This window comes from Aquarana catesbeiana, linkage group LG02, assembly GCF_042186555.1.
Source record: "Aquarana catesbeiana isolate 2022-GZ linkage group LG02, ASM4218655v1, whole genome shotgun sequence".
NCBI classification, from domain to species: domain Eukaryota; kingdom Metazoa; phylum Chordata; class Amphibia; order Anura; family Ranidae; genus Aquarana; species Aquarana catesbeiana.
The window spans coordinates 357,410,306-357,546,524 of NC_133325.1; the positions used below are offsets into that span (position 1 = coordinate 357,410,306).

General features: G+C 44.7%; 1 protein-coding gene across 7 annotated transcripts; it reads right to left on the reverse strand.

Annotated features, from left to right (window-relative positions):
* Nucleotides 1-33,815: 33,815 nt before the first annotated feature.
* Nucleotides 33,816-106,366, reverse strand: SCIMP (SLP adaptor and CSK interacting membrane protein). Of its 7 annotated transcripts, none has more exons than XM_073615016.1 (18): nt 106,237-106,338; nt 101,804-101,908; nt 97,015-97,143; nt 77,130-77,193; nt 73,646-73,713; nt 72,824-72,913; nt 72,703-72,741; nt 69,490-69,579; nt 69,369-69,407; nt 66,123-66,212; nt 66,002-66,040; nt 62,794-62,883; nt 62,673-62,711; nt 59,250-59,315; nt 59,133-59,171; nt 46,469-46,558; nt 46,249-46,383; nt 33,816-34,083 (listed from the first exon to the last, which is right to left on the reverse strand). In XM_073615016.1, exons 2-18 carry the CDS (start codon nt 101,817-101,819, stop codon nt 33,962-33,964), a joined length of 1,245 nt encoding a protein of 414 aa, XP_073471117.1. In that variant the 5' UTR covers nt 101,820-101,908; nt 106,237-106,338; the 3' UTR covers nt 33,816-33,961. The 7 variants fall into 7 exon arrangements, with proteins under 7 accessions (XP_073471117.1, XP_073471114.1, XP_073471115.1 ...); XM_073615013.1 differs by having other exon boundaries at nt 59,250-59,339; nt 69,490-69,555; nt 106,237-106,337; XM_073615014.1 differs by having other exon boundaries at nt 59,250-59,339; nt 66,123-66,188; nt 106,237-106,337.
* Between the last annotated feature and the right edge of the window lie 29,853 nt (nt 106,367-136,219).

Below are 136,219 nucleotides of genomic sequence, written 5' to 3' on the forward strand. Positions count from 1 at the left end.
AGTGGGCAGGTCCAATACACGTGCAAAAGGGTTCCTTTGGCTCCCTGGCAACGCCAGCATTTATCTGAGCTATTTGGGAAGATCGTGTGTAGTACATCTGGGGTCATGTACCAAAAGTAGAGGATTTTATATGTGTTTTCTTTATATAGCGTGCACATTGAGCTCTTCGCTGCTTGGTTCCATATTGTCTGCCACTGTGCTAATGTGATGTCTTCCCCTAGGATCTTTTCCCATTTAAGCATGTAGTAATGCTTACTTTGTTCCTCTAGGGAGATGGTGTTCAAGATTTTATAGATCTCTGATATAATTCCCTTCTGTGTATTGCCTGCTAGAATAATGGTTTCGAACGGGGATGGGGGTGAAAATTGTAGATCAGGGGCTATGGTTAGCGCATAGTGTCTTATTTGTAGATACCCATAGAATGCTTGTTTTGGTATATCATGTTTGGCCTGCAGATCTGAGAAAGACAAGAGCCTACGGGTTCTAGGATCTACTATACTCCCAAAATGGAACAAACTCCTGGAGGACCAGGGGTGTGACATCTGGCGTGTGAGACTATCTGGCACCTTGGGGTTACATATAAAAGAAGTCAGAGTTGATTTCTCCGAGATTAGTTTACTGGATTTAGCCAATGTGCGCCACGCTTTCTTTAACATGAGCATGGGGCCCAGCAGGCGTTCCGGGGCTACGTCCGCATCCGCATTCCATAGTAGACTGTTCGGGTGTATTGGAGCTAGCCATAGCTTTTCTATCTCTGTCCATTTGTTATATGATTTTTGCGTAAACCATGATGCCACAGCTCTCAGCTGTGTCGCTTGGTAGTATTTGACTATATTCGGGAAGGCAAGACCCCCCTCACTGCGCGACGCCATCAGCACTGTTTTTGAGATCCTATGCCTTTTGTAATTCCATACAAAGTGGAGTAAGTCTGTTTGGAGCTTTTTTAGATGTTTGAGTGGTATGGGTATAGGGAGTGTTTGGAAAAGGTATAAAAGTTTCGGAAGAATGGTCATTTTTATTGACGCGATTCGTCCTAATAAGGAGATACGATGTTTTTTCCATTGGAGCAGGAGGGATCTAATGTTAGCATAGAGGGGGGGAAAGTTCTCTTGGTACAGGGTATTAAATTTTGGGGTGATATTGGTCCCTAAGTATTTCAGGGCTGTTGTCTGCCAATTATAGTTGTAGTTGGATTTCAGGAGTTCCAGTTCTGCTTCCGGGAGATTAATGGGTAAAGCTTCTGATTTTGAAGCATTAATTTTGTATCCTGAAAGGACGCGGAAACGGTCCAGTTCAGCGTGTAGATTCGGGAGGGAGATGTGGGGTTGGGTCAGGGTGAGTATTATGTCATCAGCAAAGAGGGAGATCTTAAACTCCTTGTCTCTAACCGTTATTCCTCGTATGTTTAAATTATTCCTGATGGAGGCCGCTAGGGGTTCTACACATAGTGCGAACAATAGAGGTGAAAGCGGACATCCCTGCCTTGTGCCGTTTGATACTGTGAATGATGTTGAAAGGGCGAAGGGAGTCCTGACCTGTGAGGAGGGGTTAGAATATAAGTGTTTTATTGCCCGCAGGAAGGGGCCTCGGAAGCCCATATGGGTCAACGTGGCAAACAGGAACGGCCACCCCAGCCGATCAAATGCTTTTTCAGCGTCTAGACTTAGTAGTATAGAAGGGGCGCCATCCCTGTTCGCCACTTCCACTAGGTCTATCACTTTTCTAGTGTTATCCCCTGCTTGCCGCATTGGTACAAATCCCACCTGGTCCTTGTGGATTAGTGATGGTAAAATCATATTCAGTCGGTTGGATAGAAGTTTGGTAAAAATTTTTAAGTCAGAATTTAGCAACGCAATGGGTCTGTAGTTTGCACATATAGATGGGTCTTTATCCGGTTTGGGGATTAGGGTGATAAAGGATTTCTGCATCTCCAGGGGTATTTGGGTATCTTGAAGGAAGGCGTTGAACAGTCTACTGAGATGGGGGAGTAATATAGGAGAAATGCTTTATAGTATTCGTACGGGAAACCGTCCGGGCCCGGGGCCTTATGGGACGGTAAATTTTTAATGGTAAGCTCTATTTCCTCCTCTGTGATCTGGGCATTAAGTGCTATCAGGTCAGTTGATTGGAGATGGGGAATTCAACTTTGTTCTAAATATTGTTTCATCGTGTGGGTCAGGTCCGTGGAGGGAGGATTAGTGGGTATGTCCGGGTTGTTGTATAGTTTCTGGTAAAAGTCCGCGAATGTGCATGCAATGTCTTCAGGGTGTGATAATAGCTGTCCCATTTTATTTTTAATTTGGTTCGGGGATTGCATATGGGATCTCTCCCGTAATTTGTTGGCTAAGAGAGAGTGTGCCTTGTTCCCTTTGTCATAGAACCTCTGTTTCAGTCTCGTCAGAGCTTTCTCTACCTGTCCCATAGCTAGGTCACGGAGAGTTGTGCGAAGGTCAGTTATTCTCTTTAAGGTAGAGATTGTGGGGTTTGTCTGGAGCTGGATTTCGAGTGTTCTGAGTTCCCGTTTTGTTTTTACTTTGGCTGCTAAGGCGTCTTTTTTTAATGCTGATGAAGTTGTTATGCATTTACCTCTAAGGACCGCCTTATGGGCCTCCCAAAGTATAGGGAGTGAGACTTCCTGATTGGAGTTTTCTAGAAAATAATGCTTGAGCGTAGAGGTTAATTCTGCTAGGGTTGGTTGGTGTTGGAGGAGAAATGTGTTCAGTCTCCAATTATAGGGTCTACGGATTGGGCTCTCTAGATCTAGTGTGATCAAGATGGGTGCATGGTCCGACCATGAAATGGGGCCTATTTGTGCTTTGCGTGTCAGTTTTAGTGTATAGTTATTAACAAAGAAATAGTCAATGCGGGTGTGTGTACGATGGGGTGCCGAGTAGAACGTGTACTGTCGGCTTTGTGGGCAGAGAGCCCTCCATGCATCAAAAAGTGCGTATCTTCTGGTAATTTGTCTGAATAGTCTCGAGTCTCTATGGGATCTAGGTGAAGGAGCGTGAGGGGTTATGGCCTGGCGGTCCGCAGTAGTCGACTGAATGAGGTTAAAATCACCTCCCAGAATAAGGACCTTGGGGGTGGACTTAAAAATTCGTGAAAGTACCTTAGATAGGAATCTATGCTGATTAACATTGGGGGCGTATATCGCACACAGCGTTAGTTCTTGTGTTTGCCAGAGACCTTTCAAGATTATGAAGTGGCCGTTTGGATCCCTATATTGGGTCACGCAGGTGAAGGGGGCCCCCCGTTTAAAAAGTATGGCTACCCCAGCTTTTTTGCGATTACCCGATGCGATGTATATTTGGGAATAATATCTGGATGCGAATGCAAACGAGCCCTCTTTATTATAATGGGTCTCCTGGACCATAACAATATCAGCTCCCGATTGTCTAAACTCCCTCAGCGCCAGATGTCTTTTTCTATTGGAGTTCAATCCATGTACATTTAATGATAATACCTTGGTCATGGTGTTGGTGGATAGGTGTGTGGGAATATGCGCTTACCCAGTGATGGGTTGTTAACCTTCAGGACCCCAGGTTCAGAGTGGGCACCCTCCGGGAGGAGACCAGGAATCTTCATGCACAAATCCATGCACGAGGTAGGATGGCTGGAAAGTTGGAAAAAGAAGGAGAGATGGGAAGAAGAGAGAGGTACATTTAGTGCATAAAAATAACACAGATTCAACCCTATATTCCATCTATAAACGGCCAACAGGCCTGGACTAGAGCGGACCTCCGTGTGAACCCCCACCCCCATCCCGGATAGGGCGGGTATAGGGGCACGCCCAGGAGCCCGCGTCCCGTCAACTATAATTTTTCAGACTGTGCGCAGCCTAATACTACGCACTCGTGTCCAACCAACGAGGGTTAGAAACAATAGAAAAGGGGGAGGGGGAGCGATGGACAGTGGCTTCAGTGCCTGTCCTCTCAGGGCTCTTCTAAGACTAGCCCATAATAGTAAACTGTAGTTGGGCGTAGGGGTATAATCAAGCAAGATATTCTAGGGGGTCTAACAGACCATATGCTAGTTAAACATTTCTATCTACTGAGTCTAGGTACTCGAGTCTCTGAACTGTATGTTGTTGCCGGAAACGCTATTCAGCGGGCCTTGTGCTTGGCGGATTTACGCTGAGTGTCAGAGTTCCTGGGCCGGTTGGATGCAGGCACCTTTTGCCAGGTAACGTGCGGCGGCGGGGGAGTGGCAACTATATCCCACTCCGGTAGTTGTGGAGCTGTTATCTCAAGCGTGTCACAAAATGTGCGAAGATCTTCTGGGTATCGCAGTACTGTGGATTTTCCTTGGTGTTTTGCCGTGAGGCTAAAAGGAAAGCCCCATCTGTAGATAATGGCTTCTTTCTGGAGAAGTTGTAGGAGCGGTTGGAGGAGTCTACGTTTTTGCAGGGTTATCCACGATAGGTCAGGGTACAATTGTATCTGGGTATCCGCATAAGTTACTTTACGTGCCAGGCGTGCCTGCCTCATAATTTCCTCTTTAAGAGGGTAGGAGCTGATTTTGCATATAGCGTCTCTTGGTTTGGAGGTGGCGCCTTTGGGCCTAAGCGCTCGGTGGGCTCTGTCCATTTCAATATGTTTAGAGGGGGGGTCCCCAGTAAGATTGTTGAAGACAGACTGCAGGATTGCTTGCAGATCTTCTGTGCTTTCTGATTCTGGAATGCCTCGTACCCGAATGTTATTGCGGCGCCCCCTATTGTCCAGGTCTTCCACGTGTCTCTGCATATCTCTCAGCATTGCTCTGTGGTCTGCTCCCTGGAGTTGTGTTCTGTGGACCGCTAGTTTCGTTTCTTGTATTTCTTCTTCGGCCATTTCCACTCTGTCTGCCAAATGTTTAAGGCCCGTTTGAAGTACTTGAATTTCCGTACGACACGTGGATTTCACGTCTTCAATTAGTTGTCTGAAGTCCTCCTTAGTAGGCATGGCTTGCAGATAGGTTTGCCATTGTTGGGGCATGTGCGGGGGCAAGTAAGGATCCTGTGCAGGACTGTAGTAGTGGGGAGAAGGGGAGGACACACGTGGTGGGGAATGCGGTGGTAAAGCATCTGCTCCCTGAATGAACTGCATTCCAGTTGCTGAGGGGTCCCATGAATCCATGCATGCCCTTGTTTGCTGCTGATGTGGAAGGGGTCTGGTGTTAAGGTCCTCTGCTGGGGGGGAGGGTGAGGTACTGGCCTTCTGTGCATAAGACGGGGCTGTGATTTTATGGTGCTGCTGTAGACTGGGGTCCCTGGAGCGGGACAGTCTCTGCGTTTTGGGAGGGGGGGAGGTGATAACCCCTGCCCAGGCTCCCTCGTGTAGGCCATCAGGGAGGCTGTGGGTTCCAGCTTGCGGGCCCGCATGACTTGGCAGGGGGGGGAAGTCCCGGGAAATGTCCGAGGAGTCTGTGGACACTGATTCCATAGTCTGTGAGGGCGGCTCCGGAGCCGTCCTCAGAAGCCTCGGGAAGGCCGCCGAGCACTGAGTGTAGTGCGTGGGGGAGACGGGCGGCGTGGCGGGCCGGGATCCAGGTGTCCGCTTTGTGGGGATATCTGGGAGCTGTTGGGGACTCACCCTTCCCATGCTGGATGCCGTACCCTGGAGAGTCTCTGTGCCTCGCAGCGAGTTTTCAGAGGGCCGCTTCTCTATGTACGCTGGCTGTGAGGGCTGGGCGGGACTCCTCTGCATGCGGTCCGGAGTGTCCGGCGCCATATTGGCTTCCTCGTCCTGGGATATTCCGGGCTGAGAGAAATAGGAGCGGAGGTCCGTGGAGGTCCCCGGAGGGGGCAAGGATGATCCCCTAGGTCTGGAGGATCGAGTGGTCCTAGATTTGCCCATGTGGGTGCAGTAGAAATACCCCGAAAGTCGCCGTTAGTGCTGTGGGCTTAAGGAGCTGAGAGCTTAGGCTGCCATCAGGTTCGGCTTCCGGTCACGCCCTCAACAGTTTGATTTTTAACACCTTAATCTTCTTTGTATTAATAAGGTTTATTCAGAATATGTGAAGTGTTTTACGTTAAAAAAAAAGAAAAAAAGAAACACTTGACTTCAATTTTTTGCTGTCTCTATGTACAGTACTGTGCAAAAGTTTTAGGATGGTGTAAAGAATTAATATAAGAATGCTTTCAAAAATATATATTTTACTTATTTTTATCAATTTAAAAAATGCAGTTAGCAAATAGAAGAAATATCTAAATTAAATAACTATATGAATGCCCTTTGGCTTCAAATCAGCATCAGGTATTTTAGGTACTTTTGCACACAGTTTTTGAAGGAAATCAGCAATAGTCAGTTTGTACACAGTTTTTGAAGGAAATCAGTAAAATCCTTTTCCAGTTCAGTGCAAAGAGGCATTTCGCCGCCGTCAGGATATGCCTCAGCAGTTTCTTAGCAGTTTTTGAGAGATTTGAGGGGGGACAAGTCCAGACTCCTATTTTTAGGAGTAGAAGAAATAGTTGAGGCATTGTAGCATACGACGAACCAACTTCTGGTATGGTTCAATACGCGGACATTGCTAGTGTGTGTATATACAGTGGGGCAAAAAAGTATTTAGTCAGCTACCAATTGTGCAAGTTCTCCCACTTAAAAAGATGAGAGAGGCCTGTAATTGTCATCATAGGTATACCTCAACTTTGAGAGACAAAACGTGGAAACAAATCCAGACAATCACATTGTCTGATTTTTGAAAGAATTTGAAAGGCCCTGAAGAAGTCACGTGATTTGAAAGGCCCTGAAGAAGTCACGTGATTTGAAAAGGCCCTGAAGAAGTCACGTGATTTGAAGGCCCTGAAGAAGTCACGTGATTTGACGCAACGCGTAGGCACGCATCCGGAAATACGTCATTGCGGACCGGAAGTGACGTAGCGAGTATTGCTATAACGCTGTTCCCATCGCTGTTTGGCGTTTTTTGTTTACGTTTATCTTAACAGTCGGAGGAAGTGACGGCCCCCTCCCCCAGAAGGATTAGGACGCCATCACCACCACTGCACGAGAGTGACCACAGACCCATTGGAAGTATATAGGCACCCCTACTGTGGAACAGAGGTCCTACCAAGTGGAGGAAGTGACGCCCCCCTCCCTCCGGAAGGAGTAGGACGCCATTGTCATCACTGCACCAGAGTGACCACAGACCTATTGGAAGCACACAGGCACTTTTATCGTGCCATAGAGGTGAGAGTTCTGGGAGCCCCGAGTGGGTATCCGTTACCACGAACAGTCACCAGATCACCTAGCAACGCATGTTCACCCACCAGTCACAGTTTATGTTATGTTTTGTGCTTTTATTGAGTGATTCTTATTTTGATTAGCACTTTGTCACTATGATACACCTGCTACATGTTTTTTAATCTGCACATATTGCTCTACCCCATTAGGGGATTGATATTTCATTTTTCAGGTGTGTAGTTTATGCATTTATTCATTTACTTCATTTTGTGTTGCGCAGAATCACTTACACAATCCATTACGATTGTGCCCTTTTTAGTTTATTAGTAGTGTAAGGTGTTCACTATTTGATTTTGCAGCATCACTAAGAATACATCACCATTATTATTTCATTTCATTATTTCACTTAGTTTTAGGTAGTAGCGCAGAAGTCTTTCTTTTTAGATTTTTTATTACAGCTCATTCTGGTAAACTTAGCGTTCGCAATGGATACAGCACTTTCGTCACGCTGCAATGTTAAAAATGGTTTAATACAGCGCACTCTCTTCTTCTTTATAATGTGACAAGAATTAAGTAGTTTTGCTGCTCATATTCACACACACTTCTCACAAACTTCTTTCGTTACTATTTATCGGGATTCCCTCAATATATTTTGCTTTCTCACATCTGACAACATATTTTTGTATATTTTTTATATATTTTTGGGCTTTAATGTAGTTTCTTTTTTTGTGTTTCTATTTTATTTTTTTTATTTTTGCGATTTTGATTTGTACTCCCGAAAATGTTTGAGTGTGTTTTTTGTGACAAGTTCCCACAACACCATTCATATGTTGTTCTATTTAATCTGTAGGAGATTGTTTGGTGTTGTTGTCTCTTGTTAATTTCACATTTTATGTTAGAAATGTACCTGAATCCTCACCAACAAACTGTCCTTTTTGGATGAAAACACACACAGGAGAGTAGAATTTCCCCAAAAAATTTATTAAGGGCTCACAACTATAAACAAAGAAGGAGGCAACGCTGGAGAAACTGCATAAGTGGGTGAAGCCTTGTACCCCCAGGGCAGACATCAATTATTTAAAAGCCAAATTGGTGGCCTGAGGAGTCCTTATCTAAGGGAGGGCAGTGTGGTCCAGAAGTCCCAGAGATCAGGAAAGCAGCAGATGACATCTGTGTCCCCAGGCTGTGGTCATACGAGAGACTGCATCTTCTGTCAGACCAGACTGAACCCAGGGTCATCACTCTCTGGTCTTCTTTCCACGCCTCCTTCCACGTGGTGGCTCTGGTGGTGGAGTTGTGGCAGCAGGAGGAGGAGGAGGATCGTCCATCTCAATGACATCCGTCTTGGGTGTTAGTTCCCCACTCACCCCCTTACGTAGGACTTTATAAATAAGGTCCTCAGAGAGCCTGCGTTGGCCCTCCTGCATGCCCTGCAATTTGGTGGCAGCCATGCAGGCAAAGGCCTCTTCAGGAGTTGGTAAGGCTCTGAGGGACGCAGAAGCCTCCTGGATCAGCCTGAATGCTGAATCCTGCATGGGACTCGGAGTCGTCTTCCTGGCTCGTTTATGTGGCAGGCGGAGGGGAGGGACCTGAGACTCAGTCAGGCTGCGACTGGTCCCAGGCTTCTCTTGGCTGATACTTAGCCCCGCCCCCTCCTGGCTGCCACTAATCCCTGCCTCCTCCTGACTGCCACATTCTACAACCTCCTCCTGGCTGAGGTCTTCCTGTGTATGAAAAAGGGACATAGTTTTTTTTTTTTTTCATCAATCACACACAATTTTCACCTTCTGAGCCCAGCATTTTTCATTCTTGTCCCAGTTTTGGGTGCCCACTACTGTCTATTGATATGTAAAACACTTTTTTCAATCAGCAATTAGTGATCAATAATAAAATCTAGTAAAATCTAGTAAACATCATTTATTTATTGACCAGAAATCTGAGGAAGAATGCTATACCTGACTCCAGCTGGGCTCCTCCACTTCTTCCTGGCTGGAAGTCCCAGGTTGGACATCGGAAGCCTCAGCTGGGGTGGAAGGAAGCGTGGAAGGAAGAGTGGAGAGGGATTCCCTGACTTCAGTGTGGTCTGACAGAAATCGCAGTCTCTCATAGTACCACAGTCTGGGGACATAAACGTCATCTGCTGCTGCTCCGAATCTCTGGGAATCTGTGACCTTCTTGCGCTCCCTAAGATAAGTGCTCCTCAGGCCACCAATTTTAGCTTTTAAATAAGGGATGGTTGCTGTGGGGACCACCGGCTTCACCAACTCCAGCAGTTTTTCCAGCGCTGCCTGCCTCTTCTGTTTGTGGTTATAGTGGGGGTGTCTCACTTGCCACAGACAGGGCAGCTCCCTGTACTTGTCTATGAACAGGGGCAGGAAATTGTGGTCGTTGAACCCATCCATTTTCTCTGCAAGACACAACACAAGACAAACCCTAATGTAAGGCCAAACTCCCCTAATCTTGTTACAATATAGGCTTCCATTTCGAAGCAGTATAGGCCCAAGTTTAGATCTTACCTTCGTTATCACGATCGGCGTCTCCGATGCTCCTTCCTCCGCTCACAGATCGTACGTAAGACGCACGTGTGTTACGCTTTATACACACTGCGCATGCGTATAACTCCGCCCACCCCTTACGTTCTTTCTAGTCTATTCCCCGCCCCTTTTCGTTCGGCGCAGTGGGGGAAGAGCACATGGCGGATAGACAGCATGATCGTGATAATTGGAGCAACGAGGAGGAGGAGGAAAGGCCGGAGCCTGAAACGTCCCGATCCAGAAGGAGATTTAAGGACACAAATATGTCCTTTGGGGAGATGTTGGAAATGGTGGACATCCTGAAGAAGGCCGACTATGATGGAAAGTATGGGCCTTACCCCAACCCCAATGTCCGAAAGGCCAAGATCATGGCGAAAGTGGTCAGGAGTCTGCACCGGAAATTCGGGGTACGACGATCGAAAGATCAGCTCAGGAAGCGGTGGTCGGACCTGAAATTACGAGAACATGAGCAGTACAGAAAGATCCGGAGAGTGCTGCAAAAAAGTAAGTAGTTGTGCTGTGTTCCTATTCTTTTTGTGTTTATTACGTTTGTGCTGCTCCATGTGCTTTTAGGAACTGTTGTACAGTTTAAAATGGCAACTTTCATGTTCATGGGCACATTATTCGTTCGGATCAAACATTTTTCGTTCCAAATATAAAATACCATTGTTTAGCCCATATGCATTTGGCCACCATTTTGACGCCCTATACTTATCTTCAAAGAATTGGGTTGTGTAGATGGCTTTGTTACTAGAATGAAATGCAAACTAGATTCTGTGTAAGGAGAGGACACTCAGCAGCTGTTTTCACATCTGGACACTGGAGCACTAGTGTGGAACACAAAAACGCCATTTTTATTAGGGGGGCCACACAGGTGCTCCAGTGTATACTATAGGGGGGGCTACATCTGTGAAGCTCACACTAAACAGGTAAAGTATTGCAGGTTGACAAAGGGCATTCAACAAATTACAACTTGGAACTCTGCTAAAATTGACAATTGTACCCCACTTCCAAGCAATGTTTTCTATTTATAGTTCTGACATTAAATATCTGTGTGCTAATTATACCATTTTGTTTCACATAGGGGAGAAAAGACTCGGAGGACACCCCTCATCTGAGGAGACCAGAGCCCCCCCCCCTCTGGAAGAAGGGGAAATCCCCCCAACACAAGCTGAGCAGGAGGAAGAAGAGGTGGTGGAACTAGTCACCACAACAGGTGTCTGCGACCACAGGCTCAGATAAGAGATGGATGGCGGCATTTTTTTCAAACCAAATTTATTTTGGGGTTCCTCTCTTTTTAGGTGATCGTGAGGTTGTGGATGAAGATCCTTTCACATCCGAAAGTGCCCAGATCCTGATCGGGGAGATCATGGGGTGTAATTTACAATTGGAAATCATCAAGCAAAACATCAATGATGTTATTCCAAAATATAAAAACATCATTGATGTTTTGGGGCGAGTTTAAAACCCCTCCAAATCACTTTCTTCTTTTGTGTGCTACAATGTGCTAAATGTTTTTGTGATTTTTCCCAAAGCCAAATTTGGAGGATGCACACAGTGTGCCAACATGTGCTATCTGCCATCACGGGAGATCAATGGATGCTTTTGGGGGTGCAACCCCTCAATAATAAAGTAGCGGTGAGGAAGGGCTTGCTCCCCCAAAACACATCCCTTGATCCCCCGTGATGGTAGCACATGTTGACATTGGGAAATTTGTGTGCATCTTCCAAATTTGGCTTTTCCAGGGGTGATTTCCCCCCATCTGAACGCAATATCAAACACAGTTCCTAAATACTCATGTCTGATATTGCCTTCAAGTTCTACCAAATGTGAACTTTGTAAGATCAAGATTTGTGTCTTTCTTGTTGGTTTTACACTGGCCTGTTTTCTATAAAATGGACATTTTGATTTTGGATAATGCCACCACAAAAATTGGTATACAACAAACATGTTGGTTTGTGTGAAAAACCTTTGGTAAATGCACATGTGATTGTGCAGGTATTAAAAAGATTGTTAATCAAGAATGTGTGGATTATTGTCTCAACGCTACAACACTTTTGGGGTGATGTAATTGTTGTTTGATGAGAAAATGGGGGTTATTTCCTAAGGGCAAATCCACTTTGCACTACAAGTGCAGTTTCAGTGCAGTTGCAAGTGCACTTGTAGTGAAATGTGTTTTTGCATTTAGTAAATAACAGCCAACAGTGCTTTGTATAAGGTTACACAATCACGCCATTTTCTGCACTCCAAACATTTCTGTCAGGGTCAGCTAAAACAAACACAAGCAATAAATGTCCACAAAGATTTATTTATTTTTTTTTATTATAAAAAGGCTTCACAGATTGTCTGGCATCATGATGGCCCCCCTAGCCGCAAAGAACTCCTGGTATCGTAACCGGACATCACGGGCACTCAGGGAGGGCAAACCAGGATGGCCGCTTTCAAGCGCCGTCAGTGTGGTTTGATGTATCATTCCGGCCTCAGGCCCAACTGAGCCAGCATAGTTGGCCGAATGTTTCCTTAAAAAGTTATGGAGAACACAGCACACAAGTATTATATGCTTCAGTTTATACTCCGCCATATGGATGGGTGTCATAAATAGGCAGAACCGGCTGGCCAGGATTCCAAATGTGTTCTCCACCACTCTTCGGGCTCTGGCCAGCCGGTAATTAAAAACCCTCTGTTCCAGGGTGAGGGTCCTCATTGGGAATGGCCGCATCAGGTGGTCCCCCAGCGCAAACGCTTCATCAGCAATGAACACGAATGGGAGTCCTTCCACATTGTCCTCTGGAGCTGGCAAGTCCAAGCTGCCATTCTGGAGACGCCTGTAAAACTCCGTCTGGGCGATGACTCCACCATCGGACATCCGGCCATTCTTCCCCACGTCCACATACAAGAAGTCGTAATTAGCCGACACCACCGCCAACATCACTATACTATTGAACCCCTTGTAATTATAATAGTACGACCCCGAGTTGGGTGGTGGGACGATGTGGACGTGTTTCCCATCAATTGCCCCTCCGCAGTTAGGAAAGTCCCACCGCTCGGCAAAGTGGGAGGCCACAGTCTGCCATTCCTATGGCGTGGAAGGAAACTGTTGAGGAAAAAACAATAAACATTACTATTTTTACTCTGAAACATGGCAAGCAGATTAGACACAAACATTATGGGGCAACCTCCAGATAGCATTTATTAAGGGGAATTTAACAACACCAAAGTATAAGGTACACCTATCATATTCCCCCTCCCCCCCTCTCATGGGCCATTTCTAACATTATAGGGGGTGTGTGTAAATCTTGGACAGGTAACCCTCTTCACTTCATTGAGAGATGAATGCCTAAATAATGGGGATTACTTGGAACAGCCCCTCCTTAGTTACACTATTGGCAGCCCACTGGACAGGTAAGAAGTGTCTGAATACAAAGATATAAATACACACTGTACACATTTGAGGACATTTGGACATTCTGCTATTACCTATCAAGACAATAATAGGATACAAAAACTTTAAACAGTACCATTGGAAAGTATACAGGCAGGCCCTTGCACTACATGATTTGGGTAATTAATCCATAAATCTGACCAGTAAAGAGGTGGGTATAGTGTGTATGGGTTTGGCAAAGTCAGCAGATAGATGATTGAGGATAGATAGAGAATTGGGATCAGCTGACTTAGCAGTTGGGGGAGGGAGGGTTACTAAAAATGATTTGGGGACACCACAAAAAAAAAAGCCTCTGGCACTCTGCCTGAATTTAAAGAAAAAATAACATTTCCAAACATTTTAGGGGGTGTTTGGGGTAAAGCACTACTATGGAGCTGATAAAATACATTGTTAACCACTTCAGCCCCGGAAGGATTTACCCCCTTCCTGACCAGAGCACTTTTTACAATTTGGCACTGCGTCGCTTTAACTGCTAATTGCGTGGCCATGCAATGCAGTACCCAAATGAAATTTGCGTCCTTTTCTTCCCACAAATAGAGCTTTCTTTTGATGGTATTTGATCACCTCTGCCGGTTTTATTTTTTGCGCTATACACGGAAAAAGACCGAAAATTTTGAAAAAAAATGATATTTTCTACTTTTTGTTCTAAAAAAAATCCAATAAACTCAATTTTAGTCATACATTTAGGCCAAAATGTATTCGGCCACACGTCTTTGGTAAAAAAAATGTCAATAAGTGTATATTTATTGGTTTGCGCAAAAGTTATAGCGCCTACAAACTAGGGTACATTTTCTGGAATTTACACAGCCTTTAATTTATGTCGTTTCTTGAGGTGCTAAAATGGCAGGGCAGTACAAAACTCCCACAAGTGACCCCATTTTGGAAAGTAGACACCCCAAGGAAATTGCTGAGAGGCATGTTGAGCCCATTGAATATTCATTTTTTTTGTCCCAAGTGATTGAATAATGACAAAAAAAAAAAAAAAAATTACAAAAAGTTGTCACTAAATGATATATTGCTCACACAGGCCACGGGCCTATGTGGAATTGCACCCCAAAATACATTTAGCTGCTTCTCCTGAGTATGGGGATACCACATGTGTGGGACTTTTTGGGAGCCTAGCCGCGTACGGGGCCCCGAAAACCAATCACTGCCTTCAGGATTTCTAAGGGCGTAAATTTTTGATTTCACTCCTCACTACCTATCACAGTTTTGAAGGCCATAAAATGCCCAGATGGCATAAAACCCCCCCAAATGACCCCATTTTGGAAAGTAGACACCCCAAGCTATTTGCTTTGAGGCATGTTGAGTCCATGGAATATTTTATATTTTGACACAAGTTGCGGGAAAGTGACACTTTTTTTTTTTTTTTTTGCACAAAGTTGTCACTAAATGATATATTGCTCACACAGGCCATGGGCATATGTGGAATTGCACCCCAAAATACATTTAGCTGCTTCTCCTGAGTATGGGGATACCACATGTGTGGGACTTTTTAGGAGCCTAGCCGCGTACAGGGCCCCAAAAACCAATCACCGCCTTCAGGATTTCTAAGGGTGTAAATTTTTGATTTCACTCTTCACTGCCTATCACAGTTTCGGAGGCCATGGAATGCCCAGGTGGCACAAACCCCCCCAAATGACCCCATTTTGGAAAGTAGACACCCCAAGCTATTTGCTGAGAGGCATGGTGAGTATTTTGCAGCTCTCATTTGTTTTTGAAAATGAAGAAAGACAAGAAAACATTTTTTTTTTCAATTTTCAAAACTTTGTGACAAAAAGTGAGGTCTGCAAAATACTCACTATACCTCTCAGCAAATAGCTTGGGGTGTCTACTTTCCAAAATGGGGTCATTTGGTTTTTTTTTGCCACCTGGGCATTCCATGACCTCTGAAACTGTGATAGGCAGTGAAGAGTGAAATCAAAAATTTACCCCCTTAGAAAGCCTGAAGGCGGTGCTTGGTTTTCGGGGTCCCGTGTGCGGCTAGGCTCCCAAAGTGTCTCACACATGTGGTATCCCCGTACTCAGGAGAAGCAACTGAATGTATTTTGGGGTGTAATTTCACATATTCCCATGGCATGTTTGAGCAATATATCATTTAGTGACAACTTTGTGCAAAAAAAAAAAAAAAGAAATTGTCTCTTTCCCGCAACTTGTGTCACAATATAAAATATTCCATGGACTCGACATGCCTCTCAGCAAATAGCTTGGGGTGTCTACTTTCCAAAATGGGGTCATTTGGGGGGGGGTTTGAACTGTCCTGGCATTTTATGCACAACATTTAGAAGCTTATGTCACACATCACCCACTCTTCTAACCACTTGAAGACAAAGCCCTTTCTGACACTTTTTGATTACATGAAAAAATTATTTTTTTTTGCAAGAAAATTACTTTGAACCCCCAAACATTATATATTTTTTAAAGCAAATGCCCTACAGATTTAAATGGTGGGTGTTTCATTTTTTTTTTTCAAACAGTATTTGCGCAGCGATTTTTCAAACGCATTTTTTTGGGAAAAAACACACTTTTTTAAATTTTAATGCACTAAAACACACTATATTGCCCAAATGTTTGATGAAATAAAAAAGATGATCTTAGGCCGAGTACATGGATACCAAACATGACATGCTTTAAAATTGCGCACAAACGTGCAGTAGAGACAAACTAAATACATGTTTAAAAGCCTTTAAAAGCCTTTACAGGTTACCACTTTAGATTTACAGAGGAGGTCTACTGCTAAAATTACTGCCCTCGATCTGACCTTCGCGGTGATACCTCACATGCATGGTGCAATTGCTGTTTACATTTGATGCCAGACTGACGCTTGCGTTCGCCTTAGCGCGAGAGCAGGGGGGACAGGGGTGCTTTTTTTTTTTTTTTTTTTCTTTATTATTTTTTTGCTTTTTTATCTTATTTTTAAACTGTTCCTTTCATATTTTTTTTTTAAATCATTTTTATTGTTATCTCAGGGAATGTAAATATCCCCTATGATAGCAATAGGTAGTGACAGTACTCTTTTTTGAAAAAATTGGGGTCTATTAGACCCTAGATTTCTCCTCTGCCCTCAAAGCATCTGACCACACCAAGATCGGTGTGATAAAATGCTTTCCCAATTTCCCAATGGCACTGTTTACATCCGGCGAAATCTAAGTCATAAAATGCTCGTAGCTTCCGGTTTCTTAGGCCATAGAGATGTTTGGAGCCACTCTGGTCTCTGATCAGCTCTATGGTCAGCTGGCTGAATCACCGGCTGCATTCTCAGGTTCCCTGTTGAGACAGGAGAGCCAGAGAAAAACACGGAAGACGGTGGGGGGGGGGGCATTCCCTCCCACTGCTTGTAAAAGCAGTCTAGAGGCTAATTAGCCGCTAGGATTGCTTTTACATGAAAGCCGACCGCTGGCTGAAAAGAATGATACCAAGATGATACCTAAACCTGCAGGCATCATTCTGGTATAACCACTCAAAGTCGTGAATGGTGTACCTGAAGACCAAAAAATGGTTAACAATAAAGCACAGTAAACGGTAAAGTATAAAAAATTGCATACCTGAAAAGCAAACATGATAAAACATAATAACAATAAAACATTGCAGAATAGAATACAGTAAAAAAGAGCAGAACAATAGAGAGAGAATAGAGAGAGAGAGAGAACAATAAAACGACAACTATTTTTTTTTATTTTATATTTTTGTTTGTGGTTTTTTTTTTTTTTTTTACACTTTTTTTTGTAACTAACTTTTATAACTGTAACCGGTTCCAGGTTCGGGTCTCTCAAAATGCAATGGCATCTTGGGAGACCCTGTGAAAGTGTGTCCTAGTCTGTGCAGTGCTGTACCCTACGCTAATACTCAACTAGTGTATGGTAGCGTTCAAAACATTCACCAATGCAAAGACCAGGATTGTCAGGACAGGAGGGACAATAATAGCGGGTGTCACGCCTATATCCACGCTTGCTGCAGACACAACATCTTTTTTGGGGGGGTTCATTGGGTAGGGGTACTCGGGAGGACATAAAGAAAATGCCTCTCATGCAGCTGAGAGCAAAAGAAGTTCCCCTAGCGGACTTTAAAGGCACATTTTTTAAGAAAATATTTTATTGGTCATCTGCTGCAGACAGGACGCTCTTGGTGCGAGGTGCTGTGACACTTGCTCTCTGAACTACATCTGATCCATATTTACCACCAGTTACTGCCCCCCATTATTGTAGGCGGACCAGGATACACATTTGGCCCCAGTGTGACCTCAGATCTAAACTGTCATATGCCCGCTAACCTTGGGCCTTTCTTCCTACTGGAAGGAAGAATAAAACCACCCTATATATTTATACGTCTCTACTTCCACCTTGACAGTGGCTATGTGAATACTCCTGTTATACTTCACTAAAGTTCTACACACCACGACCAGGGAGCGTGTCCGATGGGCAGTACGTCAACATATCTATGTTTCTTTTAATTCGTCCTGGAATGCACAACCTATATCCGTAGATACCAATAAAATTCTTGTTGCAAACCCTACAATCACCCCTGAAGAAGGAGGCATAAGTAACTCCGAAACGCGTCGGGTGCACATGTATTGGTATCAACTTCTATATTTATGGAAATGCATTCCTTGTTTTTAACTTTATAACTATGTGATTCACTTGATTATTTTTTGTAACTAATAAACTGTTATCTACTTTACATACCCTTTTTTTAAAATATTTTCTTAAAAAATGTGCCTTTAAAGTCCGCTAGGGGAACTTCTTTTGCTCTAAACTCGAATTTAGGATGTGGCACAACAAGTAGATAATTGATCGATCAAATATTTTGCTCATGCAGCTGACTGCATTTGGTTGGGGATGTGAATGGGGGAAGTACGGGCGCTGCAGAAGTGGTGGGTTCCCAATTATTAGGATTGGCGAATGCAGCAGGAAGGGCACTATGGGCACGACGGCCTGTGTTTGTCTTCTTGGTGGCAGCGGGACACTACTTGTGCTTGCCACCTCACCAGGTTGAACTGCACTTATGGGACTCGCCACGTCACCAAGTGTTACTGCAGTGCTGGTTTGACCACGACCGGGGTGTACTAGGCCGCTGGTGCTTGCCAGTTCACCAAAACGCTACCAAAAAAACTGTTAGCGATTGCAGGGATCAGGCCTGACTCTGCGAACGCTGCAGTTATGCGTTTAGTGTTTTGTAAGTGACAGTGATCGATTGATACTGCACTTGGGTGGGCTGGGCCGGGCCAGGCGGAGGGGCAAAACTCAGGTGCTAGCAGGTATCTGGGCTGATCCCGCTAACACTGCGTTTTTGGGAACCCTAAACTGCTGGGGACGCCAGTATAGATCTGATCGGATCAGATATTGATCCGTTCAGATACTATACCACTAAGGGAGGCGTATGCTGCGTGCGTGGGTGTTAGCGGTACTGGCGCTAACCTGACGCTGCCTGGGGCTGGTGCTTGCCAGTTCACCAAAACGCTACCAAAAAATCTGTTAGCGATCGCAGGGATCAGGCCTGACTCTGCGAACGCTGCAGTTATGCGTTTAGTGTTTTGTAAGTGACAGTGATCGATCGATACTGCACTTGGGTGGGCTGGGCCGGGCCAGGCGGAGGGGCAAAACGCAGGTGCTAGCAGGTATCTGGGCTGATCCCGCTAACACTGCATTTTTGGGAACCCTAAACTGCTGGGGACGCCAGTATAGATCTGATCTGATCAGATATTGATCTGTTCAGATACTATACCACTAAGGGAGGCGTATGCTGCGTGCGTGGGTGTTACCGGTACTGGCGCTAACCTGACGCTGCCTGGGGCTGGTGCTTGCCAGTTCAGCAAAACGCTACCAAAAAAACTGTTAGCGATCGCAGGGATCAGGCCTGACTCTGCGAACGCTGCAGTTATGCGTTTAGTGTTTTGTAAGTGACAGTGATCGATCGATACTGCCCTTGGGTGGGCTGGGCTGGGCCGGGCGGAGGGGCAAAACGCAGGTGCTAGCAGGTATCTGGGCTGATCCCGCTAACACTGCGTTTTTGGGAACCCTAAACTGCTGGGGACGCTAGTATAGATCTGATCGGATCAGATATTGATCCGTACAGATACTATACCACTAAGGGAGGCGTATGCTGCGTGCGTGGGTGTTAGCAGTACTGGCGCTAATCTGACGCTGCCTGGGGCGAAGCATATCACCGCCGGGCGATCAGGGAGCTAAACCTTTATTCGGTAATAAACGGCGGGTGCCCTGACACTATAAAAAATAAACGAACTAACAGCGTCACCCGTAACAGTTATACGGTGATCAGTGGTGAAAGGGTTAACTAGGGGGCAATCAAGGGGTTAAAACCTTTATTAGATAGTATATGGGGGTCCCTGTCGCTATAAAACACTGACGGCGAACCTAAATATTTACGTCCCTAACTAGCGTCACCATTGACACTAATACAGCGATCAGAAAAATGATCGCTTAGCGACACTGGTGACGGGGGGTGATCAAGGGGTTAAAACTTTATTAGGGGGGTTAGGGGGGTATCCTAGACCTACAGGGGGCTAACACTCACTGACCTAACACTTCTAACTGTCACAAACTGATACCATGCAGTAATCAGAAAAAAAACAAAAAAAAAAAACAAAACACTGCTTGGTGTCAGTTTGACAGGGGGGGGAGGGGTGATTGGGGGGGATCGGGGGGGCGATCGGGGGGGGGGGGATCGGGGGTGTAAAGTATGCCTGGCATGTTCTACTGTGTGTGTGTATGTTTTGTGCACTCACATGTCTTCTCTCCTCGGCGCTGGAACGGAAACTGCCGAGCCGAGGAGAGATGACATCACATCCTCTGCCTGTGTGTACTATACAGAGGCAGAGGATGTTTCTCATTTGCTGGGAGCGATCGAGAGGGGGGGGCCACGATCGGATGGCCTCCCCCTCATCACGGAACGCTCCCAGACAAAAGCCGACCACCGCTGGCACCGGGGGGGGTCCGATAGGACCCCCGCCCGCGGGAAGGCAATCACGTACCAGGTACGTGATTTTGCCTGCCCGTGCCGCTCTGTTCACGTATATATGCGTGAGGCGGTCGGCAAGTGGTTACGTGACTACATGAGGTGAATATAGGGCAGGAGACACCATGCTGGGGAGGTTAGTGAAGGGCAAATATGTATGAAGGACCTAAAATAATAATTACATAAAAATCCAGCATGCATGAGGACAAAGGGGACATTCACAGCATATTACAATCATGGTAATTAGGGAATGAGGAAAGAAATACAAGATATTATCAAACATTCAATACAATAAAATGTGATATTAAAGCATAAAAATCTTACCTTCATATACTCCTTCTGTAGGACCTGTATGATGGCAGAACAGGTCTCTGGGATGATGATACCCAGAGCCTGGGGGGAGATGCCAGTCGAGAACTTCAAGTCCTGCAGACTTCTCCCTGTGGCCAAATACCGCAAGGTAGCGACCAACCTCTGCTCCGGAGTGATGGCTTGCCTCATGCAGGTATCCTGCCTGCTGATATAGGGGGTCAGCGAAGCCAACAGACGGTGAAACACGGGGTCCGTCATCCGGAGAAAGTTCCTGAAATCATCAGGATTATTCTCACGGATCTCACGGAGCAAAGGCATGTGAGAGAACTGGTCATGCTGAAGCAACCAATTCTTGGTCCATGAACTCCTCCCCACCCTGTTCATGGACTGGACTTGTGTCAAGGTCAGGACCCCAACACCAAGCCCCCGCACAGCACGAACTCTACGAGGAGTACGCATACGAAACATGGCTAGAAAACGGTCGGCTGCTCAGAACGAAGTAACAGAACGCACTGAAGAACAGCAAGGCCTGTGAAGAGCGACCTGAAAAACAGTAACGAACGAACAAGAATACAATGACTACCTAAAGTCACGCGAAACTTGCTGCACGCACTGAAGAGCAGATACAAACCCACAAGCACAAACTGAACGGCAGAAAACGATCTGAAAGCCACGAGTCTGAAAAAGCGCGAATCGTCTCTCACCAAACTTTTACTAATGCCGCGTACACACGGTCGGACTTTCCGGCATACTTGGTCCGGCGGACCAGAGTGTGCCGGACAATCCGCCCGTGTGTGGGCGGCGGCGGACTTTTCCGGCGGACTTCTTCCCAAAAGCCCGCCGGACCTAGATTTGAAACAAGTTTTAAATCTTTCCGTAGGACTCAGTTTCGGGCGGAAAGTCCGCTCGTGTGTGTGCTGGTCCGACGGAAAGCCCGCTCGTGTGTAGGCTGGTCCGACGGACCAGATACGACGCGAGGGCAGGGTATTGCATCTCGCGCTCTCTGCAATAGGAAAAACAAATTTTCCTATTGCGGTGAGCGCAGTGCATGCCAGGCCCTTAGGTCTGGTATGGATTATAAAGGGAACCCCCTACGCCGAAAAAACGGCGTGGGGTCCCCCCTAAAATCCATACCAGACCCCGATCCGAGCACGCAGCCTGGCCGGTCAGGAAAGGGGGTGGGGACGAGCGAGCGCCCCCCCCCCCCTCCTGAACCGTACCAGGCCGCATGCCCTCAACATGGGGGGTGGGTGCTTTGGGGGAGGGGGGCGCCCTGCGGGGCCCCCCCACCCCAAAGCACCTTGTCCCCATGTTGATGAGGACAAGGGCCTCTTCCCGACAACCCTGGCCGTTGGTTGTCGGGGTCTGCGGGCGGGGGCTTATCGGAATCTGGGAGCCCCCTTTAATAAGGGGGCCCCCAGATCCCGGCCCCCCACCCTATGTGAATGAGTATGGGGTACATGGTACCCCTACCCATTCACCTAGGGAAAAAGTGTAAGTAATAAAACACACTACACAGGTTTTTAAAATATTTTATTAAACAGCTCGGGGGGGGGGATCTTCCTCCGGCTTCGGGGGTCTTCTTCCGGCTTCGGGGGTCCCTCCGCTTCATCTTCTCCTGGCGTCCGGTTGGTTCTTCTCCGCTCTCTTCTCCCGGTGTTCCTGTTCTTCGGCCGGCTCCTCTGCTGTCTTCAAGTAGCTCTCTTGCCAGCAGAGGTCCGGACTTCTGGGCTTCTGGGCTTCTGGGCTTCTCTTCCCCAGATGTTGACACGACGCTCTCTCCTGCTGGACTGCTCTCCGAGGGCTGCGTTGTGACTTATATAGGTGGAGACCCTGCCCCCTTTTGATGTCACAGTCCCTGGGCATGCTGGGACTGTGACGTTTTAGGGGGCGTGGTCACTGGGTGATGTTGACCACGCCCCCTAAAACGTCACAGTCCCAGCATGCCCAGGGACTGTGACATCAAAAGGGGGCGGGGTCTCCACCTATATAAGTCACAACGCAGCCCTCGGAGAGCAGTCCAGCAGGAGAGAGCGTCGTGTCAACATCTGGGGAAGAGAAGCCCAGAAGCCCAGAAGCCCAGAAGCCCAGAAGTCCGGACCTCTGCTGGCAAGAGAGCTACTTGAAGACAGCAGAGGAGCCGGCCGAAGAACAGGAACACCGGGAGAAGAGAGCGGAGAAGAACCAACCGGACGCCGGGAGAAGATGAAGCGGAGGGACCCCCGAAGCCGGAAGAAGACCCCCGAAGCCGGAGGAAGATCCCCCCCCCCTCGAGCTGTTTAATAAAATATTTTAAAAACCTGTGTAGTGTGTTTTATTACTTACACTTTTTCCCTAGGTGAATGGGTAGGGGTACCATGTACCCCATACTCATTCACATAGGGTGGGGGGCCGGGATCTGGGGGCCCCCTTATTAAAGGGGGCTCCCAGATTCCGATAAGCCCCCGCCCGCAGACCCCGACAACCAACGGCCAGGGTTGTCGGGAAGAGGCCCTTGTCCTCATCAACATGGGGACAAGGTGCTTTGGGGTGGGGGGGCCCCGCAGGGCGCCCCCCTCCCCCAAAGCACCCACCCCCCATGTTGAGGGCATGCGGCCTGGTACGGTTCAGGAGGGGGGGGCGCTCGCTCGTCCCCACCCCCTTTCCTGACCGGCCAGGCTGCGTGCTCGGATCGGGGTCTGGTATGGATTTTAGGGGGGACCCCACGCCGTTTTTTCGGCGTAGGGGGTTCCCTTTATAATCCATACCAGACCTAAGGGCCTGGTATGCCCCGCGACGGGGCTCGCAAGGTGTCAATCTCGCCGATAAAAGCGGCAAGATTGACATCCTTTTCTAGTCCCGTCGCACCTGAGTCACGTTCAAAATGAACGGATTTGTCCGTGTGTGGGCAAGTCCGTTCATTCTGAAAGTCCGCCGGAACTCCGGCGTAAGTCCGTCGGAAAGACGGGCGGACTTAGCCCGCCGGAAAGTCCAGGTGTGTGTGGGCAAGTCCGTCCGTTTTAAAGTCCGGCGCACCTGGCGGACAAAGTCCGTCGGAAAGTGTGCCGGACCAAGTAGGATAGAAAGTCCGACCGTGTGTACGCGGCATAACACGAGATTAGCAAAAGGAGCCCAAAGGGTGCCGCGCTTGGTTCTGAACCGGCCTTTTCTAGTCTCGTCGTACGTGGTGTACGTGACTGCGTGGTTGGCGATCGGAAATTCCGACAACTTTGTGCGACCGTGTGTAGGCAAAACAAGTTTGAGCCAACATCCGTTGGAAAAAATCCTAGGATTTTGTTGTCGGAATGTCCGAACAAAGTCCGACCGTGTGTACGCCCTATAAGAGTAAAAAGAGCATGAGTGGGACTCAACAGTGAACTAAAAAAATAAAAACTACTGAGAAAGCATTTTAAATCAAATTCTCTATTTAGTCCACCAGGCGACAAAGAGCCAAGCTGGTGTATCCACCAGGATTCTCGTTTACTAATTTCTCTAACGAAATTAGAGCCTCTCCAGTGGCGTTTGGGTGCTTCTATTCCCCAAAAACTCATTCCAGCCGTGCTTTGGTTATGCATTTTTTTGAAATGTACAGATAGATGGTGTTTATCTGACCCCTTACGTATGTTTCTCACGTGTTCCTCTAAACGGTCTTTCAAAGCCCTAGTGGTACACCCTACATAAATCAAATTGCATGGGCATTTCAACGCATAGACAACCCCAATTGTGTTGCAGGATATGAAGTCTCTTATAAAATAAGATTGATTAGTTCTCGGATCAGAAAAATCTTTTACCCTTTAGTTATTGCCCAGAACCCTAATACAGCTATAGCATCTGCCACAGCCATAGAAACCTTTAATTTCCCAAAACATTTTTGGTTTTGGGGAGGTGGTTCAACTACGTTGTGTACTAGTTTATCTCATAAATTAGGTGCTTTTTTAAAAACAATTTTGGGTTTTTCTGGAAGTATATCTTTAAGATGAATATCTTGTTTGAGTACATTCCAATATCTGCATATAATCCTTTTTACTTCGTTGCTCTGTAAGGAGTAATTCAGAATGACACTGATACCATCATTTCCATCACTTCCCACGGTTACAGACTTATCCCTTAATAAATCATCCCTGTTTAGACATCCAATTTCAATCTTTTCTTTCTCCAGAAATTCCTTGTGGTACCCTTTATCCAAAAACATATTACTTAACCTGCCGGATTGAAGCTCATAACCCTCAGCCCTCGTGCAATTTCTCTGCATCCTTGTAAATTGTCCTCTAGGTATGTTGTCCAGCCAAGGTTTGTAATGACAACTAGTAGTCGGAATATAAGAATTGCGGTCTGTGGCTTTAAAAAAGGATTTGGTAATAATACCCTCATTGGTATTAAAAATTTACAAATCTAAAAAATGAATACATTCTCAATTAACGTCCCAAGTAAGAGAGATGTTACAATCATTAGCATTCATGGAGTTCAATAACTCCGTCAATGTTTCCATATTGCCTTTCCAGATGACCAAAAGGTCATCAATAAACCTCTTGTATAGTAAAATATTACCACAATCCTTACTGAAAATACCCTCCTCTTCCCATTTGGCCATATAAAGGTTCGCCACACTAGGGGCAAATTTAGCGCCCATAGTGACACCTTTAATCTGCAGGTAAAAATTATTACCATACCAAAAGAAATGATGCCGCAAACAAAAATCCAAACATTTCAAAATAAATATAATAAACCCCTCATTCGCTGAGTGTTCTTTCTTTAAAGCCCATTCTACAGCATTCAAGGCACCCTCATGATCAATATTGGTGTACAATGAGGCCACATCACCTGTGGCCATAATGATATCCTCATGTACAGTACACTCATTCAAAAGCTGCAAAGTGTGCTTGGTGTCCTTGAGATAGGCTTTGGTCTTCTTCACTAAGGGCTGCAGATAGATATCTATATACTCCCCCAATCTAGATGTCAAAGATTCAATACCGCTCACTATCGGTCTGCCCGGAGGGTTGGTGCTATCCTTGTGGATCTTGGGTAAGTAGTATATCACAGGTATTTTACTAACCATGGGAACTAAATATTTAGCTTCTTGTTTATTCAAAAATCCTTTATCCGTACCATATTTAATAATGCTTTCCAATGTGTTTTTAAAGGGTTTGGAGGGATTGTTATCCAACAATTGATATGTATCAGTGTCGCTCAGTATTCTTTCCATTTCATCCTTGTATTGTTGCAAAGAAAGTATAACAATCCCCCCCCCCCCCTTTATCTGCTGGTCTAACCACTATATCTGTCCTCTTTTCCAATAAATTCATTCCTCTCTTAAAATCCTTGTGTTCATAAAATTTCTTAACTGGCAATTGCTCCAGCTCTGTGGTAACCAGCTTTTTGAACAAATCCACATACTTATTGTTGGCTATATAAGGGTTGAATACGGAATTGTTTCTCAAATTGGTAAATCCGGTATTCGTAATAGTCCTTTCTATAGGGTTAAGGGCATAATATTTCCTAATATTAAGTTTTCTGATAAATTTTTGCACACCAACATATGTCTCAAATTTATTGAGACCTTTTTTTGGGGCAAACTTAATACCCTTATCCAACACCAATAATTCATCCCTTGATAAAGTGGCCCCACTCAAATTATAGATCCCCTCTCCTAATCTTCCCGCCTTCTTTTTCTGCTGTATTCTTCGTCCAGCTCTCCCTCCTCTCTTCCTGGGTTTCTTATCTCGTGGGTGGACCCTCCCCTGGTCCCCCCTAAAAAGATTCATCCAGAAAGTGCTCATCATTGTCTTCCAAAGGTTGAAAACTGTTATAAACAGGTACTCTGTATTGATCTTTTGGAGGCTTTTCATATCTTACTCTTTGTGGTTTAGGCGAGTAATAAGCTCCGCCCCTTCGTGCATCTTCCATTGGGTTGGGGGGATATCCCCTATATGGAGGTTGATTCGGTGGGGGACCCCTGTATGATTGATAGTCTCCCCTATAAGGTGTACCTTGTTGGTACCCATAATTCCTTTGTTGTCTGTAGGGGGTACTGTGTTGGTACCCATATTGTCTGTGATAGACATATGAATTATGCTGTCCACCCCTATGTTGGGGGGGGGTTGGATTGATAACACCTACCATAATGATTACCATCATATTGGGCTCTATTCCCATTGCCCCGATGAGGTGGCACCCCATAACCCCAATTACCTTGATGGAATGAAGGCTGGAATGAGTTTTTGGGGAATAGAAGCAACCAAACGCCACTGGAAAGGCTCTAATTTCGTTAGAGAAATTAGTAAACGAGAATCCTGGTGGATACACCAGCTTGGCTCTTTATCGCCTGGTGGACTAAATAGAGAATTTGATCTAAAATGCTTTCTCAGTAATTTTTAATTTTTTAGTTCACCGTTGAGTCCCACTCATGCTCTTTTTACTGGTTTTGGCTGGGTTTGTTTCGACTTTGGGAGGGAATTGGTTAAATGATTTATTTCACGATTAGGATTAGGTGGATACGCATTTTATAGGGGCCTTATTAATTATTGAATGTTTGGCCTCACACCTTTTCTCGTTTTTATTTGATTTTATAAATAATTTTACTGTTGTTACTCCCCCACAGTAATTTTAGACGTCACATATAGATTAGGAGATTTGGGATATTCTCCTTTTTAATTTTATTAATTTTTAATAATATTTTTAATTACATATTTTTTATTTCTTATTTTTATTTCTATTTTTATTTCTCAGTATATTTTTTATTTAGATTTTTATGCACATAGTATGGATTTACATCAGATAGAATCTGGCCATTATATGTGAGTTTATCTAGGTTATCAAAATATAATGAATGTGCACCCGCTAGGATTATTAAAGTATATACAGGAGGTTCCCTAACATGGTGACATATTTTATTATAAGGCAGGATTTATTATCCAGCGGATTAATTTTGAGATTTAATTATGAGAGTTATGTATATATATGTACTTATATTTTTCGGAATTTATTGTTTGATCCCAATATATGTGGTTAATGTATTAAGCAATTATGGTGAATTATTGGTATTAGTTGTTATATTTATGTATGAAGTGCGTTGTGGTGTTCTCACAATTAGACAGCTCCGCTCTGGGGTAGATTATATAAGGTACGTCCATTTATAGATTTCAAGTATGCCATTCATCCAGCTTGGTTGACTGGATGTCTCTGATCACTCGATGGTCAGACACGAAGCGCATTGTTGATTATAGGGGTCAATTTACTAGAAAGGGATAAGTATGGCTGTAGACTATTACTAGTGTTGTCTGCGGGCTAAGGGAAAATGGCCGCCCCTATTATATCTGGAGCACAGAGCGTCCGTCCAATCAGATCCCCCTGATGAAGGCACGTGATCCCTGTGCCGAACACACGTAGGGGAGGGGCCAGGACGAAGCTGTCAGCAAGGAGAAGGAGTTAGACGAGTACACTGCACCGCACGCTATACCGAGCGATCTGCTTTTTATGCTAAACCCTTAATAGGATGGTGCACTCACGCACCCATACCATGTGAGTACCCCTAGGAGGGGAATGTTTACTTATAGAATAAAATCCTTTACAATGTGGCAATATTGCGCTATGGAGTCTCTTTTCTTTTGTATATGATTCGGGACGCTATTTGAGAAAGTTGGAGATCCACTTTGGTTTTTATCTTGTATTTATTTAGTGAGCACAGATTGTTATATTTCACTTTTTGATATTTGTAATTGTTGTTTATTATTATTATTATTTTTTAGCGCAGACACATTTATTTATCTTTAAGCTTCAGGAGTTATTTTTTACCCAAGAACTCTCTCCCACTTTTGCAGGTAGGAGTGTTTCCCCAAAGTTAGCATAGGGAATGCATTTGATATTTTATAGATGTCTGATATTAAGCCTTTCTGGGAAGGGCCTGCTAGGACCATCCTTTTAAAAGGAATCAAGTTATAAAACTGTAAGGAGGGGGTAATAGATTAAGGGTAATGACATATCTGTAAGTATCCACAAAATGCATGATTTGGTAAACGAAATCTATCCTTAAGTGTGTCAAATGGTAATAATTTCTGAGTTCTGGTATTGACCTTTGTCATGTTAATGAGATCTGGCAGGACTGTCAGAGAACTCACACAGCAAGCACCCGTCTCCGTACAGCAGCTGCCAATCCTTGTTCTGCTAATGCAAATGTGCATGCACGGAACCGTAGCCAAATGAGATCCAGGGTGGGCATGCACAACGGCACCTCTATGCGAACGCGCACCCGCGAGTGCAAAAGCGCTAATGTGCTAACGCGCATGCGCCAATGTGCTAAGGTACTAATGTGCTAACGCGCATACGCCAATGTGCTAAGGTGCTAATGTGCATGCGGGCATGCACGTACGCTGGCGCGAATCCTGGCACACAGCACCTTATATAAACAGAGAGTCTGCCTAGCATCAGTGCTGGATTGTCTTCAGCTTGTTCCTGTGTTCCTGCTGTTACTCTGCCTGATTGACCTTGTTCCTGAAAACCCGGCTATCTTCTGACCATTCTCTTGGATTTCCCCTGCCTGCTGAACCTGCCTCTACCTGCAATACTGGCTTGGACTTATGATTACGGCTCTGCCTCCTGATTCTGTACCCCGCTGCCTGTCTGTTGCCAACCTCTGCCTGTTTCTGACTACGGTTTTGCCTTTTGATTTGGTACCCCGCTGCCAGCCTGTTGCCGACTTCTGCCTGTTCCTGATTCTGCACTTGATCCTGATCTGGCTCCCGCTGAACAAGTCTGGTGATCAGTTTCCACATCTCCTCAGCAGAGGTTCCTGTATCTCCAAGTTCCAGCCTCCTGCCTGCAGGCACCTGCACCCTTTCGTTGCCCTCGCACTCCCTGTACCCACCACCAGGGGTGCTTGGACCGGAACCGTGCAAGAGGCCACCCTCCTCATTTCGGGCTCCGCTGTAAGGTACGTGACAAGGACTAGGGAAAGAAATGTTTAAAAAAACAACTCATCTGGTTTGCATCTGTAGACCTAGAACCAACTCCCTGGAAGAGCTTTACAGACAGTTCTAGCTTTAAAAACTAAAAGTACTGCATATCAAACACCAACCCTTTTTAACTAGGGTGCCTTCTGGGTCCTTGGGCAAAATGCCCAAAAATTGTCAACAAGCCAACAAGTTGATCAAACTTGCCTTTTTGTTACACACAGCCACAGGCATCGTAACAACCAATGATGTTATTCATTGAAAAGGACATTGGGCACCTGCACAGCATCGTTGATTGCCCCTCTCCATCAGCACTGGGGTCACATTAGCAGGGAGGGAGTAAAACTGAGGAATAAGAGTGCTAGTCAGTGCTAGTTTGCAAAGATGAAGGAATAAATCACCTTTATTGCTGGGTGGCCCACATATGTGGATGCTGCTGCAACTAGTAACAAATATTAGTGTAGCGCTTACCCCCGAAGGAGCGGCTGATTAATTATTATATCCGTAATTCACGTTTACCACCTGACCCATCGCAGCCCACACAATCAGAAACAGTCCATATTGCATTTTTCTCTTGCTTTTATTAAAGTAACATGAACTGGGATAGTAGAAGGGTTTCTTTTGAGATGCTCTTTTGTTGCTTTGTAATATTTTCTTTGCCTCTCGTGCAAAGACCTAGCAGCATTGCAGATAATAGAAAATCACTCTATGTGATTTTTTTCATCGGGGAAGATGGAAGTAGATTTGATAGAGAATAATTGATAAAGAGTCACTCTGAATAACTTCTTCATCTGCAGAACTTTTTATGGACAGTCTGTTTCTCTACATGTGAACTTGCAGCTTTACCGCTACCTTTTTACCACTACTTCCCATCTGCATGGTACTTCCAAGTTGAGCTAAAGAAAAGTCACTCTGAATAACTCCTCCCGCTTGACTGATTGGAATTCCGGGGTATTTCTGAACCCAAAGTCACAGGCCATCACCACCTGTCTCACTGACTTGCGTACCAACATCCCTCAGCCTCTGTCAGTACCCTTCCCTTGGGCTTTCACTCACGTGATCAATAGATCGATCATCCAGTTTCCTTCCGCTTAGTTGCTACTTCTTCTACAATGATTCTTTGTTCCCTTTTTCTCTTTTCTGGCACGTTGCCTTCCCCGCAGGGGCGGCCAACGACACAAGCGACTACATGCTGTACTGTGTCATCCACTTCTCTACGGGTGCCGGTTCCCCACCCTCCTCACAGGGGGGGGCTCCGTTGGAACCTCTCCCCTCCGGGAACCAGGCTGGGCTTCTCTCCAAACTCGAACTCCTCACTCACCATGTGACCCGGCTTTTTATATGAGAGTCCCGCCTCCTGCCAAACAAATTAATGATTGGTCAGAACTCGCACACAAACTACCTGTCACTCAAATCCCAAATAAACAAACAGGCCTGCTATAATGGTACAAGCCTGCCTAAATTTTACCTGAAACTCTAAACTAGCAAAAAGGTCACATACTGAAAAGTAGGTGCCCGCTACATTAGTTTCATTGTTTACATTTTAGAGTGGGCTGCCTTGAGATTGTACATAATTTTAAAGGGTGCCTTGGCTGAAAAAGTTGCGAAACACCGTCGGACACTATTCCACCAACAACAAAATGAAGGGGGTAGTCTGGAACATTTCATTAACTATGATTTTGGACAACAAGTAAGGCCAGTCATTTAACTAATTATTAGTCAGCAAACACTGCAACTGTGCTGAATTCAGGTAACTCAATAATTACCTTAAGATTTGGTCTACATAATCCAGTGCAGCTAGACTCACAGAAGGGTCTTATTCTTGATTCTATGCAATAGACACTCACATTTCACCAACCAGTTACAACATTGCAGGCCAGGCTTGATGCTTTGTTCACACCAGAAAATATGCCTCAGCATGCCCACTTTTTTACGAGTTTCTGCGCATTTCATTTTAGGACAGCCCATTATTTTCAAGGGGCTGCCCTATGTGCGAGAAATGCACAACAAAAAGGTGCTAAGACGATTTTCAAAAGCATGCCACATCAAAACACATGGTATTGCAGTATCATGTGTTTTGGCAGGACCTTAATATATGCGAGTTTGCTAGATGCGTGGGGGGTGCCATTTAAGAATGAATAGTACCTATGCATTCTTGCAATGCACCTGGTGTGAACCAGGACATGCAAACATACAGTGCCTTGAAAAAGTATTCATACCCCTTGAAATTTTCTACTTTTTGTCATGTTACAACCAAAAAACGTAAATATATTTTATTGGGATTTTATGTGATAGACCAACACAAAGCGGCACATAATTGTGAAGTGGAAGGAAAATGATAAATGGTTTTCACAATTTTTTACAAATAAATATGCGAAAAGTGTGGCGTGCATTTGTATTCAGCCCCCCTGAGTCAATACTTTGTAGAACCACCCGCAAGTCTTTTTTGAGGATGTCTCTACCAGTTTTGCACATCTAGAGCGTGAGATTTTTGCCCATTCTTTGAAAAATAGCTCAAGCTCTGTCAGATTGGATAGCGAGCATCTATGAACAGCATTTTTCAAGTCTTGCCACAGATTCTCAATTGGATTTAGGTCCGTGTGTAGGCTCCATCGGACATTTTTCATCAGAATTTTCGTCACACAAAGTTTGAGATCTGGATCTCAAATTTTCCGACAATAAAATCCGTTGTCGTAAATTCCGATCGTGTGTACACAATTCAAACGCACAAAGTTCCACGCATGCTCGGAATCAAGCAGAAGAGCCGGACTGGCTATTTCACTTCATTTTTCTCGGTGTACGTGTTGTACATCACCGCGTTCTTGGCGTTCGGAATTTCCAACAAGATTTGTGTGACAGTGTGTATGCAAGACAAGTTTGAGCCAACATCCGTCTGAAAAAATCCATGGATTTTGTTGTTGGAATGTCCGATCGTGTGTACGCGGCACTGCAGGTTTTCTTTTAAGATTGCCCTGTGTTTGGCTCCATCCATCTTCCCATCAACTCTGACCAGCTTCCCTGTCCCTGCTGAAGAAAAGCATCCCCACAACACGATGCTGCCATTGCCATGTTTTAAGGTGGGGATGGTGTGTTCAGGATGATGTGCAGTGTTGGTTTTCCGCAACACACAGCGTTTTAGTTTTAGGCCAAAAAGTTCTATTTTGGTCTCATCTGACCAAAGCACCCTCTTCTACATGTTTGCTGTGTCCCCCACATGGCTTCTTGCAAACTGCAAACAGGACTTCTTATGGCTTTCTTTCAACAATGGCTTTCTTCTTGCTACTCTTCCATAAAGGCCAGATTTGTGGAGTGCACAACTAACAGTTTGTCAGGAACCATGAATCAGACTGAGACAGAAGTGCAGTAAAAATCACTTTTTAATAAAAATGGTAAAATGGTATAAACAGAGCAAACATAGTCAAAACATAGCCAGGGTTCAGTAACCAGAGCAGGTAGTTGGAACAAGCCAGTGAAACAGGAATCCAGAGAGCAGCGTAGTAGAGGCAGTAAACAGGATCAGGAACCCAGCCAGGCAAAAGTCTTTAACAAGAAAACACAGCAGAGAGTATCCAGATATGTTGACCAGGCGAAGGCTCAGGAGATCTGATCCAGGCAGTTTAAATAGCCAGCAGAGCTAGCTGCTGAGCAGGAAATGAAGACCAAGCGATTCACTGTGGAATGAAGAGTACTGGCAATTAACCGACAGCTGAGCACAGAGCTCTGAGAAGGAAGCGCTGAGCCCAGCCCTGACACAGTTGTCCTGTGGACAGATTCTTCCACCTGAGCTGTGGATCTCTGCAGCTCCTCCAAAGTTGCCATAGGCCTCTTGGCTGTTTCTCTGATTTAATGCTCTCCTTGCCCAGCCTGTCAGTTTAGGTGGACAGCCATGTCTTGGTAGGTTTGCAGTTGTGCCATAAGCTTTCCATTTTTGGATGATGGATTGAACAGTGCTCTGTGAGATGTTCAAAGCTTGGGATATTTTTTTTACTTAACCCTGCTTTAAACTTCTCCACAACTTTATCCCTGACTGGTCTGGTGTGTTCCTTGGCCTTCATGATGCTGTTTGTTCACTAAGGTTCTCTAACAAACCTCCAAGGGCTTCACAAGACAGCTGCATTTATTCTGGTAGTAAATTACACACAGGTGGACTCTATTTACTAATTAGGTGACTTCTGAAGATAATTGGTTTCACTAGATTTTAGTAAGGGGTATCAGAGTAAAAGGCACTGAATACAAATGCATGCCACACTTTTCAGATATTTATTTGTAAAAAATTTAGAAAATCATTTGTCATTTTCCTTCCACTTCACAATTATGTGTCGCTTTGTGTTGGTCTATCACATAAAATCACAATAAAATACATTTAAGTTTTTGTTTGTAACATGACAAAATGTGGAAAATTTCAAGGGGCGTGAATACTTTTTCAAGGCACTGTAAACAGTAGCACACAATAATAAATGATATAGTATTCAGTATATTTTAATTTATTGTACATTTTCATATCTACACAAAACACATACAAATGTCATCTCATGTGTGCAATTAGGTAAGATTCCACTCGTACAGTTCAGTTTATTAGTGAAAAATGTTCCAAGTAGTGAAAAGTCTGTGTTTTTAGGGTTTGTTATTCCAATGATAGCTGATGTCTGATTCTGAACTGATTATTTCCACATCGTCATAGCCCTCACCGTCATCATCTGGAATGACCTCCAAATATTCGCGTTCTTTAGAAACAGCTGTAAAATAGAAAAATATATTATCTTACAAAACATATAACCATATAATTATAGTACATAATATGTTTTATTATGCCCCCCACAACACTGATATGTTTCACTACATTACTAAATAGTTTGAATAAAGTATGTTTTAATGTACAGGGCAGTTCATCACCATTTCATAGTTTCTATACTTTATTAAAAATTGATGCTTGACAAAAATAGTAACTGTATTAACATTGGGGACTACTACTACTACTACTACTACTACTAGACACCAATAGGCATGTCATATTCTGAAATGTCACTATTGAATTGTTATTAGGCTGCTTTCAAGCTGAGGCGCTTTACAGGCGCTATAGCACTAAAAATAGCGCCTGCGTAGCCCGTGAAAAGAGCCTCTCACTCCACTGTGAAAGCCCGAGGGCTTTCACACTGGAGCAGTGCGCTGGCAGGGCGGTAAAAAAAGTCCTGCAACCCGCATCTTTGCAGCACTGTAGGTGCGGTGTATACACTGCTCCTAAAGCACCCCTGCCCATTGAAATCAATGGACAGCGCCACTGAACCGCTGCTGTGGCAGCGCTTTGCCAGCGGTTTTAACCATTTTTCGGCTGCTAGCGCGGGTTAAAAGCGCCCCGTTAGCGGCCGAAAACCTCAGCAAAAACGACAGTAAATCGCTGTTAAAAATAGCAGTGATTTACAGCAGGCAGCAGTGCCACCTATTGACAGAAGAGAGAAATGCACCAGATTCAGGCCTAGGGCAAAAAGTCAGTGGATACAACTACCATTTAGCCAGGCTAGTTACTACCTAGCACAACTTAATTTGTTAGCAACCCTGCCTAATACCAGGGTGCTACATCCTCCCCCTGACAAGGGATACTAAGTCTAGGAGTTTGCAGAAAAACAAAAATACTCTCAAGCCTGAGAGTGGATGTCTAGGCAAAAACTGGGATAGGTGGAGTAACAGGGAAGGATAAATAAAGTAACAATACATGTGGCGTACCACATGAAGTAGGTATACATAGCATATGTACATGGCAACTGGCAGTTCACACAATGGCAGGTAAATAGAATACAGTATTTACAGTTTTACGTGTGGCGTACCACCCAAACCAATTAAGGAAAAATACAATAACAGTAGCCTTATATTCTAACTATCTATCTACTATATACAGCTGTAAAGAACAGAAAGTTTAGCATTGTTATACAAGCTGCGTTCATTGTCTTTCCTTAGCCAAGGAAGACGTGATGGGTGCTGGAACAGCTGAAAGAAGAAAACAGAGCATAGAAACACATGCTATTCCTATAGCAATAAAGTGCAATATGTACATAAGTGAAGTTTGTTCACTCTCAGCCGAGAGCAACAAAGTGGTACAAAAATGAACACAGTAATATATCTCAATATACGTTTATATACTTTAGCAACGACTATACCTAAACGTATGTACAGTTGAAAATGGGCCCCACCCCCCTCGAGGGTACCACCCCTTTTCCATAGCAATACTGGAAAAGAACTTTTACTTATCAATCTACATTGAAATATTAGCAAAGCTGCAATCAAATCTCTCTCAGGTAGGCACTCTTACGCCACCTAGTGGTCAGTATCAGAGAACAGTCCTTGTGTTAGTTGAATTCAGTAATCCAAGTTTCAAGGTGAGAACTTGCCCTTTTTGCCACAGCATATCCTACCAAACTAACTAAACACCTCCAGTGTCCTTGAAGCCACCAGTCCATCGATCTTACCACTAGAGGTGCAGCAACACAGTAGCAACTTTGCCCAGCAGTTTCTCTTCTTCAGAGGGACAACTCCGGGGACAGGGTGCATGGCTGTATACAAACAGCACTTTACCCATGCCAACATGCAAAGGACCATAATTCTTTAAGAGCTAGTCCTTCATGGACAACAGGGTCCCCTTGCATTTGTAGGATCTCAGTCTGTCCTTAGCACAGTCGGGGACTGAGATAAACTTTCCTCACTTAATGAAGAAACAAACATGCTGACAGTTCACGTCAGATCAGCGTGATACTTTTCAGAGGGAGGCATGCTGGCAATTTCCATGCACAGGCCAGCATGACTCATGTGGGGTACTTCCTGCATTTGCTGGGATTTAGGAACACAGTCCAGCAGAACAGCACGGGCAGAAATGTCCCTGCAGCAACATTTTCTGAGTGTGGAGCAACTTCAGGCAAAGTCAACACAACTCCACTAGCACATTTTGTAATCCACTTTCGAACTTGTCACCGTCTTTCAATAGCTGAATGGCGTTACTAATAGCAACAAGGATCAAGTAGTTGAACAGACTTTCCAGATGCTCCAACAGTGGTAAGGCAAAGTTAGTGTTACACATCAACTTGATTAGACTTCCGACCAATGACAGTCTGGGTAACTCAGCAACCATAATCCCAGGTTAGTGACAGTATGATTCTTGGCTTCTGCTACAGGCCGTAAGCACAGAGCAAACATAGTATGGACAATATAGTCCTTAGCCTCTGCCACGGGCTACACATAGCTTTTCCTTCTTTACTGGAACTTGCACCCATGAGATGTAGATGCAAACAACCTCAGGCCTAATGCTGGAGACTTGGAGAGTAGAAATCACTTCCTCCTCTGTAGGTTCACACTGTTACTCAGCGTCACTTTCAGACCACCTCTCAGGCCACAACATAGTATCCAAAATATGGTTCAGAGATCCGATCAGACAGAATATCGGAATCTGATTCAGTGGAATACTCTTCGGCCGGGAGCAAGTTGCATTTTGAACAGCAGCAAACTTTTCAAACTCTGCTCCCCTAGTGGCCACAGGTTTTACAGTCCCCACAGGCACACTGCCCTCACTCACATCAAGCTTAACAGGTTCAGTTGTCTTCTCCCCAGGAGGTTCCACCATCAGAGAACACAGATGGGCCCGACCGCAGCCCCAGGAGATAACTGGGATACCTGACTTTGGAGCAGCTACAATGGTTGAAGGAGCAGCCACTTCAGTAAGCAAAGCGACAGCAGCAGGGTTCTCAGGAGCTTCCTGAGCTGGAATGGCGACACACTTGTACCAATTTGTCTGTAGTTCCTGTGGGGGTAGACCGATGCTCGGAGCATAGACTTTCTAGTCCGAAATCGAGACTCCGAACTGCGCCATACTCTCTGCTTGATAACAGTATAGCAACACATGTATTGGTAATGGCGGTGTACACAGCAGCTTCTCCTTCTCCTCCCCTGCAGAGCGACAGCTCCTCCCCCTGAGACTGCATACATGGGACAAGGGATGATCAGAGACTGCAGTCATGGCACAAGAGATGGTCAGAGACTGAAGTCATGGCACAAGAGATGGTCAGAGACTGCAGTCATGGCACAAGAGATGGTCAGAGACTGCAGTCATGGCACAAGAGATGGTCAGAGACTGCATACATGATACAAGAGATGGTCAGAGACTGCATACATGGCACAAGAGATGGGCAGAAACTGCATACATGATACAAGAGATGATCAGAGACTGCGGACATAGCACAAGAGATGGGAATAGACTGCGGGCATGGCACAAGAGATGGGCATAGACTGTGGGCACGGCACAAGAAATGGGCATAGACTGCGGGCATGGCACAAGAGATGGGCAGAGACTGCATACATGGCACAAGAGATGGGCAAAGTCTGTGGGCATGGCACAAGAGATGGGCAGAGTCTGTGGGCATGGCACAAGAGATGGTCAGAGATTACATACATGGCACAAAAGATTGTCAGAGACTGCAGTCATGGCACAAGAGATGGTCAGTGACTGCATACATGGCACAAGAGATGGTCATAGACTGCATACATGGCACAAGAGATGGTCATAGACTGCATACACGGCACAAGAGATGGTCAGAGACTGCATACATGGCACAAGAGATGGTCAGAGACTGTACACATGTCACAAGAGATGGGCAGAGACTGCGGTCATGGCACAAGAGATGGACAGAGACTGCAGGCATGGCACAAGGGATGATCAGAGACTGCAGACATAGCACAAGAGATGGGCATAGACTGCGGGCATGGCACAAGAGATGGGCATAGACTGTGGGCACGGCACAAGAAATGGGCATAGACTGCGGGCATGGCACAAGAGATGGGCAGAGACTGCATACATGGTACCAGAGATGGGCAAAGTCTGTTGGCATGGCACAAGAGATGGGCAGAGTCTGTGGGCATGGCACAAGAGATGGTCAGAGATTACATACATGGCACAAAAGATGGTCAGAGACTGCAGTCATGGCACAAGAGATGGTCAGTGACTGCATACATGGCACAAGAGATGGTCATAGACTGCATACATGGCACAAGAGATGGTCATAGACTGCATACACGGCACAAGAGATGGTCAGAGACTGCATACATGGCACAAGAGATGGTCAGAGACTGTACATATGTCACAAGAGATGGGCAGAGACTGCGGTCATGGCACAAGAGATGGACAGAGACTGCAGGCATGGCACAAGGGATGGTTGGTCAAAGACTGCGGGCATGTCACAAGAGATGGTTGGCCGGAGACTACGGGCATGGCACAAGAGATGTTGGTCAGAGAGTGCGGGCATGGCACAAGGGCATGACTGGTACAAAAATTATTCACAGCCGGATTCTGACACCATAAAGCCAGAAGCAGTTTACTTGCCCTACCTTCCACCTCAGAAGGCAAAGGGGGCGGAGCTGTGTCTTCCAGCCGAGGGTGTCTCTCTCTGCCCTCCATCTGGCAGAGGAGGAGGAGTGCAGAAGCAGTACTGAGACTCGAGTCAGGAGAGGAAAGTGGGTGAAGTAAACGGCACCCGGCTGAGGCTGTGATGCGCCGCCTGTGAGTATACTGAACTGGGTACAGGTGCGAGCAGGGCCAGCTGCCGGCGCTAGGATAAGCACCTCGTGGAGAACCCCTGCCTTTGGTCCCCCCTCCCTCCTGGTGCCCTCAGGGGGCCGCGTTATGCTGGCGCCGGCCCTGCTTTTGTTATTACCTGCGGGTTTTGTGCACTTTCTGAAAGCACACCAAAACTCCTGAATGCAGGAGTTTTGGTGCACTTTCAGAAAGTGCTCCACACCTGAAGGATATAATAGAAGTTTATGCTAAATCGCAGTGCATCAGTGTGAAAGCAAACTTAAGCCCCTTTCAGACGATCGGTCCAATCGGATCCGCCTCTCCATTTTTCAGGCGGACCCAATCGCACCCTCCATTCACCTCTATGGAGCAGCAGATGTAAACAAACTTGTGTCCGTTTACACGCGCCTATCTTCAATCCGATCCGCTAAAAAAAATGGGGATCTGTCCCCTTCCACCTGTATGAAATGGATTGGAGGGCCAGTAGAGTTGAGCGGGGTGTATCTGTGTCCACTCTGCATAGGCAGAGTGGACATGCACCTGTCACCTGCCAGCTCTCTTTGCTCATTGTGGCCCACAACCGGTTACCAAGTCGATCAAGTGGCTCTCGCTCTTCAAGAGGTTGGGCACCCATGGTTTAGACCAAGTAACTCCAGCACTTACAATATTGTGTCTTTTAAATTCAAGCTTGAGCTTCAGTTTTAGTGCCTTCCTGTGCTAAGATTGGCAACATTTAGGTTGTCACCATTATGTAAAGCAGATTTAACTAAGGGGTCCTTGGGGGCGTGGCCAAGACCGGCATGTGAGAGGACGGACTTCTCACAGCTCCGTGCCTGATCCATCCATTGATCCTCCCCCAGCATCCTCAACCCTGCTCTCTTAGGCTCCCCAGCTGGCTACCGACCTGCCGCACCCTCTGGACCTACCTCCGTCCCTCTGCACATGGGGGAAGACCCGCCAAGGCCAGATTGAGATGGTGAGACTGGACTCCCAAGATGGCGCCACCGCGGCCGCGGCCCTCGCACAGCGCACAACACGATCGAATGGCAAGCCCAAAGACGGGATCAGCAGAAAGACATTGAAGGCCCAGGGTAAGGAGCAATACAGGTACATGCTCTACTATGCCCAAAAATTACAGGGGACGGTGGCAACTGACAAGAGGGAGGCTGCAAACAGTAAGGAGGGTACAAGAAGAAGTGGTTAATAGGTGTCTTTGGCAGAGAGGCGTTCTCACCGTTTTTTACAGTGGAAAAGGCCCACCACCTCCACAGGGAGCCCCCTCCGATCAATGTTAGCCCAGCTTCTTCACTACCGAGATAGAGAGGCAGTACTGCGCTGTGCCCGGGAGTGGGCCAATATTGAGTACAACGGAGTCAGAGTTTCATTCTACCCAGACTTCTCCGCTGAGGTGCAGAGAAACAAAGCTAAATTTGAGGATGCGAAGAAACGCCTACGGTCCTTGCAGTTACCTTATGCCATGCTCTGCCCAGCTAAACTGTGTGTTACTGCTGAAGGACATGCTCAGTTCTTTGATTCGGCTAGAGAAGCAGCTGCGTGGCTAGACCACAACGAGCAGGCCCTATGTCAATGCCGAGCTGGAACAGATGTGAACTGATCCAGCAGCTTCCTTTTGGGGGTAAGAACAGAAGGACATGACCAACTACTAGGCTCTTCTGTCCAATAGGACGCCTCTCAAATGATTTTCTTCCCTTGTGCTTTTCTCCTTTTTTGCTGGGGGACATTATATTTTTTACAAGCACTAGAAACTCAACTGTGACTATATTACTTGTTATTTCTTGCAATGAGACGACAATCCGTCCGCCTACTATTAGGCTACGTTAGTGTTTTTAGACATGCCCGGTTGGCGGCTTTAGACTGTTTGGTTTTTCTTCTTGGTCCTTTATCTGATATTTCTGGCGCAGATGCTATATACCTGGAAAGTCGATACCTCAACGCTAGTGCAATGATGTCTGTTGGCACCATTGTGCAGTGTTGCTATCCATACTACACACTACCCTACAGTCCAAAGATGTATGAAAACCTGACTACTACTGTCCCCTCCTTTAGCTAAACTGCTGCTACAGTACATTGCCACTACACTTTCCAATATGCTCTTGCCGACTATTGCTTCATGGCGAAGACCATGTGCCCTACCTGGACACTAACTATGCTCTTAGAATGGTGGGCATTCTGGTGATCTCCTGGAATATCAGGGGCATGAACTCCCCCCTTAAACGTACAATGATCTTTGCATGCTTAAAAAAATTTTACCCTGCTATTTTATGTTTTCAGGAAACGCATCTGACGGCAGGAACTAAGAGCTGTCTGAAATACCCATGAATAGGTTGGGTGTACCACTCCACTCACACCTCATTCTCTCGGGGGTGTGTTGTGATACACAGGTCCTTGGATTACCAGGAATATGCCACTAAGGTAGACCCTAACAGAAGGTTTGTGTTTTTATACTGCTGTATTGGGCTCTTGAAAAGTATTTTGGCATGTGTGTACATATCCCCCCATTTGATGCTCGGGTACTCCGACTTTTCATAGAATTTCTGGAGGGAAAGCCGGACCTCCCACTACTGCTTTTGGGGGACTTTAACTATTGGCTGAACTGCTCGCTTCGCAGGGAGACCCCTCTGGCAAGAATACAACAGGAAGTAGTGGATAAATCTGTGGAGACATCGAAACCCTGCAGTGAAACAGTTCTCCTGCTTTTTGAAGTCACGTGGATCCCTCTCGAAGATCGATTTAGCAGTGGGCAACTCGGCTATGCTCCCCTCAGTTTCGGAAATTTCCTATAAACCCAGATGTGTTTCAGATGACTCCTATATGGTGGTATGCCTCACTGTAGCGCCATTGTCCACATTACCAAAAGCCCCTTGGAAATTCAACGCACATCTGGCTCAAGTTATTTACCTCTCCTGGAGCGGGCATCCGGGGGTTTTTTACTGTCCAACACGATCCGGAATCTACCCTTATTGAATGGGAGGCATTTAAGGCATAACTTAGGGGACTTCTTATTGCTGAGATTATTAAAGTAAAAAAGCATTCTGAGGGACTGAGAGGTGAATTAGAATCACAAGTGCACTTACTTGAGCTGAAATATGTATAGGATCCTACTGATTCCGCCAGGGAGGCCTGGCAGTCGGCTCAATCTGCGTACAAGCACTTGCTGGCCTCGTCAGCGGAAACAAGAGGTTCTTCTCAAAAACAGCATTTTTCAAGGAAGGAGAGACAACGGGCCATCTCCTAGCTAGAGTTGCCAACTCAGATCAGATCAGCGATAAAAAACAATAGAGGGTGCCTTGTCCACTCCCCGGATCTGATACTGCAGGCACTGGTGGAATTCTATGAAACACTATATCTCCCGGCCTCGGAGTATGATCCTGAGGAATTGACAAACTACTTATCTGGGATAACATTTCCACGTCTCACTGAGTCTCAATGCAGGGAACTTGATTCTCCGTTTATGCTAGAGGCGTTACAAGCAGCGGTTGCAGCCTTTTCCAATTGTAAAGCTCCGGGGGAGACAGTCCCCTCATGGAAATTTATAAGCATTACTCAGAATTATTGTTACCCCGATTGCTAAGGGTGTTCAATGCAGCTAGGGAACAAAATGTCCTACCACCCTCTATGTTTAAAGCCAACATAGTGTTAATACTAAAACCTGGTAAGGATCCAGTAGACCCGGCCTCATATAGGCCTATATCACTATTACAATTGGATATTAAGATATTAGCTAAAGTGCTGGCCCTTAGGCTAAATAAGGTCATTACGTTGGTTATACATGTGGACCAGGCTGGCTTTATGTCCAATAAATCCACGGCAGTTAACATAAGAAGGCTTTTTCTCAATATGCAATCCCAAGCTGATAATGTTGGTCACAGAGCTCTGCTGTCTCTTGATGCTATTAAATCCTTTGACAGTGTAGAGTGGCCCTACCTTTGGGAGGTGTTGAGACATTTTGGCTTTGGGGAGGTATATATCTCTTGGGTGCGTTTGTTGTATTACCGCTCCCAGGCATCTACAGTATAAGAGAGGCGGGTAGGTTGTCGCTGTCCTTTGCTTTGGGACAGGGCACCAGACAGGGGTGTCCTTTATCACCCCTGCTATTTGCCCTGGCCATAGAACCACTGGCTATTCGGGTTAGGGATAACCCAGGTATCACCGGCTTCTGCTACGGAGATAGACAGGAAAAAGTGATGCTCTATGCAGACGATACGATGATTCTGCCGGGAAATACGGAACAATCCCTGAAGGAAACAATGGATACTATCGTCCGTTTTGGGAAGTTTTCCGGCCTCAAAATTAACTGGACCAAGTTCGCATTGATGCCAATAGATGAAGAACAATTGCAGCATTGGGACATCCCAATAGCTACCTCTTTTAAATATTTGGGGATATGGGTGACCCCAAGAATTAGGGAGTACAGTCAGCTCAACATCTCCCCCCTCCTGACACGATTCCAATTACGTGTAAAAACCTGGAATGCTTTGTGTATGTCAGTTGCGGGCAAAGTGAATCTTAAAATGATTCTTATGCCCCAGCTTTTATACATGCTTCACAACTCTCCCGTGGTGGTCCCGCTGAAAATCTTTATGATAATAAATTCTATATTCCGCACGCTAATATGGAAAAACCGGCCCCCTAGAATAAAATTGGAACACCTGCAACGTCTTAAAGACAATGGAGACCTTGCATTGCCAAAGCCGTGGCTGTACTACTTAGCGTCACGTTTCTACTACATGCAACTCAGACATGCCATTATAGTACCCCTGTTCTCTCAGCTTAAGGCAGCGGAGACCTCTAAGGGTTTTATATCCAAAGCTATAATATATTGCTGCACCGGTACCTTAAAAAACACCCCTTGAAAGTGAAAATGAAATGGGAAGTTGACGTAGGCCCACTAGATGAGGACCAGTGGGAGGAAGCCCTACAGGCAGTGACCATCTGCTCCTTAAATGTGACTTAGCGGCTGACACAGCTGTATACCCTTTTGAGAGTCTACTACACACCTCATAGGTTACATAATATGGGACTGCTTCTCACACCAACATGCACTAGATGCAAGTGGGATCAGGGTGATTTGATACATATGCTGTGGCGTTGTCCCAAATTACACATATACTGGAAGGGGGTGACTGATACCTTGAATACAGTGTTCCAGGTGTCAGTCCCGTTAGACCCCAAACACTGCCTGCTGAATATTTTAGAGGAATTTGAATGGGAACACCACACCAGAGAAGCCCTTACGAGGACCCTTTTTCTAGCCCGTAAACTGATAATGCTACATTGGAAATCTGAATCACCCCCTACGGTCAAGGAATGGATCGCTGCAGTGGGAAATACAATGAGAATGGAAAAAAATATTTACCAGCATAGGGGTGCACCAAAAAATTTGAAAAGCTGTGGGGTCCGTGGTTGGAGGTGTCGGGGCTGGCCCCGAAGGATCTGATTATGGACAGAATTTTGTTGCACCGTAAGGCGGTTTATGGATCTAAGATATGTGCTTCATGATGACGGTGGCTGCTATGAATATGTAATGTTCCATATGACTATTGGAATTTGTATGTGGTGAATAAGAGCTACTGCTGATTTTTGGACTGTATGTATTCAAATAAAGACTTTTTTCTGGATTAAAAAAAACGAAGGGGTCCTTCCAGGAACCCGAAGCTTGCAAAGCCAAATGCAAAATTGGTGGACCTCCTAACATCTTCATTTATTACAAGGACCAAAGACTCTTTCATTTATTTGACCCATGTGTGTAACAATAGGGTTGAAGAAAGTGTAAGCAAGGCTAGGGATTCCGATTTTGGCACCTAAAAGCAGAATGTGGTTTAAAAAAAATAATAATATGAAACCTGAAAACGTTTTGAAGTAGTGAAACACACTCACAAAACCTAACAATCAGTGCATAAAAAAAGTGAGGATGCAAAAGTGAAGCACAAAAAATGTGCACAGGGTGTACGCATGGCCCTCCTCCGAAGAGAAAGGAACCTAGCCCTGATCATTTTAAGAATGTTCGATCGTTTTTTTCATTATTAGTGGGGTCAAACTGACCTTCATTTTTTTAACAACATGATGAGAATATTCAAAGGAGCAGGATGAAAACATTTTTCTCGAACTAGCCATTTCTAACAGTGAATGTGGTTTTCTTTTGGAAATCACATTCCTTACAAAATCAAATGGTTAAAGCAAACAACATTTTGATGTACTTTCAAATGACATTCATCCATTCATTGAATGTACAAATCATTTTTGTAGGAATGTTTACATGAATACATGAATTACATAATAATAATTTGTACAAACATGAACATTTGTTAGCAAATCTACTAGTATATAGCAAAGCTAAGTTCTCAAGAGATAGAACAAGATTGAGGCTTAAATTTTAAGTACACTCTTCAGAGTTGACCAAATATTAATGTACATGTTCATACAAAATACCAAACGCTACAGGAAATAAGGTTTTTAACACAAACATACAGAAACGTTTTACTAAAATGGATGTGAGCTGTCACCTCATCAAATTTCTTTAATAGTTCTGATTGACTGGCCAAGAATAAGTATGTAGACTTGGAATTACGACTGAAATACTGTATTTATTGGCGTATAACACTCACTTTTTCACCATGAAAATCTGGTGCAAATAGCGTGTGCGTGTTATACGCCAATACTTCAATTTTAGCTGCCTCGGAGGGGACAGGGAGGGGGGCGGGATGAGCGCCATCAGATTACATACTGAGAATCTCCTGTTTACTTGGCGGCCTCTGTAATAGGAAGTCCCGTCTCCTGGGCCGCCATTGGACCACTGTTCTGTCTATCATAGGAGATTCTCACTGTATATAATCTGTCGGCGCTCTTCCCGCCCCCTCCCTGTCCCATCTAGGCTGCAGATGGGCATCGATCAGGCTGCACTGATGGCAATTGTGAGGCTGCTGCATTGATGGCAATAGTAAGGGTGCTGCATTGATGGCAATGGTGAGGGTGCAGATGGGCATTGATCAGGCTGTATTGATGTCAATGGTGAGGCTGCAGATGGGCACTGACCCTTATTTTGCTTCAAAGTTCCTTATTTAAAATTAAATTTTTTTTCCTGAAACTTCCCTCTTAAAATGAATGTGCGTGTTATATGCCTGTGTGTGTTATACGCTGATTTTTGTTTAAAGTTAAAGTAAAGAAAACCAGTGACAGCTAGCATTTTTGTAGGATGGTCAACAATGTCAGCAATTACGATACTGTATATTTATTTCAGTATAGTCATATCTCTTTAAATCTCTTTATCTTAAAAAAAAAACAAAAGAAAATCTACAGTCCCCCTTTAACGTAGGCTCTTTGAATGTCTTACCTGCTGCAGCTGAATCAGAATAGTTAGAATAGCCTGAAATGCTGCCTACAGAATCATAGGATGCACTGGAATATCTGTCATTTGGGTTAGGTGTATGTGAATTTGTATTTTCTGTCTTGCCATAATATTCAGGATCTGTAATAAACACAAAGAAATGATATATGCAGGCTGGTAATGTTGTGCAAACCCCCCCCAAAAAATCATACATAATAATACTCACTTAAGCCCCATGGAGGCACCCGTGGAGGCCCCATATGTACCACAGCATTAAATTGTTGTGGCAAGACTGTAATGGGATTTTCAGAAATAGCTGGTGAAAAAAAAAAAGAAAAAAAAAGTGTGCTTTAGAGAAGTGAACCTGTACCTTCACTAATTTACTTGGAAACTACTATGCTTTAGGGTCAATTAAAACTGATGTTTTAAATCTTTTTTTACTATGTGTTAAAAAAAATCCTATAGAATCCTTCCTGGTAAAAATGACAAACTTTATTTTGAAATCTTTCCACAGTAAACACAAACTGCCATTATCAGGGCTGGCCCAAGACATTGTGCTGCCTGGATCCAAGAACGAAATGCTGACCCCCTCTCTCAAAAAAAAAATCACGCCCACCAAAAGGCCTCCACATCCATTTTTTATATCATGATAGTTATAACTAAAATTAAATTTATCAGGAAGTCAGATATACATGCATCAGCACCTTCTCTATATGCAAAGTGATATGACATACCATTATGTTCAATTCCAAACCACAAACTCCATATCGCAGACTCCCCTTATCACAGACCATCCCATCACAGATCCCCCCATCACAGACTCCTCTCCATCACAGATCCCCCATCACAGACTCCCCTCATCACAGAGCCCCCATCACAGATCCACCCCCTATCACGGACCATCCCACCACAGATCCCTCCCCCCACCCCAGCCCCCCTCATCACAGATCCCCCATCACAGACTCCTCTTCATCCATATCCCCCATCACAGACTCCTCTCCATCACAGACTCCCCCCATCGCAGACCCCACTATGACAGACATCCCCCATCACAAACCCCCCTCATCACAGACTCCTCCTCATCACTGATCTCTCAATCACAGATCTCTCCATCACAGACATCCCCTCATCACAGACCTTCCCTCATCACAGACCCCCCTCATCACAGAGCACCCCCCCAATCACAGACTCCCCTCATCACAGAGCACCCCCCCAATCACAGACTCCTCTCCATCACAGACCCCCCCCCCCATCGTAGACTCCTCTCCATCAAAGATACCCCCATCAGAGACTCTTTTGCATCACAGATACCCCATCACAGACTCCCCTCATCACAGATACCTCCTCATTACAGATCCCTCCTCATTACAGACTTCCCTCATCACAGATCCCCACATCACAGACTCTCCACATCACAGATCCCCCCCCCCATCAAATTCCCTCATCACAAATCCCCCTCATCACAGTCTCCTCTCAATCACAGACCCCCTCCCTCCTCCATCAGACCCCTCTCCATCACAGATCCCCCCATCACAGACTCACCCCCATCTCAGATCCCCCCTCATCACAGACTCCTCTCCATCACAGAGTCCCGTCCCCCCATCACAGACTCCTCTCCATCACAGACTTCTCTCCAGCACAGATCCCCCTCATCACAGACTCCTCTCCATCACAGATCCCCCCCTAACACAGATCCCCCCCATCACAGATCCCCCCATCACAGAGTCCCCCCCATCACAGACTTCCCTCATCACAGATCCCCCCATCACACGAAACCCCCCCATCACACGAAACCCCCCCCATCACATGATCCCCCCATCACACGATCCCTCTCCATCACAGACCCCTCTCCATCACAGATCCCCAACACAGTCCTCCATTGATATTACAGACTGCCCTTTCCATAAGATCGCAGCACTCCCCTCCCATACCTTATTTACACATACGGGAAGTATGGCAGGTCCGGACGAAGGGCGGGACTTTTCATATGAAAGGTAGGTGATTGATTGATGGGACCGCTCCGCTGTCTAGTAACCAATCACCTGCTTCTTAACTTGAAGAGCTTGGCGGATTTGAATACAATAACAATCTGAAACCAAACTCCAGACTTTATAATCACTTACAGCAGTTTTTTTCCTTATAAAGGAAAAGGTTTTACATGAATAAATAAAAGATGATCATTTTAATCACCCCTGCAAGTGGTAAATGGATTGTCCCATCCATGTAAACTGATACTTTCTGCTGGAGAGCTTGTACTTCTGAAAAACAGCAGACTTACTGGCTGAATTACCAAATAAAAATAAAAGAAAGAAAGACTAAAAAGGAAAACGAATACAGCCATCACATCTAAGAATTGGTAAGCTGCAATATAATAAATGTTTGCTTTTGGGTTTAACACCATTTTAACCACTTGCCGACCAGCCACCGCAGTTATACTGTGGCAGGACGGCTCTATTGCGTGAATCGCCATACGGGTATGGCCCTTCAGGTAATAGATACAGTGGGCATGCGCGTGTCACCGGGGTCGTGCACACTCGCGGCGCAGCACCAGATCTGATGCGTGTGGCCGGCGGCCGCGATGTCTGCCGGCCACTTGCGATCGATCCACAGAGAGGCAGAACGGGGATCTGCCAATGTAAACAAAGCAGTGATCAGGAACAGCGATCTTTCTGTACTCCCAGTCATTCCACTCCCCCCACAGTTAGAAAGCACCTCCCTAGGACACACTTAACCCCTTGATCACCCCCTAGTGTTAACCCCTTCCCTGCCAGTATCATTTATACAGTAATCAGTGCATTTTTATAGCACTGATCACTGTATAAATGTCACTATTCCCAAAAGTGTCAAAAGTTTCCGGTCTGTCCGCCGCAATATCGCAGTCCCGCTAAAAATCACTGATCACTGCCATTACTAGTAAAAAAAAAAAAAAATAATAATAAAAATGCCATAAATGTATACCCCATTTTGTAGTCGCTATAACTTTTGTGCAAACCAATCGATAGACGCTTATTGCGATTTTTTTTTTTTTTTTTACAAAAAATATGTAGAAGAATACATATTGGCCTAAACTGATGAAGAAATTTGTTTTACTTTTTTGGGGGGGATATTTATTATAGCAAAAAGTAAAAAATATTGTTTTATTTTCAAATTGTCTGTGTTTTTTTGTTTATAGCGCAAAAAATAAAAACTGCAGATGTAATCAAATACCACCAAAAGAAAGCTCTATTTGTGGGAAAAAAAAGACATCAATTTTGTTAAAACGTCGCATGACCGTGCAATTGTCAGTTAAAGTGACGCAGTGCCGTATCGCAAAAAATGGCCTGGTCATTAAAGGGGTAAATCCTTCCGGGGCTGAAGTGGTTGCTCTAAATGCCTACTAATCTACAAGTTACAGAAGATTGCTCAAAGGAAAAATACGGTTCATTCTTGGACTGTTAAAGTTTCTCTGGCTAAATATTGATTACATCACTGCACACTTGTTTCTTTTTGCATATTGTAATATACTGAAGGCTTTTTACAACTAAAGCTTACAATGTGGGAACTGTTTTATTGCCTTCCTCAAGGCCTGAAACACAGCTGTATGCAATTTACAATAAAGCCTCTTATACACGATCCGATTGTTGGTCAACAAAACCGTGGACTTTTGTCCGAAGGGCGTTGGCCCAAACTTGTCTTGCATACACACGGCACACAATTGTTGGCCAACAATCCCGAACGTAGTGACGTACTACATATTTTTTCAGCTCTTTAGCGCCACACTTTGGGCTCCTTTTGCTAATTTCGTGTTAGTAGAAGTATGGTGAGTGTTGATTCGCGCTTTTCATTTTGCGCTTTTCATTTCGTTTCTGAACGGCCATTCGTCAACCAGACATGTTGCATAATCGGAGGAGATAACGTGTTATTTATTATTGGCCTTGGAGTTATTGCTTTGACATTATTTTTTTGGTTGAATAATGATTTGATTTGGTATATTTTCTATATTTTTGGATGCATAGAATTAACTTTTTGGTTAAGTTCTATTGGCAGATAGCATGTCTAATTTTATTTGTTTTCTTTTTTTAATGCACAATAGAAAAATTGTGGAGAATAATACTTGGCTAGGTGTTTTACTTCAAATGACAGTTTGGGAGTAGGCAGTTACATTTAAAAAAAACACAATGTAAAATTAACAAGGGACACCAACATAGTTGTATCTTTGATCTTAAAAACTACGGGATAATGGTGCTGTGGTAACTTAAAAAATAAATAAATAAATAATTTTATTGTTGATATCACTAGAAAAAAAAAAAGATTTGTAAATTCGTTTGCAATAACTCCATCAGTATCACCAGCAAAGCAGCTTCATTATTATCCCATTAAAGAAGAAGAGAATGTGCACTGCATTTGGAGATTTCATAATTTGCCACGTCACAAATGTTAATTCTCAATTACGAACGCTAGTTTACAAGACCGACCGCTTCTGGCTCATCCTTGCTTCCGAGCATGCGTGTTTGGACTTTTGTACACATGCTCGGAAAAACTGTCAACAGACATTTGTCCGTGGGAAATTTATAAGCCTGCCATCCAACATTTGTCCGCGGAAAATCCGCCAACAATTGTCCGATGGAGCATACACACGGTCAGATTTTCCGCCAACAGCCTGTCATCACACAATTCTCATCGGAAAATCCGATCGTGTGTACAAGGCTTAAGGCTGCTTTCACACTGGGACAACCACTGTTTAAGCGGCACTTTTTGGCCGCTAGCAGGGCGCTTTTAACCCCCAAGAAGGGGTGTTAAAAAGGGGTTAAAAGCGCCCGTGTTGCGGCGCTTCCAAAGTGCTTTTCAGGCGCTTTTCGGAAGCGCTGCCCATTCATTCCAATAGGCAGGGGTGGTACAGCGCTCCTACACAGCCCAAAAGATGCTGCTTGCAGAAATTTTTTTCCTGTCCCGCAAGCGCACTGCCCCAGTGTGAAAGCACTTGAGCTTTCACACTGGGGAGGCATGAAAGGCAGTTTTCAGGCGCTATTTTTAGCACTAATACGCCTGAAAACTGCCTCAGTGTGAAAGGGGTATAAATGGCTTTGTAATACTAGGCTATGTTTGCACTATACAGCAATGGTTCTAGATGTGCATTTGGATGTCGGGGCATAAAAGAGTGATTTGCATGTCTCTTGTCCATTGTCCTGAAATAAGTATTAATCCTCTTATCTACTATGCTACACACTGATGTGGATAGATTACATTTTGTTTTGTAATTTTAGTCCCTTCTCACAGTTACCTGTCGGGTTATACTGATTTATTGTGTATTATAATTAAATGAACTATATCAGGAGTCTCCAAAGTGCAGCCCGCAGGCTGGATGTGACCCTTTGCCTGCCCTTATCTGGCCCTTGGCGTACTTTTTCTCCCACTGACACTAGAGATGAAGAACAAATTCTCTCACTGACACCAATGATGTATTTTTTTTTTTTTTCACTCCCAACGTCTGCCAAGCCAACCAATGCCAGGGCATTTCCTACTTCCACTGGCTACAGTGCAGCCCCCATAAAGTCTGAAGGTCAGCAAATTGGCCCTATGTTTTGAAAGTTTCGAGACCCCTGAACTATAGGATTCTACCACTTTGTGAAGAGAAATTTGACTGAGAAGTCAAAAGAGGTTTGGAAGTTGAATCACCTACTAAATAACAACTGGTGTCTAGATCCTGGTAGCCTGTTTCCCAGGGCCTCCCACCTTCTGCATTTATTACAAGGACCCTGTTCACTACAGTAACTGAAACAATATGAAAAAGTGGAAGCTGAGCTAGGGAGGCTGATAGAAAGGTTGTGGCACCTAATTTCTCAGACGATATAATAAGATAGAGGGTAAGTAGGATTCGCACTGCCAGTATTTGTTCAAATCTAATTTCTTGTTCATACATCACGGGACACAGAGCCTTTGATAACTACTAAGTGGGTTACATAGTCACCATCAGGTGATTGGACACTGGCAACCCTAATTACAAGGCGAGTTCCTCCCCTATATAACCCCTTCCATATGGAGAGTACCTCAGTTTTTTCGCCAGTGTCTAAGGTGTTTGGTCATGTTGAAGATATGCTAAGAAGAGAGCTCTGTTTAATGGTCTCTGCGGGGGCCTAGGAGCTATACAACCAGATCCATACCTCGGGCCAATAAATACGCCTAAGGTGGATGGTACCCGGGCCTTGTGAAAGAAGAAACAAGGTTTTGCCTGTAATGTCTCTCTTTGAGGACTGGGCTCTGGGATCCAGCACTTTTGGGCAAAAATTAAAAGTTGCATGAAAAGTTTTCTGGCAGAGTCTTCTACAGGTCCAGGGAAGAGGATCCTGTAAGTAGGAACCCAAAACCCTGAAGGTTGGCACAGCATTACCCGCCATGATGGGTGAAGATTGGATCTGTCTGTTCTCAGCAGTTTCCTGCGGCAGGGATAAGGTAGGTGAACACAATCCTAGGTATTTACCTTAAGGATTATCTCCTATGAGTAGTTTTCATATCTTACCTGGTTTCCGCCACTAGAGGGAGTAAGAGACATACCTGGTGCTTACTTACATGCCTTCCAGAATACACGCTCAGTGAAGCTGGTCTGTGAAGCCGCTCACCTCCTCCGCTGCAGGCTCTGCCACATAAACTGAAAGGGGGGATCCCACGTAGCCTTGGGGTCCCACATAGTCCTCCGGAGGTCTCATTTCTCCCCCCTCGCCCCCGGCCGCCACGATGGTCCTAAACGCACCGCTTTTACGGCGGATTCGGCGGGGATGGAGGGGGGCGTGGATGTGGGTGCCGTGCACGTGCGGCGTGCACGGCCGCAATGTTTAAAGCCCAGGACGCCGGAGCCCCTGTAAGTGGTGGGACACAGAGCTGTGGGCAGTAAGCATCTCAGTGGATTTGGATTCAGGCATACCTAAGACACCTACTCAGGCATCAGGTTGTGCAGACTAAGCTAATGATTATATTGTAAGACTAAGGCACAACATTGACTGCATCTATACTAGTAACTCTGCTTTTGCAGCTTAGGACTATGTAAGAGGGCTTCAGGGGCAGGTAAAAGAGGCACTAAGAAGTCACCGCCTAAATCTAGGGGTTCTGGACATGCCTGCAGGATACCATCCCCCAGAAAGACTGGAGGCAGCCTCACAGGATGAGTCATTGCCCCTGTCAGGCTTTGCAGCCTCTCCCAATGTTGCAGCCCCTGTGTATGTCACTGAAGACACTATGAAAGCTGCATTGTATGGTTTAGAACAGGGGTCCTCAAACTTTTTAAACAGGGGGCCAGTTCACGGTCCATCAGACTGTCGGGGGGCCGCACTATAGTTTAAAAAAAATATGAACTAATTCCTATGCACACATCTTATTTGTAGTGCAAAAAAAACAGGAAAAAACAGTACAATATTTAAAATAAAGAACAATTTTAATCAATATGAACTTATCAGTATTTCACAGACTCCCCTCATTACAGAACCCCTCCCAATCACAGACCCCCCCTCCCCATCACAGACTCCCATAACAAAGCCCCCATGACAGATCCCCCCAACACAAACTCCTCTCCATCACAAATCCCCAACATCACAGACTCCCCACATCACAGACTCCCCACATCACAGACTCCCCCCATAACAGACTCCCTCATATCACAGACTCCCCCATATCACAGATCCCCCCATCACAGACTTCCCCATCACAGACTTCCCCCATAACAGACTTCCCCCATAACAGACTTCCCCCATAACAGACTCCACCATCACAGATCCCCCCATAACACTCCCCCATCACAGATCCCCCCATATCACAGTCCCCCCCCATATCACAGATCCCCCCATATCACAGCCCCCCCCCATATCACAGATAACAGACTCCCCATCACAGATCCCCCCTATCACAGATCCCCCCTATCACAGATCCACCCCCCATAACAGACTCCCCCATCACAGATCCCCCATATCACAGTCCCCCCCATATCACAGATCCACCCCCCATAACAGACTCCCCCATAACAGACTCCCCTATCACAGATCCCCCCATAACAAACTCCCCCATCACAGATCCCCCCATATCACAGCCCCCCCCCATATCACAGATCCCCCCATCACAGATCCCCCCATAACAGACTCTGCCATCACAGATCCCCCCCATATCAGACTGCCTCATATCACAGATGCCCCCCATCACAAAGCCCCCATAACAGACTCCCCTCTTCGATATTACATGCCGCCCCTTCTATAATATCACAGCACTCCCCCTCCCCTCTGTTACCTGTATCACACAAGACATGAAGCATGGTAGGTCCGAACAAAGGGCGGGACTTTGCAAGTGAAAGGCAGGTGATTGATTCCTGGGACCGCCCCGATGCCTAGTAACCAATAACCCGCTTCTTAACTCAAAAGGTCCTTTGTCCAGACCTGTCATGTTTCCCGTCATGTGTGATAAAAGTAGCAGATGGCAGGGGGAGTGCTGCAATGTTAAAGGGGCAGTCCGTGGGCCGGGTAAAAAACGCTGGTGGGCCGGATTCGGCCCGCGGGCCGTAGTTTGAGGACCCCTGGTTTAGAAGGAAGGATTGCTACTTTAATTACAACTTCCTTAAAGAGTAGCAGAAAACAGGATAGATCCCCTGCCTCTGCAAGAAGTTTTCCCTTCTTTATCCGGTAGAGGAAAAATTCACCAAGAAATGGGGGGTGCCAGCAATTGATGCGGCTCTTTCCTGTATGAATAAAACCATGACCTGTCCTGTGGACAATGCTCAGGGGTTCAAAGATCCAAATGACAAAAAGCTGGAATCTTTATTTAAATCCTCCTTTTCTATGGCTGGCACTGTGGTTCAACTTGCAGTCGCAGCAGTTGGCATGTGCCAATACCTAAAGGAACAAATGAAGCAGGTGGTTGACCTCCTCCCCACTGAACAGGTCGAGGTTTATGCAGACCTTCCTAAGGCCTTATGTTTTGCGGTTGATGCCATTATGGATTCTGTTCAGCAAGCATCCTGCCTTACTCTCCTGCTGGTACACATGCGCAGGTCCCTTTGGCTTAAGCATTGGGCAGCTGAGGCTTCATGCAAAAGATTTTTGACTGGGTTCCGGTTTCATGGGGAACGCTTGTTTGGGGGTGATTTGGACAAATATATCGAGAGAATTACCGGGGGCAAGACCACTTTGCTGCCGGTTAAGAAGAAGAGTAAACGTCCCTCATTTAAGACATTCTCTTTCCCCAGCCCCTGGAGCCTCGACCTCCAGGCAGTGGCGACGGCCTCCCCAGTCCAATACTAGGGGAAAGGTCCAAGGGCAGAAAAAGTCTTGGGGTCCAAGATCTGTTAAGCAGAACCCCAAAGCCTCCTTATGAAGAGGCACCCCCACTCAGCCGAGTGGGGGGGGGCTGCTGCGGTTTGCAGACGCCTGGCGGGAAGAGGTTCAGGACAAATGGGTAACCTCCACGGTGTCTCTGGGCCACAAGCTGGAGTTACGGGAGCTTCCGCCATCCCGCTTTCTAAGGTCAAGAGTCTCCAAAGATTCAGAAAAAAGGAGGCCCTTGCTTCTGGCCTTAGAACGCCTGTTATCCCAAGGGGTGATTATAGAAGTAGCCCCAGAAGAGCAAGGCTCGGGGTTCTACTCAAACCTCTTCACGGTTCCAAAACCAAACGGGGATGTCAGACCTATTCTAGATCTAAAAGACCTGAAACAGTTCCTAAACATTCCTTCTTTCCGCATGGAGTCAATCCACTCAGCGGTTTCCACCCTTCAGGGAGGAGAATTTCTGGCATCGATAGACATCAACCACCAAAGGTTTCTAAGGTTTGCGGTGGAGCAGCGCCACTTCGAGTTTGTGGCCCTACCTTTCGGTCTTACTTCCACACCTTGGGTGTTTACGAAGGTTCTAGCCCTGCCCCTGGCAAAGCTAAGGGCTCAAGGCATAGCAGTAACAGCTTATCTGGATGATTGGCTACTCGTTGAACAGTCCATAGCACGCTTAGACCGCTCAGCACAGTGAAGTATTTAGGAGTACCTAGGCTGGGTCCTCAATCTAGAAAAATCCTCCTTACAGCCCCTAAAAAGGCTGGAATTTTTGGGCATGGTCATAGACAGTCCAAAGCAGAGTATTCTTACCGAAGTCAAAAGCCAAAGCCATAAAGGATTTGGTCCGAGTAGTCAAAAGAAGGAAAAATCTTTCCATTCGACTATGTATGAGTTTATTAGGGAAAATGGTAGCCTCGTTCAAAGCTGTTCCTTACGCCCAGTTTCACTCAAGACCTTTACAGAGCAGCATCCTATCTGCCTGGAACGTTCAAGCCTTGGATCTTCCAATGTGCCTGTCACCATGGGTACGCCAGAGCCTAAATTGGTGGTTACTAACCGAGAATCTACTGAAAGGAAAATCCTTTGTTCCAGTTACTTATAAGGTCGTAACCACAAATGCCAGCCTTGTAGGCTGGGGAGCATTTCTGGAAAAAGCCTCTTCCCAGGGAAGATGGTCCAGAGCCAAAGGGCTCTTGCCCATCAACATTCTGGAGATTCGGGCAATTCTTCTGGCCCTCAGGGCCTGGACTTACAGGTTGCAAGGCTGTCCTGTCCGGATACAGTCAGACAACGCTACAGCAGTGGCCTATATCAATCACCAAGGGGACACCAGGAGTCTGGATGCCCAGAAGGAAGTATATCACATTTTTACTTGGGCAGAAAGGCAGGTTCCCTGCCTTTCTTCGGTCTTCATTCCAGGAGTAGAAAATTGGCAGGCGGATTTCCTGAGCCGCCAGCAGCTGTGTCCAGGAGAATGGTCTCTATACCCCAACACATTTCGGGCCATATATCAGAAATGGGGTACCCCGGATGTAGACCTGTTGGCTCCAGGTTCAACAAGAAATGACAAATTTGTGTCAAGAACAAGGGATCTGCTGGCACAAGGGTCAGATGCCCTAGCGATTCCGTGGGATCAGTACTTTCTGATCTATGTGTTCCCTCCAGTTCCGCTTCTCCTGCGATTCCTTCAGAGGGTCAAAGGGGAAGGGAAGCCGGTAATTCTGGTGGCCCCGGCTTGGCCCAGGTGACCTTGGTATGCAGAGACCGTAAAGATGGCAGAGGAAGGACCTTGGGTTCTTCCGCTACGCCCAGATCTACTCTCACAGGGCCCAATATTCCATCCTGCCTTACGAAGTCTGAATTTGACGGTTTGGCTGTTGAGACCCACATCCTGAAGAGCCGTGGGCTCTCGGGTCCAATCCTATCCACTCTGGTTAATGCTAGGAAGCCGGCCTCCAGGCTCATCTATTACAAAATCTGGAAGGCATACGTTTCCTGGTGTGAATCCAGGGGGTGGCATCCTAGAAGGCTAGCCTTGAGCACTATCAAGGGCTAGATCTCGGCCTTGTCGGTATTTTTTCAAAGACCACTTGCCTCTCATTCCCTGATCCGGGCCTTTGTTCAAGGGACTGGTTGTTCGCTTGAATCCGCCGGTTAAGCCTCCCGTATGCCCGTGGGATTTAAATTTGGTTTTGTCTGTTTTACAGAAACAACCTTTTGAACCATTGCACCATGCTCCTTTGGTTCTTTTCACAAAGAAATTGTTTTTTCTTGTAGCCATATCCTCAGCTAGGAGGGTATCGGAATTAGCAGCTCTTTCATGTAAGGAGCCATATTTGATTTTTCACGAAGACAGAGTGGTGTTGCGTCCTCACCCGACCTTTTTGCCTTAAGTGGTTTCAGGATTCCATCTGAATCAAGATGTGGTCCCACTGTCCTTTTTTCCAGATCTGCAGTCCGCATAGGAGAAGTTGTTACACTCTTTAGATGTTGTAAGAGCAGTCAAAATCTATCTGCAGACAACGGCCCAGATATGAAAGACTGATTGTCTATTTATACAGTCAGAAGGCCCCAAAAAGGGCCAGGCAGCGTCGAAGTCCACTATCTCTAGATGGATTCGACAGGTTATTATTCAGGCTTATGGTTTGAAGAATAAAATTCCTCCTTTTCAGGTTAAAGCGCATTTGACTAGAGCAGTTAGTGCTTCTTGGGCAGTGCATCACCAGACCTCCATGGCTCAGATTTGCAAGGCTGCAACTTGGTCTTCGGTCCATACATTAACTAGATTCTATCAGGTGGATGTAAGAGGGCACGAGGATGCCGCCTTCGGGCGCAGTGAGTTGCAGGCAGCAGTATAGGTCCTCATGTCCGATGGCGGTCTCTGTTTCTGATCTGTGTCTCCCTCCCCTCAAATTTGGGCATTGCTCTGGGACATCCCACTTAGTAATTATCAAAGGCTCTGTGTCCCGTGATCTATGAACAAGAAAATAGGATTTTTAAAACCGCTTACCTGTAAAAAACTTTTCTTGGGAGTACGGCAGGGGACACAGTGCTCCTGCCCCTCTTCGGGATTATACGTTGGGATACTTATTGCTTTGCTACAAAACTGAGGTACTCTCCATATAGGAGGGGTTATATAGGGGAGGAACTCACCTTGTAATTAGGGTTGCCAGTGTCCGATCACCTGATGGTGACTATCTAACCCACTTAGTAATTATCAAAGGCTCTGTGTCCCGTGATGTACTCCCAAGAAAAGGATTTTACAGGTACTGTAAGCCGTTTTAAAAATCCTATTTCAATTTTACGCTCTTTAAAATCAACACATTATTACCTATACATACATAACTACAAGCAGTACACAAAACAAGGTTTTTAATATATTAAACAACGTTTAAAATTATGTTTATATCAAGGGAAATGTAATGAGATGGTTTTGTGGACTCTGAAAATGCTAGTTTCTTGCATATCCAGTTTTATCTAAAATGCATTAAAAACTACATTTCCCCTTTTGAATTTCTTTTCTGCTGGAGCTGCATCAGAATAGTTAAGTTGAAATCATGCCTACAGAATCATAAGATGCATATGAGTATCTGTTATTTGGGTTAGGTATACCTGTATTTGTATTTTCTTCCTTGGCATTATGTTTAGGATCTGTAACAAACACAAAGTATATATTCAGACTGATACTGTTGTACAACCCCCCCAAAAAACAAATATATTAATACTTACATAAGCCCCGTGGAGGCAACTGTGGAGACCCCTTTTGTATCATAGCATACATTCTGGGTGGCAAGACTGTAATGGGAATTTCAGAAACAGCTGGTGAAGATAAAAGTGTGTGATTTAGAGCAATGAACCCATAGATGATCAAATACAACCAAATCCCACCGTGTTTAATGAACTTAATGTAGAACTTTAGTCATAAAATGAAGTCCTGCTAGATCACTTCAGACTGGCCCTTTTGCAGGAATAGCTATGTAAAACATTGACAATAAGTGCCTATACTTTTAGAAATCCAGAATTACACTGTCTCACCCTGCTCTGCACATGTTCAAATGCTCTCTATTTTTGGCACTGTGCTGAACATGTAGAAGCCAATCTGCATACAGCGTAATAATTTACTGCTGTTCAGGTGCTCTGGGCTTCAGCTAAATGGCAGCCTCCAGCAAGAAGAAACAGGAGCAATGCTGGAGGCAATTTACAGCACACACTAATTTTGGTAGCACAATTAATTAATGTGGATGTTCCTTGCTAAAGAAAATTATTTTTATCAAGTTGTTATAGGTAAAGTTCCACTTCAGCCCTTGTCCCAAAGACCTAAACATCTCTATTACTTAAAGGTAAAAAGGGACCTTCTAAATTGCTTTGTAAGTCTAGGCTAGGGGCGGTCCCGATGTTCGAATCGGGTGTTCGTAGAACAAACGAACATATGGGTCACTCGCGGGAAGTTCACCCGTTGTGATACGCCCCATAATGCACTGCATTGACAGCTGCTGATTGGCCAAAGCATGCACCTGACCCGGTTTAGCCTTTGGCCAATCATGCTAAGACCACGCCCCACACTATATAAGGCGGCTGCTTACACGGCGGCCGTGTATAGTGAGTGAATGGAGATAAGGCTGGTAGTTAGTATAGTGTGCAGTCAGTCAGTGTAGTATATATAATACAGTAAAGCGTATATAGTGCAGTCAGTGTAGTATATATAATACAGTTCAGAGTATACAGTGCAGTGTAGTATATATATAATACAGTGCACAGTATATAGTGCAGTGAGTGTAGTATATATAATACAGTGCAGAGTATACAGTGCAGTGAGTGTAGTATAATACAGTGCATAGTATATAGTGCAGTGTACTACAGTGTATTGAAGTGGTTAAGGGGAACCCTATGACAGAATTAAGAAAAAGAACGGTGTGGGGTCGTCCCCCCCGAAATCCATACCAGGCCCTTGTGACAAGGAATGCAGCATACCTTCATGAGGCCATGATCTATGGAGGATGCCTATTTGATCTGGTGTACTCCTGTAATATCATCTATCAGGAGATAGTCCATCTTATCAACAGGCCTCTATATGAAGGATTCTGTCTATAGGCCTCAGTGGGTCTGGACTTCCCATGTTCAGGGGAGCTTCTTTGACACTACCTTGTTATTTTTGTAAAACACCTGTTTTTACTCAATCTACAATATAACAAGCTAGACATTTGATGGAGATGAAGGAAGTAGGAACTCTCTGCCGCAGTGTTTTTTGTTTTTAATTCATATGGAATGTGTGCATATACATGACTGAAGTGACTAGCATTGATATCTTCCCTACCCCTGAGGAAGGAGATAAAACAGACTCTGAAATGCGTTGGGTGAAGGATATCTCTTCTGTATTGTCAATTATGTTACAGTTGGTGTATTTTTAGTTGCTATTTGTTATGTACATTCCATGTTACTATTTTTAATCATGTGCTATGAATAGATGAATGTTCTACTCTACTATTGTTATATGAGTTCAAGTGCCTTCAAAGTCCAAACCCAAAGGGAATTTTTTTTTTATACCAGGCTATGTTTGCACTATACAACAATGGTTCTGGATGTGCATTTGGATTTTGAGGCATAAAAGAGTGATTTGCAGGTCTCTGCCCATTGTCCTAAAACGAGTAATAATCCTCTTATCTAATATGCTATAGACTGATGTGGATAGAGTGCTTTTTGTTTGGTTCAGTCCCTTCTCACAATAACCTGTTGGGTTATACTGATTTATTGTGTTATATAACTTAATGAACTATATCAGGGGTCTCCAAATCTGACCCTTGGTGTACTATTTCTCACACTGACTCCAACAATGTGGTACTATTCCTCCCACTGACACCAATGATGTAATTTTTTTCTTTTTACTTCCACTGAGCGTCAAGCCTATTGCATTGTGTACTCCCACTGACTGATGCCGGGACATTACCTACTCCCACTAGCTATAGTCCGGCCCCCATCATGTCTGAAGGTCAGTAAATTGGCCCTTTGTTTTAAAAGTTTGGAGACCCCTGAACTGTAGGATTCTACCACTTTGGGAAGAGATATTTGACTGAAGAGTCAAAAGAGGTTTGGAAGTTGAATCACCTACTAAATAGCAACTGGTGTCTAGATCCTGTTTAGTTTCCCAGGACCTCCCACCTTCTGCATTTATTACAAAGTCCTATTTCTAATTAGTTAATTTTACAGCGAATGTAACAATATGGATAAGAAAAGTGAAAGCTGAATTAGGGAGGCTGATGGAAAGGTTGTGGAACCTAATTTCTCAGACAATATTATAAGAGGGTAAGTAGGATTCGCACTGCCAGCATTTTGTCAAATCTGATATTTCAATTTTACGCTCTTTAAAATTGGCCCATTATTACCTATACATACATAACTACAAGCAAAACACAAAACAAGGTTTTTTATATATTAACAGACATTTAAAATTATGTTTATATGAAGGGAAAATGTACTGGGATGGTTTTGTAGACCCCTTCTGAAAATCGTTTCCTGCCTGTTATGCATATCCAGTTTTATCTAAAAATGCATTATAAACTACAGTTCCCCTTTTGAATTTCTTACCTGCTGCAGCTGCATCAGAATAGTTAAAGTGATACTAAAAAGTCTATTTTTTTAGTTAAAAATAACAAACATGTTATACTTACCTGCATTATTGCAGGGGATTTGCACAGAGCAGCCCAGATCCTCCTCTTCTCGGGTCCCTCTTCGGTGCTCCTGGCCCCTCCCTCCTGTTGAGTGCCCCCACAGCAAGCAGTTTGCTATGGGGGCACCCGAGCCGCAGCTCCCCGTGTCCATTCAGACATGGAGCTGCAGCCCGGCCTCACCCCCTTTCTCTCCTCATTGGCTAACTGACAGCAGCTGGAGCCAATGGTGCCACGCTGCTGTCTCAGCCAATGGGGGGGGGGAGTCCTGGGCAGCCGAGACACTCCGGCAACATCGCTGGATCTAGAGGGACCTCAGGTAGGTATTAGGGGGGTGAGGGGGCTGCTGCACACAGAAGGTTTTTTATCTTACTGCATAGGATGAATTAGGATAAAAAACCTTCTCCCTTTACAGTCACTTTAATTTGTGAAATGCTGCCTACAGAATCAGAAGATGCATAGGAATATCTGTCATTTGGGTTAGGTATACCTGAATTTGTATTTTCTTCCTTGGCATTATGCTTAGGATCTGTAACAAACACAAAGAAAGTATATATTCAGACTGATACTGTGGTACAAACCCCAAATAAAACAAATATATTAATACTTACATAAGCCCCGTGGAGGCAACTGTGGAGACCCCTTTTGTATCATAGCATACATTTTGGGTGGTAAGACTGTAATGTGAATTTCAGAAACAGCTGGTGAAGATAAACGTGTGTGCTTTAGAGCATAGATGATCAAATACAACCAAATCCAACCCTGTTTAATGAACTTAAAGTGGAACTTTAGTCAGAAAATTAAGTCCTGCTAGATGACTTCAGGCTGGCTCCTTTTGCAGGTATAGCTACTGTATGAAAAATAAGTGTCTTTACTGTTTACAATTCAGCAATACACTGTCTCACCCTGCTCTGCACATGTTCAATTGCTCTCTATTTTTGGCACTGTGCTGAATATGTAGAAGCCAATCTGCTAACAGCCTAAAGATTTACTGCTGTTCAGGTGCTCTGGGCTACAGCAAAATGGTAGCCTCCAGCAATGTGGATGTTCCTTGCTAAAGAAAATTATTTTTATCAAGTTGTTATGGGTAAAGTTCCACTTCAATCCTTGTCCCAAAGACCTAAACACCTAAACATCTCTATTACTTCAAGGTAAAAAAGGGACCTTTTGAATTGCTTTGTAATACTAAGCTAGAGGCGGTCCCGATGTTCGAGTCGAACGTAAGTTTGACTCGAACATCGGGTGTTCGTAGAACAAACGAACATATGGGGTGCTTGCGGGAAGTTCACCCGGCGCGATACGCCCCATAATGCACTGCATTCACAGCTGCTGATTGGCCAAAGCATGCATCTGACCTGGTTTAGCCTTTGGCCTTTGGCCAATCATGCTAAGTCACGCCCCACACTATATAAGGCTGCTGCTTACACAGCGGCCGTGTATAGTGAGTGAATGGAGATAAGGCAGGTAGTTAGTATAGTGTGCAGTCAGTCAGTGTAGTATATATAATACAGTAAAGCGTATAGAGTGCAGTCAGTGTAGAATATATAATACAGTACAGAGTATATAGTGCAGTCAGTGTAGTATATATATAATACAGTTCAGAGTATACAGTGCAATGTAGTATATATAATACAGTGCAGAGTATATAGTGCAGTGAGTGTAGTATAATAAAGTGCATAGTATATAGTGCATTGTACTACAGTGTATTGAAGTGGTTAAGGGAACCCTATGACAGAATTAAGAAAAAGAACGGCGTGGGGTCCCCCCCCCGAAATCCATACCAGGCCCTTGTGACAAGGAATGCAGCATACCTTCATGAGGCCATGATCTATGGAGGATGCCTATTTGATCTGGTGTACTCCTGTAATACCATCTATCAGGAGATAGTCCATCTTATCAACAGGCCTCTATATGAAGGATTCTGTCTATAGGCCTCAGTGGGTCTGGATTTCCCATGTTCAGGGGAGCTTCTTTGACACTACCTTGTTATATTTGTAAAACACCTGTTTTTACTCAATCTACAATATAACATGCTAGACATTTGATGAAGATGAAGGAAGCAGGAACTCTCTGCCGCAGTGTTTTTTGTTTTTAATTCAAATGGAATGTGTGCATATACATGACTGAAGTGACTAGAATTGATATCTTCCCTACCCCTGAAGAAGGAGATAAAACAGACTCTAAAATGCATTGAATGAAGGATATCTCTTGTGTATTGTCAATTATGTTACAGCTGGTGAATTTTTGTTTTTTTATACTAGGCTATGTTTGCACTATACAACAATGGTTCTGGATGTGCATTTGGATTTTGTCGCATAAAAGAGTGATTTGCAGGTCTCTGCCCATTGTCCTAAAAGGAGTAATAATCCTCCTATCTACTATGCTATACACTGATGTGGATAGAGTGCTTTTTGTTTGGTTCAGTCCCTTATCACAATAACCTGTTGGGTTATATTGATTTATTGTGTTATATAATTTAATGAAGTATATCGGGGTCTCCAATTCTGGCCCTTGGGGTACTATTCCTCCCACTGACACCAGAGATGGAGAACAAATTCTCCACCAATGATGTCATTTTACCTACTCCCACTGGCTACAGTCCGGCCCCCATAAAGTCTGAAGGTCAGTAAATTGGCCCTTTGTTTTGACAGTTTGGAGATCCCTGAACTATAGGATTCTACCACTTTGTGAAGAGACATTTGACTGAGGAGTCAAAAGAGGTTTGGTAGTTGATTCGTCTACTAAATGGCAACTGGTGTCTAGATCCTGGTAGCCTGTTTCCAGGGCCTCTCACCTTCTGCATTTACTACAAGGTCCTATTTCTAAATAATACATTTTACAACAAGTGTAACAATATGGATAAGAAAAGTGTAAGCTGAGCTAGGGAGCTAATGGAAATATTGTGGCACCTAATTTCTCCAATAATATAAGATAGAGGGTAAGTAGGATTCACACTGCCAGCGTTTGTTCAAATCTAATATTTCAATTTTATGCTCTTTAAAATCGACCCATTATTACCTATTATTACCTATACATACTGTACATAACTACAAGCAGTACACAAAACAAGGTTTTTAATATATTAACAGACATTTAAAATTATGTTTATATTAAGAGAAATGTACTGGGATGGTTTTGTAGACCCCTTCTGAAAATGTTCGTTCTTCTGCCTGTTATACATATCCAGTTTTATCTAAAATGCATTATAAGCTACAGTTCCCCTTTTGAATTTTTTACCTGCTGCAGCTGCCTCAGAATAGTTAAAGTGATACTAAAGTCTATTTTTTTTTAGTTAAAAATACCAAACATGTTATACTTACCTGCTCTATTGCAGTGGATTTGCACAGAGCAGCCCAGATCCTCCTCTTCTCCGGTCCCTCTTTGGTGCTCCCGGCCCCTCCCTCCTGTTGAGTGCCCCCACACCAAGTAGCTTGCTATGGGGGCACCTGAGCCGAGCCACATCTCCCTGTGTCCATTCAGACATGGAGCCGCTGCCCGGCCCCTTTCTCTCCTCATTGGCTCACTGGCTTTGATTGACAGCAGCTGGAACCAATGGTGCCATGCTGCTGTCTCATTCATGGCGGGGGGGGGTTCCCGGGCAGCCGAGAAACTCCTACAACAATGCTGGATCTAGAGGGACCTCAGGTAGGTATTAGGGGGGTGAGGGGGGCTGCTGCACAGAGAAGGTTTTTTTATCTTACTGCATAGAATGCAGTAAGATAAAAAAAAATTCTGCCTTTACAATCACTTTAATTTGTGAAATGCTGCCTACAGAATCATAAGATGCATACAAATATCTGTCATTTGGGTTAGGTATACCTGAATTTATATTTTCTTCCTTGGCATTATGCTTAGGATCTGTAACAAACACAAAGAAAGTATATATTCAGACTGATATTGTTGTACAAACCCCAAATAAATCAAATATATTAATACTTACATAAGCCCCGTGGAGGCAACTGTGGAGACCCCTTTTGTATCATAGCATACGTTTTGGGTGGTAAGACTGTAATGGGAATTTCAGAAATAGCTGGTGAAGATAAAAGTGTGTGATTTAGAGCATAGATGTTCAAATACAACCGAATCCCACCCTGTTTAATGAACCTAAAGTGGAACTTTAGTCAGAAAATGAAGTCCTGCTAGATGACTTCAGGCTGGCTCCTTTTGCAGATATAGCTATGTAAAATATTAAAAATAAGTGTCTTTACTGTTTACAATTCAGCAATACACTGTCTCACCCTGCTCTGCACATGTTCAATTGCTCTCTATTTTTGGCACTGTGCTGAATATTTAGAAGCCAATCTGCTAACAGCCTAAAGATTTACTGCTGTTCAGGTGCTCTGGGCTTCAGCAAAATGGCAGCCTCCAGCAAGAAGAAACAGGAGCAATGCTGGAGGCAATTTACAGCACACACTAATTTTGGCAGCATAATTATTAATGTGGATGTTCCTTGCTAAAGAAAATTATTTTTATCAAGTTGTTATGGGTAAAGTTCCACTTCAATCCTTGTCCCAAAGACCTAAACACCTAAACATCTCTATTACTTCAAGGTAAAAAAGGGACCTTCTAAATTGCTTTGTAATACTAGGCTAGGGACGGTCCCGATGTTCGAGTCAAACGTAAGTTCACCCGTCACGATACGCCCCATAATGCACTGCATTGACAGCTGCTGATTGGCCAAAGCATGCATCTGACCTGGTTTAGCCTTTGGCCAATCATGCTAAGACCACGCCCCACACTATATAAGGCTGCTGCTTACACGGCGGCCGTGTATAGTAAGTGAATGGAGATAAGGCAGGTAGTTAGTATAGTGTGCAGGCAGTCGGTGTAGTATATATAATACAGTAAAGAGTATATAATGCAGTCAGTGTAGAATATATAATACAGTTCAAAGTATATAGTGCGATCAGTGCAGTATATATATAATACAGTTCAGAGTATACAGTGCAATGTAGTATATATAATACAGTGCAGAGTATATAGTGCAGTGAGTGTAGTATATATAATACAGCGCAGAGTATATAGTGCAGTGAGTGTAGTATAATACAGTGCATAGTATATAGTGCAGTGTAATACAGTGTATTGAAGTGGTTAAGGGAACCCTATGACAGAATTAAGAAAAAGAACGGCGTGGGGTCCCCCCCCCCGAAATCCATACCAGGGCCTTGTGACAAGGAATGCAGCATACCTTCATGAGGCCATGATCTATGGAGGATGCCTATTTGATCTGGTGTACTCCTGTAATATCATCTATCAGGAGATAGTCCATCTTATCAACAGGCCTCTATATGAAGGATTCTGTCTACAGGCCTCAGTGGGTCTGGATTTCCCATGTTCAGGGGAGCTTCTTTGACACTACCTTGTTATATTTGTAAAACACCTGTTTTTACTCAATCTACAATATAACATGCTAGACATTTGATGAAGATGAAGGAAGCAGGAACTCTCTGCCGCAGTGTTTTTTGTTTTTAATTCAAATGGAATGTGTGCATATACATGACTGAAGTGACTAGAATTGATATCTTCCCTACCCCTGAAGAAGGAGATAAAACAGACTCTAAAACGCATTGAATGAAGGATATCTCTTGTGTATTGTCAATTATGTTACAGCAGGTGAATTTTTGTTTTTTTATACCAGGCTATGTTTGCACTATACAACAATGGTTCTGGATGTGCATTTGGATTTTGGGGCATAAAAGAGTGATTTGCAGGTCTCTGCCCATTGTCCTAAAAGGAGTAATAATCCTCCTATCTACTATGCTATACACTGATGTGGATAGAGTGCTTTTTGTTTGGTTCAGTCCCTTATCACAATAACCTGTTGGGTTATATTGATTTATTGTGTTATATAATTTAATGAAGTATATCGGGGTCTCCAAATCTGGCCCTTGGGGTACTATTCCTCCCACTGACACCAGAGATGGAGAACAAATTCTCCACCAATGATGTCATTTTACCTACTCCCACTGGCTACAGTCCGGCCCCCATAAAGTCTGAAGGTCAGTAAATTGGCCCTTTGTTTTGACAGTTTGGAGACCCCTGAACTATAGGATTCTACCACTTTGTGAAGAGACATTTGACTGAGGAGTCAAAAGAGGTTTGGTAGTTGATTCGTCTACTAAATGGCAACTGGTGTCTAGATCCTGGTAGCCTGTTTCCAGGGCCTCTCACCTTCTGCATTTACTACAAGGTCCTATTTCTAAATAATACATTTTACAACAAGTGTAACAATATGGATAAGAAAAGTGTAAGCTGAGCTAGGGAGCTAATGGAAATATTGTGGCACCTAATTTCTCCAATAATATAAGATAGAGGGTAAGTAGGATTCACACTGCCAGCGTTTGTTCAAATCTAATATTTCAATTTTATGCTCTTTAAAATCGACCCATTATTACCTATACATACTGTGCATAACTACAAGCAGTACACAAAACAAGGTTTTTAATATATTAACAGACATTTAAAATTATGTTTATATTAAGGGAAATGTACTGGGATGGTTTTGTAGACCCCTTCTGAAAATGTTCGTTCTTCTGCCTGTTATACATATCCAGTTTTATCTAAAATGCATTATAAGCTACAGTTCCCCTTTTGAATTTTTTACCTGCTGCAGCTGCCTCAGAATAGTTAAAGTGATACTAAAGTCTATTTTTTTTTAGTTAAAAATACCAAATATGTTATACTTACCTGCTCTATTGCAGTGGATTTGCACAGAGCAGCCCAGATCCTCCTCTTCTCCGGTCCCTCTTTGGTGCTCCCGGCCCCTCCCTCCTGTTGAGTGCCCCCACAGCAAGTAGCTTGCTTTGGGGGCACCTGAGCCGAGCCACATCTCCCTGTGTCCATTCAGACATGGAGCCGCTGCCCGGCCCCTTTCTCTCCTCATTGGCTCACTGGCTTTGATTGACAGCAGCGGGAGCCAATGGTGCCACGCTGCTGTCTCAGTCATGGGGGGGGGGGGTCCCGGGCAGCCGAGAAACTCCTACAACAATGCTGAATCTAGAGGGACCTCAGGTAGGTATTAGGGGGGTGAGGGGGGCTGCTGCACAGAGAAGGTTTTTTTATCTTACTGCATAGAATGCAGTAAGATAAAAAAAAAATTCTGCCTTTACAATCACTTTAATTTGTGAAATGCTGCCTACAGAATCATAAGATGCATACAAATATCTGTCATTTGGGTTAGGTATACCTGAATTTATATTTTCTTCCTTGGCATTATGCTTAGGATCTGTAACAAACACAAAGAAAGTATATATTCAGACTGATACTGTTGTACAAACCCCAAATAAATCAAATATATTAATACTTACATAAGCCCCGTGGAGGCAACTGTGGAGACCCCTTTTGTATCATAGCATACGTTTTGGGTGGTAAGACTGTAATGGGAATTTCAGAAATAGCTGGTGAAGATAAAAGTGTGTGATTTAGAGCATAGATGATCAAATACAACCGAATCCCACCCTGTTTAATGAACCTAAAGTGGAACTTTAGTCAGAAAATGAAGTCCTGCTAGATGATCTCAGGCTGGCTCCTTTTGCAGATATAGCTATGTAAAATATTAAAAATAAGTGTCTTTACTGTTTACAATTCAGCAATACACTGTCTCACCCTGCTCTGCACATGTTCAATTGCTCTCTATTTTTGGCACTGTGCTGAATATTTAGAAGCCAATCTGCTAACAGCCTAAAGATTTACTGCTGTTCAGGTGCTCTGGGCTTCAGCAAAATGGCAGCCTCCAGCAAGAAGAAACAGGAGCAATGCTGGAGGCAATTTACAGCACACACTAATTTTGGCAGCATAATTATTAATGTGGATGTTCCTTGCTAAAGAAAATTATTTTTATCAAGTTGTTATGGGTAAAGTTCCACTTCAATCCTTGTCCCAAAGACCTAAACACCTAAACATCTCTATTACTTCAAGGTAAAAAAGGGACCTTCTAAATTGCTTTGTAATACTAGGCTAGGGACGGTCCCGATGTTCGAGTCAAACGTAAGTTCACCCGTCACGATACGCCCCATAATGCACTACATTGACAGCTGCTGATTGGCCAAAGCATGCATCTGACCTGGTTTAGCCTTTGGCCAATCATGCTAAGACCACGCCCCACACTATATAAGGCTGCTGCTTACACGGCGGCCGTGTATAGTAAGTGAATGGAGATAAGGCAGGTAGTTAGTATAGTGTGCAGTCAGTCGGTGTAGTATATATAATACAGTAAAGAGTATATAATGCAGTCAGTGTAGAATATATAATACAGTTCAAAGTATATAGTGCAGTCAGTGCAGTATATATATAATACAGTTCAGAGTATACAGTGCAATGTAGTATATATAATACAGTGCAGAGTATATAGTGCAGTGAGTGTAGTATATATAATACAGTGCAGAGTATATAGTGCAGTGAGTGTAGTATAATACAGTGCATAGTATATAGTGCAGTATAATACAGTGTATTGAAGTGGTTAAGGGAACCCTATGACAGAATTAAGAAAAAGAACGGCGTGGGGTCCCCCCCCAAAATCCATACCAGGGCCTTGTGACAAGGAATGCAGCATACCTTCATGAGGCCATGATCTATGGAGGATGCCTATTTGATCTGGTGTACTCCTGTAATACCATCTATCAGGAGATAGTCCATCTTATCAACAGGCCTCTATATGAAGGATTCTGTCTATAGGCCTCAGTGGGTCTGGACTTCCCATGTTCAGGGGAGCTTCTTTGACACTACCTTGTTATATTTGTAAAACACCTGTTTTTATTCAATCTATAGTATAACATGCTAGACATTTGATGAAGATGAAGGAAGCAGGAACTCTCTGCTGCAGTGTTTTTTGTTTTTAATTCAAATGGAATGTGTGCATATACATGACTGAAGTGACTAGAATTGATATCTTCCCTACCCCTGAAGAAGGAGATAAAACAGACTCTAAAACGCATTGGATGAAGGATATCTCTTGTGTATTGTCAATTATGTTACAGCTGGTGATTTTTTGTTTTTTTATACTAGGCTATGTTTGCACTATACAACAATGGTTCTGGATTTGCATTTGGATATTGGGGCATAAGAGAGTGATTTGCAGGTTTCTGCCCATTGTCCTAAAACAAGTAATAATCCTCTTATCTACTATGCTATAGACTGATGTGGATAGAGCGCTTTTTGTTTGGTTCAGTCCCTTCTCACAATAACCTGTTGGGTTATATTGATTTATTGTGTTATATAATTTAATGAACTATATCAGGGGTCTCCAAATCTGGCCCTTGGGTACTATTCCTCCCACTGACACCAACAATGTGGTACTATTCCTCCCACTGACACCAGAGATGGAGAACAAATTCTCCACCAATTATGTAATTTTACCTACTCCCACTGGCTACAGTCCGGCCCCCAAAAAAGTCTGAAGGTCAGTAAATTGGCCCTATGTTTTGACAGTTTGGAGATCCCTGAACTATAGGATTCTACCACTTTGTGAAGAGAAATTTGAGGAGTCAAAAGAGGTTTGGTAGTTGACTCACCTACTAAATAGCAACTGGTGTCTAGATCCTGGTAGCCTGTTTCCCAGGGCCTCTCACCTTCTGCATTTATTACAAGGTCCTATTTCTAAATAATACATTTTACAGCGAGTGTAACAATATGGATAAGAAAAGTGTAAGCTGAGCTAGGGAGCTCACTGCCAGCGTTCGTTCAAATCTAACATTTAAATTTTATGCTCTTTAAAATCGACCCATTATTACCTATACATACTGTACATAACTACAATCAGTACGCAAAACAAGGTTTTTAATATATTAACAGACATTTAAAATAATGTTTATATCAAGGGAAATGTACTGGGATGGTTTTGTAGACCCCTTCTGAAAACGTTCGTTTTTCTGCCTGTTATGCATATCCAGTTTTATCTAAAATGCATTATAAACTACAGTTCCCCTTTTGAATTTTTTACCTGCTGCAGCTGCCTCAGAATAGTTAAAGTGATAATAAAGTCTATTTTTTTATTTAAAAATACCAAACATGTTATACTTTCCTGCTCTATTGCAGTGGATTTGCACAGAGCAGCCCAGAGCCTCCTCTTCTCCGGTCCCTCTTTGGTGCTCCCGGCCCCCCCCTCCTGTTGAGTGCCCCCACAGCAAGTAGCTTGCTATGTGGGAACCTGAGCCGAGCCACAACTCCCTGTGTCCATTCAGACATGGAGCCGCTACCTGGCCCCGTCCCCTTTCTCTCCTCATTGGCTCATTGGCTTTGATTGACAGCAGCGGGAGCCAATCGTGCCACGCTGCTGTCTCAGCCATTAGGGGGGTGTCCGGGGCAGCCGATAAACTCCTGCAACATCGCTGGATCTAGAGGGACCTCAGGTAGGTATTAGGGGGGTGAGGTGGGCTGCTGCACAGAGAAGGTTTTTTATCTTACTGCATAGAATGCAGTAAGATAAAAAAAACCTTCTGTCTTTACAATCACTTTAATTTATGAAATGCTGCCTACAGAATCATAAGATGCATACAAATATCTGTCATTTGGGTTAGTTATACCTGAATTTATATTTTCTTCCTTGGCATTATGCTTAGGATCTGTAACAAACACAAAGAAAGTATATATTCAGACTGATACTGTTGTACAAACCCCAAATAAAACAAATATATTAATACTTACATAAGCCCCGTGGAGGCAACTGTGGAGACCCCTTTTGTATCATAGCATACGTTTTAGGTGGTAAGACTGTAATGGGAATTTCAGAAATAGCTGGTGAAGATAAAAGTGTGTGATTTAGAGCATAGATGATCAAATACAACCGAATCCCACCCTGTTTAACGAACTTAAAGTGGAACTTTAGTCAGAAAATTAAGTCCTTAAGATGACTTCAGGCTGGCTCCTTTTGCAGCTACGTAAAATATATATAAAAAAATGTCTATACTTTTAAAATTCAGCAATACACGGTCTCACCCTGCTTTGCACATGCTCAGTTGCTCTCTATTTTTAGGCACTGTGCTGAATTTGTAGAAGCCAATCTGCTAACAGCCTACTGCATTGACAGCTGCTGATTGGCCAAAGCATGCACCTGACCTGTATGCTTTGGGCAATCACAGCACGAGGTGCTGTGAGAGCCATGATTGGCCAAAGGCAGGGTGGCTCTGGAAAATTATTTTTATCAAGTTGTTATGGGTAAAGTTCCACTTCAATCCTTGTCCCAAAGACCTAAACATCTCTATTACTTCAAGTCAAAAGGGACCTTCAATCGTTTATTTTCATGAAAAAACAACAACTGTGGCGTTAGGACTGAAAACAAACAAACAAAAAAAAAATCTGATATTTGAGAATATATTTAATTGATTTTCTTTAATTTTATTTTCCATATTTTCAACACATCATTATTCCAAATTCTCTTAACACAGAATTCATGCAAACACTGCTCTTCTTTGTAAAAGAGCAGGTGTTATATGACTTATACCAGGGCATCTAATAAAACATATTTACCAAAATCTCTTTCTGTCCGATTTGGTAATTTGACTTTAGATGGTCCTGATGAGAAATTTATGCTTTTTCTGAAAAGAAGAAAAACATGCTTTCACTGACCAATCAAACAACATTTTCAGCAAGTTAGGATACATTCAAAAGCGTGTGTCTCCTTTCAGCAGCCTTGACCCTTTCCCAACATTTTTGTTTTTTCAAAGAGGGTTAAAGTGTTACTAAACCCACAGCAGTAAAATCAGTCTGTATAAGCAGTAAAGCATGCTTGTTATACTCACTGTGGAACCTAAGCGATTAATCATCTGCATTGTGTAAAAAGGCTGTTTGATCCTATCTTCTCTGTTCCTCCCCTTCTTCCACTGTCCCCAATCTATCTCCTGATAAAACAAAGGCTAGGGCACAAGCTGCACATGCTCAGTTTGGTGTGTATTGCTGGAGGAGTTTTTTTTTTCTTGGGAGAGTGCATGTGATCAGCACTGTCCAGACAGAGGGTCAAGGGCCCTGCATTCTAATAGGACAGTCAGAGCAGAATGAAAACTCCTTCTACAAGTTTTAACCAGACACAGATAAAAGGCACAAGTTTGCTCTAACTGCTGATGAAAAAAAAGGTATTTATAATCCACATTGGTATATTTCCAGGCAATTCAAATATAGCTAGGAACTTGTAATAAGTAAAATGTGTATGACTGCATACGGTAATAGGTGAAGTTGATGTCTTTAGCAACATCCGTATTCATATATTTAACCTTCCCATTTAGCTAGATCCCATTTTATTTCTGAGAAATTCCAAACATTTAAGTAAAAAACAAATTTTGGGGAATTCAATAAAGTCCTAATGACAGTTTTCTGGTGGTAGTTTTCTTAAGAACTACCTGCGCCTAATTCAGGAAAGTATTTGTGTCAGTAGGAAACATTACTGACACATGCAGCAAAGTTGGTACAGTTTACTGCCCCACTATAAGAACCTGTCACTATTGCAGCAACAGCTTGCTAAAGAATTGGTAGGCATCCCCAACTCTCATGTGACGGCACAGCATTGAGGTTTGGTGATTGGTCATTAAAGTGTTACTAAACCCCGGACCCCGCATTCACTATATCTGATCTCCCACAGTACACAGAACATGGAAATGCAATTATTTTAGTAAATATAAACTGCTAAATACCTTTTCTCTTCTGCAGTATATAGCAGTCTTCTGACTTCTATCAGTGTCTGGTTAAAGCTTGTAGGTGGATTTTTCATTCTCCTATAACTGTCCTATGAGGCTGCAGTACCCCTGACCCTCTGTCTGGACAGTGCTGATTGGCCCTGTGCTGATCACATGCAAGAAAAAGTAATACACATCAAACTGAGCATGTGCAGAATGACTCCAAAGGCTCTGTCTTATCAGGAGATGGATTGGGGATAGTGGAAGAAGGGGAGGATCAGAGAAGACAGGATCAAACAGCCTTTTTACACAATGCGGAGGATTAACCCCTTCGATTCCACCGTGAGTATAACAAGCATGCTTTACTGCATATACAGACTGATTTTACTGTTGTGGGTTTGGTAACACTTTAAGGCACAAAGTGCTGAATTAGGGAGTGTGGGAGGAATGTCATGTGTCCCCACACTCTGGAAAGTGCCTGGGAACACAGACAAGAAGGTGTTCTTTTAGGAGACAGGTTTGCTTCAACCAGTTCCAGACCGACTTGCGCATATAAATAATATATATATATATATATATATATATATATATATATGTATATATATACACACACACTGCGGCACAATGGCACTGCTGTGCAAAACCCAATATATATCTCCTTTAAGAGCCGCTAGAAGGCACGCGCTGCATGTCGGGGGACCCAATGAGTGTGGCCGGCGGTCGCGATCACGTGCACTTGCGCCAGCACACGGATTTGTGTGTGTGAACAGCGAAATGTCTCCTATCCTACTCAGTCCTATCCCCATACAGTTAGAACACACTGAGGGAACACACATTTAACTCCTTGATCGCCCCCTAGTGTTAACCCCTTCCCTACCAGTGTCATTTACACAGTAATCAGTGCATTTTTAGAGCACTGATCCCTGTACAAATGTTAATGGTCCCGCAATACCGCTAAAAATCGCAGATCACCGCCATTACTAGTAAAAAAAAATAAGAAAATAAAATAAAAATGCCTTAAATCTTTCCCCTAATTTGTAGATGCTATAACTTTTGCGCAAACCAATCAATATATGCATATTGCGATTTTTTTTTACCAAAAATATGTAGAAGAATATATATTGGCCTAAACTGATGAAAAATGTGTTTTTAAAAAACATTTTTGGGGATATTTATTATAGCAAAAAGTAAAAAAATTTTTTTTTTCAAAATTGTCGCTCTTTTTTTGTGTATAGCGCAAAAAATAAAAACCGCAGATGCGATCAAATACCACCAAAAGAAAGCTCTATTTGTGGGAAAAAAAACAATGCAAATTTTGTTTGGGTACAGCATTGCACAACCGCGCAGTTACCAGTTAAAGCGATTCAGTGCCAAATTGTAAAAAGTGCTCTGGTCAGGAAGAGGGTAAAACCTTCCGGGACTGAAGTGGTTAAGTCACATTGTTATTTGTATTAGTCATAGGCATCCAAATACCAAAGGATTGCCTGAGAGTCATATGTTTGAGGATACTTCCTCATACTGTGAGCAGAATGTTTTAAAAACTGATTGTAAAATTGCATCACTTTCTTCTCATTGTGATTATGCACGGTACACCGTACTGTAAAGTGGGCGAAAAAGGAGGAAATGGCCTATTAAGTAACTTTGGAATAGCAGTACATGTGGGTGCATGTTATATAGTGACCACCTCATTAGCTCACATGGTTTTTGTATGGAAGAACTTCAATGAATCGCAGGGTGCTATAATATATTTTGACAGCAGTTCGAAACAATATTGCAAAGCAATTAGGGAAATGGACTGAAACCTATATACAAATGTACGTTTCATATTGAATGTGTATAGAGTAGGCTGTAGAAACATTGCACAGAACCTTGTGTTTTAAAGCCTTCCAGGTAGGATCACACTATACAATCTTGCCTGTAATACTGTGGAGATAAATGGAAAAATCTTTTGCTTTCTTATGTATAGGGACATGCACACAGAGCATAAAAAAGCCACTTTTACAGGTGCTTAATAATTTTTTTTTTTTCAGCCTGTAAATGTACCACTATGTTAGCCATGCGCACATAGGGGTTTACAGGCATATTAGAAGAGTAATGCTGCCTGCCTAAACGTTGAGCACGCTTACGTGTTCATTCATTCCAATGGCCATAATAAATTAATATGAGCATATCTAAACCTTTGAAGTAACTTAACTAGGAAGTAGGCTATGCAATGCATCACCTGACTTGGTCATTTTACTTCCAGGACCTCTTACCCTTTTCTATAGACTGGTATACGAGAACAAACATTTACAGAGCAAGTAAATTGTGGCAATTCAAACTACCTTATTAGTTGGAGAACTTACTCTGTGACTATTGTAGATGTATCTCTTTTCTTTCGCTTGAGAGACTTCTGAATCCGAACAACACCTTTAAAATAATGAAACTTTAAGCAAGTGCTCAAGATTTACATTCAGAGTTTTGTTGCAAATAAACGTTATTTAATTTCAAACATGTCATTTTAACGCATTAGGGGGGATTTACTAAAACTGGAGCGCTTGGATTCTGGTGCAGCTGTGCATGGTAGTCAATCAGTTTTTAACTTCAGCTTGTTCAATTAAGCTTTGACAATAAGGCCGGGTTCACAGTGGTGAGACAAACGCTCCGACATTGGGAGCTCATGTCACATGACGTGGGAAAATCAATGTTTCCCTATGGGAGCCATCTTAACTGGTCTGACACAAGTCGGTCTGACTTTGAAAATGCTCCCTGCACTGCTTTGGTCGCCGTCATGCCTGATCCGACTTTGGCATGTGACTTGTGCTCTGATGATCTTGAGGGGGAACTCCGCGACAAATTTTAAATAAAAAACCGGCATGGGTTCTCCCTCCAAGAGCATACCAGGCCCTTCGGTCTGATATGGATTTTAAGGGGAACCCCCTACACCGAAAAACGGCATGGGGGTCCCCCCAAAATACATACCAGACCCTTATTCAAGCACGCAGCCCGGCCGGTCAGAAAAGGGGGTGGGGACGAGCGAGTGCCCCCCCTCCTGAACCGTACCAGGCCGCATGCCCTCAACATGGGGAGTGGGTGCTTTGGGGCAGGGGGATGCCCTGCGGCCCCCCTCCACCCCAAAGCACCTTGTCCCCATGTTGATGAGGACAAGGGCCTCTTCCCGACAATCCTGGCCATTGGTTGTCGGAGTCTGCGGGCAGGGGGGCTTATCGGAATCCGGGAGCCCCCTTTAATAAGGGGGCCCCCAGATCCCATCCTCCCACACGATGTGAATGAGTATGGGGTACATTGTATCCCCTACCCATTCACCTGGGGGAAAAAAAGTGTAAAAAAAACCACACTAGACCGGTTTTTAAAGTAATATATTAGGCAGTTCCGGGGGTCTCTTCCAACTTGGAGGAGTCTCTTCCGACTTCTCCGCTCTCTGGCCTCTTCTCCCGGTCTCCGGTTCTTCTCCCGCTCTCCTGTGTCTTCTGCCGGGCTCCTCTGCTATCTTCTGCTCTTTTGCTAGCATTGGCCTGGTCTTCTTCCGATGTTGACAGGACGCTCTCTCCTGATGTACTATATCTAGATAAAGTGATCTTGCGCAAAAGATAAATATCACTACAAATCAACCCTGTAATGGGATAATAAAAAATACCACAAAACATTATCTCCATGTGAATGAGTGAATAACAACAATAATATAAAATATATAAAAATATACAATGTGCCAAAAATAGCAATATAGTTACCAAAATGTGCAAATAATAATTGCAGATGTGCAAAATAGCAATAAAGTATCAAAAATGTTCCTGAATTAATGTGAAGTAAAATGTGTCCCAAATCGAAGAAACATATAAATTAATAAATAGTGAGGCTAGATAGTCCTCTGAATGGATGAAAATAGTTGAAAACTTTTGCCGTCCTCACATCCTGATGTAACCAGTAAACATGATGTTTAAAGAAAAAGTGTCCATAATGTTCCTAAATGTTTCGTGAACAGCCTCTTAATGCTAAGGTCTCCCAGAACTCTCACCTTAATAGTAGAAGTAAATAGCATCCATACATAAACAAAGATCTCCACAATCTTCTATGGGTAGGTGGGTTCTCAAGGTATTCCCCCAATAATTAAGAAGATCCGCTCAAATAACCTAGATAGTTCAAAGGAAATGCCAGTACACACAGCGGGAATAATGCTCACAAGTAGGGATGAGCTTCGTGTTCGAGTCGAACCCATGTTCGACTCGAACATCGGCTGTTCGATCGTTCACCGAATTGCAAACGATATGGGCCGTTCGCACCAAATTCGTGTGGCGCGTCACGGCCCATAATTCACTGCGGCATTGCAGTGCATTGCTTGCTGATGATTGGCCAAGCATGCACTATGACCCGCATGCTTGGCCAATCACAGCGCCGCCTTAACAGAGAGCCATAATTGGCCAAAGCCAAGGAGGCTTTGGCCAATTATGGCTCAGGGGATTTAGTACACGCCCCACACTATATAAGGCCGCCTGCACGGCGGCCCTGTGCAGTGTGTTCCGGTGTGCTTAGAGAGAGAGAGAGAGACAGTGTCATTTCATTTGAGTTAGCTAGATTAGGCAGGACAGTCAGTCAGTTCGCTGCACTTAAAGTGTATTGTGTATATATATGCATCCCAGGTGTTGCATATATATATATATATACACTGTATTCAGTTTAGCTAGATCCGTTCCTGTTATCTTCTAGACTATTTACATTTAGTGCAGTGCATCCTGCTCACAGTGTTCAGCTAGATCCGTTCCTGTTATATTCCTACTGACAGGCAGGCTTGTCTTGTTACAGTATTTTGAAGAAAATTACTGGTGTTCTTTTGATCCTATTAGTACCACAGTCAGGCAGCTAGACTATTTACATTTAGTGCAGTGCGTCCTGCTCACAGTGTTCAGCTAGATCCGTTCCTGTTATCTTCTTACTGACAGGCAGGCTTGTCTTGTTACAGTATTTTAAAGAAAATTACTGGTGTTCTTTTGATCCTATTAGTACCACAGTCAGGCAGCTAGACTATTTACAGTTAGTGCAGTGCGTCCTGCCCACAGTGTTCTGCTAAACCTACAAGTAAGTGGGGTGCGTCCTGCTCACAGTGTTCAGCTAAACCTACAAGTTAGTGGGGTGCGTCCACCTCACAGTGTTCAGCTAAACCTACAAGCTAGTGGGGTGCGTCCTGCTCACAGTGTTCAGCTAGATCCGTTTCTGTTATCTTCTTACTAACAGGCAGGCTTGTCTTGTTTCAGTAAATACAGCTACCTGAAGAAAATTGCTGGTGTTCTTTTGATCCTATTAGTACCACAGTCAGGCAGCTAGACTATTTACAGTTAGTGCAGTGCGTCCTGCTCACAGTGTTCTGCTAAACCTACAAGTTAGTGGGGTGCGTCCTGCTCACAGTGTACAGCTAAACCTACAAGTTAGTGGGGTGCGTCCACCTCACAGTGTTCAGCTAAACCTACAAGCTAGTGGGGTGCGTCCTGCTCACAGTGTTCAGCTAGATCCGTTTCTGTTATCTTCTTACTGACAGGCAGGCTTGTCTTGTTACAGTAAATACAGCTACCTGAAGAAAATTGCTGGTGTTCTTTTGATCCTATTAGTACCACAGTCAGGCAGCTAGACTATTTACAGTTAGTGCAGTGCGTCCTGCTCACAGTGTTCTGCTAAACCTACAAGTTAGTGGGGTGCGTCCTGCTCACAGTGTTCAGCTAAACCTACAAGTTAGTGGGGTGCGTCCACCTCACAGTGTTCAGCTAAACCTACAAGCTAGTGGGGTGCGTCCTGCTCACAGTGTTCAGCTACATCCGTTTCTGTTATCTTCTTACTGACAGGCAGGCTTGTCTTGTTACAGTAAATACAGCTACCTGAAGAAAATTGCTGGTGTTCTTTTGATCCTATTAGTACCACAGTCAAGCAGCTAGACTATTTACAGTTAGTGCAGTGCGTCCTGCTCACAGTGTTCTGCTAAACCTACAAGTTAGTGGGGTGCGTCCTGCTCACAGTGTTCAGCTAAACCTACAAGTTAGTGGGGTGCGTCCACCTCACAGTGTTCAGCTAAACCTACAAGCTAGTGGGGTGCGTCCTGCTCACAGTGTTCAGCTAGATCCGTTCCTGTTATCTTCTTACTGACAGGCAGGCTTGTCTTGTTACAGTAAATACAGCTACCTGAAGAAAATTGCTGGTGTTCTTTTGATCCTATTAGTACCACAGTCAGGCAGCTAGACTATTTACAGTTAGTGCAGTGCGTCCTGCTCACAGTGTTCTGCTAAACCTACAAGTTAGTGGGGTGCGTCCTGCTCACAGTGTTCAGCTAAACCTACAAGTTAGTGGGGTGCGTCCACCTCACAGTGTTCAGCTAAACCTACAAGCTAGTGGGGTGCGTCCTGCTCACAGTGTTCAGCTAGATCCGTTCCTGTTATCTTCTTACTGACAGGCAGGCTTGTCTTGTTACAGTAAATACAGCTACCTGAAGAAAATTGCTGGTGTTCTTTTGATCCTATTAGTACCACAGTCAGGCAGCTAGACTATTTACAGTTAGTGCAGTGCGTCCTGCTCACAGTGTTCTGCTAAACCTACAAGTTAGTGGGGTGCGTCCTGCTCACAGTGTTCAGCTAAACCTACAAGTTAGTGGGGTGCGTCCACCTCACAGTGCTCAGCTAAAGCTACCTGTAGAAGGTTGGTGGTGTTCTCATACTACAGGCAGGCAGTTGATTTTGCTAGCTGCAGTATCAGTACATATATATATATATATATATATATATATCCCAGCTTAGTGCAGCTACAGGCCATTAGTATGTCTGGAAGGCCAAGAAGGAGAGGCAGACAGTCACAAGCCAATAAGAGAGGGCAAGCAGGCTCTGTGTCTAGTGCTGGTCGTGGAGAAAGTGCATCCTCATCAGCACGTGGCCATGGGACACGCTTGGCCTTTTTTTCGGCAGCTGGCCATGTTGAGCCGCAACATGCGGAAGACTTGGTCGAGTGGATGACCAAGCCGTCCTCATCCTCCTCATCCTCTCTCACCCATGCCCAGGGTACTTTGTCTGGCAAAGCAGCGGCCTCTTCCCTTGGCTCAATGTCATCAGTAACTCCTTCCCTAGCCCCACCATGTCCTCCTGAGGAGTCCCTCGAACTGTTTGACCACAGTGTTGGGTACATGCTCCAGGAGGATGCCCAGCGTTTGGAAGGCTCTGATAATGATACTGAGCTCGATGAAGGCAGTAACACGAGCACGGACAGAGGGGGTGCCCAAGAAGGACAGCAATCTGGCAGTCATGCTCCCCCTGCTGCAGCATACTGCCAGGTTTGCTCCAGTGATGAGGAGGGAGGGGATGATGAGGTCACTGACTCAACGTGGGTGCCTGATAGGAGAGAGGAGGAGGAGGAGGCGGCACATCACCAACGAGGCAGGATGCCCTCCAGGGGCCAGCCTAAGGGCAGCACATTGACTGCATCACACCCCAAAGCTCCACATGTGCAGGGCGCTGCAGTCTCTGCGCGTTATTCAAAAAGTTCTTTGGTGTGGGCCTTTTTTGAGACGAGTGCATCAGATCGCACCGCTGCTATTTGCAACATATGTCTCAAGCGTATCTCGCGTGGCCAAAACATCTCCCGCTTGACCAGACATATGTTGACCTGCCATGCAGTTCGTTGGCAAGCGTATCTAAAAGACCCACACCAAAGAACAAAGAGGACCTCTGCTTGCTCCTCATCAGCTGAGATTTCCAACCCCACTAGACCTTCAGTCCTCTCTGAGACCTGCACTGAGAGGAATGAAGGTGTAGAATTAGGTGTGTCACAGCCACGTACTTGTGGGCAATCTGATTTTGGTATACCGACGTCAGATTGTACCAGGCAAATTTCCCTGCCCCAGCTGCTGCACCGCCGAAAGAAGTTTGCTCCCAGCCATCCACATGCTCAACGGTTGAATGCTAGCTTGGCAAAATTGCTAGCACTTCAACTGCTGCCTTTTCAGTTGGTAGACTCTGCCCCCTTCCGTGAGTTTGTGGAATGTGCGGTTCCTCAGTGGCAGGTACCCAAACGCCACTTTTTCTCACGGAAGGCAATTCCGGCTCTCTACCAGCATGTGGAAGGCAATATCCATGCCTCGCTGGACAGGGCGGTCAGCGGTAAGGTGCATATTACCGCTGACTCATGGTCCAGCAGGCATGGACAGGGACGTTACCTAAGTTTCACGGCGCATTGGGTGACTCTGCTGGCAGCTGGGAAGGATGCAGGACAAGGTGCAGTAGTGTTGGAGGTTGTTCCGCCACCACGCCTCCAAAATGCTAATGATTGTGACACACCTCTCTCCTCCACCCCCTCCTTTTCTTCTTCCTCCATGGCCTCTTCCTCGGAACCAGCGGTGCTCCGTAGTCGTTCAAGGGGCTACGCAAGTACGCAGGCCAAAAGATGCCATGCGGTGCTTGAGCTGGTGTGCTTGGGGGACAGGAGCCACACTGGGGCAGAGGTTCTGTCAGCTCTGCAGGGGCAGGTTCAGAGGTGGTTGACGCCACGCCAACTTAAGGCAGGAATGGTGGTTTGCGACAATGGCACCAACCTCCTCTCTGCCCTCCGACAGGGACAAATGACCCATGTGCCCTGTTTGGCTCACGTCCTTAACTTGGTGGTGCAGCGGTTCTTGGGCAGGTACCCGGGCTTACAGGATGTCCTGAGGCAGGCCAGGAAAGTCTGTGTGCATTTCCGCCGGTCATATAATGCCAGTGCTCGGCTGACGGACCTCCAAAAGGAGTTTAACCTGCCCAAGAACCGCCTAATCTGTGACATGCCCACCAGGTGGAACTCAACGTTGGCCATGCTGCAGCGGCTGCACACGCAGCAGAGGGCCATCAATGAGTACCTGTGCGACTATGGCACCAGGACAGGGTCAGGGGAGCTTGGTTTTTTTTCCCCACGCCAGTGGGCCATGATCAGGGATGCATGCACTGTCCTGTCACCATTTGAGGAGGCCATGAGGATGGTGAGCAGTGACAGTGCATGCATCAGTGACACTGTCCCCCTTGTCCACCTGTTGGAGCACACGCTGCGTGGAATAATGGACAGGGCACTTGAGGCAGAACAGAGGCAGGAAGAGGAGGACTTCCTTAGCTCTCAAGGCCCCCTTTATCCAGACAGTGTTCCTGCGTGCCCGCCGATCACACAGGAAGAGGACGAGGAGGAAGAGGAGGAGGAGGAGGAGGAAGATTGTGTCAGTATGGAGGTGGAGCCTGGCACTCAGCATCAGCAGCAGTCTTTAAGGGATCAGTCCCAAGAAACACATGGACTTGTACGTGGCTGGGAGGAGGTGGCTGCGGACCATGTCGTCCTTAGTGACCCAGAGGACTCCGGACCGAATGCCTCAGCAAACCTACGCTGCATGGCCTCCCTGATCCTGCAAAGCCTGCGTAAGGATCCTCGTATTCGTGGTATCAAGGAGAAGGACCAATACTGGCTGGCAACCCTCCTTGATCCACGTTACAAGGGTAAGGTTGCGGACCTTATCTTGCCATCGCAGAGGGAGCAGAGGATGAAACATCTTCGGGAGGCCTTGCAGAAAGGTCTGTGCAACGCGTTCCCAGAGACTGGGAGGTTACAAACTCCTGTTTCTGGACAACGTGTTGCTGAGGCTTCGGTCAGTCAAAGAAGGAGCGGTGGAGAAGGTGGCCGTCTGACCGATGCGTTCAGACAATTTTTTGGTCCGCAGCCCCAAGGTATGATCGGTTCCAGCAACCATCGCCAGCGTCTGTTTTACATGGTGCAGGAATACCTAGGGGCAAGATCAGACTTGGACACCTTTCCCACCGAAAATCCACTGGGTTACTGGGTCTTGAGGATGGATCACTGGCCAGAGCTTGCACAGTATGCAATTGAGCTACTGGCCTGTCCTGCATCCAGCGTTCTTTCGGAACGCACATTCAGTGCTGCTGGAGGCGTGGTAACCGATCACAGGGTGCGTCTGTCCACTGACTCGGTCGATCGACTGACCTTCATAAAAATGAATGAGTCTTGGATCACCACCAGCTACCAAGCACCTGATGCTGATGTAACCGAATAATTTTTTTTGAAATCTCAGATCCCTTCAAAGACTGCCTATGCTGATGCTGAGTGACTATCCCTGAGTAATTATCCTCTTCCTCCTCAATCATCACGCTGATAGCTTGTAAGAACATTTTTGGTTCTGGGTGCCACCACCAGTGCCTAAGGCACAATTTTTCAGCCCCTGTTTAACAGGGGCGTGTAATTACGATTTTTGATGTAATACTTTGCAGCAGGGCTCGTTCCTGCATTCCAACTAGAGTGTCTGTGAGGGGTTGCAGTGTTGTGGCACCAGCACCAGTGCCTAAGGCCCAATTTTTCAGCCCTTGTTTAACAGGGGCGTGTAATTACAATTTTTGATGCAATACTTTGCAGCAGGGCTCGTTCCTGCATTCCAACTAGAGTGTCTGTGAGGGGTTGCAGTGTTGTGGCACCAGCACCAGTGCCTAAGGCCTAATTTTTCAGCTCCTGTTCAACAGGGGCATGTAATTACAATTCTTGATCTAATATTTCACAGCAGAGCCCTGTGAGGGCTTACAGTGTTGTGGCCACAGCAACACCTAAGGCCCAAATTTCTGCTGAGTATATAGGGCAGGACCCTACTTTCAAACAACTAACTTACAAACGACTCCTACTTGCAAACGGAAGGAGACAACAGGAAGTGAAATCTACCCCTAGGAAGGGAAATTCTCTCCTGTAAGAGTTAATATGGGAAAAACATTTCTCCTTTCCACTGATGCTTTCCAATCCATTGGGACAAAAAGTGAGGTGAAATCTTCTGAAGAGGAGGAAAGACAGCAAAACAAATGTCACAGGGGTGATAACCCTTCCCTATGTTTTCCAAAAAGCTTAAAAAAGATTTTTTGGCTGGAGCTAAACACATTAAAAATGTACCCGTTCAAAATTACAAAGAGATTCTACTTAACAACAAACCTACAGCCTGTATACTGCTGTTCAGAGTATATAGGGCCTGGTGGCCCCACACCTTTCCTTATTTTAATTTGGGTGCGGGGTTCCCCTTAATATATATACAAGACCCAAAGGGCCTGGTAATGGACTGGGGGGTACCCATGCCGTTTGTCTCACTGATTTTCATCCATATTGCCAGGACCCGACATTACATTAAACCCGCAAGCAGTTTTAAATGAGATTTTTTCCTTTTTACCCATTTGGTGCAGGGACTGTTCTAAACACGGGAAACACGCGTCACTTTACAGGCATACTATAGACACCCCTCAGGTACGATATTTAAAGGAATATTTCACTTTTTTTTTTTACTTTAAGCATCATTAAAATCACTGCTCCCGAAAAAACGGCCGTTTTTAAAAGTTTTTTTTGCATTGATACATGTCCCCTGGGGTAGGACCCAGGTCCCCAAAACCCTTTTTAGGACAATACCATGCAAATTAGCCTTTAAAATGAGCACTTTTGATTTCGAACGTTCGAGTCCCATAGACGTCAATGGGGTTCTAACGTTCGTGCGAACTTTCGGTCCGTTCGCAGGTTCTGGTGCGAACCGAACCGGGGGGTGTTCGGCTCATCCCTACTCACAAGCCACCATACAAGGAATTGTTTTCATGTGGTAAGAAGATGTGGTAAGGTGGTAAGGTCTGGGAGACCTTAGCATTAAGAGGCTATTCACGAAACATTTAGGAACATTATGGACACTTTTTCTTTCAACATCCTGTTTACTAGTTACATCAGGATGTGAGGACAGCAAAAGTTTTCAACTATTTTCATCCATTCGGAGGACTATCTATCCTCACTATTTATTAATTTATATGTTTCTTCGATTTGGGACACATTTTACTTCACATTAATTCAGGAACATTTTTGATACTTTATTGCTATTTTGCACATCTGCAATTATTATTTGCACATTTTGGTCACTATATTGCTATTTTTGGCACATTGTATTTTTTTTTATATATTTTATATTATTGTTGTTATTCACTCATTCACATGGAGATCATTTTTTAGTGGTATTTCTTATTATCCCATTACAGGTTTGATTTGTAGTGATATTTATCTTCTGCGTGAGATCACTTTGTCTAGATCAGGGGTCTCAAACTGTCGGCCCCCCAACTGTTGCAAAACTACAAGTCCTATGAGCCATTGCAAGGCTGACAGTTACAAGCATGGCTCCCACAGGCAGAGGCATGATGGGACTTGTAGTTTCGCAACAGCTGGAGGGCCGCCAGTTTGAGACCCCTGGTCTAGATATATCATGTTTTAGTGTTTTGTGATACACTTTTAGGTTTTGCCGCATTTGATACACTAATTTTACACTAATTTTATCACCTGAGTTTGGTCACTAACTACATTTCTAGTTACTCTCAGTAGCGCGAGAGACACACTCACTTTCTCCCAATGTAATGCTGTGTGCGTGGTGCGCAACGACTTATATAGATATGGGGCATGGTCACCGGGTGATGTCACCCGTGACCCCGCCCCTTATGACATCACCGCCCCATCATGCCCTGGGCGTGACATCATAAGGGGCGGGGTCACCGGGTGACATCACCTGGTGACCACACCCCATGCCTATATAAGTAATTGCGCACCGCGCACACAGCATTACAGCGGGAGAGAGCATCGTGTCAACATCGGAAGAAGAGAAGAGGGAAGAAGACGACGGAGAAGACCGGGCCACCGCTAGCAAAAGAGTGGGCAAAAGAGCAGAAGATAGCGGAGGAGCCCGGCAGAAGATACCGGAGAGCGGGAGAAGAGGCCGGAGAAAGTGGAGAAGTCGGAAGAGACCCCCGGAGCTGCCTAATATATTACTTTAAAAACCTGTCTAGTGTGTTTTTTTTATTGACACTTTTTTTTCCCCAGGTGAATGGGTAGGGGTACGATGTACCCCATACTCATTCACATAGGGTGGGGGGCTGGGATCTGGGGGGCCCCTTATTATAGGGGGCTCCCGGATTTCGATAAGCCCCTCGTTCGCAGGCCCCGACAACCAACGGCCAGGGTTGTCAGGAAGAGGCCCTTGTCCTCTGGGCCTGGTATGCTCTTAGAGGGGGAACCCATGCCGGTTTTTTATTTAAAATTTGCCGTGGAGTTCCCCTTCAAGATTCATACCAGACAGTGCCTAGAAAAGTTGAATCCCCATTCATTAAAGTCGGACGCGTCTAACTTCAAGTCGCAGGGCAAAGTCGGATCCAAAGTAGGACGAGTGTTGTGTCTTACCAGTGTGAACCCAGCCTCAAACCTGGAAGCTGAAAACCTGTTTCTATGCAGAGCTGTACCAGATTTTGCACTCTTCAGTTTTAGCAAATCTCCCCCATTGTGTTCCTATTTAGAAAAAGTGTAACTCGGTACAATAGCAATGAACTCACACTGGTGAAATTGACTAGTGATGCCCAGAGGTACTCCTGTTGAACCAATCAAAACAATCCGAGGGTGAGATAATTTCCTTTTACTGCTGCTGTAATCACCATGTCAGATGTCACAAATCGGATGGTTAGAACAAGGATCCGACATCAATGATATTCAATGGCCTGAAGTAGGACCAAGTCATGCCAAAGTAGTGCAGGAACCTTTTTCAAAGTTGGACCGACTTGTGTCGGACCAAATAAGACAGCTCTCATAGGGAATCATTGATTTACACACGTCATGCGATATGAGCTCTCAAAGTCGAAGAGTATGTGGTACCAGTGTGAACCCAGCCTAACACTGGGGCCACCCGTGCGTTTGCGGTAAAGCGCTGCTTTTTTTGCAGCGCTTTACTGCTGTTTAAGTGGCGCGCTTTTAACCCCAAACAAAGGGGTTCAAAACCTTGTGTTGCGGCGTTTCCAAAGTGATTTTCAGGCGCTTTGAGAAGTGCTGCCCATTTATTGCAATAAGCAGGGGCATTTTGAAAGCGCTTTATACGCTCCCAAACCACCCAAAAGATGCTGCTTGCAGGACTTTTCTGCACTGCCTGGTTGTGAAAGCACCCATTGCAAGGATTGCTTTACAGGCACTATTTCTAGCGCTAAAACGCCTGACAAACTGTCTCAGTGAAAATTCCTCCTTTTGTAGAGAATTCCCTCCTCCCAAACATTTCTCAGTATAGTCCAAACGGTGGACGGCGCTGCTCTTTGCCTTATCTCTAAAAGGATATTAATCCTTCTAAATACCAACACTTCAAAATATCAGCTGCCCCTTTAAAAGTGCAATGCACCCTTTGTTGCTCAAAAAATTGTCGGTAAAAAGGGCGCTCGATATAAAGTGCGTGTGTACTTATATAGGGGTGTGAGAAACCTCGAGCTTTGGGCTACAAACATCTAGCCTTACAGTTTTATGGTGGATACTAGGATTTTTTTACATATGATGTACTCATGAATATTCATGCATAATTAAGCTATACCCAGTGTTCTCAAAAAGTGTTAAAATATACACAATATCTGCAGTATTAAAAAGATTTTTTTTAATCTCAAACCAACTATAAGCCCTCATGCACACAGGCTGTTAAAAAAACGTTATGAAAACGCCAGTATCCTTGCAGTGATTTTTTAAAACTTTTTTCAGCTTTTTTCAGAGTTTTTGCAATAGCGTTTTTGAGCGTTTTTGAGCGTTTTTCCGCGTTAGCGTTTTTGAGTGGTTTTTTTTTTTTCCATTTTTCTTTTTTTTTTTTTTTTCAATGGATCAAAAACGAAAAAAAACGTTGGTGAATGACGTTTTTGAGCGTTTTTGAGCGTTAGAGCGTTTTTACAGCTGAAAAACGTCTTTCAGAACCCACTGGTCCTGGGTTTTTTTTACAGCTTAAAAACGCCTATGCCACTTGCAGCTCAAAAACGCCTAGGTGGGCATGAAGCCATAGACTAACACAGACAGGCCTTTTTAAGCTGCAAAAAAAGCTCAAAAAAGCAGCTGTAAAAACGTCCGTGTGCATGAGGACTAAACAATACAAATAATCCATATGAAAGTATTAATAAAAATAGTCCATATGAAAGTGTTAATAAAAAAATAAAAATAAAAAAAATGTTGCTAGAAATGATCCCAATAGCCTCTAATACACTAACAAAAAGATGCAGCTAACAGAGCAACCATAAGACAGTTGAAATCAATGATTAAACCTAGGTTCACATGTCAAATCGCTTGCCAAAATCGGCAGCTATTGCCGGCAATGGCACCGAATTGGTGGGATGCCGCACTGATTCCCAAAAGTAGTTTCTGTACTACTTTTGGCAACTTCGGGTGTGATTTCAATAGACATCTGTGCAGGAATCCGCACGGATGTCTCTGAAATTGACCCAAAGTGGGACTGAACTCGTGGGTATGAAATCGAGCGAGTTCAGCTTAACTATTTCAATCCCGCAACAGTATGAACCTAGGCTAAGTCTAGGTTCACATCTATGTGGCTGCACTTGATGCGTTTTTTGCGTTTTTAAACCAGCGTTTTTTATGCGTTTTTGCATAACGCGTAAATGTGAACTAGCACCATAGGAAACCATGTTAAATGGACTGTAGTGCGTTTCTGCAAACTGCAAAACGCACTAAAAAACGCATAAGTGTAAACGTAGGGTAAAACTGCCTTATGGCTGCTTTGTTAGCTGCATCTTTGATATCTTTGATATGGACTATTTTCATTATAATACTTTTATATGGACTATTTATATTGTTTATAGTTGGTTTGAGATAACAAAAAAATGTTAATGCCGATATTGGGTATAGTTTAACACTGGATCCTTTTTTGACAACACTGCATATAGCCTAGACTTGTGTTTTTTTTTTCCCGACCTCACCTACTATGTTATCCACCATATAAGGCTAGATTTTTGTAGCCCATAGCTTGAAGTTTCTCATACCCCTATATAAGAACAGACACATTTTATATCAAGGGCCCTTTTTACCGACATTTCTCAGTATAGACCTACCTCTCCACCAGTATAGACCCCCCTCCAGTTTAGACCTCCTTCCTCCCCAGCAGGACAGAATCCCCCCAGAAGAGACCCCCTCCCTCCCCACTAGTACAGCCCCCCCCCCAGTGCAGATCTCCTCCCTCCTGACCTGTACAGATCCCCCTTCCAGGACAGACATCCTCCCTCCCTACCAGTACAGACCCTCCTCCAGTACAGACCTCCTCCCTCCCCACCAGTTCAGACTCCCCCTCCAGCACAAGCCCTCTTCTTCCCCAGTAGAATGTTCCTTTCCAGTACAGACTCCCTCCCAACCAGTACAGACCCCCACTCCAGTAGAGACCCCTCTTCCGGTACAGACCTCCTTCTTCTCCATTAGTAACAACTTCCTCCTACCCCAGTCACCATTAGCAGAGACCCTCCCTACTGTAAAGACCTTTCCCTTCCCACCAGTACAGACCCACCTTACAGTATAAACCCCTTCCATCCTACTAGTACAATCCTCTTTCAGTACAGATTTCTTCCCTCCCCACAGTATAGACCCCCTTCCAATACAGGCCCCCCTCTCTCCTCAGCAGTACAGAGCTCCCCCCCCCCCCACAGTACAGATTTTTTTCCTCCCCACAGTATAGACCCCCTTCCAATACAGAACCCCCCTCTCTCCCCAGCAGTACAGAGCTCCCCCCCCCTCCAGTACAGATCTCCTTCCTCCTGACCTTTACAGATCCCCCTTCCAGGACAGACTTCCTCCCTCCCTACCAGTACAGACCCTCCTCCAGTACAGACCTCCTCCCTCCCCACCAGTTCAGACTCCCCCTCCAGCACAAGCCCTCTTCTTCCCCAGTAGAATGTCCCTTTCCAGTACAGACTCCCTCCCAACCAGTACAGACCCCCACTCCAGTAGAGACCCCTCTTCCGGTACAGACCTCCTTCTTCCCCATTAGTAACAACCTCCTCCTACCCCAGTCACCATTAGCAGAGGCCCTCCCTACTGTAAAGACCTTTCCCTTCCCACCAGTACAGACCCACCTTTCAGTATAAACCCCTTCCACCCTACTAGTACAATCCTCTTTCAGTACAGATTTCTTCCCTCCCCACAGTATAGACCCCCTTCCAATACAGACCCCCCTCTCTCCCCTGCAGTACAGAGCCCCCCAGTACAGATTTTTTCCCTCCCCACAGTATAGACCCCCTTCCAATACAGACCCCCCTCTCTCCCCAGCAGTACAGAGCCCCCCCCCCCCTCCAGTACAGATCTCCTCCCTCCTGACCTGTACAGATCCCCCTTCCAGGACAGACTTCCTCCCTCCCTACCAGTACAGACCCTCCTCCAGTACAGACCTCCACCCTCCCCACCAGTTCAGACTCCCCCTCCAGCACAAGCCCTCTTCTTCCCTAGTAGAATGTCCCTTTCCAGTACAGACTCCCTCCCAACCAGTACAGACCCCCACTCCAGTAGAGACCCCTCTTCCGGTACAGACCTCCTTCTTCCCCATTAGTGACAACCTCCTCCTACCCCAGTCACCATTAGCAGAGACCCTCCCTACTGTAAAGACCTTTCCCTTCCCACCAGTACAGACCCACCTTTCAGTATAAACCCCTTCCACCCTACTAGTACAATCCTCTTTCAGTACAGATTTCTTCCCTCCCCACAGTATAGACCCCCTTCCAATACAGACCCCCCCCTCTCTCCCCTGCAGTACAGAGCCCCCCAGTACAGATTTTTTCCCTCCCCACAGTATAGACCCCCTTCCAATACAGACCCCCCTCTCTCCCCAGCAGTACAGAGCCCCCCCCCCTCCAGTACAGATCTCCTCCCTCCTGACCTGTACAGATCCCCCTTCCAGGACAGACTTCCTCCCTCCCTACCAGTACAGACCCTCCTCCAGTACAGACCTCCTCCCTCCCCACCAGTTCAGACTCCCCCTCCAGCACAAGCCCTCTTCTTCCCCAGTAGAATGTCCCTTTCCAGTACAGACTCCCTGCCAACCAGTACAGACCCCCACTTCAGCAGAGGCCCCTCTTCTGGTACAGACCTCCTCCTTTCCCATTAGTAACAACCTCCTCCTACCCCAGTCACCATTAGAAGAGGCCCTCCCTACTGTAAAGACCTTTCCCTTCCCACCAGTACAGACCCACCTTTCAGTATAAACCCCTTCCACCCTACTAGTACAATCCTCTTTCAGTACAGATTTCTTCCCTCCCCACAGTATAGACCCCCTTCCAGTACAGACACCCCTCTCTTCCCAGCAGTACAGAGCTCCCCTCCCTCCCCACCAGTACAAACCCCCTTTCACCTTAGCAGTACAGGACCCCCCCCCCCCCCCCTAAACAACCGATTCTCCTCCATTACCACCAATATAGGCCAACCCTCCAGTATAGACCTCCTTCCTTCCCACCAGTACAGCCCACCTCTCCAGTACAGAGCTACCCCTCTCAATTACAGACCTCCTCCCTCCAGTACAGACCCCAGACCTCTCGACTGGAGCCAAGGAGAAGCTTCCATCAGCTTGCAGGTAAAACTCATTCATCAGCAAATCCTGTGGTAAGCCCCTTAATACATCAAGTCATTCATATGCAAATTCCTTTAGGATTTGCATATACATGACTTCATCTGTGTGCACAGTCTACAGAGGTGAGCCTTTCCAGGACTCTTGTACACTTGACAGCAGGAGCAGGTTCAAAATGCAGGACAGTGCCGCACAATCAGGGACTGTTGGGAGACATGTATGAGTGGTGACTTATGTGCATGCTTATGGCCTCTTTAAGGACAAAGCAGCACACGGTTGTGTTGCCCCAAGTTATACCATTGCTGCTGTAGAGGATGATGCCCTGAATGTGCTGTCTGACAGGGATGCTTGAATTTCTTAACTGTCCAAACCATAATTACAAATCCTTTGTCGCCTGAAACAATGTTTATGAGTTTTGGGGTACAATGGGTAAACTGCACATAATTGCAAAAAAAAAAAACTTAAAAAGGCAAATGAAGAATTCAAAGTTAATTTGCCAAGAGCACCCTGTGACCAATCAGAATTCTTGTTCCATTTTTATAAAAATGAGGGGTAAAACTGGCATCAATTCCAAATTTGTTTCTTATTTTCCTTTCCCAGTTTTCATGAATCAGTATTCTACTTTTTATTTTGCAGCAAATGTAAATTGCAAAGTTTTTCCTCCTTTTAAAAGTACTTGAGAAATACACAGAAAAACAGGACATGAAAGTCTAAGCACTTCCTCTTTAATGCTGCTTTATTTTTGGATGAAAGGTGGCGTTAAGAAATGAGTGCTGACATACCACAGTTCAAAGATTGGATATGTTAAATGTATTTGTGCTGGGTTTGTGAGGGTCTTATAGTGGTATTAAATCCAAAAGCAAACATTTATTATATTGCACCCTACCAATTCTTAGCTATGATAGCTGTATTAGTTTTCTTTTTAGGCTTGCTTTCTTCTATTTTCATCTGGTAGTCTGGTCAGTAAATCTGTGGTTTTCAAAAGAACAAGCTGTTCTGCAGATGTATCATTTACAGGGATGAGACAAACCATTTAACACAGGCAGGGGTGCTTACAATGATGTAAAACCTTTATCCCAAAACAAAAAAGATTTATGATTGTAACCGCTTATAAAGTATTAGCTGGGGTTCAGCTTCAGTTTGTTGGTGTATCTAAATCTGCTAGTAAATCTAACACTCCCCTCCCCCAAGACTGACAATGCTGCTGTCCAAAGGTGCCCCTGTTGCTCCTTCATCCAGAGTGGAGGCACTCTAACACAGGAGGTGTGTTACTGGCCAAATCACCAGGTGACAGAGGATAAAAGCCTGACAAAAGAAAACAAATGCAGCCACTACATCTAATGAAAGTTAAGCTGCAATATATTACATTTTTGGTTTTGGGTTTAAAGCAGTTGTAAACCGCTGGATGATTTTTTTTTTTTGTTCTTACCCTGCAAGGTAATGTTATAATGTGCTAGTATGCATTGCATGCTAGCACATGGTGTTAAACTTACCTTAAAACGAAACCCTTCCAGCGCTGAGACGTCAGAGCTGCAGGTGCTCCCATCTTCACCCATCTTGCTTTCGGGTTTGCAGACTCCGGCTCTGTGACTGGCCAGAGCCGCAATGACGTCACTCCCGCGCATTAGTGTGGGTGGCACATGCGCCAGTGATATCACTGGCTGCATTCACAGTAAATATCTCCTAAACGGTGCCCGTTTAGGAGATATTTACACTACCTATAGGTAAGCCTTATTATAAGCTTACTGATAGGTAAAAGTTAGTGATGGAAGTTTTCTTCAACTTTAATACCGCTTTACTGTTGCACTGTTATAGAAAGTTGTGGTTGCAGACATCCTCTGCAATCTCCAGGCACAGGTCGGTGGTAAGCTCCTGGAGTCCTGGACCTGAATTTTCTGCATTAGTGTTGGAGGTAATGGGTCACTTCTCTTCTGTGTTATTTGCTCTGCTCAGGGGCAATACTGACATTTCATCTGTCCATATTGTCTACGTTTGTACTTCAGTAATCTATCCTTGCCAAAGATATGGAACAATATACTGCAAGCTATGCAGTATCTAATATAAATATGCAATGAGGGGATTTTTTTCGTTTATAACAACCTTTGTGAAAGAGATAGGGAGAGGTGAACCTATACGGTTTCAAATTATTTTAAAAAAATTAAACAAAGTCTGGTTAAAAAACATCCACACAATGTTTTTTGACTTACGCCTGTTTTGCAATGGCAGTTCAAAAATAAAAGCAATTTTTAAAAAGAGTATCTGCTGTATCTGCTGCAATAGTTACATAGTTAGACCCCTTTCACACTGAGGGCGTTTTGCAGGCGCTATAGCATTAAAAATAGAGCCTGCAATCTGCCCTCAAACAGCTGCAGCATTGTCTCCAGTGTGAAAGCATGAGGGCTTTCACACCGGAGAGCTGCGCTGGCAGGACGTCAGGAAAAGTCCTGTCAGCAGCTTCTTTGGAGCGGTGAAGGAGCGGTGTGTTTACTGCTCCTCCACCGCTGCTCCCCATTGAAATCAATGGGGCAGCGCTGGGATACCGCCGACAAAACGCCGCTATTGCGGCGCATTGCGGGCGGTTTTAACCCTTTCTCGGCCGCTAGCGGGAGGTAAAAGTGCCCCGCTAGCGGCCGAAATGCGGCGCTAATCCGACGCTATGGGCGGCTCAGTGTGAAAGGGCTCTTATGGTTGGTGGTTGGTTGAAAGGGTTGAAAAAAGACACAAGTCCATCTAGTTCAACCAACAGGGGGAAAAAAAAAAAAACACACACACATACACACAAATAGAAAACCACCATATACAAGATCCTATATTCACAGTTGATCAAGAGGAAGGCAAAAAAAACCTGCACTCCCCTGCACTCTGACACCATCACCACCACTGTCCTCTGACACCATCAGAGACCAATACAGCGACCGCAGCCTAGCAATGAACATGAGGACACAGAGGGATAGTTCACTGCTGGAGAATGGGGAGCATTGTTTGCCAGGGGAGCAGAGGATCAGGTAAGTAATGGTGCTTTTTCTGTGCCCTAGACTAAACGAGCATTTACCCTTGCAGTGTGGGCATAGCCACGCTGCAAGAGAGGACTTTTACTTTTATCAGAGTTGGGCTTTAAAGGATAAGTTCACTTTATTGAACATGTCACATGTTACACCCATATTCAGGGTGTAACACGTAACTTGTTACAAATGCACCCCCCCTCCCCATTTTGACAGTGAGCGGAGGATCTTCTCTCCCCTCTGGCTGTCAAAACTAAAAAAAAGCAGAATTCCTTTCATTGACACCAACGATGGAGCACTATTGCATCCACTGACACCAACAAAGGGGCACTATTCCTCCCACAGACACCATAAAAAGGGAAGAATTCCTTCCATTAATACCAACAATGGGGCACAATTCCTTCCATTGACCCCCAACGTTGGAGCAATTCCTTCCAATGACACCGATGATGGGGCACAGTTCCTTCCATTGATACCAATGATGGGGCACTATTCCTTCCATTAACACCAGCGAGAGGCCACTATTCCTCCCACTGTTACCAAAAATGGGGCACTATTCCTCCTTCTGACACCAACAATGGGGCACTATTTCTCCCACTGACACCCAAAGATAGGGCATTGTTTATTTTCACTGGCCCTAGTCCAGCCCCCCCTAAAGGTGCAAGGACAGTAAACTAGCCCTTTGTTTAGAAAGTTTGGCGACCCCTAGTTTATAATATAGCTGAACTAGAATATGTTTCCTTTTCAGTTAGTTGTGCATACAAGAATACTGAATGATCAAGCTTGATTTCATAACTGAAAATCAATTATACGCAATTGGGACAGTCAGTGTGAACTTACTTTTTGATAACCGAGTTCTGCACGCACAAATCACAGCAAAGGAGATGATTGCCACTAAAAGGATAATGCCTCCAAACAACAGAAGCCAAAAATACTGCCTATACCATGGCATCGCTATCAACGTTTCCACTGTAAAAGACAGTAAAAATAATCAATTAAATACACTTCAAAATATGACATAGAATATGCTCTTTACAGGTCAACAATATCATTGTGTACAAGGTTTGCTCATAGAGAAGCTGCTTCCTGCGATCCTGAGACACAGACCGGGACATTTTGGCAGACAGGTCCCAAAACACAACATACTAGGTAGGCTCAAGGTACGTAATTACGTTTTTTGTACATATTTAGCAAGTCCCAGTTCTGCAACTGGATAAAGAAAATCTGATACTATTTGAATTATGAAGGCTACAACTGCTGAGCTGGTCTGAAAATGCCATCTCCAGGCTGTCAGCAGGCCCTCTGCATCATCACTTACAGTATAGGGCTATTAAACCTGCATTGTACACAGAGGAGATAAGCATACAAGCACAGATGGGAGAACCTTGGAGAAGTGGCTTTGCGGGATTGACTACACAGACGGAGGAAGCATACAGGAGCAAGGGATAAGTTAAGTATTACTTGTTGTTGCTGTTCCTTTAGATGTTATAAGCAGTTAAATAATATGTAAACCCAACATTTCATATTCCTGGTATGGGCCTGCTGTACCATGTACTTGTATGAGAAAGTATTCTGTTTTTTGTATTGCTTCCTTTGTATGAAATCCCTGGTGTTCCTGACAGTCACGCTTCCCTATTAAAAACTTACCACACTAGGCATGAGAGCACAGTGTGGTCAGTTCTCTAGCTGTGCTGGGAACTCAGTCTGCTCTTTTTCAATGAGCAGACTTGTGCAGACACCCCCCTCCTTGAACAGCCATTCACTGGGAAAACCAGTGTGCTGCCATTTATGTACCCTAACCTCTCTATGCAGCTGAGAACAGAGATTATGTAATCACTTCTACAAAAAAGGGGGAAAAGGTGTTTATAATGTTTTTTATATGTATACACTAATGTTTTACCATTCATTTCTATTTTAAAGTGGAACTCCAGGAAAAAAAAAATTCAAAACAGCACAATTCCAATAAACCATCTTTAACCACATGCCGACGGCTACAGCGCGGTCGGCTTATTCTGGGAGGGCATCATGGACTTCCCCCCAGAATCGCACGCACCCGGGAATGTCTGTGACCGTTGGGTCCTTCGGACCCAGCAAATCACGGAGCGGGGTAAAGGGCCAATGACAGCGGCCCGATCACTTGTCAACAAACCGGAGCTTGTCCAGTGCAGCTCCTCCCCTCTGCTCGCAGCGATCGGTACAGTGTGCGAGGAGAGGGGAAGCCGGATGCAGCAGCACTGTGGGCTATCTCTGGAGTGCCCACAGTGCTGATCTGTGCCCATCCATGTAACATCCATCCAACCCTGGCTTATCCATGCTCCATGATCCATGCTCCATACATCCCTGACTCATCCATGCTCCATCCATCCCTGGCTCATCCATGCTCCATCCGTGCCCATCCATGCTCCATACATCCCTGGCTCATCCATGCTCCATCCATCCCTGGATCATCCATGCTCCATCCATCCCTGGCTCATCCATGCTCTATCCGTGCTCATCCATACATCCATGCTCCATCCATCCCTGGCCCATCCATGCTCCATCCGTGCTCATCCATACTCATCCATGCTCCATTCATCCCTGGTTTATCCATGCTCCATCCCTGGCTCATCCATGCTCCATCCATCCATGGCTCATCCATGCTCTATCCGTGCTCATCCATACTCATCCATGCTCCATTCATCCCTGGCTTGACCATGCTCCATCCCTGGCTCATCCATGCTCCATCCATCACTGGCTCATCCGTGCTCCAACCATGCTCATCCATGCTCAATCCATTCTCAAACATGCTCAATCCGTGCTCCATCCATCCCTGGCTCATCCGTGCTCCATCCATGCTCATCCATGCTCCATCCATGGCTCATCGATGCTCATCCATGCCACAGCAGTGCTCATCCTTGCCATAGCAGTGCTCATCCTTGCCACAGCAGTGCTCATCAGTGCTCATCCGTGCCACATCAGTGCTCTTTTTCAGTGCAACTTTGTGTTAAAAAAAATGGGTTTTCATTTTCTTTGCATGTTTTCCACAAACTTGCGGAAAAAAATTACATGTTCAAAAGACTCATTATGCTTCATAGAATATATGTTGGGGTTTCTGTTTTCCAAAATGGGGTCATTCTGTGGACGTTTCCATACTCCTGGTGCTCCTGGGCCTTCAAAAGTGTAAGAGGTAGTCAAAAAATGTAATGTGTAATTTATGTCCCTAGAACGCCTGATGGTGCTCCCTGCATGTTGGTTCTCTCTACGTGGCCACGCTGTGTAAAAGTCTCACACATGTGGTATCGCTATACTCGGGAGGAGTAGTAGAATGTGTTTTGAGGTGTAACTTATGGTATGCATACGCTGTGTGAGAGAAATAACCTGTTAATATGACAATTTTCTGTGGAAAAAAAAAATCTTAATTTTGCAAAGAATTGTGGGAAAAAAATTACAACTTCAAAAAAGTCACAATGCCTCTTACTAAATACATTGGATTGTCTACTTTCCAAAAAGGGATCATTTGGGGGGTATTTGTACTGTCATGGCTTGTTAGTGCCGATTCACACAGGGACGGCACGACTTGAGGCGACCTGCACACGACTTCAGCGGCAACTTGCAAAACGACTTCTGTATAGAAGTCAATGCAAGTCGCCTGAAGTCACCCCCAAAATACTACAGGAACCTTTTTCTAAGTCGGAGCGATGTCGCTCCTATTAGAACGGTTCCGTAGTACAGAACGGGAGGTGACTTGTTAGGCGGCTTGGTCGCCTGACAAGTCGCCCCTGTGTGAACCGGCACTTCGGGTCCCAAGAAATGAGATAGGCCTTCAGTACATCAGGTGTGATAAATTTTCAGTGATAGGCACCATAGCTTGTAGACTCTATAACTTTCACAAAGACCAAATAATATACACCTATTTGGTTATTTTTACCAAAGAAATGTAGCAGTATAAATTTTGACCAAAATTTATGAAGAAAAGTGCATTTTTTTTTACAAAATGTTTGGTCTTTTTTCATTTATAGTGCAAAAAATAAAAAAAACAGTGGTGAACAAATACCACCAAAAGAAAGCTCTAATTGTGTAAAAAAAATGGATAAAATTTTCATATGGGTTCAATGTTGCCTGACTGAGTAATTGTCATTCAAAATGTGAGAGCACTGAAAGCTGAAAATTAGTCTGGTTAGGAAGGGGGTTTAAGTGGCCAGTGGGCAAGTGGTTAAAGAGGAAGTGGAAGTGTTCCTCTTTAATTGTACCTACAGGTAAGCTGCATTCGTGGGAGTGACATCTTCGTGACTACGGCCAATCACAGCATTGGAGCCAGCGAACCCGGAAGTAACTCCCGGAAAGATGTCGGCCCTTTAAGCGGTGTGCTGGCGCCGATTCAGGGCATCGTTCTAAGGTACAGTGCCTTGAAAAAGTATTTATACCCCTTGAAATTTTCCACATTTTGTCATGTTACAACCAAAAACCTAAATGTATTTTATTGGGATTTTATGTGATAGACCAACACAAAGTGGCACATAATTGTGAAGTGGAAGCAGGGCCGGTGCTACCACTAGGCAGACTAGGCAGCCGCCTAGGGCGCACTGCTGCCTAGGGCACCCGGCCACTGGTGATCCTACTCCCTCTCTCCCTCAGCAACTAACTTAGCAGGCAGCCGCTCCGCTCCCGAGTCCCTCCGTACAGTTTCAGAGGCGCTGGTGCAGCAGTGGCGAACTGTATCCATTATGAAGGAAGGGAAAGGAAACATCCCCTGCACAGCTGCGCGCCCCTGATCATCACAGTGCCACAGCCAGTGAGTGTGACCTCTCCGCAGGATGTGGAAATCTTGCAAAAAGACCTGAACAAATTAATGGGGTGGGCGACTACATGGCAAATGAGGTTCAATGTAGAAAAATGCAAAATAATGCATTTGGGTGGCAAAAATATGAATGCAATCTATACACTGGGGGGAGAACCTCTGGGGGAATCTAGGATGGAAAAGGACCTGGGGGTCCTAGTAGATGATAGGCTCAGCAATGGCATGCAATGCCAAGCTGCTGCTAATAAAGCAAACAGAATATTGGCATGCATTAAAAGGGGGATCAACTCCAGAGATAAAACGATAATTCTCCCGCTCTACAAGACTCTGGTCCGGCCGCACCTGGAGTATGCTGTCCAGTTCTGGGCACCAGTCCTCAGGAGGGATGTACTGGAAATGGAGCGAGTACAAAGAAGGGCAACAAAGCTAATAAAGGGTCTGGAGGATCTTAGTTATGAGGAAAGGTTGCGAACACTGAACTTATTTTCTCTGGAGAAGAGACGCTTGAGAGGGGATATGATTTCAATATACAAATACTGTACTGGTGACCCCACAATAGGGATAAAACTTTTTCGCAGAAGAGAGTTTAATAAGACTCGTGGCCACTCATTACAATTAGAAGAAAAGAGGTTTAACCTTAAACTACGTAGAGGGTTCTTTACTGTAAGAGCAGCAAGGATGTGGAATTCCCTTCCACAGGCGGTGGTCTCAGCGGGGAGCATTGATAGCTTCAAGAAACTATTAGATAATCACCTGAATGACCGCAACATACAGGGATATGTAATGTAATACTGACACATAATCACACACATAGGTTGGACTTGATGGACTTGCGTCTTTTTTCAACCTCACCTACTATGCTCCCCATACTATGTTCCCCACACTGGCAGCGGCAGGGTCAAGTCATCGGATGCAGAGAGCTGCAGAGGAGAACTCCAGTCACAGTAAGACCGTCACCTGTGAGTAAAAGTTTTCACTGTCACTGAGAATCTCACCCTGCATTATCGCATTTACATGTATACAGATATAGTATATGTATAATGATCTGCCAATCACTCTGATTTGTGTGTACCAAGGGCCCCCCCCCAGTAAGGTTGCATTTTTGGGGGCTGGTAAGGTTGCATTTTTGGGGGCTGGTAAGGTCGTATTTATGGGTGCTGGTAAGGTCGCATTTATGGGTGCTGGTAAGGTCGCATTTATGGGTGCTGGCAAGGCCGTATTTATGGGTGCTGGTAAGGTCGCATTTATGGGTGCTGGTAAGGTCGCATTTATGGGTGCTGGTAAGGTCGCATTTTTGGGGGCTGGTAAGGTTGCATTTATGGGTGCTGGCAAGGCCGTATTTATGGGTGCTGGTAAGGTCGCATTTTTGGGGGCTGGTAAGGTTGCATTTATGGGTGCTGGTAAGGTCGCATTTTTGGGGGCTGGTAAGGTTGCATTTATGGGTGCTGGTAAGGCCGCATTTATGGGTGCTGGTAAGGCCGCATTTATGGGTGCTGGTAAGGTCGCATTTATGGGTGCTGGTAAGGCCGCATTTATGGGTGCTGGTAGGGCCGCATTTATGGGTGCTGGTAAGGTCGCATTTATGGGTGCTGGTAAGGTCGCATTTATGGGTGCTGGTAAGGCCGCATTTATGGGTGCTGGTAAGGCCGCATTTTTGGGTGCTGGTAAGGTCGCATTTTTGGGGGCTGGTAAGGTTGCATTTATGGGTGCTGGTAAGGCCGTATTTATGGGTGCTGATAAGGTCGCATTTTTGGGGGCTGGTAAGGTTGCATTTATGGGTGGAGCCAAGGGGGGCGGCAAAATGAGGTTTCGCCTAGGGTGTCAATAATCCTTGCACCAGCCCTGAGTGGAAGGAAAATGTGAAACAAATTGCTTTCATAAGTCACCTAATTAGTAAATAGAGTCCACCTGTGTGTAATTTCTCAGTATAAATACAGCTGTTCTGTGACGCCCTCAGAGGTTTGTTAGAGAACCTTAGTGAATAAACAGCATCATGAAGGCCAAGGAACACACCAGACAGGTCAGGGATAAGGTTGTGGAGAAGTTTAAAGCAGAGTAATGCCCCGTACACACTATCGGATTTTCCAACAACAAATGTTGGATGTGAGCTTGTTGGCTGAAAGTCCGACCGTGTGTATGCTCCATCGAAAATTTGTTGTCGGACTTTCTGCCAACAAATGTTGGCTAGCAGGTTCTCAAATTTTCTGCCAACAAAACTTTGTTGTCGGAATTTCCGATCATGTGGACACAAGTCCGACGCACAAAAGTTCACGCATGCTTGGAAGCAGAAGGGGCCGCACTAGCTATTGAACGTCACCACGTTCCCACATTCATAATTGTTGGCCAACATTTGCGTGACTGTGTGTATGCAAGAAAAGTTGGAGCCAACAACCTTTGAACAAAAATCCACGGTTTTGTTGTCGGAAAGTCCGATTGTGTGTACGGGGCATTAGAGTATAAAAAAAAATCCCAAGCTTTGAACATCTCACGGAGCACTGTTCAATCCATCATCCGAAAATGGAAAGAGTATGCCACAACTGCAAACCTACCAAGACATGGCCCTCCACCTAAACTGACAGGCTGGGCAAGGAGAGCAGCCAAGATGCCCATGGTAACTTTGGAGGAGCTGCAGAGATCCACAGCTCAGGTAGGAGAATTTATCCACAGGACAACTATTAGTAGTGCACTCAACAAATCTGGTCTTTATGGAAGAGTGGCAAGAAGAAAGCCATTGTTGAAAGAATGAATACAAATGCATGCCACACTTTTCACATATTTATTTGCAAAAAAATTGTAAAACCATTTATCACTTTCCTTCCAATTCACAATTATGTGCCACTTTGTGTTGGTCTATCACATAAAATCCCAATAAAATATATTTACATTTTTGGTTGTAACATGACAAAATGTGGAAAATTTCAAGGGGTGTGAATACTTTTTCAAGGCACTGTAAGTATTTCATAATGAACTAGTATGCAATGCATACTAGCTCATTATTGCTTTGTCTTACATAGTTAGTCAGGTTGAAAAAAGACTAGTTCAACCATAAAAAAAAAATACATTAAAATAAAAAATATCATACAATCCCATACCCATAATTGATCCAGAGGAAGGCAAAAAAACCCCCAGAAAAGCAGGATCCAATTTGCTACAGCAGGGGAAAAAAATTCCTTCCTGATCCCAGAGGCAATTGGATTTTCCCTGGATCAACTTTACCTATAAATATTAGTACCCAGTTATATTATGTACATTTAGGAATGAATCCAAGCCTTTTTTAAAGCAATCTACTGAGCTGGCCAGAACCACATATGGAGGGAGTCTACTCCACATTTTCACAGCTCTTACTGTGAAGAAACCTTTCCGTATTTGGAGATAAAATCTCTTTTCCTCTAGACGTACAGAGTGCCCCCTTGTCCTCTGTGTTGACCAAAAATTGAATAACTCGACACCAAGTTCACTATATGGACCCCCTATACCCAATGTTGATCATATCCCCGCTTAATCTCCTCTTCTCAAGAGTGAATAAATTCAGTTCCTCTAATCTATCCTCATAGCTGAGCTCCTCCATGCCTCTTATCAGTTTGGTTGCCCTTCTCTGCACTTTCTCCAGTTCCCCGATATCCTTTTTGAGAACTGGTGCCCAAAACTGAACTGCAAATTCCAGATGAGGTCTTACTAATGATTTGTACAGGGGCTAAATTATATCTTTCTCTGGATTCCATACCTCTCTTAATACAAGAAAGGATTTTTCTCACTTTGGAAACCGCAGCTTGACATTGCATTCTATTATTGAGCTTATGATCTACCAAAACCCCCAGATCCTTCTCCACCATTGATTCCCCCAGTTGTACTCCCCCTAGTATGTATGGTGCATGCATATTCTTAGCCCCCAAGTGCAAAACTTTACATTTATCAACATTAGGTTGTTTTTTCTTTTTGGAGGTTTACAACCTCTTTAATGACTGGAATCATATGCTCACAGCACTGCTCTGTCGTGTACAGTTTAATTCATGCCTGTACATGTGATTATAATGTAAATTTTTTATCTTTGAAAGGATAAGTTCACCTTCGGGAACACGTTCCACCCATTAGGGTGGAACATGTAACGTTCCCACTCCTGCAGCTGCTTGGCAATCCACTGCCTCCCTGTGACAGCAGTACAGGGAGAAGTTCCCCGTACCAGCTGTCACTTGTGGGGCTCCACTCACACGGGCACTTCATTCATTCAGAGACCCTTTGCGGCTGTCGACTTGTAGTTCTCAATGAACTAGCACAGCGTTGTTAAGCGCTCTGGTAGTTCATTGATTCTTCCTGTCAGTGTGATGTATGATGTACAGGTAGACAGCTTACACTGACAGTCGGCAAGAGACCTGCATGACACCAGTGATCCTCTGATAGCTGGTGTAATGCTTTCAAGGCTCCTAAAAAAAAAACAACTTTGTAACTGCAATTTTTTTTACCTTTTTATTAAAATAGTTAACATGTCATACATACCTTCTGAGGTTCCCCACCAGCGCTCCAGGCTCCTCCTCTACGGCAAGTGGCCCTATTGAAAGACGCTTTCTATCAGGGCACTTGTACAGGCTCATTCCCGAGCCACACTGACTGGGTTCATTGACATGCATGGTTTACCTCCCCAGCTCTACAGAGGAGAATGGAGGGTCTGATTGGGTCTGGCTGTAAAATGGACAGCCAGACCCCATCAGACCTCTTGTGTGGAAGGCCGGATGACAGGTCTGTGCCCGTTCTGTCCATTTAAACCCAACTGCCCTCTGATCCGATCCGGCAAGAAGGAGGAGATCTGTTCTGTTTTTATTTTTGCTGGATCGTATCAGAACCTGCTTCATAGAGGAGAATGGAGGATTCGATTGGGTCTGGCTGAAGAATGGACAGCAGGACCCGATCGGACCTCTCGTGTGAAAGGGGCCTAGGAGTGAAAGGCAGGAGATGTGAGCAATAAGATGTGTCATTGATTGATTGCTTCTAGATAGTGAATAGTATTGTTTTATGCTCTGTTACTATATACAGTATATACTATATATAAACATATTTAACTTTCTTTGAGCCTAAATAAGTGATTTGATCCTTCACTCTGGAAATTTCAACATACAGCAAACTCATATACTCACCATTAAGACTACAGATTTCGCAAAACACGCAAAACATTGTTTCTTAATCTTTGGACAGATAAGAATATAGAGACTAAATTATTCTACCACATTGACACTAATACCTATATAAACATACATCTTATGTAGCCAATAGGAAAAAAAATAATAACTTACAATATTTTTAGCCAAGTCTTTTTGTGTGTCCACTCCAATCTTTTTAAGCTACTTCTCATTGCAGCACTATAAAGCAACTGAACCGAAAGAAATACATGCAAGCTGTACTATATTTTGAAACAGTCACTCTGACTTCCTGTTGCTGCTATTTATGTGTAAATGACTTTGAAACATATTCCATGAATTCATGATTGCATACAATATAGCCGCTTTACTGTATGTGAAGCACTAGAGCCCAGTGACACGGATCTGACCACAACTTCCACATATCAAGAACACCCAAATGTCACTGACATTTTGCCTTTATCTTGGTAATTATTAAAGAATAATTCCCCGGTGATCATAGCATCATTTGCTATTCACATTAAAGGGACACTTCAGTCCCCTTTAGGGGAAGGATGAGGTTAGGATAGAGGGATAAGATGTTTGCTATGGTAGGAATTTTTGTTTGGGATATTTGTGCTCTGGGGTTAAACTTTTTTACTGGTAGGAGAGAGGGAGGCAATTTTGCTTTTGGGTTGACTAAATAGGTGCAGGGGGAGTATACTTGAACTCTGCACTCAGTACAGTGGTGTATTTAGGTTTTGTGCTGCCCTAGGCCTGACTAAACTCATGCACCCCCCTAATTTATATATGACCCACCCCTTGCTGCCGAGGCCACACCCCTTCCTGTTTAAGACCCACCCTATCATCTGTAAACCACACCCCTTCCTTTTTTTAGGCTCATTTGTCACCTTTCAGGGGGGAGGGGGGAACAGGTACCTGTTTTTGACAGGTACCCTTCCCCACTCCCTGGAGACTGCAACTAAATGTGGACTGTTTAAAGGGTTTGCATTGATTTTAGCATGCATGGAGCACTTTGCACATGCCAGTGGCGGCTGGTGCTCAAAATTTTTGGGGGGGTGCAAACAAACTAAGAAATTAAAAAAAAAAGACATCAATTGCAGCCTCACTGTGCCCCATCAAATGCAGCCACTGTTCCATCAAACGCAGCCACTATTCCCACCAAACGCATCCACTGTGCCCATCAATTGCAGCCACTGTGCCCCATCAAACGCAGACACTGTGCCCACCAAACGCAGACACTGTGCCCACCAAACGCAGACACTGTGCCCACCAAACGCAGACACTGTGCCCATCAATTGCAGCCACTGTACCCATCAATTGCAGCCACTGTGCCCACCAAACGCAGCCACTGTGCCCACCAAACGCAGCCACTGTGCCCACCAATTGCAGCCACTGTGCCATCAAATGCAGCTACTGTGCCCACCAAACGCAGCCACTGTGCCCATCAATTGCAGCCACTGTGCCCATCAATTGCAGCCACTGTGCCATCAAATGCAGCCACTGTGCCCACCAAAACGCAGCCACTGTGCCCCATCAAATGCAGCCACTGTGCCCACTAAACGCAGCCACTGTGCCCACCAAATGCAGCCACTGTGTCCATCATTTGCAGCCACTGTGCCACCAAATGCAGCCACTGTGCCCACCAAATGCAACCACTGTGCCCATCATTTGCAGCCACTGTGCCATCAAATGCAGCCATTGTGCCCCACCAAACGCTGTCACTGTGCCCATCAATTGCAGTCACTGTGCCCATCAATTGCAGTCACTGTGCCCATCAATTGCAGCCACTGTGCCTTTAAAACGCAGCCACTATTCCCACCAAACGCAACCACTGTGCCCATCAATTGCAGCCACTGTGCCCCATCAAACGCAGACACTGTGCCCACCAAACGCAGACACTGTGCCCACCAAACGCAGACACTGTGCCCATCAATTGCAGCCACTGTACCCATCAATTGCAGCCACTGTGCCACCAAACGCAGCCACTGTGCCCACCAAACGCAGCCACTGTGCCCACCAATTGCAGCCACTGTGCCATCAAATGCAGCTACTGTGCCCACCAAACGCAGCCACTGTGCCCAATTAAATGCAGCCACTGTGCCCTCCAAACGCAGCCATTGTGCCCATCAATTGCAGCCACTCTGCCATCAAATGCAGCTACTGTGCCCACCAAACGCAGCCACTGTGCCCCATCAAATGCAGCCACTGTGCCCACTAAACGCAGCCACTGTGCCCACCAAATGCAGCCACTGTGCCCATCATTTGCAGCCACTGTGCCATCAAACGCAGCCACTGTGCCCACCAAACGCAGCCACTGTGCCCACCAAATGCAGCCACTGTGCCCACCAAATGCAACCACTGTGCCCATCATTTGCAGCCACTGTGCCATCAAATGCAGCCATTGTGCCCCACCAAACGCTGTCACTGTGCCCATCAATTGCAGTCACTGTGCCCATCAATTGCAGCCACTGTGCCTTTAAAACGCAGCCATTGTGCCCCATCAAACGCTGTCACTGTGCCCATCAATTGATTTATTCAATAACTTTACCTGCTGTTCTTTGGGGTTCCCTTGTGCCTCTCTCTCTCTTCCTGACGTCACTGCCAGACCCTGCCCCAGTGCTGAGGAGAAGGGTCAAGCAGTGTGGAGGAGGGTAGGCGGAGCATAAGGCTCCACCTCCGCCAGTCATTGGCCGCTTATGGGGGAATGAGTCACATGCCGCCCCCCCGCATGAGAGGAAGTCCCCCCACCCGTCTTTCTGATTCCCGGCTCCTGCGGCCGCCCCCCGCACACATGCAGCCCACGGCGGCCGCCTTGCTGTAGCGAGCCTAGTCGGCCTAGGCCAAAACACAGCCCTGACTCAGTACACAGGACTTATTGATAAAATTCCCAAAGGGATATGTACCTGAGAACAGGGTGACACTATAGGTACTTTTGTATTAGTGTGCCAACGTCCTTATATCAATTGCATGAAATATAAAAACTAAGAAAATGGACTTTGAAGGCACACGAGTAGCTTAACTATAAAAAGTAAAAGTAGTTTTATTTAGTTTAAATTGCAAAGATAAATGGAGAAATACTATAAGTGTTACATTGATTATATAAAAAATGCTCTGTATTCAGTTTTTTCACCCTACAAGCAATTTAAACCTCCTCTTAATATACATATGACTTATAATCGAACATTCACAAAATATGTGAGGGATGGATTCCCAAACCAATAATGCGATTTAAGTGAGTGTCAGATGAGGAGTTGTGGGTTCAATTGCAGGTCCGGGTGAGTATTTCTCTTAATTGCTCAACATGTTGTGCGTCTGCGTGACACTTCCTCAGGAGCTTAAGGAGTTCTGCCCATACGATCAGACATAGTGAAGAGCATACAGTGTAGTATTGTAGCTGATTAACTGTATCTTGCGAGTTCTGGAGAAGGCTATTCCTAAGATGGTTAGAATAGCATTCTCTAGGGCACGGTTTAAGGCCTGAAAACTTATCCTATTGGGATGGAAATCGATCTGACCGCTTACAGTTGCTTCATGAATAACTGACATGGGGAAGACCCTGGTCATGGAAAGGTATATCTATCAACACAGAGTAAGCCCAGGTAGATTTGAAAAAATCTGGTCACCATGGCTGGATACCCCTGGGCTAAGTCCCAGGGAACTGGTGATATCCAGAATCTTACAGTGCCCTACGGAAGGACCCTAACGAGCTAGAGTTGCATAACACCAAATATAATGTATATGTACTTCAGCATATTCTGGACTTGAAGGTCATGATGATGGGATTAAAATTAAAAGGCACCAGGATAACCACGAAATGTAATTATAGATATATGCAAATGCATGTATGTACATTGGAAACTGTCTAAACCTGTTCAATAAACACCTTTTTTGATTAAAAAAAAAAAAAGATGAATTAAACAAGTACATTAGTCATTCACTAACAATTTAGTGACTGCTAAAACCAATGGCCACTACTTCATACACATACTACTAGACCTTTCTGCTGCTTTTGATACTGTTGACCGCTTGCTCCTCCTAAAATAATCCACTCCTTTAGGCTTCAATACTATACCCTTTCCTAGTTCTCCTATCTATCAAAGCATTCCCAAACTTCTGCTCTTAGATCCCTTCTCTTCTCTATCTATACCTCCTCTCTTGGTTACTTCATAAACTCCCAAAGCTTCCAATACCATCTCTTTGCTGATGACACCCAAATCTATATCTCTACTCCTCACCTCACTCCTTCAGTCTCATCTTGCATTGCTAACTTATTAATTGGAATATCAGCATTGATGTCACGCTACTTCCTCAAACTCATTCTTTCTAAAACTGAGCTCATTCTAAAACTGAGCCCATTAGGGGCGCCCCGGCACCGCCCCCCAGTCCATGCATCCGGCCCCCTTGCAGGATGCTGGATACATAAAATCCCTTGGGGGTGTGTTTTTTTGAAGCACCTGATTAGAGCCAGAGGCTCTCATAGGCTTCAAAATAGGGTGGCTTTGGGGCGCAGAGCACTGCGCTATGAGCCCACCGAGGTGTGTTACAATAGCGAATGAATATATATATATATATATATATATACTCACCTGGTCTTCATTTCCTGCTCTTCAGCTAGCTCTGCTAGCTATTTAAACTGCATGGATCAGATCCTCTGTGCCTTCGCCTTGGTCAACATATCTGGACTCTATCTGCTGTGTTTACCTGTGAAAGACTTTTGTTTGGCTGACTTCCCTTCTGGTTCCTGATCCTGTTTGCTGCGCCCGACTTCGCTGATCTCTGGACTCCTGTGTCTCTGGCTTGTTCTGACTACCAGTCCTGGTTGTCGAACTCTGACTACCCTGTTTCCCCGAAAATAAGACCTGCGTGCAGTGATGGCTGCAATATAAGCCCTACCCTCCAAATAAGCCCTACCCTGTTTCCCCGAAAATAAGCCCTACCCTGAAAATAAGATCTACAAGGGCTTTAACTAGGGCTTATTTGGGGGGTGCAGTGATGGCTGCAATATAAGCCCTACCCTCCAAATAAGCCCTACCCTGTTTCCCCGAAAATAAGCCCTACCCTGAAAATAAGATCTACAAGGACTTTAACTAGGGCTTATTTGGGGGGTAGGGCTTATATTGCAGCCATCACCGACAATCACGCTAGTTCTTATTTTCGGGGAAACAGGGTATGTTTTGACTACGTTTGCTCTGTTTATACCATTTTATTAAATAGTGTGATTTTTACTGCTCTTCTGTCACTGTCTGATTCATGGTTCCTGACAGTAGGCAAATGCCATGAATTCAGAAGTTGCAGGCAATCCACTTGTTGGTAATATTTTTTCCAGATTGGATGAGCAGGATCACCGCATGGATCAGTTTGCCATATTGTTACGGACGCTCCTGAGACGCACTGCTCACCTGGATCCTCCACTGGGGCTGTTCTGGTGCTACCTGTGTTGCATGCCATCCCTGCTGATGCTCCAGTCTCTGTGCAGCCACCACCTCGAATATTACCACTATAAGAGGTATGTCTGGTATGCTATGCTTCCCCAGCGAATTGGGAGCAATCCAGTTCAATGCAGAGGGTTTCTCAACCAGGTTGAGATATACTTTGAGATGCCGCCCCAGGCATTTCCCACAGATAGAAGCAAAGTAGGCTTTGTGATTTCTTTGCTTTCTGAGAGAGCCTTGGCTTGGGCAAACCCTCTATGGGACATGCAAAACCCTGTCGTCCTGAGTTATCCTGAGTTTGTGGCTTCTTTTAAAAGGGTATTTGATGTTCCTGCACACTCCACTTCTGCTGCCAAGAGCCACATGTCCATCAAACTAAGTACAAGAACGTTTCACGATTAGGAATGCTTATCCGATTCCATTGATTACAGAGTTATTTGACCGCCTCAAGGGAGCAACAGTTTTCGCAAAGCTTGATTTCAGAGGGGCATACAATCTCCTGAGGATCAAAGAAGGCGACAAATGGAAAACTGTGTTTAATATCAGAACTGGCCATTACGAATACATCATAATGCCGTTTTGTCTTTGCAACGCTCCGGCAGTTTTCCAGGAATTTATCAACAATGTCCTCTGAGATTTGTTGCAGCTATGTGTGGTGGTTTATCTCGATGATATCCTCATATTTTCCAATTCCCTAGAGAGCCACCACACAGATGTCTGTCGTGTACTTCAGAGGCTGAGAGATAATAACCTGTACTGTAAATTGGAGAAGTGCGAGTTTCATTGTGAACAGGTTAAATTCCTGGGTTATGTAATTTCCACTGCTGGCTTTTCGATGGACCCAGAGAAACTTTTGGTAGTTCTACAGTGGCCCTGACCCGTGGGCTTACGTCCATTGCAATGTTTTCTTTGCCAATTATTATTGGAAGTTTATTCGTAACTTCTTGTCTCTGGTCAAACCCCTGACTGATATGACCAGAAAGGACGGTGACCCACAGAATTGGTCTCCGGATTCCATTAATGCCTTTGAGAGTCTCAAGGCTGCCCTCGTTTCTGCTCCTGTGTTGGTACATCCTGATCCTACGATACCTTTCATTCTTGAGGTTGATGCATCTGAGACTGGAGTTGGTGCCCTGCTGTCTCAACGACCTACCTCTGAGAGCGCTATGCATCCTTGTGGCTACTTTTCCAAGAAATTGTCTCCTGCGGAATGCAATTATGAGATTGGGGAAAGAGAGTTGTTAGCAATCATTTTAGCCCTTAAAGAATGGAGACATCTCCTCGAAGGTACTACTGTGCCGGTTCTTATTCTGACTGACCATAAGAGTCTCACATTCTTGTCTGAGGCTAAACGTCTCTCAGAAGGGCACGATGGGCTCTTTTCTTGTCAAGCTTCAATTACATTGTTTCATTTGGTACTAAGAATGTAAGGGCTGATGCACTGTTGCAACATTTTTCTTCCTCCTCAGTTTTCCTCCGCTTCCAAGATGAAGTCGGTTCCTGTTCCTGTGATTCCTTCCGACCATATTCTGGCTACGGTTCATACCAATCTCACTTCACCTTTGGTTGACAAAATTCTTGCTGCTCAGTTTCATTCTCCTCCTGAGAAACCTTGTGACCAATGCTTTGTCCCTGAGAGTCTCCGCACTGCCGTGCTCCAGACGTACCATTCTCCCAAGAAATGTATCTGGTATAGAATGTCATAGGAAGCCAAAAAAAGACAAAATCTTATATATATATATATATATATATATATATATATATATATATATATATATATATATATATATATGTAGATAGATAGATAGACAAAGTGCCACGCATGCTCAGAATAAATTAAGAGATGAAAGTTACTGGCTACTGCCCCGTTTATAAGCCCGACGTACGTGTTTTACGTCACCGCGTTCAGAATGATCGGATTTTCCGACAACTTTGTGCGACCGTGTGTATGCAAAACAAGTTTGAGCCAACATCCGTCTGAAAAAATCCATGGATTTTGTTGTCGGAATGTCCGATCAATGTCCAATCGTGTGTACAGGGCATTACTCTTGTTAGGACCTGGAGAATTGCACATGGAAATAATGTTTATCATCACCTAAATGGTACCGAAATATGTGGTATATTGCTTAAATATAATCTGCTTTTAAAGTGTGTGAAAAAGTGATTTCTGCACTGAAATATCTTTAAAAGTCTGAGAAGAGATAAATTCCCCATCTCTTTACAGCTAGGTGCTAGCACAACTGAGCATGCTCAGACATGCAAACTACTCTCATTTTAAAGCGGAGTTCCACCCAAAAATGGAACTTACGCTTTGAGGGGACCCCTTGACATGCCACATTTGGCGTGTCATTTTTTTTGGGGGGGAGCGGATACCCTCTTTTTAGGGGCATCCAGCTCCCACTTCCTCCTGGGGCTCCATGGAGCTGGAAGGAAGTTCACCTCTCCCCCCTTCTTCTGTGCAACCTTCTGGGACACGTCATAGGTTCCAGAAGATTGCCCAGCCAATCACAGCGCGCAGCGCAGCTCGTGCATGTGCAGTGCATGCCCAGCTGTGAAGCCACAGCCAGGCACCCACAGTCACAATGCCAGCGCCGAGGAGAGGAGGGGGAGAGGAGCAGGGCTTAGTTCACCCGCATAGCTGGACCGTGGGACAGGTGAGTGTCCTATTATTAAAATTAAGCAGCTACACTTTTTGTAGCTGCTGACTTTTCTTACATAGTTACATAGTAGGTGAGGTTGAAAAAAGACGCAAGTCCATCAAGTCCAACCTATGTGTGTGATTATGTGTCAGTATTACATTACATATCCCTGTATGTTGCGGTCATTCAGGTGATTATCCAATAGTTTCTTGAAGCTATCAATGCTCCCCGCTGAGACCACCGCCTGTGGAAGGGAATTCCACATCCTTGCCGCTCTTACAGTAAAGAACCCTCTACGTAGTTTAAGGTTAAACCTCTTTTCTTCTAATTGTAATGAGTGGCCATGAGTCTTATTAAACTCTCTTCTGCGAAAAAGTTTTATCCCTATTGTGGGGTCACCAGTACAGTATTTGTAAATTGAAATCATATCCCCTCTCAAGCGTCTCTTCTCCAGAGAGAATAAGTTCAGTGTTCGCAACCTTTCCTCATAACTAAGATCCTCCAGACCCTTTATTAGCTTTGTTGCCCTTCTTTGTACTCGCTCCATTTCCAGTACATCCCTCCTGAGGACTGGTGCCCAGAACTGGACAGCATACTCCAGGTGCGGCCGGACCAGAGTCTTGTAGAGCGGGAGAATTATCGTTTTATCTCTTCAGTTGATCCCCCTTTTAATGCATGCCAATATTCTGTTTGCTTTATTAGCAGCAGCTTGGCATTGCATGCCATTGCTGAGCCTATCATCTACTAGGACCCCCAGGTCCTTTTCCATCCTAGATTCCCCCAGAGGTTCTCCCCCCAGTATATAGATTGCATTCATATTTTTGCCACCCAAATGCATTATTTTGCATTTTTCTACATTGAACCTCATTTGCCATGTAGTCGCCCACCCCATTAATTTGTTCAGGTCTTTTTGCAAGATTTCCACATCCTGCGGAGAAGTTATTGCCCTGCTTAGCTTAGTATCGTCTGCAAATACAGAGCTTGAACTGTTTATCCCATCCTCCAGGTCGTTTATGAACAAATTAAATAGGATTGTTCCCAGCACAGAACCCTGGGGAACCCCACTACCCACCCCTGACCATTCTGAGTACTCCCCATTTATCACCACCCTCTGAACACGCCCTTGTAGCCAGTTTTCAATCCATGTACTCACCCTATGGTCCATGCCAACGCACCTTATTTTGTACAGTAAACGTTTATGGGGAACTGTGTCAAATGCTTTTGCAAAATCCAGATACACCACGTCTACGGGCCTTCCTTTATCTAGATGGCAACTCACCTCCTCATAGAAGGTTAATAGATTGGTTTGGCAAGAACGATTCTTCATGAATCCATGCTGATTACTGCTAATGATATCATTCTTATTACTAAAATCTTGTATATAGTCCCTTATCATCCCCTCCAAGAGTTTACATACTATTGATGTTAGGCTAACTGGTCTGTAATTCCCAGGGATGTTTTTTGGGCCCTTTTTAAATATTGGTGCTACATTGGCTTTTCTCCAATCAGCTGGTACCATTCCAGTCAATAGACTGTCTGTAAAAATTAGGAACAACGGTCTGGCAATCACCTGACTGAGTTCCCTAAGTACCCTCGGATGCAAGCCATCTGGTCCCGGTGATTTATTAATGTTAAGTTTCTCAAGTCTAATTTTAATGCCGTCCTCTGTTAACCATGTAGGTGCTTCCTGTGTTGTGTCATGAGGATAAACACTGCAGTTTTGGTTACTGAAGCCCCCCGATTCACTCGTGAAGACTGAGGAGAAGAATAAATTCAATACCTTTGCCATCTCCCCATCCTTTGTAACCAGATGTCCTTCCTCATTCTTTATGGGGCCAATATGGTCTGTCCTCCCTTTTTTACTGTTTACATACATAAAGAATTTCTTGGGATTTTTTTTGCTCTCCTCCGCTATGTGTCTTTCATGTTCTATCTTAGCCGTCCTAATTGCACCCTTACATTTCTTATTGCATTCTTTATAAAGTCTGAATGCTGAGGATGATCCCTCAACCTAGTATTTTTTGAAGGCCTTCTCCTTTGCTTTTATATGCATTTTTACATTGGAGTTAAGCCATCCAGGATTTTTGTTCGCTCTTTTAAATTTATTACCCAATGGGATACATTGGGTAATGCCCTTATTTAATATGCTCTTAAAGCAAACCCATCTCTCCTCCGTATTCTTTGTTCCTAATATTTTATCCCAATTTGAGCAAGGTTTGTAGTTTAGGGAAGTTGGCTCTTTTGAAATTTAGTGTCTTTGTGTTCCCTTCATGTTTCCTATTTGTGTGATTTATACTGAAACTAATTGACCTGTTACCTAAATTGCCCCGTATTTCCACATCTGTGATCAGGTCTGTATTGTTGGTAATCAGTAGATCCAGTAATGTTTTATTTCTAGTTGGTGCGTCTACCATCTGACCCATAAAATTGTCCTGCAAGACATTAAGGAACTGGCGAGCCTTAAATGAATGCGCGGTTCCCTCCGCCCAGTCTATGTCTATAATAGATAATTAAAATCCCCTATTATGATAACACTTCCCATCCTTGCTGCTAATCCAATTTGTGATAGGAGATCCATCTCCACTTCCTCCCTCGGGTTAGGGGGCCTATAGCATACTCCCAGTATTATTTTCCCCTTAGCTTCATCCCTTTGGAGCTCTACCCATAAAGATTACACCTCCTCCCTAGCTCCCTCAGTGATGTCATCTCTCACATTCACTTGTACATTATTCTTGATATATAGGCATACCCCTCCCCCTTTTTTACCCTTCTCTATCCTTGTGGTATAGGGTATACCCTTGAATGTTTGCCAGCCAATAATGAGAGCTGTTGAACCAGGTCTCTGAAATTCCCACAAAATCCAAATCCTCCTTGTACAACAGTATCTCTAGTTCACCCATCTTGTCCGCCATGCTCCTGGCATTAGTGAACATGCCACATAGTTTAGACCAGTCGCATATTGTCCTCGTATTGGGTGTTTCAAGATTGCAACTAGGACTTGCTACTATACTCACCTTGTGTTTTTGTGCTTTGGTTAACCTACCACTAATGCCCCCAATACTACCCTCTGGAATATCTTCCGCGCTGGCTATCACTGTCTCTGGACCCTCCCCCCCATTGCCTAGTTTAAAAACCCCTCTAACTTTTTGGCCATCTTCATTCCCAGCAGATCTGCACCCTCCTCATTTAGGTGCAGTCCGTCCCTTCTATAGTACCGGTTACCGACTGAGAAGTTGGCCCAGTCCTCCAGGAACCCAAACCCCTCCTTACTACACCAGCTCTTCAGCCACTTGTTTACTTCCCTAATCTCCCTCTGCCTTTCTGGTGTGGCTCAATGTACCGGTAGTATTCCTGAGAACAATACCTTGGAGGTCCTTTTCCTCAATTTAGCACCTAAATACCTAAAATCGTTCTTTAGGACACTCCATCTGCCTCTGACTTTGTCATTGGTGCCAACGTGCACCATGACAGCCGGGTCTTCCCCAGCCCCTCCCAATAATCTGTCCACAAGATCCGTGATGTGCTCAACCCGAGCGCCCGGTAGACAACATACTGTTCGGCGCTTCAGGTCTTGGTTACAGATTGCCCTCTCTGTCCTTCTAAGAATTGAGTCCCCTACCACCATAATCTGTCTTTCCTTTCCCTTTGCTGCCCCCCCACTCTCACTGGAGGAGTTCTTCCCCTGGCAGCTAGGAGAGTCCCTCATCTCCAGCAGTGCTGGTCCCTGACTGGTTTCACCAATGTCACTCAATGGAGCGTACTTATTGGGATGCTCCAGTCCTGGATCGACCTCTCTGGCACTTCCCCCTCTACCCCTCCTGACTGTCACCCATCTACTCTTTGCTAGTGCCTGCACCTCTTTGTCTCCACCCGCCTCTGTGCTGGCCCCTGCCGGCACCTGCCGTGTACGTTCCTGGCTCACCTTTAGTATGGAGGGACTTCTCAGTGCTGACAGTTGCTATCAGTGCTTTCTATGGGTGGAACTCTGCTTTAACTCCCATGCCTTTTTTACCAAGAGTTATAGTAAATACCAAAATTAGTGCTAGTTTAAAAAGCGTTTTTGGGAGTGAAAATTAGAGTTATGTAGCCCAATGCAAGTTTGAGTGATTGATTTTAATGGTATAATTGTAACTTCCCCAAATAAATACTTTTCATTTTGAGAGTAATGTATCTTTCTCTCAAATAAATTGTCCTTGCAACAATGTTGCCTCTTCATCATTTATTTTGTTTTTAAGAATGCTAGAATGTGGAATGTTTTCATGTTTTGGTAAAACATATTTTTCTCTGTCACTTTCACTTGTTACTGTCCATCGCACAAAAATCTTTACCCAAACTCACACAGGTGTCTTTACAAACCACAAACAATATCATTGCTGATGAAAATTTACAAAGAGTCACATTTTTGTGTGATTTTATTATTTACAAATGATCCTAATTTGAGCCCAAAAAATTTGATATGCGTACCAACATCAAAAATAAAAATGTCATTCCCAAAAATCAGAGGGTAACATCACTATTCTACACTCACACACCAAGAAGCACCAAAAATCACAGAATAAATCTAGAACAATAACTGCTGACTAATGTAATTCCACCACCTATATGTCCAAGGAAATGCAGTATATGGTTATTTATGTGTAGGAGGGCTCTACATGTGATAGCTCAGTGACTAACAGGTTAGCACTCCTGCTTAGCAGTGCTGGGGTTCTGGGTTTGAATCCCAAACATGCCCATTCATGTAGAAAAGTTGTCTGTTCTCCCTATGTTGTTAAACATAACTCCTGACTCAGGGCCTTACATACATTATGTCTAAATGTAGTATTTATGTGTAGGAGGGTTCCACTACCATTGCAAACTGTGTCATATGTTTTCCATGGGCAAGGACTCTAATCAGCCTTAACATTTCCCCACCATAACTAATATCCTCTTACCAAGCTAAAACCCACAAAATGACAGCTGTTTATCTCTCAGCATGCTGACGGTAATCAGCCATAACCAGCCTTCAAAACAGATGGCATATGCCAGAAACAGGTTGTTCACTGGCTCTCGGGTCTTCCACAGTGCATCTGCATTGATTAACTTCTTGCACCCCTGGGACTTAGGACTGTTTTACACTGCAGAAATGCAACCTAAAAACATGTAGCAGCACAGTTGCTAACAGACTTGCACTTCTGCCTAGTAGTCCTGTTTCTGAGTTTGAATCCCATTCTTTCTACCTGGCTAGAGGTTTGTATGTTGTGCTGTTAAAGTTTATTTTTTACCAGTGATGACATTTTTGATGGGTTTCACATAATGGAACTCCAAGAAATCACATTATAAATCAAGCAAGTGTGGGCTTGCACCAAATCTAGAACTGGGGTGTTGTCAGGAACCATGATTTAGACAGAGAAAGAAAATGCAGTAAAAATCACACCATTTAATATAGTGGAAAAATGGTACAAATAGTAAATGTAGTCAAAACATAGCCAGGGTTCGGTAACCAAATCCGGTAGTCAGAACAAGCAAGGAATCAGGGAGCCAGAGATCAGCTTAATCAGAACAGCAGAAAGGATCAGGAACCAGAAGGGATGTCAGACAGGCAAGTCTTCAGAAGAAACACAGCAGAAAGTCTCTAGATATGTTGACCAAGGCAAAGGCACAGGAGATCTAATCTACGCAGCTTAAAAAGCTAACAGGGCTTGTTAATGAGCAGGATATGATCACCAGGTGAGTCACTGAGGAATGATCAGTGCTGGCAATTAACTGACAGCTGAGCAACCTGAGCTCTGAGCCCAGCACCGACAGTACCCCCTCCTCAATGACACCTCCCCCTTGGAGGGCCACCAGGTTCGAGGGGAAAATGTCTATGGAAAGCACGAAGGAGGACCGGGGCATGTACATCTGAGGATGAGACCCAAGAGTGCTCCTCTGGACCGTACCCTTTCCAATGAACCAGATACTGTATGCGCCCATGGAACCTATGGGAGTCAATGATGGATTGTACATTATACTCCTCTTGGTTCTCAACCTGTACTGGGTGAGGATGTGGCACCGAGGTGGTGAAGCGGTTGCACAACAAAGGTTTTAATAAGGAGATATGGAATACATTCGAGATATGCATATTAGAAGGAAGGTCTCAAGCGTAAGCTACTGGGTTAATAATGCGGGGAATACGGAAAGGCCCAAAAAACCAAGGTGCCAATTTCAGTAAAGGAACACAGAGTCGGAGATTGCGAGATGACAGCCAGACCCTCTCCCAACTTGGTAGGAAGATGCAGGTAGGCGTCTGCGGTCAGCATTGAGACTGCACCTATCATTGGCACATCGCAAAGACTCTTGGACCTGTACCCAAGTGGAACGAAGACCACGGAGATGCCCCTCTAATGCGGGAATGCTCTGAGGAACAAATGAGTCAGGCAACATGGATGGTTGGAAACCATAATTCGCCATAAATGGGGACAATCAGGAAGTGGAATTAAGGGCACTATTGTGAGCAAACTCCGCCCAAGGTAAGAGGTCTGACCAGTTGTTATGATGGTCAAATATATAGCAATGAAGAAACTGCTCCAAGGACTGGTTGGCTCATTTCTCGGCCCCATTAGACTGCGGGTGATACGCAGAAGAGAAGGCAAGCTGAATTCCCAACTGTGCACAAAAGGCTCACAAAAACCTGGATACAAACTGGCTACCCCTGTCCGAGACGATAACCTTTGGTAGAGGTAAATAGGTCCACGCTTAGGACAGTGTAAGAGCTGCTGCCTATCCCTAATTAGTACCCCTGGGGGTCTAATTGTTAAATAAGTGAGTGATATGAGAATAGAAGCGGCGCTGCCCTCTAATTTAATAAGTGCTATATACCAGTGTGGTATGTGAATCCTAATGATTAAACAGTATGAGAGCTCAGTTGATAGCTGTCAATGGTGCAGTCTACACCAAATATTCAGGTAACCGAAAAAGGCAATAACACCAGTATAATAGACACTGCTAAGTGAATCCTATCCCCCCAATGGGGTAAATGTATCACCCAAAGTAGAAAATAAAGTATAGAGTGATAAAATAATAATATGGTGAACTATGTAGTTAAATAGAAAAAAATGATAAGTTTCCACAAAATTCAAAAGTTTTGGGACAAGATGGCGCCAGGGATAATGTTAATTGTGTAATAAAACATTATATGTGCATATAGTGCTGATGTAATGTCCGTGTTACCCCTTCCATGTGTATGTACAAAATATTAATTTGGGTCGTGAGTTACCCCAATGTTCAAAAGTATTGGGACACCGTGGCGCTTTTGAGACATGAAATATCTTTCTGTGCCACACTATTATAAAACTCCCTATGTGTTAAATACAAAAAATATATATAAAAGCATACATCAACCATAAATTCCAATTTCTTAAGCGTGTGACAAACAGTCGTTAACTTCTAAACGGTTGGATAAATAGTCCATACAAAGAGTTGTGTATTTGTAACTAAGTGAAAAAAACAAAGTTCAAGTATAAATGCTGTTTATTTCATCCTTGGGGACACACCACAGTGACTTCTGTGCGTTGCAATCAAGATGGTGACTTGAAGTGCTCACCCCCCAATGCTACCCCACTCACCAGAATTGATCACCCCTACAGGGGTACCGAGCGTCAGAGTGGGTGCTACAGGGCAGATGATGTTCACTCCTGGTGTGCTTCCATTCCTTTGCTGTGTACGATCCTTACAGCTGCTCCAGGGAAAATGTGTGCTCTAATTTGACCATGCTACTCCAACGGTATACCACCTTACTCTCCAGTAGACCGGAGAAAAAAGAAACACAAGGGGGCTTCCTTCGTGAAGTATGTTTGGTAAATTTATTGCACATAAGCCACAAAAAGGAGTCCAAGTAAAAGAATGTCCACAGTTACAAGCCAAAGCTAAAATAAAGTTAAAATAGGCACCGCTGTGTGCAAGGATGGGACCGGCAACGATCTACGAGCGTGCGTCCCACCATGCGTTCCAGCCTGCACTTCCAGGTATGACGTGTGAGCATGACTCCGTCTTACGCGTTTCGTCATAGGACGTCTTCAAAGACGGTGTCGACGCCTACGCTTCACACAGTAATATAGTCCTGCAGCACACATAACCACTCCCCTTATTATGGTAATGTCGCTCAGGGGGAGGGTATGATCTGGCCGCTACATGGCAAGTATGTATTACTAACTAGGCAAACCTAAGCACTAACCTGTCGTTTAGCACACTGTTCACCGCTATCAATACTGCAATCGCTCACTGCAATATCGACCCCTGAGCTGATTATATTGCGTGCAGAGCAGTGATATATGGTCAAAAAGAGAATAAATTCTCATGATATATTTGTGTATAATTGAGACAGATAGCGGTGAATATCATTACATTGTAATTACATAAAATGCAATTAGATAAATAAAATAAATTTGATCTGCTTATGTGGAGCTCAAATAACAATATATGATAAAAATACATATATGGAAAATACATATAAAACATATATACCCATATAATGAGATCCCCAACATTTAGTAATCATTTCTTAATATAAAATTCCTTAATGTAAAACATTAAAAGCATTATACTATATCAACCTATATGTGAAATGTATAAGATAAATCCATATAATAACATGATTAAAACTACATATAGATGTATGATTAAAACTATATATTTGGCATAGGGTGAGGAAATAGTGATTAAGTGTACGTGAGTATACATGAATTTTTAATACAAAAATATTATTGATATATGTGCTTTTTTTTTTTTAAAACAAAAATATTATTGATATATGTGCTTTTTTTTTAAATAACCTTTGGTAGCCCATGTAATTGAAAGATCTCCTGAGCAAAAATGGATGCCAGTTCTTTGGATGTAGGTAACTTCTTAAGTGGAATGCAATGTGAGACATTTTCAAGAACCGGTCAACCACCATAAGGATAATTGTGTTGCCCTGGGAGTTGGGTAACTCCACAATAAAATCCATAGACAGGTGGGTCCAAGGCCTCTCTCCATTGGGTATGGGTTGTAGGAGGCCCACTGTAAGGTGTTGTGGTGTCTTACTCATAGCACACACGGAACAGGCAGCTACGAAGGGGACTACATCAGCATGGAGACTAGGCCACCAGAACTGTTGGGAAATAGCCCAAATGAGTTGATTCCTCTTATGGTGGCCAGCAGCCTTGGGAGAATGGTAAGTCTGGAGCACAGCGGCGCAAAGACTCTCAGGGAAAAAACAGTGGTCACAAGGTTTCTCAGGAGGAGAATGAATCTGAGTGGCAAGAATTTTGTCACCCAAAGGTGAAGTGAGAGGAGAATACGATTGGGAGGTGTCACAGGAACAATAACCGACTCCATCTTGGAAGTGGAAGAAAACTGTTGCGACAATGCATCAGCCCTTACATTCTTGGTACCAGGTAAGAATGAGACTATATAATTGAAGTTTGACAAGAAAAGAGCCCATCACGCCCTTTGGGAGAGAGGCATTTAGCCTCAGACAAGAATGTGAGATTCTTATAGTCAGATTGAGAACCGGCACAGTGGTACCTTCGAGGAGATGCCATTCTTTAAGGGCTAAAATGATCGCTAACAACTCTCTGTCCCCAATCTCATAATTGCACTCCACAGGTGACAATTTCTTGCAAAAGTAGCCACAAGGATGCATAACGCTCTCAGAGGTAGGACGTTGAGACAGAAGGGTGCCAACTTCAGTCTCAGATGCATAAACCTCAAGGATAAAGGGTAACATAAGGATCAGGATGTGCCAACACAGGAGCAGAAACAAAGGCAGACTTGAGACTCCCAAAGGCATTAATGGAATCTGGAGACCAATTCTGTGGGTTACCGTCTTTTCTGGTTATATCAGTCAGGGGTTTGACCAGAAGTTACGAATAAACTCCCGATAATAATTGTCAAAGCCAAGAAAATGTTGCAGTGGACGTAAACCCACTGTAGGACTGCAGAAAGTTTCTCTGGGTCCATCGAAAAACCAGCAGTAGAAATGACATAACCCAGGAATTTACCCTGTTCACGATGGAACTCGAACTTCTCCAATTTACAATACAGGTTCTTATCTCTCAGCCTCTGAAGCACACGACAGACATCTGTGTGGTGGCTTTCTAGGGAATTGGAAAATATGAAGATATCGTTGAGATATACCACCACACTTAGCTGCAACAAATCTTGGAGGACATCAATGATAAATTCCTGAAAAACTGCCGGAGTGTTGCAAAGGCCAAACAGCATTACGAGGTACTCGTATTGACCTGTTCTGGTATTAAATGCAGTTTTCCATTCATCGCCCTCCTTGATCCTCACGTGACTGTATGCCCCTCTCAAATCAAGCTTTGTGAAAACCGTTGCTCCCTTGAGGCGTTCAAATAACTCCATAATCAATGGAATCGGATAAGCATTCTTAATCAGGAAACGATTGAGACCCCTATAATCAATACAAGGTCTCAGTTCAGCACTTTTCTTCTTCACAAAGAAGAAGCCAGCACCAGCAGGAGACGAGGATTTACGTATGAATCCTTGAAAGTGCGTCTGCAACATACTCCTCCATGGCATTGTCCTCTGAGAGAGACAAAGGTTAAACCTGGTCACGAGGGGGTATGGAACCAGGTTGAAGGTCAATTGCACAATCATACGACTGGTGTGGAGGCGAACTACTGGCTTGACCTTTGTCAAAGACATCGCTAAAATCGTGGTACTCCTCCATCAGGGGGGAAAGTGAAGAGGCACACAAGACTTTAGCCACTTTCTGAAAACATGTCTTACTGCATTGTGGCGACCAGGAAAGAACCTCAGTATGAAGCCAATCAAAAGAGGGGTTGTTCCTCTGTAACCAAGGATAACCAATAACCACCGGAAAACAAGGAGAGGAAATTACTTGGCATTGGATTGTCTCATGGTGAAGAGCCCCTACGGCCATGGTCAACAGAGCAGTCTCATGAGTCACATGGGCAGACTGTAGGGGTCTCCCATCAATAGCCTCAATAGCAAGTGGAGTGGCACGAAGCTGCAGTGAAATTGAGTGCTTAGACACAAAGGCACCATCTATGAAATGGCCTGCAACCCCAGATTTGATTAGAGCCTGTATCTCGGTGGACGACTGTATCTTGTGTCCCATGGAGGGTTTGCCCAGGCCAAGGCTCTCTCAGAAAGCAAAGATATCATGAAGCCTACTTTGCTTCTGTCCGTGGGAAATGCTTGGGGCAGCATCTCAAATTATATCTCAATCTGGTTGAGAAACCCTCTGCATTGAACTGGATCGCCCCCCCGAATCTCTGGGGAAGTGGAGGTAATACTCGAGGCGGGTGCCTGCACAGCGACCAAAGCAGCAGCAGGGATGGCCTACAACACAGGTCACAGAGCAGCCACAGTGGGATAATTCAGGTGAGCAGTGCGGATAAGAATGCTTTCGTAACGCTATGGCAAACTGATCCTTGCGGTGATCTTGCTCATCCAATCTGGAAAAAATATATACCAGCAAGTGGATTGCCTGCATCTTCTGAACTCATGGCCTTCGCCTACTGTCAGGAACCATGATTTAGACGGAGACAGAAAATGCAGTAAAAATTACACCATTTAATAGAGTGGTAAAAATGGTACAAATAGTAAACATAGTCAAAACATCAGGTGAGTCACTGAGGAATGATCAGTGCTGGCAATTTACCAACATTTGAGCAGCCTGAGCTCTGAGAAGGGAGGGCTGAGCCCAGCCCTGACAGGTGTTTTGGCCCAGATATGAATGTCTAATGCCCCGTACACACGGTCGGACTTTGTTCGGACATTCCGACATCAAAATCCTAGGATTTTTTCTGACGGATGTTGGCTCAAACTTGTCTTGCATACACACGGTCACACAAAGTTGTTGGAAAATCCGATCGTTCTAAACGCGCCGTTCCCGTACGTGTACACACGATCGGAATTTCCGACAACGGATTTTGTTGTCGGAAAATTTTATAGCCTGCTCTCAAACTTTGTGTGTCGGAAAATCCGATGGAAAATGTGTGATGGAGCCTACACACGGTCGGAATTTCCGACAACAAGGTCCTATCACACATTTTTCGTCGGAAAATCCGATCGTGTGTACGTGGCATAAGTCTGGTGTGATGCTGCACGCATATTTTAATGTTGTATGCTGATGATGAATGACCAATGTGCTGTGTGACCAATTTGTGTGAAGCACCCCTCACAAAGTTGTCATTTCCTGTTTTGGATCCTCCACGTGCTCAACAATTTACAAGTTTGAGTTGGAGATTTTTGGGATCACTGACCATGGTCAGAGCTTTGGACATGTGTTATTTTGAGCTTTACCCTGCACGGATATCAATGCTGAGGCATTCTTTTATTTGTAAAGAGTGTGTGTTGCTGATGAACAGGTGTGAGCACTTGAGGCCTACATGACGAGACAGAAACAATTACACCGATGGACGTGTCCTTTACTGTGTGGGTGGAAGTGAGCAAGCTTAGCTAGGTTATTTAAAGGCCAGCGTTTGTGGCAGATGTTTGGCCTAAGAACAAGCCTGAATTTTTCTTTGCAGTGTGTATATTGGGTTACAAATTGATACGGTTTTTGTGGGTTTTGGGGGGGTGCATAATTCCTGACCCACACCCCACTAAGGCTGTTTGATGATTGCTTCTAAATCTCACATGTTAGACTTACAACTGCTGTGTAATGGTTGGGATGCAAAGGAAGGTTCCTGCTAATTCATTCCTGCTGTGTGTGTCAATGAAGTTTGTGCGCTGCCTTTTTGGCTTTTGTATTCATTTTGTCTGTTTTTGCTTATGATAATTCTGCCATGTAACTTTTTTTGGGTTTGGGGCGAGGACTTCCAATCACAAAAAAGGTTAGTACTGCTTGTTGTTAGCTTTATTTGTATCCCTGCTTTCCTAATGTGATTTGTTTAATGTGTCCAATTTTTATTGTATTACCCTTGTGGATTGTAAGCTCTTTTAAGCAGGGCCCATCTAACTATATTGTCAAATCCTGGAGCTTAATTTCCAAATTGAGAAAAAAATACCCCAAAAACTATTGTTTACAAAAAAATTGGTGTGGGGTTCCCCCAAGATCCATACCAGGCCCTTTGAGTCTGGTATGGATTTTAAGGAGAAATCAACGCCAAGTTTTTTAAAAAAAAATTGGAATGGGTTCCCCCCCAAAATCCATGCCAGGCCCTTTGGATCTGCTGAAGTAAATGATAAAATCCGGACAGCCGCACTCCAAGCGCTTACTCATAGCTATGAGTAAGCGATTGGGATAAGAGCGAAACGCGTTAGCTGATTGCCTGTACTTTCTGCCACAGTGCTTTGTATGCTGTATGCTCAAGAATTTATTACAATAAACAACTTTTGAATTACATCTTCCTGGAGTGCGGCTGTCCGGATTTTCTCATTTACTTCAGCATGACTCAGCATTAGCCAGCACCTGGGGCTCTTTATCCTGGGAGACAACCGAGTTGATACCTGGAAGTGGATCTATGCCTGTGCGGTGAGAATTTTTCAAATTTTTCCCCTTTGGATCTGGTATGGATTTTAAAGGGAACCCCCACGCCAAATTTAAAAAAAAAATTAGCATAGGGTCCCCCCCAAAATCCATACCAGACCCTTGTCCGAGCATGCAGCCTGGAGGTCCGGAAAAGGGTGGGATGAGTGAGCGCCCCTCCTAAACTGTACCAGGCCACATGGGGAGGGGGCTTTGAGGTCCCCCCCAAAAGCAACTTGTCCCCATGTTGATGGGGACAAGGGCCTCTTCCCGACAACCCTGGCCAGTGGTTGGTAGGGTCTGTGGGTGGGGGGCTTATCACAATCTGGAAGCCCCCTTTAACAAGGGGGCCCCCAGATCCTGGCCTCCCTATGTGAATGGGTATCAGGTACATCGTACCCCTACCCGTTCACCAAAATTAGCAGTAAAATGTAAAAAAATACAAGAGCCAGTTTTTGACAAGTCCTTTATTGTAAAATAGCTCTCAGCCGTCTTCTTCCCGAGCCGTGTCTCCCGCCACCATCTTCTCCTCATGCTGTCTCTCTCGGCGCCATCTTCTGTCGCCTCCTGGTGCCGTCACTCCCGCCGCCATCATCTCCTGCCGCCATCTTCTCCCGTTGCTGTCTTCTTCCTCGCTGCCGGTTACCCGCTAATATAAAAAAAAGGGGGCAGGCTCTCCCGGTGACGTCATCAGATGGCCACACCTGATGGCTATGTAAGACGCCAGACAGCGGGTGACAACACAGTGGAGTAAGACGGTGGTGAGGAAGAACACAGCAGCAGGAGAAGTAGGCGGTGGCGGAAGAGGAGGCAGCAGGGGACAATGGCGACGGGAGTGATGGCGCCAGGAGAAGATGGCGACAAAAGATGGCACCAGGAGAAGATGGCAGGGGAGAGATACAGCACCAGGGGAAGATGGCGTTGGGAGACATGGCTCGGGAAGAATACGGATCAGAGCTATTTTACAATAGCACCCACCCCCCTCATGTTGAGGGCATGCGGCCTGGTATGGTTCAGGAGGGGGCACTCGCTCGTCCCCTCCCTTTCATGACCTCCAGGCTGCATACCTGGATAAGGGTCTGGTTTAGGGGGGACCCCACACCATTTTTAAAAAAAATTTTAGCATGGGGGGTTCCCCTCCGAATCCCTACTAGACCTGAAGGGCCTGGTATGGACCTGGGGGAGGGAACCCACGCTGTTTTATTAATAAATAACTGTACTTCTGTCTCGGTCTGATTCATGGTTTCTGACAGTAGGCGAAGGCCATGAATTCAGAGGCTGCAGTCAATCCACTTGTTGGTAATATTTTTTCCAGATTGAAGGCGCAGGATCACCGCATGGATCAGTTTGCTCCTGAGTCGCACGGCTCACCTGGAATCTCCCACTGTGGCTGCTCCGGTACAACCTGTGTTGCAGGCTTTCCCTGCTGCTGCTCCAGTCTCTGTGCAGGCACTTGCCTTGAGTATTACCTCTATAAGATGTATGTCTGGTTCCACTCAACTTCCCCGGCGATTTGGGGGCGATCCAGTCCAATGCAGAGGGTTTCTCAACCAGGTTGAGATATACTTTGAGATGCTGCCCCAGGCGTTTCCTATGGATAGAAGCAAAGTAGGTTTTGTGATATCTTTGCTTTCTGAGAGAGCTTTGGCCTCGGCAAACCCTCTATGGGAGACGCAAAAACCCATTGTCCTGAGTTACCCAGAGATTGTGGCTTCCTTTAAAAGGTTATTTGACATTCCCACACACTCCGTTTCTGATGCCAAGTGCCTCATGTCCATCAGAGTACGTGAGCTGTTGCCGATTACGCCATTAAATTCCGTACCCCCTCTGGCAGCAGAGGTTGCTTGGAACAATGAGGCCCTCGTGGTTGCTTTTTCTCATGGTCTCTCGGATACCATCAAGGATGAGATAGCAGCCCGAGATATACCCACTGAGCTGGAGAAGTTGATCACGTTTGCCATCCTCATGACTCCAGACTCAGAGAAAGACTCTCTTTTAAGGAGCGCTTGCGGAAGCCTCCTATACATTTGTCAGGGACAGCTTTGCAGTCCCACCCTTGCCTCCCTCACCTCCCATGCCTCCTGGTACAGAGTCGGTCAGTGAAGGTGAACCCATGCACTTGGGCTTCACATCTCTCTGCGGATGAGAGAGCCCTTAGGAGGAGGGAGAGATTGTGCCTTTATTGTGGCCAGGCAGGTCACTTTTTGAAGTCCTGTCCTACCCATCCAGGGAACGCCCGAACCTTGAGGTCCTGTCATGGACAGACCTTAGGTGGCGTTGTTTCATCCCCAATTATCCAGAAGGAAAAGCCCCCGGTTCCAGTTACCCTTTCTTGGGCTGAGTCGTCCATCGAGATAAAGGCTCTAATCAAATCTGGGGCTGCAGGCCTGTCCATTGATGCTGCCTTTGTATCGAAGCACTCGATTCCGCTGCAGCTGTGTGCCACTCCACTTGCCATTGAGGCTCTTGACAGGAGACCTCTACAGCCTGCTCATGTGACTCGAGACTGTTCCAATGTCCATGGCCGTAGGGGCTCTTCACCATGAGAGAATCCAAATCCAAGTTATTTCCTCACCTAAGTTTGCACTGGTTATTGGTTACAGAGGCACAACCCCTCTTTTGATTGGCTCCATGCTGAGGTTCTCTCCTGGTCGCCACAATGCAGTAAGACATGCAAAGGTAGCCAAGGTCCTGTGCACCTCTTCACTCTCCTCCCTCCCGGAGGAGTACCGCGATTTTAGCGATGTCTTTGACAAAGTTCAAGCCGGTAGTTTGCCTCAACAACGGTCGCATGATTGTGCAATTGACATTCAACCTGGTGCCCTTTGTTGGAGGATAAGGCCATGGAGGAGTATGTTGCAGATGCACTTTCTCGAGGTTTCATCTGTAAATCCTCATCTCCTGCTGGTGCTGGTTTCTTCTTTGTGAAGAAGAAGAGTGGTGAACTGAGACCTTGTATTGATTATAGGGGTCTCAATTGTTTCACGATTAAGAATGCTTATCCAATTACATTGATTACGGAGTTATTTGACCTCCCTATTTTGACTCAAGGGAGCAACGGTTTTCACAAAGCTTGATTTGAGAGGGGCATACAATCTCGTGAGGATTAAGAAGGGGGACGAGTGGAAAACTGCATTTAAAACCAGAACAGGTCATTATGAGTACCTTGTAATGCCTTTTAGCCTTTGTAACGCTCCGGCAGTTTTCCAGGAATTTATCAACGATGTCCTCCGAGATTTGTTGCAGTTATGTCTGGTGGTTTATCTCAACAATATCCTCATATTTTCCAAGTCCCTGGAGAGCCACCACACAGATGTCTGTCGTGTGCTTCAGAAACTAAGAGAGAACAGTCTCTATTGTAAATTGGAGAAGTGCGAATTCCATCGTGAATAGGTTAAATTCCTGGGTTATGTCATTTCCACTGCTGTTTTTTTTCAATGGACCCAGAGAAACTTTCAGCAGTGGCCCCATCCCATGGGTTTACATCCTCTGCAGCGTTTTCTTGGCTTTGTCAACTATTATCGAAAGTTTATTCGTAACTCGTCTCTGGTCAAGCCCCTGACTAATATGACCAAAAAGGACGGTAACCCACAGAGTTGGTCTTCAGAGTCCATTAAGGCCTTTGAGAGTCTCAAGGCGGCCTTTGTTTCTGCTTCTGTGTTGGCAAATCCTGATCCTACATTACCCTTTATCCTTGAGGTTGATCCTTCTAAGACTGGAGTTTGTGCCCTTCTGTCTCAACGTCCTACCTCTGAGAGCGCTATGCATCCTTATGGCTACTTTTCCAAGAAATTGTCTCCTGCGGAGTGCAATTACGAGAGAGCTGTTAGCAATTACGAGAGAGCCGTTAGCAATTATTTTAGCCCTGAAAAAATGGAGACATCTCCTCGAAGGTACCACTGTGCTGGTTCTCATTCTTACTAACCATAAGAATCTCACATTCTTGTCTGAGGTTAAATGCCTCTCTCCCAGAAGGGCGCGATGGGCTCTTTTCTTGTCAAGTTTCAATTACATTGTCTCATTCTTACCCGGTTCTAAGAATGTAAGGGCTGACGCTTTGTTGCAACAATTTTCCTCCACTCCCAAGATGGAGTCAGTTCCGGTTCCTGTGATTCCTCCTGATCGTATTCTGTCTACGGTTCACCCCAGTCTCACTTCTCCTTTGGGTGACAAAATGCTTGCTGCTCAGGTCCATGCTCCCCCTGAGAAACCTTGTGACCGCTGCTTTGTCCCAGAGAGTCTCCGTACTGCCATGCTCCAGACTTACCATTCTCCCAAGGCTGCTGGCCACCCTGGGAAGAATCAACTCTTTTGGGCCATTTCCCAACAATTCTGGTGGCCTTGTCTACTTGCTGATGTAACTGCCTTCCCAGCTGCCTGTTCCGTGTGTGTTCAGAGTAAGACTCCACAACACCTTCCAGTGGGCCTCCTACAACCCATACCCAATGGAGAGAGGCCCTGGACCCACCTGTCTATGGATTTCATTGTGGAGTTACCCAAATCCCAGGGCAACACAATTATCTTTATGGTGGTTGACCGGTTCTCGAAAATGTCTCATTGTATTCCACTTCCACTGCTTGCTGTTCCACTATGCTGATTCCTGGCTTCCTTACTTTCTGGCTTGTCTGACTAACCATTCCGGTTGCCGAACTTGATGTTTTGACTTCATGTGTACTATTTACTTTTATTATTAAACACGTGTGATTTAACTGTACTTCTGTCTCGGTCTGATTCATGGTTTACGAGAGTCCCCATGTTGATGGGGACAAGAGCCTTTTCCCGAGAACCCTGGCCTGTGGTTTTCGGGGTCTGCGGGCTTATCAGAATCTGGAAGTCCCCTTTAACAGAGGGACCTCCAGAGCCTGACCCCCCCATGTGAATGAGTATGGGGTACATCGTACCCCTACCCATTCACCAAAAAAGTAGTGTAATGTGACAAAAGACACTAGCCAGTTTTTGACATGTCCTTTATTAAAAATGTCTTCTCCACTTCTTCCTTTGGTCTTCTCCTTCTTCCTTCAGTCCTACTCTGGCTTCTCCTTCCCTGCTTCTTCCTCTGCTCCTCTCCTTCTTCCTCTGGTCTTCCTCTGGCTTCTTCTTCCCCTCCTTCTTCCGTTCTTCTTCTTCTTTCTCCGCCATCACTCCCTCCACTGACCCCCTGAAGATCCAAAAACGACCCTCCTCTGACACTGCGGCACTCCTCTGACACTCTTAATGACATCATCCGCCCCATCGTATCATTGGAGAAGGTTAATTATTTTAATCTTCAGCGGGTCGGCGGCGGCAGCGGAGGCGGAGGAAGAAGAAGACCAGAGGAAGAAGAAGCGGGAATGTCCAGGAAAAAAACAAAGCCTACTTACCACCAGCTTGCAGGCAACTTAATTGACCTGTCTAACAGTACGCGTTAAAAACAGGGGTTTAGTCTGCACGCATTTGCAAACGCATGCTCCTGTACCTTTAAGGAGGGGTGGGCTCCCCTTCAGTCCACCTGCTTTCATTTATCCATTAAAATGCATGTGCCTCCACTGTGGGGACACTAATAGTTTAGTGTTAGGACAAAAGATACAAGGGTGCCTTGACGTGGCTCTGTAGCTCACGCATGCGTTTGCAAATGCGTGCGGACTAAAACCCTGTTTTTAACGCGTACTGTTAGACAGGTCAATTGGGTTGTCTGCAAGCTGGTGGTAAGTAGGCTTTGGTTTTTTCCTGGGCATTCCCCAGACTTTGTTGGTACCTGTTTTAGCCTTCCAATGCCGCTTACTGCGATAGCCAGCTATAAATGAGGGTGGTGGCAGGCTTTTGTTATCACATGTGTGTTTGTACTGGTCCAGCAGCGCACCAATACCTTTGCAGCCATTGTGCTATTGCTGGGTGTTTGGTGTGCTCCTGTACATTTAAGGAGGGGTAGGCTCCCCTTCAGTCCACCTGCTCTCATTTATCCATTAAAATGCATGTGCCTCCACTGTGGGGACACTCATAGTTTAGTGTTAGGACCACAGATACAAGGGTGCCGTGACGTGGCTCTGTGGCTCACGCATGCGTTTGCAAATGCGTGCGGACTAAACCCCTGTTTTTAACGCGTACTGTTAGACAGGTCAATTGGGTTGTCTGCAAGCTGGTGGTAAGTAGGCTTTGGTTTTTTCCTGGGCATTCCCCAGACTTTGTTGGAAGGAGAAGCCGGAGGAAGACTGGAGGAAGAAGGAGAAGACCAGAGGAAGAATCAGAGAAGGAAAAGCCGGAGGAAGACCGGAGGAAGAAGGAGGAAGAAGTGGGGGAAGAAGAAGACATTTTTAATAAAGGACTACCCCTACCCATTCACATAGGGGGGACTGGGATATGGGGGCCCCCTTGTTAAAGAGGGCTTCCAGATTCTGATAAGCCCCCTGGCCGCAGACCCTGAGTATTTGGCCTGGTATGGTTGGGGGTGGGGCGCTTGCTTATTCCCCCCCTATCCTGACCTCCAGACTGCAAGCTCGGATATGGGTCTGGTATGGATTTTGGGGGGGACCCTATGTCAATATTTTTTTTTAATTTTGGCATTTTTTTTCCATTTTTTTTAATCTTTATTGCCGGGAGCTGGCAATACATTACAGCCGTGAGCAAGTTTAAATTACATTTTTTCCTTTAGAAATGTCATTAATGTTGCAGCACGATATTTAAAGGGATATTTCATTTTTATTGTTTCACTTTAAGCATTATTAAAATCACTGCTCCTAAAAAAATGATTGTTTTAAAAACTTTTTTTTGCATTGATACCTGTCCCCCAGGGCAGGACCCAGGTCCCCATACATTTTTTATGGCAAACAACTTGCATACAAACATGAAATCAGGACTATTCTGCATATGCCGATTTGACAGGCATGTTCGCCAGCAATAGCGCGATTTTTCATTTGCATGTCCACCCAGTTGAAGTCTTAAGCACTGTTTTCATGTACCGCGGGATCGCATATTCGCGCTATAGTAAATGACCCCCACGGAGTCTATTCTTATACCCTTTGACAAGTTGGAACAGCTGACTTCTCTCAGAAGCCGAAGACAACGTAATTTCCTGTTTCTTCTGGGACACACAAGACAGCGTGCAGACAGAAGGCACAGTCATGAGGCATACATGCTTCCATAGGCTTGTTATAGCTTTATAACTACTTATTCTATTTCTTATATTTTTACCTACTCTGAACTGAACTGTTATACTTTTTACATTGTATTTATGTTGCCATTTGTTTGACAATAAACTCACACTTTGATTTCAAGTCAATCTGACTATCAATATTAATCTTCCAGAAATGCCTAAAAGATACTAAAATATTAGATATCTTCATTATTCTTCAGTCATCTATCAGTGCCTCTTATCAGTGCCCCCCCAGTCCATACCAGGCCCTTTGGGAATGATAAGGGAATCTACGGTATATAGAAATTTGTCTGCGATAAGTGACAACCAGCGTAGATTTATGAAAGACCACTCTTTTCAGACCAACATGTTATTATTCTATGAAGAAGTAGGTAAGAAATTGTATGGTGGAAGTCCAGTGAATCTAGTTTATCTAGATTTTGCTAAGGCATTAGATACTGTACCTCATAAATATTAAATAATTAAAATAAGATGTGTTGGTGTTGAAGAAATTGTATGTACATGGATAGAAAATATGAAAAATAGGAAATTGGGAGGAAGGCCTAAGGCCCCTTTCACACATGCGGACAGTATGTCCGTATTTCATCCATCCGTTTTCGGATGAAATATGGACATACATGCATCCCTATGGGATAGCGGGTGTCAGCGGATGTACATCCGCTAACACCCGATGTTGTCTGGCTCCGCTCTCGTCCGATTCTGCGGACGGAAGAAAATCCTATTTTTCTATCCGTCTGCAGAGCGGATCGGAGGAACACGGACAGACGGTCCGTGTTCCTCCGATCCCCCATAGGGGAGAGCGGAGATCTGACAGGGCGGTCCCTGCACAGTGTGCGGGTCCTGCCCTGTCATCTGCCTGCTCAGCTGGGGAAAACGGAGCGATCCCCGCTGAGCAGCGGATGAACACGGGGCGGATCAACACGGATCCGTCCCGTGTGAAAGGGGCCTAAATGAAAGACCCTTATTTAGTAGACCATGTAGGTCTGGTTCCTCATCTCAATCAATGATATACAAAATAATGGATAATTATATTAGGTAGGTAAAGAGGTTCCCATCATGTGGTTCCTCAGATCAGCATGGAGTGAGATAGATGAACGCATGATGGGAACCAGTGGCGGCTGATGCTCAAAATTTGCTCAAAAAAACAAACTGAAAAATTCTGAAAAAAAACCCCATTAATTGCAGCCTCACTGTACCATCAATCGCAGGCACTGTGCCATCAAACTCAGCCACTGTGCCATATCAATTGCCGCCACTGTACCATCAAACGCAGCCACTGTGCCATATGAAATGCTCCCACTGTGCCATCAAATACTGCCACTGTGCAATCAAATGCTGCCACTGTGCCCCACCAAATACAGCTACTGTGCCCATCTTATGCAGCCACTGTGCTCATCTTATGCAGCCACTGTGCCCATCTTATGCAGCCACTGTGCCCATCTTATGCAGCCACTGTGCCCCATCAAATGTAGCC

Excerpts from the sequence above, each read along its gene's own strand:
- SCIMP (XM_073615012.1), bottom strand. Across the intron at positions 72,914-73,645 it reads TCGGACAGAAAGAGATTTTG|CTATTTCTGAAATTCCCATT; the intron begins GTAAATATGTTT and ends TATCTTCACCAG. Across the intron at positions 66,213-69,368 it reads GGAAGAAAATATAAATTCAG|CTATTTCTGAAATTCCCATT; the intron begins GTATACCTAACC and ends TATCTTCACCAG.